The sequence below is a fragment of the Hyla sarda genome, chromosome 10 (genome assembly GCF_029499605.1).
Source record: "Hyla sarda isolate aHylSar1 chromosome 10, aHylSar1.hap1, whole genome shotgun sequence".
Classification (NCBI taxonomy): domain Eukaryota; kingdom Metazoa; phylum Chordata; class Amphibia; order Anura; family Hylidae; genus Hyla; species Hyla sarda.
The window spans coordinates 130422927-130558926 of record NC_079198.1 but is presented as its reverse complement, the minus strand read 5'-3'; the positions used below and the strand labels follow the sequence as shown (position 1 = coordinate 130558926).

At 43.0% G+C, this 136000-nt stretch overlaps 3 protein-coding genes across 4 annotated transcripts; all 3 read left to right on the top strand.

The window, feature by feature from the left end:
• Positions 1–14874: 14874 nt before the first annotated feature.
• Positions 14875–50772, top strand: LOC130294671 (indolethylamine N-methyltransferase-like). Of its 2 annotated transcripts, none has more exons than XM_056544865.1 (3): positions 14875–15025; positions 49086–49293; positions 50102–50772. In XM_056544865.1, exons 1-3 carry the CDS (start codon positions 14875–14877, stop codon positions 50529–50531), a joined length of 789 nt encoding a protein of 262 aa, XP_056400840.1. In that variant the 3' UTR covers positions 50532–50772. The 2 variants fall into 2 exon arrangements, with proteins under 2 accessions (XP_056400840.1, XP_056400839.1); XM_056544864.1 differs by lacking the exon at positions 14875–15025 and adding an exon at positions 15265–15353.
• Positions 50773–64629: 13857 nt separating this feature from the next.
• Positions 64630–88358, top strand: LOC130294668 (indolethylamine N-methyltransferase-like). Its single transcript, XM_056544861.1, has 3 exons — positions 64630–64732; positions 87416–87623; positions 87935–88358. The coding sequence occupies exons 1-3, from the start codon at positions 64651–64653 to the stop codon at positions 88356–88358; spliced, it is 714 nt and encodes a 237-aa protein (XP_056400836.1). The 5' UTR covers positions 64630–64650.
• A 6578-nt stretch (positions 88359–94936) lies between these two features.
• On the top strand, positions 94937–112552 carry LOC130293891 (indolethylamine N-methyltransferase-like). Its single transcript, XM_056543123.1, has 3 exons — positions 94937–95087; positions 111449–111656; positions 111971–112552. The coding sequence occupies exons 1-3, from the start codon at positions 94937–94939 to the stop codon at positions 112392–112394; spliced, it is 783 nt and encodes a 260-aa protein (XP_056399098.1). The 3' UTR covers positions 112395–112552.
• The last annotated feature ends 23448 nt before the right edge of the window (positions 112553–136000 follow it).

The following is a 136000-nucleotide window of genomic DNA, read 5'->3' as shown; positions in this document are numbered from 1 at the left end:
GAGTTGGCTGATGTGCGAGTACACAGCAGGGCTTCACAATCCCCCCCCCCCCCAAAACAGCACCATTTTAGACATTTTTTAAAAAGATTTTGGATTGCGGGTGCTACCTATGAGAACATTTGAAATTCCCAGACCCAGGCCCAGCTGCACCATCATTTTTTTATTTGAAATTTAAATCAAAATTTGAGTGTCCCGGACCCTAGCGCGTGGGTACGAAGGACCAAATATAACAAGCCCCCACAGGGCTCATGTGGCTGTGAAATGTAGGCGCAACATCTCCATTGCCCTGACCGGCCATTGTTTACAAGACTTTTCACCAAGGCAAACCATGTGAAGAACAGTGTGACACCACGGTGCCCTGCACACATGGTATGCAGAAGGGCCACTGAGACTTGTCCGGGCAGTGGAGGCTAAGGACACAGTGGAGGATGTGGAGGCGGAGTAGCACACTGTCACAGGACCAACGGGCTGACAGAGTGTAGCAGGAAGCAGCATGGAGTACACACCAGGGCTTCACAATCCCTAAGAAAAAACAAGATTTAGGACAGCAGGTGCTACCTATATATTGCTTGAATGACACAGCCTTGAGTTGGCTGATGCATGAGTAAACACCGGGACTTCACAATCCCCCCCAAAAAACACAACAATTTAAGAAATTTATGAAGAAGACTTTTGGATAGCGGGTGCCACCTGTGAGAAATTTTGAAATTCCCAGACCCAGGCCCCACAGCGGCATCAGTAAACCATATATTGCCTGAATGACACAGCCTGGAGTTGGCTAATGCATGAGTACACAACCGGGCTTCACAATCCCCCCCAAAAAACACCACAATTTTAGAAATGTTTGAAAAAGATTTTTTTTTTTTTTAACAAGTCTGTTTTTATTTTTACATAACAGTAATCAAAATACAATGATAACAATGAATAGGATCTACACAATGTATTCTCTTTGCCGGATAGAGCAATAAGAATCGGAATGGTACATGTACACCGTATACATAGCCATTTACATAGAAAAGAGACATGCACAGATATGTCATCCTGGAAAGATCCTATTATTAAAACACAAATATCAACAAACAAAACAAGTCACGTGAATCGAGCTGGTAAAGAATTTGTTACCCTTAAGTGAAAGAGAGTAGTGATCTAGCTAGGATAGCTAAGGGTTCATCAGTTAAAATATGATCTCTAGGAGGATGAAAGCTAGATAAGCATATTAGTGTGGAGGGGGGGGGGGGGGAGAAGGGAAATGCCAGGAAGTCCTGTGTGGCGTAGCACTCCTGGAGATTGTTCACTGCGGTGGTCTAATCGTGAGGTCCAGATGCTTTGAATCTGTTTAATTAGAGGGCAATGGCGTAGAGAGGGACTGTGTCATGCAAAGGCGCTTATACGAGAGCCAGGGTCCCCATAACATTTCAAACTTGTCATGGGTGAGGGATGACCAGCTGGATAGTTCCTCCATTCTGCATATTTGATTCAACTTCTCCATCCATTGTGTTTTTGTGGGAGGTACGGTTTGTCGCCATAATTGGGGAATAAGAGCCTTAGCAGCTGCTATCATGTGGGTAGGCAGGGACTTGTTCGACGGTTTTAAGGAAGGTATGGGTAGGGCCAGGGCTATAACAGCCATTGAGAGCGTGATCGAACTTTTACACACCGTATTAATTGTATCCTCTACCGCCTTCCAATAAGGTTGGATTATTGGGCAACTCCACCAAATGTGTGTTAGATTGCCCACTCCTCCCCCACATCTCCAACAGGAGCTAGAGTTCAGGAGACCAAGTCTGCACAGCACTTCGGGTGTTTTGTACCATCGAGAGAGTAAGTTAAAATGGTTCTCTTGTAGTTTGACACACCGAGAGAATCCATGAGAATTGCGAAGGACAAACCTCCTCTGTTCATCTGTGAGTTGTATTTTTAATTCTGTTTCCCAAGAGTGCAAGTATAGAGGGTCACCAACGCTAGTATCTGTTAATAGGGACTTGTGAAAAGCAGCCAGTTTCATCTTAGTATTTTTGTTGGTAGAATAGATGTCATCTAGCCATGTGGTGGATCGGGCAACCGTAAACTCTTTTAGAAAGGCAATGCACGTCTGTCTTGTAGAATAACTATGCATTGCAGCTGAAGGGTGTGAATGCACCAGAGACTGGAGTAACTCCAGGGTAGGGGGTGTATTGTTAGGTAAGAAGTCCTCCAGTGTCACCGTAGTCAGCAAAGGCCATACAGGGTTCCCTGAGTATGACGAAATGTCCATCACCTGTGGAATAAGTGTCGCTGGTGCTATGGGAGTGATTAGGTGTGATGATTGTGTTTTGGTATGAAATTCATGTTTCACTAGTAGAGTACCCCTTAACAGGGGGTTTGCTAAGGTGGCCACATCTTTTTTAAGCGTTACCCATAAAAGGCTCAGTTTGTTTATTCCCAACTGCTCAGTTTCGATATCGGGGCCCTGTAACAATCCAGTGCCCGTAACCAATTCCACCCAGAGCTTTAAATGCATAGCTTTATACTGCGATTCAGGGTCCGGTAGTCCTAGTCCCCCCATATGTTTCTTACGGGCCAGAAGGGAATAAGCTAGTCTGGGTCTATTATTTCTCCACAAAAAGTTGGAAAACAGGCGTTTCAATTTTTAAAAGAAATGTTTAGGTAAATGGATTGGAAGGAGGGTCAATGTGTATAAGTAAACGGGAAATACGTAAGTGTGGAGGAGATTTTTACGCCCCATCCATGAGATAAAGGGCAAGTCATATGATTTAAGTGTATCAGTAAGTTTATGTAAGAGGGGTACGTAGTTACACTCATACAGTAGGGAGAGAGATTTAGGTAACTGTATTCCCAAATACTTCATAGAAGTTTGGGGCCATAAAAAGGGGGCTAATGTCTTCAAATACATGGTCGAAAAAGATTTTTGATAGAGGGTGAAAATTTTAAATTCCCAGACCCAGGACCAGCAGCAGCATCAGTAAACCATATATTGCCTGAATGACACAACCTGGAGTTGGCTGATGCATGAGGAGACCATTGAAATGTTTGAATTTTTAATTTGAAATTGAAATCAAACTCATCCCGGACCCCAGCTTGTGGGTACGAAGGACCAAATCCAACAAGCCCCCACAGGGCTCATGTGGCCGTGAGATGTAGATGCATCGTCTCCATTGCCCTGACCGGCCCTTTTTTTTTTCGTACCTTTGTTTAACCCCTTAACGACGCAGGACGTATATTTACGTCCTGCGCCGGCTCCCGCGATATGAAGCGGGATCGCGCCGCGATCCCGCATCATATCGCGTCGGTCCCGGCGCTAATCAACGGCCGGGACCCGCGGCTAATACCACACATCGCCGATCGCGGCGATGTGCGGTATTAACCCTTTAGAAGCGGCGGTCAAAGCTGACCGCCGCTTCTAAAGTGAAAGTGAAAGTGACCCGGCTGCTCAGTCGGGCTGTTCGGGACCGCCGCGGTGAAATTGCGGCGTCCCGAACAGCTGATCGGACACCGGGAGGGCTCTTACCTGCCTCCCCGGTGTCCGATCGACGAATGACTGCTCCGTGCCTGAGATCCAGGCAGGAGCAGTCAAGTGCCGATAATGCTGATCACAGGCGTGTTAATGCACGCCAGTGATCAGCATTAGAGATCAGTGTGTGCAGTGTTATAGGTCCCTATGGGACCTATAACACTGCAAAAAAAATGTAAAAAAAAAGTGTTAATAAAGGTCATTTAACCCCTTCCCTAATAAAAGTTTGAATCACCCCCCTTTTCCCATAAAAAAAATAAAACAGTGTAAAAAAAATAAAAAATAAACATATGTGGTATCGCCGCGTCCGTAAATGTCCGAACTATAAAAATATATCATTAATTAAGCCGTACGGTCAATGGCGTACGCGCAAAAAAATTCCAAAGTCCAAAAAAGCGTATTTTGGTCACTTTTTATATCATTAAAAAATGAATAAAAAGTGATCAAAAAGTCCGATCAAAACAAAAATCATACCGATAAAAACTTCAGATCACGGCGCAAAAAATGAGTCCTCATACCACCCCATACGTGGAAAAATAAAAAAGTTATAGGGGTCAGAAGATGACATTTTTAAACGTATAAATTTTCCTGCATGTAGTTATGATTTTTTCCAGAAGTGCGACAAAATCAAACCTATATAAGTAGGGTATCATTTTAACCGTATGGACCTACAGAATAATGATAAGGTGTAATTTTTACCGAAATATGCACTGCGTAGAAACGAAAGTCCCCAAAAGTTACAAAATGGCGTTTTTTTTTCGATTTTGTCGCACAATGATTTTTTTTTCCGTTTCGCCGTGCATTTTTGGGTAAAATTACTAATGTCACTGCAAAGTAGAATTGGAGGAAAAAGTAGAGGAAAAAACGAAAGTGCAAAAACGGAAAAACCCTGAGTCCTTAAGGGGTTAAGAAGAAGTGCATATCCAAGAGTCCAGAAGACCCTATAATGAAGGACAGTGGACCACAAAAAGACCTTCTTCTCTAAAGTAATGTTTTCTGAAATAAAGAAGCAGAGTTCATCCATCTCCATATTATTTTTGACAATTTTAATTAAAGAATCACACACAACAAGCGTTTAATGGTGTAATGGTTCTTATTCTTGAAATTATCATAAAATTTGAAAAAAATTTACCCAAGAGGGTTTAATAACCCCATACATTGCACCATAAATGTTTGAATTTTAATTAAGCATGTATGTATCTATTTCACAAATCGTAAAATTAAAGGCCCAAGCCCAGATGCATCATGAAGGCAAGTAGTTCCTGAAAGACACAGGAGCAGTCAGGAGTAGGCATCAGCAGTATCAAAGGGGCTTTCATAACCCCCTACATTGTACGATCAATCGCGAGATGGAGCAATAACAGGTGTGTGATGCCCTCAGATGTCCGGGGCTGCACACGTGCTGCACTGAACGGACAAATGTGTGTCTATCCTTCACCAACAAGTGCGGGTAACCCGCTCAACCCCGTTCATGATAGGGATCGGGGATTGCAATTATTTGCATTGAAAGAAGAATTCCATAAGCTCGGGTTCATTAAGTCCCTGGCCTTTGTACACACTGCCTGTCTCTACTACCGATTGGATGGTTTAGTGAGGTGTTCGGATCGGCCCCGGCAGGATAGGTAACGGCCCTGGCCGAGCGCCCAGAATTTAAAGATCATTGTTGAAATGAACATTAAGCATGAATTAGCTACTGCTAAACTTCCAAAAATTAAAGGCCCAAGGCCAGAAGCATCAATGAAGCAAGTAGTTCCTGAAAGACACAGGATGAGCCAGGAGCAGGCATTCGCAGTACCCAAGAGGGTTTCATAAACCCTTACATTTAAAGATCAATGTTGAAATTTGCATTAAGCATGTATTTAGCTACTGACAAACATCCAAAAATGAAAGGCCAAGGCCCGAAGCATCTGTGAGGCAAGAAGTTCCTGAAAGACACAGGATGAGCCAGGAGCAGGCAGACGCAGTAGCAAAGAAGGTTTCATAACCCTAATTGATAACCCAAGAGCGTTTTATAACCATAATTGGGAAGTGTTGGTGTAGCAGCATGGTCAATCTACTCTGAGGAATCTGGCATTGGTGGCTTGAAATCCTGGCTGATCCATCCCTGATTCATCTTGACAAACGTCAGTCTCTCCACATTTTTAGTGGACCGACGAGTTCGCCTTGGGGTGACTATGGCCCCAGTAGAACTAAGCACCCATTCTGATGGCACACTACTGGCCGGGCAGGATAGCTTTTCCAGGGCAAACTCTGCTAGTTGCGGCCATAAATCAAGTTTGGCTGCCCAGAAGTCCAGCGGATCTTCAATGTTTGTTGGCATGGCCATGTCAAGGTATGCCACCACCTGCTGGTTCAGGTCCTGCTCCATGTCTACCTGCTGCTGATGAGTTGCTTACCTATGCGGGTAAAGAAAGCTACTCATCAGTGACTGTAGACTCAGGCTGCTGCTGATTGAGCTGGTACTGCTCCTGCCACCCCTCCCCTCCCCAGCAGCCATGGCAGTGGAAGGTGAGCGCAGAGGGCCCCCCGAGTCACAACTGCGAGTGGATGGACCATGTGGCCGATAGGCATCGGCCAACTGACTCCGTAGGATCTCTCTGTAGTAGGTCAGTTTGTCCTCCCTCTCAGTGTGTGTAAAAAAGGCCCCCATTCTGGGACGGTAGCGAGGGTCCAATAAGGTGGAGATCCAGAAGTCATTCCGCTGACGAATTTTGACAATTTGGGGGTCACTACGCAAGCAACTGAACATGCATCGTGCCATTTGCGCCAGTGACTCGGAGGGACTACCTGCCTCCATCTCCACTGCATACTGCCACGGTGTGTCTGGGTCCTCTGTCTCGCATTTCTCATAACCCTCCAGCTCCTATGGCTGCTCCTGCTCCTCCTCTTCTGTCTGATGACTAGAAACACCGGCCATCTCATCCAACCTAAACTGTGCTCCGCTCTGCCCCTCATTCTCCTCCAGTACAGCCCCCACAGGTCTCATGTAGTCTTGAGATGTAGGCGCAATGTCTCGATTGCCGTGACCAGCCATTGTTTTAATCATATGTTGTAGGACATGTAGGAGTGGAATTACGTTGTTCACGGCGTAATCCAGGCGACTTACAAATAATGTGGCTTCCTCAAAGGGCTTCAGCAAACGGCAGATGTTACGTGTGAGCTGCCACTGGTTCACATTAAAGTTACACAGGGGAGTACTCCTATCTGCTTGGAACATCAAGAAATCGGTGATGGCTTTTCTTTGTTCATATAGTCTGTCCAACATATGGAGGGTGGAATTCCAAGATGTGGTAACGTCACAAATAAGACTATATTGTGGGATACCGTTCTGACGCTGCAGCTCAAGGAAGGTGTGCTTGGCGGTGTACGAGTGGCTGAAGTGCATGCACAGTTTTCTTGCCATTTTCAGGATGTTTTGCAAATTGGGTGAAGACTTGAGGAAGTGCTTGACAACCAGATTCAACACGTGTGCCATGCAGGGCGCATGTGTCACACTACCTTGTCACAGCGCGGACACAAAGTTCTTCCCGTTGTCGGTCACCGTGGTTCCCATTTGCAGATTTCGTGGAGTAAGCCATACTCGGATTTCTTTACGAATTAATTTTAGCAGTTCCTCCCCTATGTGACTCCGTTCGCCAAGGCAAACCATGTGAAGAACAGCTTGACACCGCCGTGCCCTACACACATGGTATGATGAAGGGCCATCGAGATTTGGACATGCAGTGGAGGCCTAGGACACGGGGGAGGATGAGGAGGTGGCATCGCACACTGTCACAGGACCAACTGCCTGAGAGCGAGAACGTGGAGGAGGAAGCGGTGTGACCTGTCCAAGTTGCTGTTGTGGCTGTACAGGAACCACATTTTCCCAGTGGGCCGTAAAAGACAAGTAATGTCCCTGCCCGTAGTTACATCTCCAAACGTAGGCGCTGCCGTGCACTTTTGAACACACCCACAGGCTTATGCAGGGCTGGTACTGCCTTCTTCGCGAAGAAATGACGGCTTGGGACTCTCCACCTCGGCTCGGCACAAGCCATCAATTCTCTGAAAGGTGCAGAGTCATCCACTTGAAAAGGGAGGGACTGCAGCACCAGCAACTTGGACAGGAGCACATTCAACTTCTGCGCCATTGGATGAGTGGGCGCATACTGTTGTCTCTTGGACATGGCTTCGCCAATGGATTGTTGGCAGAAAAGAGGCCTGACTAAAAGCGGGAGAAGTAGGAGTGACAGAAGCAGGGGTTGACACACAGCTCCCTCCGGCTGAGGTGGTGAAGCCTTGGCTGGATGAAGGAGGGAGCGGATGGCCACTGGGTGATGCAGCAGGCTGGACCACTACATCGGAGCCACGGTTCTCCCAGGCCGCTTTATGGTGGCGAAGCATGTGTTGACGCAGGGCCGTGGTGCCAAAATTGGGACCCTGGCCACGCTTCACCTTCTGCCGACAGATCTTGCATGTGGCTACGTGAACCTCCTCCGGATGCCTGATGAAAAACTTCCACACCGCCGAGTAGCTGATTTTCCCACGTGCAGTCTGCACTAATTGACTGCTACTGGCGCCGTCTTCAGGAACCCCTGTTCCACTACCTCCCGGAAAGTTAGGCTGCCACAAAGCAGGTGGTCTCCCCAGGCACGTTTGACTCCTGAATTTCAACTACTGCCACCACGCTGACTGCCAACCGTGCTACCGCCTTGCTGCCTCAAGGGCAACTTGCAACTCACTTCTCCTGATGATGATGAAGCCCCTTCTGCACCCGGCTCCCAATTTCGATTGGCTTCATCATCATCAACAGGTGTGTGCACGTCACTGATGTCCTCCTCAGGTTCCCCAACAGTGTCTGCTTCAGGACCCCGAACCCTTGCAACACCGCCTCCCACGTCTCTCTCCGCATCACTACTTGGCCGCCTAGTGGAGCAAGCGGCGCATGTCTCCTCCCCTTCTTGGCTGGGCAGTAGCTGCTGACTGTCCTCTATTAGATCGTCCTCAGTAAATAGTGGAGCTGAATCCACAGCATAAGATACAACTCTGGGAGAGGGTACAGCATAACACAAAGGCAATGGGAGGACAGGGACTGCTCCCGGGCCATGCCAACTGAGGGTTGTGTCTGAGGAACCCACCGACTGTTGACTGGGGGTGTCAGATGACACTTGTGATGATGTGGATGAGCATGTTAACCAATCGACGACTGCAGATAGGTTGTTGGTCGAGACACAACCGCTGGCTGATAATGGAAGCTCAAGCCTCTCGCTGCGACTCCTGCTGCCACTCGCCCCTAGTCTGCTGCCAACTCTGCCTGAAGTATTTAGGCCTCTGCCACTCCTCTGTGCACATCCTGGCACTTCTCTGCCTGACATACTTAGTGCGTATATGAGGGTATTACAATACACTACACTACTCATTAAACAGTATTTGTCTAGAACAGTAGCAGGTGATTACTTATGTCTTTTCACAGTATGTAGGCCCTTGACAGATTAACAGGTACAAGATGGTACACTACTTGGATGTACGTATGCGGTGTGCACTGATGAGCGCAGTAATATGCGCAACTATATGCATAAAAAACTCTGTATTTTTGTAAAACACCAGCCGGTGAATAATATTGTTTGGACTTTGACAGTATGTAGCCCCTTGACAGATTAACAGGTAAAAAATGGTACAATACTTGGATGTACCTATGCGGTATGCACTGATGAGGGCAGTAATATGCGCAACTATACGCAGAAAAAAGACTCTATATTTTTTAAAAACACCAACCGGTGAATACTATTGTTTGGACTTTGGATGTACCTATGTGGTATGCACTGATGAGGGCAGTAATATGCTCAACTATACGCAGAAAACATTTGTATTTTTTAGAAACACCAGCAGGTGATTACTTTTGCCAGAAGTCAGGACTTTCCCTGTATCTAGACTTCTAGACTTGTTACAGATACAGAATAGTAGACTGCTTTGATGTAGGCATGTGTTATGCACGCACTACAGTCCGCTGAAAAATAACGTATTTGTGAACAGCAGCAGGACCCAACAATGCAGAATCACAAAAAAAAATACAGGGATTAAACCCTATATTGCACTCTGTCACACAATTCTGAGCAGCAGATGATTTGTGGAGCAAATAAAATACTGAATTGCGCTGAAACATTAGGTGGTAAGATGGTTGATAAAGTACAGGCAGCTTGTTGATCTGTATGAGGCAGCTGACAGCTATCTGCCCCTCTCTGCTGCAATGCTCAATAACGTGAATAGGAGGTTTAGCAATCAATGATCCTTCTCAGTGTAACAGCACAGCACTCTGCACTCCTGTCTTTCCCTAATGCTGATGTGACTAGCAGTTGCCGTGTAACGCTGTGGTATGAGCTATTCACACACACACACACAGTTCCGTTCTCTCTATCTCTGAGTGCATAGACGAAATGAAGAGAGGCAAGATGGCTGCCGATTATATAGGGCTGTGACATCACAGGGGTCAATTAATGCTGATAGGCTGCATCTCACATGTGATTCAGGGTCATCCCGCCTACTTTCATTCCCGCTGCTGTTTCCCACCCTCCCATAATCCCCTGCCCCATGTGCTCACATGTGATCTGCCATTTTAGGTCTCCAATAGCCTGGAACACTGTAAAATGAAGTTTAATGAAGCGATTTGCGCGATCGAATCGCGGCAATATTCACATTCGTTGCAAATCGAATATTTCATGAAATTCGTAACGAATTCGGGTTTGTCAGCTTCATAGGTAGCACCCGCTATGCAAAATCTTTGGTTTAAATTTCTAAATTCATCTTTTAATCTTAGGGATTGTGAAGGCCTAGGGCCCACTCATGCTGCTGGCTACTCCGGGCTGTGCCATTCATTATATGGTGTCCTCACTCTTCAGCCTCATCCAAGCTGTATTATTCAGCCATTATATGGCGTCCTCATGCTGCCAACACCTCCACACTGTGCCATTCAGCCACTATATGGTATCCTCATGCTGCCAACACCTCCACGCTGTGTCATTCAGTCACTATATGGTGTCCTCATGCTGCCAACACCTCCACGCTGTGTCATTCAGCCACTATATGGTGTACTCATGCTTCAGCCTCATCCAAGCTGTGTCATTCAACCACTATATGGTCTCCTCATGCTGCCAACACCTCCATGCTGTGTCATTCAGTCATTATATGGTCTTCTCACACTGGTGCCACCACCAGGCTCTATCATTTTGCTGCTGTGCGGCAGTGATTTTAAAAGCGATGCCGGTAATCTGCATATTATTCTGAATATCAGTGTTATTTCACTACCCCAGCACACTCCATATGCGTTTTAGAACACAGCAAAGTGTTCTATACTCCTATTGAGGCTGTCTGTAGGCTAGAAATAGCAATTTTTAATATAGATTTGCCACAAAAAAATTTGGATCAAAACAAACTTTTTCGGAAAATTCGGCAAATCGGCTAAATCAAATTTTTCTAAAGTTTGCTCATCTCTAAAAATTTTCATGGAAAAGAGAAAATAAAAAATCTTATTATAACAAAAAGAGCACATATACAACTACCTATAATAACAGTGAAGAACAAACCAAAAAGTACAGATTTTTTTACTACCGAATCGGATACCTCAGATGAACCTGGTCTCAGTCATCGTCCCCATGATTCTACAAGTACAAGTCAGAAAAAACAACCTCTACACCTGTCCCTTTAGGAGAAACATCCGAAGAGGAAGGAAGAAAAAAAGAAAATCGCAATGTGTGGACTCAACCTAAAAAAAGGAAAAATGTCTCGTGGCGCCAATAACTACTTCTACAAATGTTCTAAATCTGACAGATATCAATCTACCAGAGACTTGTATACGAGTCCATGAAAGGGGACAAAATTTTGGTTTAAGTAATCCTTTTGCAGAGGATCATTTTGAGATTGATCTTTTTAAAGCCACTCAAAAGATTCTTCAAATTAGCACCCAGCAAAAATGAAAAATGCATAAAAAATGATGACACTGAGGTGAATATAAATAAAAAAAATAGGCGAAAATCCTTGTAAACTCAGCAATTTGGGTTTTCCATTAGTCAAAGAATTCGATGAGACCGATTCAAATTGTGTTACGATGTTGACCGATTTATTGTTTGATGAAATTCCTGGTGAAACACTTTCTACTATTAACGAACAGGTTATACCATTTGCTGGTGGTAATAAATCTAAATTCTGTTTTCCTATTCCCCCTGGTAGTAGCATTGACCTATTTAGTCGAGCTGTCAAGAAAGATGTGATTGCACTTTGCTATCCTAAAAATAAATGTAATCTTCCTTTAGAATAAATGGAAGCCCTAGATTGGCTAGCATCCAGGGAAGACATCATTGTCACTAGGGCGGACAAGGGCGGTGCCGTGGGGGTTTGGTCCAAGAACGACTACGACGGCGAAGCACTTAGACAGCTCAGCGAAAGTCATACTTATGAGAAATTATCTACTAATCCAACTAAAAAAATTACAGACAAACTTAGGTCTTTTCTTAGGCTCTCAGTTGAAAAACAGTTACTTACTGAAAAAATGGCCGCTAAACTGCTACCTGAAAATCCCAAGCCAGCTAAATGGTATCTCCTGCCCAAGGTCCATAAGTTGCTGACCCAGCCCCCCGGACGACCTTTCGTGGTGGGGATTGGGTCGGCGACTGAAGCCCTCTCTAGTTACCTTGAATGGCTCATTTCCCCTTTACTCCCAGGCATTCCCTCGTATGTTAGGTACACTAGTGATTTATTGGGCACCTTGGGAAATTTCTACTGGCAAGAGTCTTATACTTGGGATGCAGGTGTAAGAGCAATGACACACTTTCTATCCTATTCAGGAAAGTCAAAAGAATTTATTGATTTTGTAGCCGAAGCATTAATGTTTATATTAAGTAACAATACATTTATTTATGACAACTGTTGGTACAAACAATTACATGGTACCCCTATGGGGTCTCCCATCTCATGTACCCTGGCAAATATATACCTTGCTGTATTTGAGCTCATGTACATCCACATTCTCAGGTACCCCTTCCCGAGATATGTGGACAATGTCTTAATTGTCTGGGATGGATCGGAAAAAGAATTTACTGATTTTGTACATTATCTCAACAATAACGATATGAACATGCTTTTCACATACGAATATGGTGGTAAAACTCTTAACTTTTTAGATGTTACCTTCAATATTGATAATCTATGTTTAAAAACTACTAGTTATAGGAAAAAATAGCAAAACATTCCCTGTTACACTATAACAGTTCACACCTGGTACACATTAAAAATAATATTCCCTACTCAGAATTTATCAGATTAAAAAGAATTAACAATGATAGAACTCAATATCTCAAACAAGCAGAGGAATTAACAATGACTAAAGGAAATAAACTATCCTGAGAGATTTATTGAAGAAGCATTTGAAAAAGCTGAAAAAGAGAAAGAAAATAACTTATTGTCCCAAATAAAATTAAGAGAAGAACAGAAAATATTTATGAAAACAAAAAATGTATTTTTTCATTTAATAATAGTCCCATGAATAAGATCATAAAAATGCTATCTTGTCAAATTGGTATATGTTAGAACAGGACCTGTTAATTCAAAATACAGCAAAAATTAAACCCATAATAACATTCAGAAAAAATGAAACCATTTTGGACCATATAAAATATATTAAAATAAACAAATCTAATAGCGAACAAAATTGGCTTAATAAAAACATACCAAAAGGAAATTTTCATTGTGGACACTATTACTATTGTAAAAACAATCTTAAAAAACGATATATAAAATTAGGTGGATACACAGTAAATCACTTTATTACTTGTAAAACCAACCATATTGTTTATTGCCTATTCTGCGCCTGCGGTTGTTTTTACATAGGTAAAACAAAAAGAAATCTAAATATAAGATTCTGTGAGAATTTATACCCTTTACGCACAAAAGTAGGTTCCCCCCGTTTCATTGCTCACATGGAAACATATAATAATAACAATAATGAAATTTAATTTGCATGTTTACAACATATTCCACAAGAACCGCAAGGTGTAGACAGAAATTAAAATTGACTCCAATGCGAGGCAAAATGGATCACAAGATTAAAAGCTTTAGGGCCACTCGGCCTTAATGAAGGAAATGATTTTAGCTCATTCTTCAGCAAGATATATGTAATTTCTATTGGTTTTATATTTTCCTTTTTTGTTTCATGTATCTTTAAAATGGTGATTGGGTCACTCCTCCCCTTCCCCCTCTCTCCACATATACCTGACTAATGAATCCAATGGATCAGGAACCAGATGATGCATCTCTGACGCGAAACCGCGCTGTCGTTCTCTTGATACACTCCTGCTACCAGCTGATAGCCGCTCCCCCTCCCTGCACCCCGGGTGAATATGTTTTTCGACTATGTTCGTTAAAACTTTGGCGCAATAAAGCATGAATCTATTTCGAAAACTATGGTGAGTACAGACATATCCTTCATTTTTCTTTATGTTTTTTACTATTGCGGAATTGTCTATTCCTGCTAGTGTCTGACACCCCATAACATCACTTCACCGGGATATTATCAAGTGTTTGCTTGAACTCTTCCATATATATACGTGTTGTAGTGCCCATCCCCCATTCTTCCTTTTTGGGTTATTCACATTTATTACCTTTTTTTTTTTTCATTAGATTGCATTCACTGTTCAGTGCTGTGCTAAAGCAGAGCATTGATCAGTGTTCTCAGTGCTCTGTTGCTCCAGACTGCCATGGCTTACTGCAGCACTGGAGCACCGATCGGATTGTGAGGAGGCAGGTAAGGGCAGCCATCCTCCCAGCTGATTGAAACCGCAATATTTTGTCATGGTGGTACCGATCAGCCCACTGAGCTAGCCATTGATTGCAGCATCTAAAGGGTTAATGCCAGACATCAGCCTCACCAGATATATCTGGCATTAGCTGTGGGTCCTGGCTTTTGATAGTAACTGGGACCCACTGGGCGTAAAGTGTGCTCAGCTTCTCAGTGCACTTCATATAACGGGAGCAGGACTAGGGGGTACAGGTATGCCAAATGTCCTAAAGGAGCTACAGAATCAGGTCCAGTCATGTCACAAGAGCAAAAAAGGGGAAAAAGTCTTCAAATGGTCAATCAAGAAAATAACACGGAATATACTTTGAAATGTGTTTGTACATTAAACAATACCAGTGAGCTGTTTCTTTAAAGATCATTCAGGTTCCATGTGAATTCTTTATAACACATATTCCCATGAATGCCTGAAGGAGACAATAAGTCACAATGGTATAAGACATTCTTATTAACATACTTTGCCAGCTGATTCCTAGTAATTATATTAATACTTTGAGCACCAGTGTAGAGATAGTCGCCCTGTGTTGTGATACAAGGTTACACGATGGATTCCGGCTCCCGTAAGATCTATCATGTACATGGATTTGATTCCAGACAACACTTGGAGAATTATTTTTCAGATAAACCTGATATGGTCTTTGGAGAAGATACCTTGATATTTCCCCTTGAAAATTTTACAAAAATGTTTACAGAAGGTAAGTAGATTGATGTTTCTATATTTAAATAGTAATTTTTTACTGCATTATATATTTAACCAATAGTGACCCATCACCCTGATGTATATGAGTAAAGGATAAAACAAAGACACATTAGAAAAGGCTCTTGTAAAGCAGACATGGCAACTTCCAGACAGATCACAGAGAGGATCAGGTGCATCATTAAGAAGCAGAGACAAACAGCAGCAGGGTTACTTTAGCGGTGACAGGCCAGTTGAAGCACCATGTGGGCGCGAAACAGCCCCATCAACTGCTCATGTAAACCTGCTGCTGTTTGTCCATCCGTCCTGCACTGAATCACTTATGTGTGAGTTTTTGTTTGCTACAACAAAATTCTGCCACTAGATTCGCTGATGTGAGTGCCCTATTTACATTCTCTTTTCGTTGGTTATTGTACAGACCTTGAGCTTTAATAGTGAGCACCACTCTGCATGCCATGAGGATTACTGTCAGGATCTGAGCTTCTAGTCCGTCATGGGATTTGTTTAAGTGGGGTGATATCTACCAGTGCCGAGTGTGTTTTCTACTCTCCATTAGTGTTGCTCGCGAATATTCGCAATTCGAATATTATTCGCGAATATCGCATATTCGCGAATTCGCAAATTTCGCGAATATAGCGCTATATATTCGTAATTACGAATATTCGTTTTTTTTTTTTTTTTTTTTTTTTTCTTCACAGTACACATCACAGTGATCACCCCTCTCTGCTTCCAGCTTGTGTGGTGTAAAGAAGGCTGTAATACTACTGTGTGAGACTGGCGCGCGAAAATTCGCACATACGAAAATTAGCATATGCTAATTTTTGCATATGCGAATTTCCACATATGCTAATTTTCGCATACGCGTATTTCCGCATACGCAAAAATAAAACGAGAATATAACGAATATGCGAATATTCGCGAATATATGACGAATATTCGTCCATATATTCGCGAATATTCGCGAATTCGAATATGGCCTATACTGCTCAACACTACTCTCCATGGGGGAGATTTATCAAAACCGGTGCAAAGGAAAAGTTGCCCAGTTGCCCATAGCAACCAATCAGATCGCTTCTTTCATTTTGTAGAGGCCTTGTTAAAAATGAAAGAAGCGATCTGATTGGTTGCTATGGGCAACTGGGCAACTTTTTCTCTGCACAGGCTTTGATAAATCTCCCCAAATGCGTTTATAAAGTAGATGTAATTTTGTTTTTATAAAACATTAAAGGGCTTCAAAGTTCGCAACCATTTTCCAAATTTTCATAAACAGGAAAATCGGGATTTTCAGGGACCAGTTTTGAATTGGATATAAGGGGCCTTTATGTTAGAACTCCCCATAAATTATAAAATGACAAAATCTGCACCCTTCAAATTATTCAAAATGACATTCAGATTTTTTTTTTTACCTTTTAGGTATTTCACAGGAATAGCAATAAAGTGGATGAGAAAAGTCAAAATTATCCAACTTTCTATGTAATACAGCAGATATTAACACAAAAATGCGACTCAATATTTATTTCCCTAATTCTGTTGTTTTTAGAAATATCCCTTATGTGGCCCTAATGCGTTACTTGAGTCAATCAGACGTCTTAGACATATAGAAGCACCATGAGAATTTTGAGGCTTCTTTTTTTTATTTTTTCCAGTACTATTCTATGTTTGCAGAGTTTTTGGGATGCTTAAACATGAGAAATGACAACATGAGATGTTCTGGTGCAGTTTAAACAGATTAGCACATTACTTCTATTAAAAAAGCTTAATCCTTCCAGTACTTATTAGTTGCTGAATACTACAGAGGACATTCTTTTCTTTTTGGAACACAGAGCTGTCTGCTGACATCACGAGCACAGTGCTCTCTGCTGACATCTCTGTCCATTTTAGGAACTCTCCAGAGTAGGAGTAAATCCCCGTAGCAAACATAGTTTAAGGTGACTGTGTTTTACATTGGAGTACTGCTGGATTATACAGACTCCTTGATCGCTGGACAATATATTCAATACTGCTGCTATTCATACACATTTATTCTATAAGACTTTTTTTCGGCTATAAAGGACTATTTTAAATTCCACATTTTGACATAGTTGGCACTTTTTGATTATTATATTTTAATATTCACATTGCATGCCTGAGCAAGGGTTCTGCTCAGGCATTTATCATAATTATGTTATCATTTAATAAATGCATATGATTGTTTAAGATTATCATCTTTTGCAGGCATTTTAATTATCTATATACATTATCTCTGATGTCTAATAACTATTAATATTTTCATTACCCCCAATTTTTCTGATTATTACTCTGCACTCATTCACTCTTTTTGATATCATATAAACCTTTTATACTCACCCTTATTAGCTCATTTTTATAATTTTTCCATTCACTCACTATATATATATATATATATATATATGTGTATATTTACCCTAAATCACTATCACTATTATCCCTTGCTCTTTCCTTTTTCTTTTTTCTCTTTTCACTACTTTTTGAGGACTGGTTATATAATTATCTCTGATTATATATTTTCTCCTGTTCATTTCTGGGTCTTTTGGGGTTTTTCAGACCTACCGGTTAACCTTCGAGTAGATGGTTGATTGAGCTGCACTGCCTCTCTGTTATTTATTGCAGTTTCTAAAATGGACAGAGATGTCAGCAGAGAGCACTGTGGTCATTATATCAGCAGAGAGCTCTGTGTTCCAAAAAGAAAACAATTTTCTCTGTAGTATTCAGCAGCTAATAAGTACTGGAAGGATTAATATTTTTTAATGGAAGTGATTTACAAATCTGTTTAACTTTCTGGCACCAGTTGATTTAAAAAAAAATTTAATTTCCACCGGAATACCCCTTTAACTTTTGTGTTGATTATCCACAACAATATCTTCATTAGGGACACCTTACATGGTTTCTATTCTACCTGACATATGAGTCTAATATATTTTCTCTTTATCCCCTTTATATGGACAATAATATTGCCTGTTTGTTATATTTCCACTTCAGTCAGGGACCTGCTACTAATGATAGACATCAGCGATCACATTGATCACCTATAAGTCAATGTCATTGTATATTCTGTGTCCCATCAGAGCTGTAGTCACTTGTAAGATCTTTAGTAATGATTGGTAAAACAATAACTCCCAGCATACCTTTCCCATTTGATGTGGTAGTATTTAAATCCACAATGCTGAAGTTCTTTCGTATACTATGAAACGTGTGTAGGAAACCATCTAAACCTTCAACATGGCCACGGCTCCTTCAGACAGCTCCCTCAGTGTTATATGGGAATAATTACTTGCAGGGGAATTGGAGGAGACACCATTTTCTACCGCCCTGAGAGACACCGACCCTGGCTACACCACTGCTCATTCTAATGGGTCAAGATGGTTGCAGGAGCTCCTCTCACCTCGTTATGTGCAGCTCCGGCAATCTTCGTCTATGGTATGTCTTCTGCCAGACCATAGAGGTAGATCGCCAATTACACTCATCATCAGTGTGATGCCCATGCATAGCACTGTACAGTAATAGCAATAAAAAGATTGTTATATATAGTTTCTTGAGCGAGTGGAGTCTGTTCCACTGGGAGAAAATTATCACGGCCATTTACTTCACACAGAATTTTTTAAAATTATTATTATTAGATTAACCCCTTAAGGACCAGGCTCATTTTTTGCGCCATGATCTTTAGTTTTTATCAGTACCACTTTTGCCTAGGTTTACTTTTTATACATTTTTTTATTCATTTTTTTTTTCAATAAAATGTGGCAAAAAGCAGCAAATTTGAACTTTTTAAAATGATTTCACGTTTACGCCGTTCACCGTATGGGATGATTAACAATATATTTTAATTGTTCAGACTTTTACGCACGCGGCGATACCAAATATGTGTATTATAGATTTTTTTTAACGATTTTTGGGGGGTAAAATGGCAAAAACTGACTTTTTACCTTTTTACTGGGGGAAGGGATTTTTCAATTTTTTTTTACTTTTTTATTTTACATTTTTAAACTTTTTTTTTTTACACTTTAATAGTCCCCATAGGGGGCTATTTATAGCAATCATTTGATTGCTTATACTGTTCAGTGCTATGCATAGGACATAGCACTGCTCGATTTCAGACCAGAGCAGAAGACCCAGGGAGACAGCCGGAGCCAGGTGAGGGGACCTACGGCTGCCATGCTGGATGATCGAATCCCCACGGCAGTGCTGAGGATGATCCGTTCATCCAATTAAATCTTCCTGGGGGCGTGGCCTGGACGCGCATGGTGGAGGACGCTTGATCAGTGAGCTCCGTCTGTCTCCGGCTCTATAGCGGCACTAACCGGCTAATCCCTGCTCTCATTAGCGCTCCCAGATTTATCAGCTGTCCAAGCTCCTAGTTCGGTATGGCCCAGACGAAGAAAGGAAAGAAAAGCCCTTTGAAACTCACCCAATTCTTTTCCGCTGCGGACACGCAAGATGGCGCCGGCGGCATGCCAGCTACCAACGGCTCTCCAGCGTCCGGGGGTACTGTCTCTCTGGGAGGTACATCCTCACCAACCTCTGCCAGATCGGTAACCACAGGATCACGGCTACACCACCCTCCTGTTTCCCCAGCGGGCACAGCCTCTATGAACCCCCGGCAGTCCGCGGCATCTCCCGGGACTCCGTCTCTGAGCAAGTCCCCGACCCTCACGGAGGCGGCACTGCTGGCCGTGGCCGCGGACCTCACCTCCACTATCCAGAATGAGAACCGCTTAGCGGTCTCCAGCATCCAACAAGAACTGCACTCACTCGGGACCCGCACCTCCCATGTGGAAAATAAAATGGGTGAGCTCACCTCTGCCCATAACTCGGTGGTGGACACTGTTAAGGCTCTGGAGGATAAACTGGCTGACATGGAGGACCGCTTCCGGAGGAACAATCTCCGGATTAGGGGGTTCCAGAGGAGGTCAAAACGGAGAATCTCTTGACGTTTGTGACCGACTACTTTGCGGCTCTGCTTCCCTCTGCATCACCGCATGACTTTCTGCTGGACCGGGTACATCGCTTACCAAAGCCGAAATCTATCCCTGCCTTAGCTCCTCGAGACGTCATTATGAGGGTACACTTCTTTCACATCAAGGAGAAGATTACTCAGGCTGCTCGTACTCCTTCAAACTTGCCGGATAAATTCTCCACGCTGTCGGTCTTTGCTGACTTTTCTGTGGCCACCCTGGCACGCCGTTGAGAATTTGCTCAAGGTACCTCTAAACTGAGGGCTCATGGCATCCCATACAAATGGGGCTTCCCGGCCAAGATTGTCGCCACCTTTGAAGGATCAAAGCATGTGGCTTCCACACCTAAGGCCCTAATACAGCTCTGCCATACCTGGAATATCTCCCTGTCCCCCTTCCCGGATGGGGATGCCTCCAACCTTCCCCCACAGTAGGTCTCCAACGACTGGACTGTGGTACAGTATGGAAAAACAAAATCTACCCTGTTTTTTTTCTATCTCTAGGATGTTTTATATATGAGCTGGATAGGCACGCGTTACGATATAGATTGTTCCTTTTTTCCATATCCCCCGACAGTGACTCTCTCCAGGGGTCACTATGGTCGCACTATGTTCGCTCTGAACTATTCCCCCCCCCATCGTTGCTCTATTTGTTTGTTATTTAAATTATTGTTGTGTTTTATTTTTATGAACACCTCTTTGGCTTCCTCTTGATGTTATAATGCTGAACTTCCACCTTTGCACCAGTCTTCATAGTCCCACTGCAACATTGCCGCCGCTGTTCTCTTTCCCCCCATCATGGTCCTGCAAGTAGTCTCCTTAAATGTTCGGGGGTTAAATTTCCCTTATAAACGCTTCCTGGTCTGGGCAGAAACCAAGCGGTTGGGGGCTGACATCATTTGTTTGCAAGAAACACACTTGTCGGAATCTGATTCCACCAGGCTGCGTCATAGAGCCTTCCCACACATTTTTTTTGCACACGCTGTTCATAAAAAAGGGGGGTTGCACTGGCCATTAAGAATACAGTTGCTGTCTCTGATGTAGTGGTGGAGGAGGACGGCGGCGGGAGATACCTTATAGTGTCTTGTTCCCTTAATAATGTAGCATACACGCTCTATGCTCCAAACAGAAAGCAGCATTCATTTGTTAAACATGTCCTACATAAAGTCGCGAGCTCCAATGACTCGTCTCGCCTGCTTGTGGTGGGGGACTTTAATGCTACCCTGTGGCCCTCCATGGATTCGACCTCCTCTGTGCATTGCCCTGAACCTACTCCTATTTTTACTACAATCTCCTGTCGTGCTTTATTTGACGTGTGGAGGATACAGCACCCTAGTAGCCGAGATTTGACATTTTTTTCTCATCCCCACTCAGTGTACACTAGAATTGATTTTTTTCTAACCAGTAGGCTCCTCCTGGACTCTATCTCCGATTCTAAAATTCATACTATCTCCTGGTCGGATCACGCCCCCATCCTAGTTACTATCCAAGAAGCCTCCTCCCTTCACCGAACATCACTGTGGTGTGCTAGCCCATATGTCCTCCAGCATCCCACTTATCAACCCCGCTTGAAGGATGCCATATTGTCCTACTTTGATCTCAACACTGATTCTGTACCCACTTTATCCACCATATGGTGTGCCTTTAAAGCCACAATTAGAGGGGTGATCCTGAGCCAAAGCGCCCACCACAGGCGACAGACCAGAAACAAAAGGTTGAATATACAAGTTTGACCTGGCGCTTTGGCTTACCTCTTACTAGCATGCTAATAAACCTGGCAAGGTACTTGCCAGAAAGGTTAAGACACAAGAAAGTAAGAGTCGTGTAGCTTACCTATCTTTACCTGACGGTACTAAAGCTTTTGATCCTCAGGGTAAAGCCGCGGCCTTTGCCTCATACTATGACTCTCTGTATAACCTCGCTAACTCTGACTCTTCTACTCTACCTACTCCTGACTCTATATCTTCTTTTCTTGACTCTGTGTCTCTTCCCGTTCTTTCTTCTGAAGCTAGGGAATCTCTCTCTCTCCCCTTTACTCCCTCTGAGGTGCTTGATGCGATCAGGGCGTTGAAAGACGCTAAATCCCCGGGTCCTGATGGGCTCATTAATGAATTTTACAAATTGCATGCTCCTCTCCTTGTCCCCCACCTTACTGCACTTTTTAATAACATTGCTATGACGGGCACCATTCCTGCGGAAATGCTTGAAGCCGTTATTGTAATACTTCCCAAACCCGGTAAACCCCCCAATGAACCCCCCAGTTTTCACCCTATTTCTCTTTTAAACACTGACCTCAAATTATATTCTAAACTCTGGGCAGTTTGCATAGCGGAAGTACTCCCGTCTCTGGTGCATGGTGACCAGGTGGGTTTTGTGAAGGGCTGGCAGGCCTCCGATGGTACTAGGAGGATCCTAAATGTGCTTGCGGCTGCTAGTGTGGGTCGGACGCCTTCTCTGCTCCTTTCCTTGGATGCAGAGAAGGCGTTCGACCGCGTACATTGGGGTTACTTGAGAGGGGTATTAGCTAAATTTGGTTTCCCATCCTCATTACGATGGCATTGATGGCCCTCTACTCCTCACCCTCCGCCAGAGTATTCACGTCGGGCACGCTATCTTCCCCATTTACTATCTCCAATGGCACCCGTCAAGGGTGCCCCTTGTCCCCTGTTCTGTTTACCCTCGTAATGGAACCATTCGCTGAACGGGTTAGATGTGATCCCCTTATTGCGGGCATCCAAGTAGGAAAAGATGTCCATACTATTGGACTTTTCGCTGACGATGTCCTGATCGCATTGACACATCCTCTTCTGTCTCTGAAACCTGTCCTGGACCTCATTGCTCTTTTCGGTGCTGCTAGCCTGTATAAACGTAATATTTCTAAATCTACTATCCTCCCCTTACATTTGGAGCAGGCTGCTGTTCACGCTCTCGTGAACAGGTACCCCTTCAAGTGGGCTAACAAGGGAATCAGGTATCTTGGTGTTTTTCTGACCCCCTCTCCCTCCAATCTTGTCTCATCTAATCTGTTGTCGTTAACTACCCAACTCAACCGGGATGTCAAACAGTTTTCTCACTTCTCTCTCTCCTGGTTTGGACGTATAGCCGTAGCCAAGATGTTTCTTTTGCCTTCGATTTTATATATGTTCCATACATTGCCTATTAAGTTTCCTCTCCCCTCTATTAGACGTCTTCAATCTCAGTTACTGAAATTTATTTGCCAGGAAAATGAGCACGAGTATCAGCTAGAGTTCTATTTCTCCCTACTAGGATGGGGGGCTTGGGCTGTCTCGATTTGCTTAACTATTACAGGGCCGCACATCTAGTTAATTTGCAACAATGGTGGAGGTCTGATTCAGATGCTAGGTGGCTCCCTATGGAAGGAGCGATTGCTGATGTCCACTCCTTGCACCATTTGCTTTGGAAGGTAGCAATCACCAACTCCACTAACTCTACTTATAGCTAGAGATGTTGCGAATTGTTCGCCCGCAAACATATGGGAAGTTCAATCCGCCCCCTATACTTTAACATTGCAGTAAACTTTGACCCTGTGAGTCAGAGTCAGCAGACACATTACAGCCAATCAGCATCAGTCCCTCCCTTCCAGACCCTCCTACCTCTTGCACGGACACCATTTTAGCCTCATTCAGCATGCTGCAGGCTTAGGAAGTGGAGGGTTAGAGAAGCTACTCCTGCTGTATAGGGAAATCGATAGCTAGGTTGCTGCCAGGTGGTGTATTCAGGGTCCAGTTTACTTCTAAAGCACTAGTGTAAAATCTGCTTTAAGGACAGCACCCAAAAAAGCCCTTTTTAGGGCTGAAAGATATCAGTCCTGGTTGGGAGGGAACCGCTGGTTAAAAGGGGTACTCCAGAATCAAACTTAAGTTCCTTCAAGCAACTATCTAATACAGTATTCAAAGGGCTGAAAGATATCAGTCCGTTAGTCTTGCAACAGCTGGAGGCACCCTGGTTGGGGACCACTGCATAAAAGGGGAACTCCGCTGGTAAGTTTTTTTGCTCATTGTCACACTAGTGCAAATCACATTAGGTGTGACAGTTGTGCAAATTTAAAAAAAATACCTTTTTTGGCTGTTAAATAAAATCAGCCATCACTGTTAGTTCACGTCACAGTTGCCATTTTTCCTGCCTGCAGGGCGAATTGTGTCCCCCTAGTGCAAATCACATTAGGTGCGACAGTTGTGCAAATAAAAATAAAAAAAAAATTTGGGGCTGTTAAATAAAATCAGCCGTCACTGTTAGTTCACGTCATAGTTGCCATTTTTCCTACCTGCAGGGCAAATTGTGTCACCCTAGTGCAAATCACATTAGGTGTGACACTTGTGTAAATTTAACCAAAAAAATGACAGGCAGAGGAAGGCCACCCCGCAGGGGACGTCGTGATGCTGGGATTCCCTTTGGCCCTAGAATGGCCAGTGTTCAGAGGCCACGTACCCTGAACCCCCTGTTCTGAGTTCTGAGGACTTAGTTGACTGGCTATCACAAGACACCCAATCTACTACTAAAGCTTCCGCTTGGAACCTTGACGCACCGTCCTTCTCCTCTAGCTTAGCTTCGGGCACCTCTCATGCTACCACTTGCCCGCTTGCCGCCACCACCAACACTAGCACCACAGCAGCTTTACTTGATCCGTCAGAGGAGTTATTTACACATCAGTTTGAAGACATGAGTGATGCACAACCATTATTGCCAGAGGATGTAGTTAACAGGGATATGTCTCAGTCAGGCAGCATTACACACATGGACGTACGGTGTGATGATGATGTTGTACCCGCTGCTGCTTCCTTTCTTGAGGTGTCAGATAGCGGTGAAGGTGTTGATGATGACGATGTGTCCGTGGGTGCCACGTGGGTGCCCGCTTGAAGAGAAGAAGACGGGGAAAGTTCAGATGGGGAGACCGAGAGGAGGAGGAGATGAGTTGGAAGCAGGGGGAGGTCATCGCAAGGAGCTAGTGGCACAGTCAGACAGCATGCATCGGCACCCGGGTTCAGCCAGACAGGACGTCAATTAACGCATGCTGTTGCCACCACCAGAATGCCATCATCGCAGAGCTCAGTAGTGTGGCATTTTTTTTGTGTGTCTGCCTCTGACAACAGCGATGCCATTTGCAACCTGTGCCAGAAGAAACTGAGTCGTGGGAAGTCCAACACCCACCTAGGCACAACTGCTTTGCGAAGGCACATGATGTCACATCACAAACGCCTATGGGATCAACACGTCAGTACAAGCAGCACACAAAGTCAAAGCCGCCATCCTCCTCCTGGTCCAGCATCTTCAGCCAGGTCAACCACTGCTGCCCTCCTTGCCCCCTCTCAACCATCCGCCTCTCCGTCTCTCGCCTTGAGAAGTTCCTGCTCATCTGCCCACAGTCAGGTGTCTGTCAAGGAGATGTTTGAGCGCAAGAAGACAATGTCTCAAAGTCACCCCCTAGCCCGGCATCTGACAGCTGGCTTGTCGGGACTGCTAGCCCGCCAGCTTTTACCATACAAGCTGGTGGAGTCTGAGGCCTTTAAAAAATTTGTAGCCATTGGGACACCGCAGTGGAAGGTACCCGGACGAATTTTTTTTGCACAAAAGGCAATCCCAAACCTTTACTCCATTGTACAAAAGGAAATTATTGCATGTCTGGCACACAGTGTGGGGGCAAGGGTCCATCTGACCACTTATACCTGGTCTGCAAAGCATAGTCAGGGCAGGTATATCACCTACACTGCTCATTGGGTAAACCTGGTGATGGCTGCCAAGCATGGAATGTGTGGCTCTGCAGAGGAGTTGGTGACACCACCACGGCTTGCAGGCAGGCCTGCTGCCACCTCCTCTACTCCTCCTACTCTATCCTCTTCCATAACATCCTCGGCCGAGTCCTCTTCCACTGCTGCGTCTTGCTCCACATCACCGGCACCCCCCCCCCCCCCAGCTCCCCAGGTGCTATTCCACATCCCGGATATGGCAGTGTCACGCCATCTTGGGGTTGACTTGCCTCAAAGCGAAGAGTCACACCGCACCAGCGCTCCTGTCGGCCCTGAACGCACAGGTGGACCAGTGGCTGACTCCGCACCAACTGGAGATCGGCAAGGTGGTTTGTGACAACGGTACAAATTTGTTGGCGGCATTGAGGTGGGGCAAGTTGACACATGTGCTGTGCATGGCACATGTGTGTAATCTGATTGTACAACGCTTTGTGCTCAAGTACCCAGGCTTACAGGATGTCCTGAAGCAGTCCAGGAAGGTGGGTGGCCATTTAAGGCATTCCTACACTGCCATGGCGGCCTTGTTAGATATCCATCGGCGAAACAACATACCAGTGAGGCACTTGATTTGCGACAGCCCGACACATTGGAATTCAACACTCCTAATGTTCGACCGCCTGCTACAAACAAGAAAAAGCCATCAACGATTATTTGTATGACCGGGGTGCTAGGACATCATCTGCGGAGCTGGGAATTTTTTTGCCACGTTACTGGAGGCTCATGCGCAATGCCTGTAGGCTCATGCGTCCTTTTGAGGAGGGGACAAACCTGGTCAGTCACACCGAAGGCACCATCAGCGACATCATACAGTTTGTTTTCTTCCTGGAGCGTGCCCTGCGAAGAGTGCTGGATCAGGCAGTAGATGAGCGTGAAGAGTTGTGGTCACCATCACCACCAGAAACAGCCCTATCAGCATCGCTTGCTGGACCTGCGGCAACACTGGAGGAGGATTGTGAGGAAGAGGAGTCATAGGAGGAATGTGGCTTTGAAGAGGAGGATGAAGAACAACCCCAGCAGGCATCCCAGGGTGCTCCTTGTCACCTATCTGGTTCCCGTGGTGTTGTACGTGGCTGGGGGGAAGAAGATTATACCTTCCCTGACATCACTGAGGATGAGGAACGGGACATGAGTAGCTCGGCATCCGTCCTTGTGCAAATGGGGTATTTCATGCTGTCGTGCCTGTTGAAGGACCCTCGTATTAAAAGGATGAAGGAGAACAACCTGTACTGGGTGTCCACACTACTAGACCCCCGGTATAAACATAAAGTGCCTGACATGTTACCGCGTTACAGCAAGACGGAAAGGATTCAGCAGGTCCAAAATAAATTAAGAAGTATACTGTACACAGCGTATAAGGGTCATGTCACAGCACAACAGGGATCTAACAGGGGAAGAGGTGAAAGTAATCCTCCTCCTCCTCCCACGAACACGCCAGCAAGGACAGGAAGCTGTACAGACATGCTGTTGATGGAGGACATGCAGAGCTTTTTAAGTCCTATGCATCGCCACAGCCCTTTGGGGTCCACCATCAGAGAACGACTTGACCAACAGGTAGCAGACTACCTGACCTTAACCGCAGATATCGACACTCTGAGGAGTGATGAACCCCTTGACTACTGGGTGTGCCGGCTTGACCTGTGGCCCGAGCTTTCCCAATTTGCGCTCAAACTTCTGGCCTGTCCGCTTCAAGTGTCCTGTCAGAAAGGACCTCCAGTGCAGCAGGAGGTATTGTCACTGAGAAGAGGAGTCGCCTTGGTCAAAAAAGTCTGGATTACCTCACCTTTCTTAAGATGAATGAGGGATGGATCACGAAGGGACTGACACTGGGCGCTACATTTGACTGAACAAGGCCTGATCTGATGACCTGCCTTGGCCTAAAAATGGTCCACACGCTGCTGTATTTGAACTCTGAATGCCGGATGACTTGCGTGACTTATCCGCCACCAACTAGGGTTCAAGCCGCAATGTTTTAGGGCACTTTCTGCCTGGCAAAACAAACAGAAATTTTTCAGGCCGCTGCGGCTGCGACAATACCAAATTTTCCAGCCAGATGTACATGCCTAATTTTTCTGGCCTCTGCTGCTGTAATTGTTATGGTGCTGCAATTTTTATGGCCGCTGCTACAGAAGCGGCTGCAACAATACCAAATTTTTCAGGCATGTGTACATGCCTAATTTTTCAGGTACTCTCTGCTGACATCTCTGTCCATTTTTGCAACCGTTGATATTAGATGTATGCTAAGGGTAGCATGGTGGCTCAGAGGTTAGCACTGCTTCCTTGCAGCGCTGGGGCCTTGTGTTCAAATCCCACTATGTGCTGCCTAAAGGGAGGCTCTAACTATGTGCTGCCTAATATGGGGGAATCTATGTGCTGTCTAAAGGGGGGAATCTAACTATGTGATGCCTAAAGGGGGGCTCTATGTGCTGCCTAAAGGGGGATAAAGCACGTTATTCCAAACCATTTAGGAATAATAGGAGATTTATGCCCTTTATGGATTAAAACCAGACTCTGCATCAACTGTGTAATTTTCCATGGGAGTTTTGCCACGGATCCCACTCCGGCACGCCACAGTCCAGGTGTTAGTCCCCTTGAAAAAACTTTTAAATCACTATTGTGGCCAGAAAGAGTCCCTGTGGGTTTCAAAATTCGCCTCCCCATTGAAGTCAATGGCGGTTCGCCCGATCGCGAACTTTTGCGGACGTTCGCGGTTCGCGAACCGAAAATTTTATGTTCGCGACATCACTACTTATAGCTCGACCATCTCCGTTAGTCTAGACATATGGCTCTTTGCTCTGTCTTCTCATCTGCTCTCGGTTATATCTTTCTCTTCTATTCCACTCTCGGTCCTTTCTCTTCTTCTCCCTCACATCTCCTTCTCAGACTGGACTCGTAGGGGCATTACCTGTCTGGGGGAAATTTCTGACCAGGGTTCCCTGCTCTTGTTTTCTCTTATTAGATCCAAATTTCAGGTGTCACCACACGACTTTTACAAATATCTGCAGTTGCGGCATTCCATTACCCATCATAAGTGGCTGATGGCCTCAGATAACTTATTATATGACACATACTTTAATAAACATGCTAGTACTAGAGGAGGAGTGTCGATATCATACCGAGCCCTACAACAATTGTTGGCACCCGAGACATTTCCTTTCCATGATGCATGGAAAAGGGACCTAGGTATTTCTATTGACAGATCCCAGTGGGAAGATCTATACTCATTCCCCTTAAAGCTTACTAAATGTACTACACATATAGAGTCTTCTCGCAAATTGTTGTACAGATGGTATTACACCCCAGAACGTTTATCTCGTATATATGACTCAGCTACTTCTGTGTGTTGGAGATGCAATAGCCAAGTGGGAACTTTCCTACACATATGGTGGACCTGTACTAAAATAACTCCATTCTGGGACTCTGTTTTTACGCTCCTCTCCGGAATATTACGTTGCTCCTTGCAGGGAGACCCGGGTGTGGCTTTGCTTTCCCTCTAGGTGCGGGACTTACCTGCGGACTGCCGCACTGTTACTTTTGATGTACTCACCTCTGCTCGCACACTTATTGCGGCCTCATGGAAATCTCAGGACATCCCAGACATCCAGGCTTTAGTGGCCAAGGTCAATTTTGCTTGTTTTATTGAGAGACTAATAGCTAATCGCTCCGGCAAAGAACTCCAATTTCTTCAATGTTGGGACTATTGGCTCCATTCTACTTTCTGCGACTCTACATGATCCACACGAGAGTTCTCTACAGTTGAGTGGACTTCCTAATTCTCATTATGATTTTGATCGCTATATAGTATAGTCGTATTTGTTGGACTGGTGTTACCTTGCATTTGTTCTAACCTGACTTGTCAGGGAATTATTCTATTGTTAAATTAAGCTTGGTGTACTTTTCTTTTGTTTTCTCCTCCCTATTCACCCCCCTCTTTTCTTTTCTTTTCTTTTCTTTCCCTGCCCTTTTATTTTATTTTACTGTTGTAGAGCATTGCCATGCTCTTGTTGTTGTTCTCATATTCCAATAAACAGATTATGGATAAAAAAGAATTAAATATTCCTAGTTATGTGATAGCAGAAAAGTAATAAGCGTCTTTCAGACACACATATTTTCCCTGTAAATACAGTAATTGTGGATACCATTGATTTACTGAAACAGCTATTATATCTTCCTGGTTGTGTGCAAGCAGAAAAATAATAAGCAAATTGAAGTCTCATGTATTTGCCTGATCATGCGATGCAGAGGGTGTGCCAGTCCATCCAGTTGTCGGTGTGCAGAACAATCCGTGCTATGCAAAATTTGACTACTATCAGCCAGGCCTGGGCCACCTGGGGGCAAAATTTGAATCAAATCAATTTTTAAAACCTCATCCTGCTGTAGGCTGGATACTACCAGTGTCACTCTTCTGCCATCACCCTTATAGATGCTCCCTCCAGCCAGGCCTCCACACAAACATGGGAAGAACATTTAACCCCTTAAGGACTTAGCCTTTTTTTCACCTTAAGGACTCGGCCATTTTTTGCAATTCTGACCACTGTCACTTTAAACATTAATAACTCTGGGATGCTTTTAGTTATCATTCTGATTCCGAGATTTTTTTTTCGTGACATATTCTACTTTAACATAGTGGTACATTTTTTTGGTAACTTGCATCCTTTCTTGGTGAAAAATCCCAAAATTTTATGAAAAAATTGAACATTTTGCATTTTTCTAACTTTGAAGTTCTCTGCTTGTAAGGAAAATGGATATTCAAAATAAATGTTTTTTTGGTTCACATATACAATATGTCTACTTTATGTTTGCATCATAAAATGTACGTGTTTTTACTTTTGGAAGACACCAGAGGGCTTCAAAGTTCAGCAGCAATTTTCACATTTTTCACAAAATGTTCAAACTCACTATTTTTCAGTGACCAGTTCAGTTTTGAAGTGGATTTGAAGGGTCTTCATATTAGAAATACCCCACAAATGACCCCATTATAAAAACTGCACCCCCAAAGTATTCAAAATGACATTCAGTCAGCATTTTAACCCTTTAGGTGTTTCACAGGAATAGCAGCAAAGTGAAGGAGAAAATTCACAATCTTCATTTTTTACACTCACATGTTCTTGTAGACCCAATTTTTGAATTTTTGCAAGGGGTAAAAAGGAGAAAATTTTTACTTGTATTAGAAACCCAATTTTTCTCGAGTAAGGACATATCTCATATGTCCATGTAAAGTGTTCGGCGGGCGCAGTAGAGGGCTCAGAAGGGAAGGAGCAATAAATGGTTTTTGGGGGGCATGTCACCTTTAGACCCCTCGGGGAACATAACAAGGGGAAAACTGATCCTTAATACCCCACAGGTGATTCACGACTTTTGCATATGTAAAAAAATATATATATATTTTTTCCTAAAATGCTTGGTTTCCCAAATATTTTACATTTTTAAAAAGGGTAATAGCAGAAAATATCCCCCCCCCCAAAAATTTGAAGCCCAATGTCTCCCGATTCAGAAAACACCCCATATGGGGGTGAAAAGTGCTCTGCTGGCGCACTACAGGTCTCAGAAGAGAAGGAGTCACATTTGGCTTTTTGAAAGCAAATTTTGCTCTGGGGGCATGCCGCATTCAGGAAGCCCCTATGGTGCCAGAACAGCAAAAAAAAAACACATGGCATACTATTTTGGAAACTAGACCCCTCGGGGAACGTAACAAGGGGTAAAGTGAACCTTAATATCCCACAGGTGTTTCACGACTTTTGCATATGTAAAAAATTTGTTTTACTAAAATGCTTGTTTTCCCCAAAATTTTACATTTTTAAAAAGGGTAATAGCAGAAAATACCCCCAAAATTTGAAGCCCAATTTCTTCCGATTCAGAAAACACCCCATATGGGGGTGAAAAGTGCTCTGCTGGCGCACTACAGGTCTCAGAAGAGAAGGAGTCACATTTGGCTTTTTGAAAGCAAATTTTGCTCTGGGGGCATGCCGCATTTAGGAAGCCCCTATGGTGCCAGAACAGCAAAAAAAAAAACACATGGCATACTATTTTGGAAACTAGACCCCTCGGGGAACGTAACAAGGGGTTAAGTGAACCTTTATACCCCACAGGTGTTTCACGACTTTTGCATATGTAAAAAAAAAATAATAATTTTACCTAAAATGCTTGTTTTCCCAAAAATTTAACATTTTTAAAAAGGGTAAAAGCAGAAAATACCCCCCAAAATTTGAAACACAATTTCTCCCGAGTACGGCGATACCCCATATGTGACCCTAAACTGTTGCCTTGAAATACGACAGGGCTCCAAAGTGAGAGCACCATGTGCATTTGAGGCCTAAATTAGGAACTTGCATAGGGGTGGACATAGGAGTATTCTACGCCAGTGATTCCCAAACAGGGTGTCTCCAGCTGTTGTAAAACTCCCAGCATGCCTGGACAGTCAGTGGCTGTCTGGTAATACTGGGAGTAGTTGTTTTGCAACAGCTGGAGGCTCAGTTTTGGAAAGAGTGGCATACCAGACGTTTTTCATTTTTATTGGGGAGGGGGGCTGTGTAGTGGTATGTGTATATGTAGCGTTCTTTACTTTTTATTTTATTGTGTGTTAGTGTAGTGTAGTGTAGTGTTTTTAGGGTACAGTCGCACGGGCGGGGGTTCACAGTAGTTTCTCGCTGGCAGTTTGAGCTGCGGCAGAAAATTTGCCGCAGCTCAAACTTGCAGCCGGATACTTACTTTAAACCTCCGCCCATGTGAGTGTACCCTGTACATTCACATTGGGGGTGGGGGAACATCTGTTGCAAAACTACAACTCCCAGCATGCGCTGACAGACTGTACATGCTGAGAGTTTTAGTTTTGCAACAGCTGTAGGCACACTGGTTATGTATCACTGAGTTTGTGACCTAACTCAGTGTTTCACAACCAGTGTGCCTCCAGCTGTTGCAAAACTATAAGTCCCAGCATGCCTATAAGGGAATGCTGGGAGTTGTGGTGGTCTGCCTCCTACTGTTGCATAACTACAGCTCCCAGCATGCCCTTTTTGCATGCTGGGAGCTGTTGTTAAGCAACAGCAGGAAGCTCTCACTCACCTCCTCCTACTGCTGCAAGCCGCCGCTTCTGGTCAGTCCCCCGCTGCCGCCGCCGCCGCTCCTGGGGCTTCGATCCCAACAGGGATGCCGGGGATCGGGGTCCCCAGCTGCCGGGGTCCACTTCCCGCACCCGCTCACGTCCTCCGGAAGAGGGGCGGAGCTGGTTGCGGGAGTGACACCCGCAGCAGGTGCCCTGATTGGTCGGTCTGTAAACTGGCCGACGAATCAGGGCGATCGTGAGGTGGCACCAGTGCCACCTCACCCCTGCTGGCTATGGTTGTTCGGGGCCGTCAGAGACGGCCCCGATCAGCCAGTAATTCCTGGTCACCGGGTCACTGGAGACCTGATTGACCCAGAATCCGCCGCAGATTGCTGGGCTGAATTGTCCAGCGATCTGCGGCCATCGCTGCCGACTGGGTGATATGCCACGATGCCTGCTGAACAATTTCAGCAAGCATCTGGCTCCGGTCCCCAACCGGCTAGCGGTGGGGACCGGATTTCCCACGGGCGTATCCATACGCCCTCAGTCCTTAAGGACTCGGGATGCAGGGCGTATGCATACGCCCTGCGTCCTTAACAGGTTAAACTCAATGCATATGCTTCCAGTCCCTCTAGTCCAGCCTCACCTTTGCTGCTACCTCCAGTCAGGCCTGAGCCACCTGGCCAAATAAAAAAAAAACACATTTCTCAACTTCCAGTTGTCCACTGACTGCTACCAGTCCTTCTGGCCCCCCAAAACCCTTGCTGCTGCTACATCCAGCCAGGCCTGGGCCGTCTGGCCAAATTAAAGAAAAAAAATGTCAACCTCCGCCTGCCCACTACTACCAGTCCCTGTAGTTTGTAATCAACCTATCTGCTGCTGCTACCTCCAGCAAGCCCTGGGCCACCTGGCCAATTATATTAAAAAAACGAATTAGTCAACCTCCTGCTGCCCACTGGCTACTACAACTCTTACTAGTCCAACTCCTCCTGCTGTACTCTATATACTAGTAATCCCTCTAGTCCGCCATCACCCTTGCTGTTGGTAGTTCCAATCAGGCCTACACATACACAACCCATGATCCCCCAAAAAAGGGATCAATCTATTGACAAATTTTTACTAAAAAACTGTTGCTACTCCCATAAGGGGAACATTTTTTGAGCCCTTGACAAAATTCTTGCCATCTTCTTCGCTTGGCAGACAAAAAAGTTGTTGCTACTCCTAAAAAGGGGAAATTTTTGGAACCCTTGACAAAATCCCTTCCATCTTCTTCGCTTGGTAGACAAAAAAGTTGTTGCTACTCCCAAAAAAGAAGGAAATCCATGCCATCTTCTACGCTTTGAAACTTCTTCTACCTACAGTGCCAAAATTGTCTACTTCTACATTGTCTAACTTGCTAAATTCCAACACATTGAAACTCAACATTACACATGTTGGACAGTCTGTACCACCAGCGCAACAAGGTGATAGACTTCCTAATGCAGCAGACTGAGAATTTTTCCAGCCAGTTTGACTTTCAGCTGAGGGATTGACAGCTAATCAGGGACATCTATTACATGCTCAGGAATTAGTGATGCAATGCCGCTGATATTCCTTTTATAACAAACGCTGTGATGATTGAAGAAGGAGGGATCAAGGAAAGTTCCCATTTGGCTACCAGCAGTACGGATGTTCTCCTTGAGGAAGAGGACTTGGATGAGGAGGTAGAAAATGTGGGACCTGAGGAGGAGGAGGATTTGGCGATGGACTCTCAGGAAGGGATAGGGGACAAGAACCCTTAGCATGTGAGTATTTGCATATTCCTTCTTTTCCCTTGTGGGCCAATTAGAATGATGCAGATACACTTGACAGAGGTTTTCAACAACATCCCTAGCAACCAATAGTAAAGTGGCCCACCCCCTCACTGTTTTCTTCCTCAAATATGTGAATATGCGAATATTCACATATGCGAATATAACGTATACGCGAAAATCACGAATATAGGACAAATATTCTTCTATATATTTGTGATATATCGCAAATTTGAATATGGCCAATGGCGCTCATCACTGCTACTGGAAGCAACATGTTTAGACCCTCTGTATAAAGGCAACATGAGGGAATCTTTCTTGTCTTCTGAGGAGGCAGCTAAATTGGATTTCTATAATGAGAAGCTACGTAGCCAGTTTGCCACGACTTTACAGCTCCAAACTCCTCCAGAACGGAGTTCCAGTCTCCGCTCTCCGCTGAGTCAACGATCCACTCCCTCAACATGCATTACCCCAGCAAGAGGAAGGAGCAGTAGCAGCACAGCAGGACCTGCAGCATCGTCACACTGGAGTACATCATGATGAAGTTTCTGCACTGGTATTACCCCTGACATCAATCATCACAGGGATGTGAACCACCATCTGAACAACCAAGTTGAGGCCTACCTCAGCAGTGCCCTTTCTCTAACAGACACCATGAGCCCAGACCCCATGGACTTCTAGGTCACCAGATAAGACCATTGGTCAGAACTTGCCCAGCTTGCCGCAGTGTTCTTTCTTGCCCACCCTCTAGTGTAGCTTCAGAGAGAGTGTTCACCGCAGGAGGTGGCATCGACCCTCCAATTTGAAAAAACTGACGTTTACTAACACTAATCAGGCATTGATCAGTCATCCAGCTCACCTCCACCAAATGGACTTGCACGGATCCTGCACACTGCCGGGTGCAAACGTAATTCACAGAAGAAGAGTTGATCCAGTAATGTGTCAAACAAATCCAGCTTTATTGAAGGTTCATGTAAAAACAGGTACAGCAACCATAGTATATATAAATATGTTTGTATATACATGGACTTGGCACTCGGAACAAAAGAGCATGTAAGCTAGTATGTTTACATACATAAATTAACATCATGAATCAAAACCGAGTGCAATGTATAAGATAGAATCTGCATGGTGTGAATGGGACTCAATAATGAAATAACAGTTTACGTCTCAGATTAAGACCTTGAGGCGAACATGTACCTAAAGTGAATTGCCAAAAGGCCTCCCGTTCTAACAGGTGCCTGCGTAGACATCCTTTCAGAGGTCCCACTGACACTTGCTCAATACCGTACATATAGAAGCATGAAGAGCTATTGTTATGCACATTCTTGAAATACGTGGAAGCAGCTGATTTATTTCTCATTGTATCATTCGTTATGTCATTGAGATGTTCCAATGATCTAGTTTATAACTTATGTGTGGTACAACCTACATATTGTAACTGGCATTGGGTACACTCAATGACATATACAAGGTTAGAATAATTACAGTTTAAATATTGTTTAATGTTAAACCATTTGTTGTTTTCTGCATTTGCTAAAGTATTGCACGCTTTTACATGCTTGCACGTGCGGCAAATTTTGCTGCCACATTTGTAAAACCCTTTCTGATTCAACCAGCATTTGTCATTTTTCTGTTTAGAGAGTAATAAGTTAGGTGACAGCATGTCTCTCAATGTTTTTGCTTTTTGTGGACAATGTGTGAGAGGATGTGATCCTGTCTCAGAAAATGAAGATGTCTATTGATGATATGCTTAACATGGGTAAATTGTGGTGAATATGTAATGGCCACTACCGGTTTATTTGTGAAAGAATTTTGCGTGACCCGTTTGCTAGGTGTAATGAGTTTGCTATGTTTTTTATTATTTACAACTTTAGCTGCCCGGGCTACAATATGGGAAGAATAACCTCTGTTTGAGAGTCTACAAGAAGCTTCATGTGCTTGAGACTCGTAAACAGATTGTTCACAACAATTCCTCCTCGTTCTGGTGAGCTCTACCACAGGAATCGATCTGGTGGTTTGTGGCGGATGATTACTGTCCTGACGCAAAAATAGTATTGCCTGCCATGGGCTTGCAGTATGTGGCCACTGAAATGACATGGTTGACTATGCCTTTTAATTCCAAATCTAAGAAAGCTACAACAGAGGGATTGGTGTGATGTGTAAATCTGAGGTTGAACTGATTATTGCTAATGTGGTTCACATTCAGTGGTATGGCAGACATATCACCCCTCCAATCTGTGATCTGCCATACCACTGTATGTGATCAGCAAAGGGACAGAATGGAATAAATGTATTGTGGCTCCCAAAGAGACATCGTAAGATTTGCCAAGGAAGGCAACGAGTTTTAAGCACATGAAGCTTCTTGTAGACTCACAGACGGAGGTTATTCTTCCCATATTGTAGCCCGGGCAGCTAAAGTTGTAAATAATAAAAAAACATAGTGAACTCATTACCCCTAGCAAACGGGTCATGAAAAATTCTTCCACAAATAAACCGGTAGTGGCCATTACATATTCACCACAATTTACCTATGTTCAGCATATTATCAACAGACATTTTCATTTTCTGAGACAGGATCACATCCTCTCACACATTGTCCCCAAAATAGCAAAAACATTGGGAGACATGCTGTCACTAGTGTTGCTCGCAAATATTCGCAATGCGAATTTTATTCGCGAATATCGTATATTCGCGAATTCGCGAATATTCGTGAATATAGCACTGTATATTCGCAATTACGAATATTCGTTATTTATTTGTATTAATTTTTTTTTTCACAGTACACATCACAGTGATCACCCCTCTCTGCTTCCAGCTTGTGTGGTGTAAAGAAGGCTCTAATACTACTGTGTTAAACTGACGTGCGAATTTTTGTATATGCTAATTTTTGTATATGTTAATTTTCCCATATGCGAATTTTTGCATATACGAATTTTCGAATATGCTGCGAATATTACGAATATGCAAATTTAGCAAATATAAGACGAATATTCGTCTATATATTCGCGAAATATCGCGAATTCGAATATGGCCTATGCCGCTCAACACTAGCTGTCACCTAGCTTAGCACTCTGTAAACAGAAAAAGGACAAATGTGGCAGCAGAATTTGCAGCATGTACAATCATGTAAAAGTGTGCAATAATTTAGCAAATGCAGAAAACAACAAATGGTTTAACATTAAAGGGGTACTCCGCCCCTAGACATCTTATCCCCTATCCAAAGGATAGGGTATAAGATGTCTGATCACGGGGGTCCTATTAAAATAATTACAGTTTAACCTGTTGGGGACGAAGGGCGTATGCATACGCCCTTGCGTCCTGGTACTTAAGGACGAAGGGCGTATCCATACGCCCGTGGGAATTTCGGCCCCCGCCGGGGGGGGACCGGGCCGGGGTGACTGCTGATATCTATCAGCAGGCACCCCGTGCAAATGCCCAGGGGGGTCATTAGACCCCGCCATGTCGGCGATCGGCGCAAATCGCAAGTGAACTCACACTTGCGATTTGCGCCGATTCCGGGTCATTACGGGTCTATGGTGACCCGGAATAGAAGGGGGATCGCGGGTGTCTGAGACACCCACGATCCCCCTAAAGTGATAGGAGTGAGGTGGCAGGGTTTCCACCCCTTCTATCTCTGCTATTGGTGGTCTAGACGCGACCACCAATAGCAGATCTGGGACGGAGGGGTTTACTTTCGTTTTCCCCGTCCTGCCCTCCCACAATAGGCACGGCAGAACGGGGAAAACGAAGAGGAGCGGCGCCGGAGTCCACTTGCCCTCCGGAGGCAGCGGAGCGACGGGGATCGGCGGCGGCGACGGAGATCTGCGGCGGCGTGCGGCAGAAGAGGATGGCTCCCGGATGCGACGGAAGCCGGTGAGTATTTGCCTAGCAACATCTAGAGGGCTACAGTCTGAGACCACTATAGTGGTCTCTAGACTGTAGCCCTCCAGATGTTGCAAAACTACAACTCCCAGCATGCCCAGACAGCTGTTTGCTGTGTGGGCATGCTGGAATTTATAGTTTTGCAACAGCTGGAGGTCTGCAGTTTAGAGACCACTGCACAGTGATCTCTATACTGCCCTCCAGATCTTGCAAAACTACAACTCCTAGCATGCCCACACAGCTGTTTGCTGTCTGGGCATTCTGGGAGTTGTAGTTTTGCAACATCTGGAGGTCCACAGTTTGGAGATCACTGTTCAGTGGTCTCTAAATTGTAGCACTCCAGATGTTGCAAAACTACAAATTCCAGCATGCCCACACAGAAAACAGCTGTCTCGGCATGCTGGGAGTTGTAGTTGCGTACCTCCAGCTGTTGCATAACTACATCTCCCAGCATGCCCTTCTGTGATCAGACATGCTGGGAATTGTAGTTTTGCAACAGCTGGAGGCACACTGGTTGGAAAATACTGAGTTAGGTAACAGAACCCAACTCAGTATTTTCCAACCAGTGTGCCTCCAGCTGTTTCAAAACTACAACTCCCAGCATGTACTGACAGACCGTGCATGCTGGGAGTTGTAGTTTTGCAACAGCTGGAGGCTCACTGGTTGGAAAATACTGAGTTAGGTAACAGAACCTAACTGAAGGTTTACCAACCAGTGTGCCTCCAGCTGTTGCAAAACTACAACTCCCAGCATGTACTGACAGACCGTGCATGCTGGGAGTTGTAGTTTTGAAACAGCTGGAGGTTTGCCCCCCCCCCCCCCTCATGTGAACGTACAGGGTACATTCACACGGGCGGGTTTACAGCACGTTTTCTGCTTCAAGTATGAGCTGGGGCAAATTTTTCGCCGCAGCGCAAATTCCTAGCGGGAAACTCACCGTAACCCGCCAGTGCGAATGTACCATAAAAACACTACACTAACACATAATAAAGAGTAAAACACAACATATACACCCCCTTACACTGCCCCCCCCCCCCAATAAAAAGGAAAAACGTATTGTTCAGCAGTGTTTCCAAAACGGAGCCTCCAGCTGTTGCAAAACAACAACTCCCAGCATTTCCGGACAGCCACTGACTGTCCAGGCATGCTGGGAGTTTAGCAACAGCTGGAGGCACCCTGTTTGGGAATCACTGGCGTAGAATACCCCTATGTCCACCCCTATGCAATCCCTAATTTAGTCCTCAAATGCGCATGGCGCTCTCTCACTTTGGAGCACTGTCGTATTTCAAGGAAACAGTTTAGGGTCACATATGGGATATCGCTGTACTCGGGAGAAATTACACTACAAATTTTGGGGGGCTTTTTCTCCTTTTACCCCTTATGAAAAGGAAAAGCTGGGGTCTACACCAGCCTGTTAGTGTAAAAAACAAAAATTTTTACACTAACATGCTGGTGTTGCCCTATACTTTTTATTTTCACAAGAGGTAAAAGGAAAAAAAGACCCCCAAAAATTGTAACGCAATTTCTCCTGTGTACGGAAATACCCCATATGTGGGCATAAAATGCTCTGCGGATGCACAACAAGGCTCAGGAGTGAGAGCACACCAGGTACATTTGATGCCTAAATTGGTGATTTGCACAGGGGTGGCTGATTTTACAGCGGTTCTGACATAAATGCAAAAAAATAAATACCCACATGTGAACCCATTTTGGAAACTACACCCATCGTGTAATGTAATAAGGGGTACAGTGAGCATTTACGCCCCACAGGGGTCTGAAAGATTTTTGGAACAGTGGTACGTGAAAATGAAAAATTTAATTTTTTTGTTTGCACAGCCCACTGTTCCAAAGATCTGTCAAATGCCAGTGGGGTGTAAATGCTCACTGTACCCCTTGTTACATTCTGTGAGGGGTGTAGTTTCCAAAATGGGGTCACATGTGGGGGGGGTCCACTGTTCTGGCACCACGGGGGGCTTTGTAAATGCACATGGCCCCCGACTTCCATTCCAAACAAATTATCTCTCTAAAAGCTCAATGGCACTCCTTCTCATCTGAGCGTTGTAGTTCGCTCGCAGTGCACTTGACGTCCAAACATGGGGTATTTCCATACTCACAAGAAATGGGGTTACAAATTTTGGGGGGCATTTTCTCCTATTACCCTTTGTAAAAAAGTAAAATTTGGGGAAAAAACAGCATTTTAGTGGAAAAATATTTTTTTTTCATTTACACATCCGACTTTAACAAAAGTTGTCAAACACCTGTGGGGTGTTAAGGCTCACCGTACCCCTTGTTACATTCCTTGAGGGGTGTCGTTTCCATAATAGTGTGCAATGTGGGTTTTTTTGCTGTTCTGGCACCATAGGGGCTTCCTAAATGGGACATGCCCCCCAAAAACCATTTCAGAAAAACTCACTCTCCTAAATCCCATTGTTGCTCCTTCGCTTCTGAGCCCTCTAGTGCACCCGCCGAACACTTGACATACACATAGGAGGTATTTTCTTACTCGAGAGAAATTGGGTTACAATTTTTGAGAGGAGTTTTTTCCTTTTACCCCTTGTAAAAATTCAAAAATTGGGTCTACACAAACATGCCAGTGTAAAAAATGAAGATTTTGAATTTTCTCCTTCACTTTGCTGCTATTCCTGTGAAACACCTAAAGGGTTAAAACGCTGACTGAATGTCATTTTGAATACTTTGAGGGGTGCAGTTTCTATAATGGGGTCATTTATCGGGTATTTCTAACCAAAAGATTCTTCAAATCCACTTCAAACCTGAACTGGTCCCTGAAAAATTCCGATTTTGAAAATTTTGCGAAAAATTGGAAAATTGTTGCTGAACTTTGAAGCCCTCTGATGTCTTCCAAAAGTAAAAACTCATCAATTTTATGATGCAAACATAAAGTAGACATATTGTATATGTGAATCAATATATAATTTATTTGGAATATCCATATTCCTTATAAGCAGAGAGCTTCAAAGTTAGAAAAATGCTAAATTTTCACATTTTTCATGAAATTTTTTTAATTTTTCACCAAGAAAGGATGCAAGTATCGCCGAAAATTTACCACTAACATAAAGTAGAATATGTCACGAAAAAAACAATCTCGGAATCAAATTTGTGAGTAAAAGCATTCCAGAGTTATTAATGCTTAAAGTGACAGTGGTCATATTTGCAAAAAATGCTCCCGTCCTTAGGGTCATAATGGGCTCCGTCCCCAAGGGGTTAAATATTGTTTAAAGGGGTACTCTGCCCCTAGACATCTTATCCCCTATCCAAAGGATAGGGGATAAGATGTCTGATCGTGGGGGTCCCGCCGCTGGGGACCCCCGCATTCTACCATGCTGCACCCACCTGTAACAGCTTCTGGAACCGCTGGAGGCCCTCATGGTAATACCATCCCGACCACGGGGACTGAAGATCGTGACATCACAACTCCACCCCCGTTTGATGTCACACCCAGCCCCCTCAATGCAAGTCTATGGGAGGGGTGTGGCAGCTGTCACGCCCCCTTCCATTGACTTGCATTGAGGGGGCGGGGTGTGATGTCACACGGGGGCGGAGTCGTGACATCACGATCTTCCGTCCCCGTGGTCGGGATGGTATTAGTATGAGGGCCTCCAACGGTTCCGGAAGCCGTTACAGGTGGGTGCCGCATGGTAGAATGTGGGGGTCCCCAGCGGCGGGACCCCCGAGATCAGACATCTTATCCCCTATCCTTTGGATAGGGGATAAGATGTCTAGGGGCAGAGTATCCCTTTAAACAATATTTAAACTGTAATTATTCTAACCTTGTATATGTCATTGAGTGTACCCAATGCCAGTTACAATATGTAGGTCGTACCACACATAAGTTATAAACTAGAGCATTGGAACATCTCAATGACATAACGAATGATACAATGAGAAATAAATCAGCTGCTTCCATGCATTTCAAGAATGTGCATAACAACAGCTCTTCATGCTTCTGTATGTACGGTATTGAGCAAGTGTCCGTGGGACCTCGGAAAGGATGTCTACGCAGTTGTCTGTTAGAACGGGAGGCCTTTTGGCAATTCACTTTAGGCACACGTTCCCCTCAAGGTCTTAATCTGCAGATGTGAACTGTTATTTCATTCTTGAGTCCCGTTCACACCATGCGTATTCTATCATTTACGTTGCACTCGGTTTTGATGCATGATGTTAATTAATGTATATAAACATACTAGCTTACATGCTCTTTTGTTCCGAGTGCCAAGTCCGTGTATATACAAACATATTTGTTGTATCTTCTGTATCCCTGGTAACATTCTTAGGTTTTAGCTCTTTTACATTTATACATATGTATATGTGTTCTCCTTTGTAGTCTGTGACGGGTAGGATTGGAGGAGTTTCTCCTCCCACCTTGCACACTATAAATTTGAGCCCTATCCTGAGCACAGGAATCACTGACGAAGGGTGCGCATGCGCCTGAAATGCGTCCCATGTTAGCTATGATTGCTGTACCTGTTTTTGTGTGAACCTTCAATAAAGCTGGATTTGTTTGACACATTGCTAGATCAACTCTTATTAAGTGGATTGATCAGTCATGAATTTGAAACTCCTGTGCCAGATGCCACTGATCAGGCAGTACTACCACCACCCCAATTGTGCACTAGCTAATGCCAGTCCACCAATTCTGTTGCTACTCCCAGAAAGGGATAATTTTTTGAATGCCAGGAAAAATCCATGCCATCTTCTTGGCTTGGCAGATTAAAAAGCTGTTGCAACTCTCAAAAGGGATTATTTTTGGAATGCTTGGAAAAAAAAACACTGAATCTACCAATACTTCTGTGTACATTTTAACACCTGCAGACATCTACCGACAACCATGGAAATTTGATGGCGCCTTATTTTAGTGTGAGTAAGCCTCAAAAATCTGTGAGTGCATTCAAGAAGCTGTTAGTTACCATGGGTTACCGCATGTCGACATAACTGAGCCTTAAGAACACTTAAAAATGACTTAAATTCATATGTGGCAGTGTTATACAGGGCTTTAGAGCTCTTGGGCAGTGTTAGAAACATGTTTGGGGCCCATTTAATTGCCAGTTCGTGTTGAACCAAGCCGAATCGAACAGACAATTTGGAAAAAGTTTGGCTAAACCAGCGAGTTCGGTCAACACTAGTCCTTACCTTAACATTATTAAGATAATGTAGTATGACCTGAAGTAGACTCTGCATGCAAGGCACCCCAAAAAACATGACAACATAGTTGCAGGGTGAACTCTTCCAAAATTCTTCCTCAACATAGTGCAAATCTTATTTGCAGGTACAGAAAATTTTTGTAGAAGATGATGGCTGATATATATATATATATATATATATATATATATATATATATATATATAAATTCAGGTAGAAGAAAGGGAGTACGGCACTGGCGCGTACCTTTAAATTCTGCCGGCTGCTGTAATGTAATCCGGTTTCTACACCTTGGCACTTCGAAAGTAACATAAACCGTGCTCAATCCTCGGAAACCGTAGAAGCAAAATATCCCACTTGGAGAAGAAGTAGAGGAGGCACTGGATTGCAGTTACTTAAAATTTATTCCTCAGGTCACAGATGCAAACACTGGCTGACGGGCCGTTTCTCGCTCACATGCGCTTAATCATGGTCAATAGTTCACACCCCTCACATCCCCCTTTTTATATTCACCTCAATACAAAACTTTATCAAAAACAAGTACAAAATGACAAAAAACTTATAACACGAACAAGTGTTAAAAAAACGTTTTCCACATCAAAAAAACATGTTTTTAGAAGGTAGATGGTTATTAACCCGTTAAGGACCAGGCACGTATGAGTACGTCCTGGCACCCTGGGCTTTAAGGACCAGGCACGTACTCATACGTCCTGGCGATTTCCAGTCCATGCCGCGTGCCGGGCAGAGATCGGAAGCGAATGCCTGCTGAAATGCTTCAGCAGGCATCAAGGGCAAATGCCAAGGGGGGCCATGTCTGCTGCATGATTGTCGCAAATCGCGAGGGAAATCGCCCCTGACCCGACCACCCGGTAATTTTGCATGATCCTGGTTGTCACAGACAGCCAGGACCATGCTGAAGTATAGGAGCGAGGTGGCAAGCCTGCCACCTCCTCCTATCCCCTGCGATTCCTCGGTAAGTTAACCGACCAATCGCAGGGGGGGGGGGGTTACTTCCTCCCGCCCTGCCTTGCCTCTGGAAGTCCGGAGAGAACGGGAGGAAGACCAGAGGATGCGGCGGGGGATGGGGGAGTGCTGGGGCCGGCCCCGGTACTTACCTCGTCCCTGAAGACCCGGATCCCGGCGGCGGAGACGGCGGCGGTGACGACAGGTGAGTTGATCTTCAGCGGCGTTGCGGGACCTTTGCAGCAGTCCAGACCGCCCTAAAGCGATCTAGACTGTTCCATCTGGTCCCCTTACACTACAACTCCCAGCATGCCCAGACAGCTCTTGGCATCTGGGCATGCTGGGAGTTGCAGTTTTGCAACATCTGGAGGTCCACAGTTTGGAGACCACTGTGCCCTTCCAGATGTTGCAAAACTACACATCATCAGCATGCCCTTACTGTCCAGGCATGCTGGGAGTTGTAGTTCTGTAACATCTGGCCCTTCAGATGTTGCAGAACTACAACTCCCAGCATGCCTGGACAGTTTTGGCATACTGGGAGTTGTAGTTTTGCAACATCTGGAAGGGCACAGATTGGGAACCACTGTATTAGTGATCTGCAAACTGTAGTCCTCCAGATGTTGCAAAACTACAACTCCAAGCATGCTGGGAGTTGTAGTTTGGCAACATCTGGCTCTAAAGATGTTGCCGAACTACTACTTCCAGCATGCCTGAAAATGTTGGGAGTTGTGGTTTTGCAACAACTGGAGGCACACTGGTTGGGAAACATTGTCTGTTTCCTAACTCAGTGTTTCCCAACCCATGTGCCTCCAGCTGTTGCAAAACTATAACTACCAGCATGCACTGATAGACCGTGCATGCTGGGAGTTGTAGTTTTGTAACAGCTGGAGGCCCCCCCCCCCCTGTGAATGTACAGGGTACATTCACATGGGCAGGGGGCTTACAGTGAGTATCAAGCTGCAAGTTTGCGATGCAGCAAATTTTGCGCGACAGCTCAAACTCGCAGCGGGAAACTCGCTATAATCCCCCGCCCGTGTGACTGTACCCTAAAAACACTACACTACACTAACACAAAATAAAATAAAAAGTAAAAAATACTACATATACACATACCCCTACACAGCCCCCCTCCCCTCCCCAATAAAAATGAAAAACGTCTGGTACGCCACTGTTTCCAAAATGGAGCCTCCAGCTGTTGCAAAACAACAACTCCCAGTATTGCCGGACAGCCGTTGACTGTCCAAGCATGCTGGGAGTTTTGCAACAGCTGGAGGCACCCTGTTTGGGAATCACTGGCGTAGAATATCCCTATGTCCACCCCTATGCAAATCCCTAATTCAGGCCTCAAATGCATATGGCGCTCTCACTTTGGAGCCCTGTCGTATTTCAAGGCAACAGTTTAGGGTCACATATGGGGTATCGCCGTACTCGGGAGAAATTGTGTTACAAATTTTGGGGGGCTTTTTTCTCCTTTAACCCCTTATGAAAAGGTGAAGTTGGGGTCTACAACAGCATGTTAGTGTAAAAAAAATAATTTTTTACACTTAAACGCTGGTGTTGCCCTATACTGTTTATTTTGACAAGAGGTAAAAGGGAAAAAAGCCCCCCAAAATTTGTAATGCAACTTCTCCCGACTACGGAGATACCACATATTTGGGTGCAAAGTGCTCTGGGGGCACACAACAAGGCCCAGAAGGGAGAGTGCACCATGTACATTTGAGGTGATTTGCACAGGGGTGGCTGATTGTTACAGCGGTTTTGACAAACGCAAAAAAAAAAAAAAAACACATGTGACCCCATTTTAGAAACTACACCCCTCACGGAATGTAATGAGGGGTGCAGTGAGAATTTACACTCCACTGGTGTCTGACAGATCTTTGGAACAGTGGGCTGTGCAAATAAAAAATTTTGTACAGCCCACTGTTCCAAAGATCTGACAGACACCAGTGGGGGGTAAATGCTCACTGTAGACCTTGTTACGTTCCTCAAGGGGTCTAGTTTCCAAAATGGTATGCCATGTTGGGGTTATTTTGCTGTCCTGGCACCGTAGGGGCTTCCTAAATGCAACATGCCCCCCGAGCAAAATTTGCTCTCCAAATGCCAAATATAACTCCTTCTTTTCTGAGCATTGTAGTTCGCCCGTAGTGCACTTCAGGTCCACTTATGGGGTACCTTCATACTCAGAAGAGATGGGGTTACAAATTTTTGGGGGTCTTTTCTGCTATTAACCCTTGCAAAAATGGGAAATTTGGGGGGAAACACACATTTTTGTGACAATTTTTTTTTTTTACATATGCAAAAGTCGTGAAACCCCTGTGGGGTATTAAGGCTCACTTTATTCCTTGTTACGTTCCTCAAGGGGTCTAGTTTCCAAAATGGTATGCCATGTGGGGGGGGTTGCTGTTCTGGCACCATAGGGGCTTCCTAAATGTGACATGCCCCCCGACCAAAATTTGCTCTCAAAAAGCCAAATATGACTCCTCTTCTGAGCATTGTAGTTCACCCGTAGTGCACTTCAGGTCAACTTATGGGGTATCTCCATACTCAAAAGAGATGGGGTTACAAATTTTGGGGGGTATTTTCTGCTATTACCCTTGCAAAAATGTGAAGTTTGGGGGAAAACACACATTTTTGTGAAAAAAATATATATTTTTTTACATATGCAAAAGTCGTAAAACACCTGTGGGGTATTAAGGTTCACTTTACCCCTTGTTACGTTCCCCAAGGGGTCTAGTTTCCAAAATGGTATGCCATGTGGGGATTTTTTGCTGTTCTGGTACCATAGGTGCTTCCTAAATGCAACATGCCCCCCAAAAACCATTTCAGAAAAACATACTCTCCAAAATCCCCTTGTTGCTCCTTCGCTTCTGAGCCCTCTACTGCGCCCGCCGAACACTTTACATAAACATATGAGGTATGTGCTTACTTGAGAGAAATTGGGCTACAAATATAAGTATAAATTTTCTCCTTCTACCCCTTGTAAAAATAAAAAAATTGGGTCTACAAAAACATGCGAGTGCAAAAAATGAAGATTGTGAATTTTCTTCTTCACTTTGCTGCTATTCCTGTGAAACACCTAAAGGGTTAAAATGCTGACTGAATGTCATTTTGAATACTTTGGGGGGTGCAGTTTTTATAATGGGGTCATTTGTGAGGTATTTCTAATATGAAGACCCTTCAAATCCACTTCAAACCTGAACTAGTCCCTGAAAAATGGTGAGTTTGAAAATTTTGTGAAAAATTGGAAAATTGCTGCTGAACTTTGAAGCCCTCTGGTGTCTTCCAAAAGTAAAATGACGTCATTTTTATGATGCAAACATAAAGTAGACATATTGTATATGTGAACAATTTTTTTTTTATTTGGAATATCCATTGTCCTTACAAGCAGAGAGCTTCAAAGTTAGAAAAATGCGAAATTTTCAATTTTTTCATCAAATTTTGGAATTTTTCACTAAGAAACGATGCAAGTATCGACAAAATTTTAACAATAACATAAAGTAGAATATGTCACAAAAAAACAATCTCAGAATCAGAATGATAGGTTAAAGCATCCCAGAGTGACAGTGGTCAGATGTTCAAAAAACGCTCCGGTCCTAAGGTGTAAAATGGCCTGGTCCTAAGGGGTTAAAATCTCATCATTTTGTAAAATGGGCCAATTTTTTAGTATGGCTTGCCGTATCGGTTTTTCCATTGTAATTAAATGAAAAGGTAAAAGTTTTTTTTTATTCTTATCAATTCCTTCAGTGCCTTGTGGATTTGAGTCTCTACAAATATCTCTATTCTTTTTACGTGATGGTTTGAAAATTAATTTTTCACGGGGAATCGACAGGGCTTGGCTTTTTGCCTCCTCTAAAAGTTCATGCGGGTAACCTCGATTTAACAATCGTTCACATAGTGCGTTTGCTTGAGTTAGGAATGACTCATCACATGAATTGATCCTGCGCAACCTTACCATTTGCCCATAGGGAATAGATTTTTTAATGTGTTGGGGGTGATAACTATCATACCGCAACAGGGCATTTGTGGCAGGGGGTTTCCGATAGCCCTGTATGTATAAAGAGTCATCCCTAACCAGCAATTCAACGTCCAAAAACACTAACTTTAACTTGTCAAATACACTGGTAAAACACATTTTGTAATTATTGTCATTCAGGTAATTGACAAATTCCTGAAAATGTTGCTGTGTCCCCGACCACACTATTAGGACATCATCCACATAGCAGACAAATAACGCAATAAATTATTTGAATGGATGATATATATATAGTTGTGGTTGTCTATACTTGGACTTCAGGGATACTTGGGATATCAGATCACATTTAATCTGTAATCAAATCAAATCAAATCAAAAATCAAGGGGGTTTACTTACTTTTTCTTGGAACTATAATTTTCTCGAAGTGAAATAGACATATGACATTATTAATATGTATCATGTTTTCTGTAGTCGGTCATCTTATCCAATTTTTATTTTGGAAAAAAATTTCTCCAGGTCACATTAATGGAGATGTCCTCATTGACCTCAGTGGTTCTTCCATGGTTCATCACCTATATTCAGCCTGTGAGTTTTTCCAACACATCATAGTCCTGAAGGTCAGTGATGGCTGCATCATGGAGCTGAAGAGATGGCTGGACTCACGGACAGGAGCATTTGATTGGGGACATGTCACAAAACTTCATGTAGAGATAGAAGGAAACAGGTGAAGTATTTTCCTGAATATTAGGCGAAGTCTATTATCATTGTTATTGTTACTACTGATAAGGACCAGTATTAGTCTACTCAATATCAAAGCCATTACCCTTTTCTAGATGAGTCGAAACAGCATCTAAAGCTTTTAAATAATGTGGAGCAAGTCATGTTAGACAGTTTCTTGGTGCATATTATGGCAGAATTATTTTGTGTTAAGCCATAGCCAATCTGAACCTATGAAGTTAAGTATCCAGTAGGTTTCTTCCACCCTTGCTGGATGCCAAAAATCCAAGCTAACTACAAAGCTTACATACCATTTCGAAAACTTCCAAGTATATGAGAAATGCAAGTAGGTAATGCTGAATCAAGTTGTCCAAACCAGTAACTCCCGGTTATGCAGGCTATTCAGGCACAGTCATGATTCTGAGGTCGTATCTCTAGGTGGTGCTCAGTCCCAAAAGTCCAGTAGCAATCAAATGCATGGTATATGAGAAATGAATGGACGGCACTCACCACGTCTTGCTGTGACACTTTATTCCATCAGGTAAAAAGCTGGTATGTATTACATGTGTGTTTCAATAAGCAAAAATTGCTTCACGCTGGTTGTGCTTCTTCCTGGCTTACACCAGTGTAAAACAATTGTTGCTTGCTGAAATGCACCTGTAATACATACCTGCTTTTTACCTGATGGAATAAAGTGTCACAGCAAGAAGTGGTGAGTGCCGTCCATTCATATCTTATATACCTTGGATTACACACCATTGTATTCATGTGTACTGTGAGACAATCATATTTCTCACTTTTCTCATTTCTTTCAGTGGCCAGTTTCAGGATAAAGAAGGAAAAGTGAGATCATCTGTTCCACATGTTATGAAATGTGACCTTGAAAAGGAAAATATGACGGATCCGATAGTCTTACCGCCAGCAGATTGCATCATCAGTGTTGGGATCCTAGATGCGATCTGCAAAGATCAAGATGATTACAGGAGATATCTCAGGAAGTTCTCAGGGTTGCTGAAACCTGGAGGACATCTCATTTTATTTGGGTTTTTAGCTGTTACATATTACACAGTCGGGAAAGACAAGCTCCATGCCTTCAGTTATGATGAGGATTTTGCCAGGAAAGCTCTAGTTGGAGAAGGATTTGTTATAGATTACTGTGTGGTTAAAAAGAGAACAAATGTGAGTGATCTTACTGACTATAAGGCCATGATATTCATTGCAGCTCACAAGGAGAAGTTGTTCTGAGTAATAAATTACAACCTGTGTGTGAAGAGTTAATATGTAATGCTATAAACAGCTTTAGAGGACATTATTTTAGGGTAAGAGCTCTAGGTTATATAGTATAAATATATTGGTAGCCCCTATAAATATGAGACCTTATTGTACACTTATCTTTGTGCTTAGACAAGGCCTGATCATAAAGGACATCAGAGGAGCCTGGGATTTTGGAATAAGTTTTATGAATTTTTTTTATTGTTCTGTGCATTTTTGCTTTATTTCTCTAGTGCAATAAAGTCAAGTATATCATATTTAACTATTTGTATCCTTTACTGGGACGGGATCTGTATCGCTCACCTGATCTATAGGTTTCACAAACCTTGATTGATGCACAATAAGTTTATTCATGGAGATGTAGATTTTTGACCATAGTGTCTTTAAATCAGCACTTAACCTGTTGGGGACAAAGGACTTATCTGTATGTCCTGCCTGCCTGGTACTTGGCGCACCAGGAGTCCCATTCTAGCAATGAAGCGAGAGCAGGGACTGTGCTTGTTTCACAGACCGCGGGTCCTGCCTGCTATCAGCAGCCGGAGACTTGTCGGTAAAGCTTGACAACAACTGATACCCATTATTAGCCCTTTAGATGCCATGATCAATATTAAAGGGGTCCTCCGCCCCTAGACATCTTATCCCCTGTCCAAAGGATAGGGGGTAAGATGTCAGATTGCCGGGGTCTCGCCGCTTGGGACCCCCGCAATATAGCAAACAGCACCCACCTGTAACTGCTTCCGGAAGCGCTGGAGGATCTCAGGCTAATTCCTCACGATCACGGGGATGGAAGACCGTGACGTCACGACTCTGCCCCCATGTGACGTCACGCCCCGCTCCCTCAATGCAAGTCTATGGGAGGGGGCGTGACGGCAACAAAAAACTGTGGGAATTGCCCTCAATTTAAATTTAATATAGCCACGAATTCAGGTCGACTAGGTGACACCTACTATACTGTAAACGAGCTGATAACATGCAGAACCACATTTGTGGTTTATTTTCTGATATGTGGTTGCATGCGGTTTTATATTGGTAAAACGTTCAGACAGATGCGGATTAGGGTGCGTGAACATTTACACTCGATAAAAACAGGTCATGGATCCCCACGATTCATACAACACATAAGAGAAGTACATGAAGGTAGAATAGAAGGAATCAAATTTGAAGGCCTGGAAATTGTTAAAAATAGAGAAGGTACAATGGATAGGAAGACTAGATTATTGCAGGCTGAAGCCTGCTGGATTATGCGGTTAAACGCACAAGGTTCATTGGGCCTTAACAATAAGCTGAACCTGTCACCTTTTCTATAATCCTTTAAAAGAAGGCAAGATATAGTTAACCATAAATAGGTTGTTTTTGAAGAAATGGAATAGAAATAGCTTAACATGTTATGTAGCTTTAAATTAACCCTTTATGTTTGTTTCACTCACCGCGGCTGCACTTACCTGAGGAACACACCTGCTGCGGTCATATGCTTTATTGATTAGTCTTCACCCTGTGGTAGCCCTTGGGGGGATATAATACAGTGGGGGTGTTGCTTCGGTATATGAAGGGTTAATTTAACCCCTGTCACTCGTGACGCCAGGGTGGGGGTTAATACGCTGAGGTAAATCTTCGAACTATCGCCACCCTTCACAGAAACGATAGGTGCGTGCTTAAATGAATGAAGGTCCACAATAGAGATGAACTTGAACTTGCATAAACTTTACTGAAGTACTTGCGGTACATCCAATTAACAGCAACAGTCTTAGTAATACAGTCTCTATACAGCTCAGCAATGATTAACAGATGCTGCAGACCATTGACTTATCCAAGGATTAATAGAATTAGGATTTGTGCAGAGATCCGTCCGGATTTAGGGGTCTGTTTAGGTCCGGTGATCTTGCGAAGTTAACAGGGATTGAGATAACTCACAGTTTTGTATGAACGACCGTTGCCGCAAGGCTTGGGCCTAGTCACTGCGGAAGATAGCTGCGCAGATCCGTCCTCATCAGCAGCGCAGGAACAAGAGATGCTGCTTGCTTGGCCACAGGAACAAGAAAGCGATTAATGGCCGCCGCTCCCTTATATGGGCAGGGCCGTTTTGGATTGGGCCGTGTCAGCTGTCACTCACCGTTACAAGGCATGGTGGGTTAACACGTCACTGGGACCTCCTAAGGTCCTAAAGCAAAACCATAGAGTTGTCCACCTGATCACATGACCCGCAGGTCCTGCTATGCTACAAACAGGTAGACAATTCAATATATACACTTTTTATACTTATAACTGTATAAATATCAGATAGAACTACTGTACACTTAGTGGCTAAGTGAGAGGTGACAAGGGGAAGACTAGAAAAGAGGGACCCTGACGTCCTAGGGACTTTGACTATGGGGACCTCTACATAGGTAACGTATAACATACGGTACCGGGACACCACAAACCCCCTTACTTAAAATAAGTCGACCTTGACGCATGTCCCCTAAGGCAGAGGAACTAGGACTAAAACAGGATTACATCTAAATATATATATATATATATATATATATATATATATATATAAATATATATATAATATTTTTTTTTTTTTTTTTTGACAAAACCTAAGTAAAGATTGAACACATTCTCTGAATACTCTTACTAGCATCTTGACTAGACAATAGGAATCTATCTAGACATTTTGATGCTACCTAGACAGTGATGAAGCTATCTAACCTTTAGTTTCTAAACATCCTTAAACATTTATTATAGCTCTCTATAACATTTATGAGGCTAACTAGACATTAACACAGCTCTCTATACATTTAGCTTCAAGCTGACTATACATTTTGAAATCTTACACATTTTTTTCTTTTTGCCAACAATAAGTTACCTGTTAGTACACGAGCGGTATACTTGCTAGCCGGAAGCTAGGTCACAGTAAGATGGCTGCTAGGGTATATCGGCTACACGCTACTTACCCCTAGAGCACTTCCATATAACCTACCTAGGTTACCTTTAGAAATACGTGTTCAATTCTATACTGGCAAGAGCACCTACTGGCCAGGTAGAGCATCTGACACACGTAATACAGAGAAAAGACATATGAGTGTACCTAACAGTGGCAGGAATTGGACATCAATAGGCTACAATTCCTAAGTGTTTCTTGAATGTGAGATATATTTTATTTTTGTGTATGTACTGAAATAGATTGAGGCAATACATTTAAGTGAGTAGTCTAGAGTACTATGTGTGCAAGTACTATCTTAAGGGTAAGTTACCCTACCGTTTTTGTTTAGAAAGGTGCTAGCGATTGGCGACAGCAGCAATACTACCCTCAGAGGAGCCGGGGTGTCACCTATTAAGTAACTACTAAAACACCTTTCAGCATTTTTATATCTTTGTATGTACATGTGTACAAGAGTTACTTACATTTTTTGTGTTTGGTGTACACGTGCAAATAGAGGGCAATTTTCTGGGTACAACCTTGACTTACTTTTATGTACACAGTCATGAAGCTATTCTTCTTGTGTACAAGAACCATATACATTTTTACTATACATTTATCAATACTCCAACAAGAGTCCGGAGCATACACCTGATAAGTGCAACATTTTGGCGAGAAAGTCCTATAAATATAGGGTTATGTACATTAAACGGTCGTGTAAGGATCTGCAGTCCACCTACACTAGGAGTCTATGGGAAACACGGCTTTACCACAATTAGCCGGGCACAAAACTTACGAATCTCCTACTGGCTAGGAGTCTCTTGGGGGGATAAAATACAGTGGGGGTGTTGCTTCGGTATATGAGGGCTTAATTTAATCCTGTCACTCATGACGCCAGGGTGAGGGTTAATACGCTGAGGTAAATCTTCGGCCTATCGCCACCCTTCCCAGAAACGATAGGTGCGTGCTTAAATGAATGAAGGTCCACATTAGGGATGAACTTGAACTTGCATAAACTTTACTGAAGTACTTGCGGTACATCCAATTAACAGCAACAGTCTTAGTAATACAGTCTCTATACAGCTCAGCAATGATTGACAGATGCTGCGGACCATTGACTTATCCAAGGATTAATAGAATTAGGATTTGTGCAGAGATCCGTCCGGATTTAGGGGTCTGTTTTGGTCCGGTGATCTTGCAAAGTTAATAGGGATTGAGATAACTCACAGTTTTGTATGAATGGACGTTGCTGCAAGGCTTGGGCCTAGTCACTGCGGAAGATAGCTGCGCAGATCCGTCCTCATCAGCAGCGCAGGAACAAGAGATGCTGCTTGCTTGGCCACAGGAACAAGAGAGTGATTAATGGCCGCCGCTCCCTTATATGGGCAGGGCCGTTTTGGATTGGGCCGTGTCAGCTGTCACTCACCGTTACAAGGCATGGTGGGTGAACATGTCACTGGGACCTCCTAAGGTCCTAAATCAAAACCATAGAGTTTTCCACCTGATCACATGACCCGCAGGACTAGCTGTTCCAGTGGGGGAATTAACACGTGCCGGAAGAAATTGCTCAACAAATGAACGATTTATTACAGAAGCTAATAGAGTATGTAATCGTCTACGTAATAGGGGTTACCCATCCTGGTCTTTGAATCGAGCAAGAAACCGGTTTGAGTCGAAGCCCAGGAATGATCTTCTCAAAATGAAGTCCCATCTAAAAGTTACTCCAAATCTAGCCTCTCAACCCCTTACATCCAAACCCACTTTGTTACAACTTACAGTGTAGAATTTAATTCCATAAAAAATATTATAAAGAAACATTTACCTGTATTTAACTTTAAATAAATATTTACTCAATGGTGTTAATTTTTCTACTAGACGAGCTCCAAATTTAGCCAACTTACTATCCCCTAGTCTGCTTCCATCATCGCATAGATCTGATAGTCATGTGTCTTGGCTAAATTTAAAAGGTTTTTTCAAGTGCAATCGAACTAGATGTGTTGTATCTGAACATGCCGTAAAAACTTTTCATTTGACTCCTGGCATTTCTAAATTGATAGCAATTAAACAATTTATTAATTGTCAATCATCTTACGTAGTATTCAAAATTTATTGCAAAAGCTGCAACACTTCTTATGTTGGCAGCACAAAACGAATAAAAAAAAAAAAGCATCCAGGAACTCTTGAGAGGTGTGAATACGGCATCGTACAATAACCCATCAAATGTATCTAAACACTTTAAAATGGTTCATGCAGGTGATGTGTCCGATTTTGAATTCTGTGGCATTGAAATTGTCCGACAACCTGAAAGAGGTGGGGACAGGATCAAGGCTTTACACAATAGAGAAATCTATTGGATATATACGTTGCGCACATTCCAACCTTATGGTTTAAATTTAAAGTCTGATATTATATTGCATTATTAAAGTGTTGGAATTGTTATATAACAGTAGAATTTCATTCTTTGAATAATTATTTACAAAAAATATTTTCTCTAATTATTTCAAGATTGTTTGCAAGTGAATAAACGCACAGTGGCCCTCATTAACTTGCGACCAAATCTGCGGCTTAAAATTAGGCGCACAACCTACATTTTCTTAAACACTCCGAGATTTTTTTTTACCTACAAAATGGGCGTGTTTTACTCGAAAAGGGGCGTGAACCCGACAAAAACAGAAAAAACACTCCGAGTGTGAAGAAAACTCACAGGAAAACCTGTGAGTTTTGCGTCACAGAAAGCCGACAGCTCAGAGCTGTCGGTAAATTCCTCAAAATGGAGTGAATCCTGCTACCCCCAGCATGGAACAGGGTCTGTTCCATGTTGGGGGAAGTAATAGAGGGGCTGAGGGATTGATCGCACCGGGTCTCACTTCTGAGACCCGATCCGATCAGATGTTATTAAGCAGGGGAGCGGGCGGCATGTTCCGATCCCCTGAAATGAACAGTAAACTTTCATTTTTTAATTTCCCACCAGAAGCCCTGAATGGCCGGGACCCAGGAGCCAATCAGGGCTCCTGGCAGAGTTTTAATATAGAAGCGCTGTGGTGGGCAAAGATGTATAGAATCGCTGGGGGGTATATATCTGGCCCCTCCAGCGTTTCTATATATCTTTCCCCCTATATCAAACTTAGTGGCCGCTGCGCTTGAATAAATGTACTGCCCTCCCAGCGCTATTATATATCTATACTGACCCCCGCTGCGCATATTTATATATACTGCCTCCCCCAAGCTGCGCATATTAATCTTCATTTTCTCCCTCCCCTGGCTGCCAATGAATGAAAACTCTATTAGCGGGGGAGCGGAGGGCTGCTGCCCGCTCTGGCTGCTAAGAGTTTGTCATTCATAGCGGGCAGCAGCTGCATATAATGCTGTGGGGTTCAGACATATGGATATATGTCTGACCCTCACATCATACATATACAAATGCCGGCTATTAATGACAAGCAAGCTATTAGCAGCAGCAGCGGAGCCTCCGCTCCCTGCACTGCTTAACTTGTCATTCATAGCAGTGAGCCGACACCTGTATATATATAGATGCGTGGTAGGGGTCAGACATATGGATATATGTCTGACCCTCACAGCATCTATATATACAGGTGCCGGCTCACCGCTATGAATGACTAATGATTAATATGCGCAGCTTGGGGGAGGCAGTATATATATAAATATGCATAGCGGGGGTCAGCATATGCGCAGCGGGGGTCAGTATAGATATATAATAGCGCTGGGGGGCAGTACATTTATTCAAGCGCAGCGGCCACTAAGTTTGATATAGCGCAGCAGGGGGAAAGATATATAAAAACGCTGGAGGGGCCAGGACAATGCTGCCCGCTCCCCTGCTTAATAACACCCTGTTCCATGATGGGGGTAGTAGTACAAGCACTAATGTAGTCAGAATTTGCAGAGACTTTTTTTTTGGCGCACAGAATACATTTTGTGCGACAGAAAAAAAAAACCTGCAACAGAAAGAAAGGGAAATTGGGCGACAGATTAGTAAATCACAAGGAAAAACAAGACGAGTACACTGAAAAAAAAAAACCTAACCGGTTTTTGTAAATGAGGGCCAATGTGTATTTGATACTATGTGCAGAGTTGGGACGGAGAGGAATACCTTTCTCACGTTGTGCCTGGTGATTAGCAGATGTATTCCACCTGGTTCACCTGAATAGATATAAATCCTCCCTATCCTCCCGATCCTATCATGCATCTGATGAAAGGTCACATGACATGAAACGCGTCATGTTGCTTATCCAGGAGGTTTTATCTTTTGTATTTTGAGACGCCATGTCGAAGTTTTATATGGATTACAAATAAAGGTGAAGTTTATTATACCGCTGGCTTCTGCACTTTTTTCCTGAATCGGAGGTCTTTCTGCCGTGCGGAGGATCGGGTGAGCTGACAATCCTTATCATTATAATTTACAGATCTGTTTAACTTTCTGGCACCAGTTGATTTAAAAAATAAAATAAAAAAGAGTACCCCTTTTAATGAGAAGCATTATGTATGGAAATAGAACACACTTGACACACAATGAATGATTAAATTAGCAAATTCATGGAAAATGTCAGGACATCTGTGAGCTGAATCTATGAGATTGAAGTGAGCTTAATTTTTTTGATCATTTTAATAATTTTATTGATATAAATTTTAGCTGAGAAAATTTTGGGTTGTGTTTTGACATATTTACTATATTAGAAAAAAAATATTAAACTAAAACATTGAATCAATTTTAATATCTTCCTAAATTTATTTCATTCACTACGATTCACATATGAGGAGGATATTTGAAAGAAGGTTCTAGTTAAAGAAGACTTCATCATTGATCACTGTAATAGATGAGGATAGAGAGAAAAGACGTAACTGATGTTATTCACAGTTCACAAGGAGACATAAGTCTAGGTACAACCGAAACAAAGAAGCCTACAGCTCATAGGTATATGGGTGGCATTCCACACGGGCCCCCATTCCATAATAAGGCCTATGGCTGACTAATTTATCCTCCCTGTTTCAGCAGAGGCTCTCAGAGTGTAATCTGAGGTGGAGGGGGTGATGATCCAGGACTGGGGTGGAGGGGGTGGGGATCGGGGACTGGAGCGGAGGGGGTGGGGATCGGGGACTGGGGTGGAAGGAGTAGCAATCCGGGAATGGGGTGGAGGAAGTAGCAATCAGGGACTGGGGTGGAGGGGGTGGGGAGTTAGGTTTAAGGCAATTTTTAGCTCAGTGGTTTCTGGCTATGCCCCTGCCAAACACATCACATTGAAAAAAATATTTGGTTACCAAAAATAACAGGGTGGCAAAGTGCTTAGCCCTGCAATGGCTTACAGTAAAGCAGTGATTATTATATCTCACAGTTTATACTGTGGTAGCCCTTGGGGGGTATGGTGTAGTCGGGGTGTTGCTGTGTTGTAATATGAGGGGTTAATTTAACCCTTGTCACTCGTGACGCCAGGGTGTGGGTTAATATACTGAGGTAGTTGCTAGGCCTATCGCCACCCTTCCCAGAAACGATAGGTGCGTGCAGAAATAAACGATTGTCCACGGCAGTGCTGAACTTGAACTTGCAGGATCTTTACTGGTGAATTGCAGTACATTCAGTAACGGTAACAGTCTTAGTAACAGAGTCTATTATCAGCACGGCAGTGACTGACAATTGCTTAGGACCGATAGGTTATCCTGAGATTAGTAGAATTAGGTTTTGCAGAGATCCGCTGGATTTAGGGGTCTGTTTAGGTCCAGTGATCTTGCGGAGTAATAGGGAATTGAAGTAACTCACAGTTTTGGAAGGATGGCCGAGGCCGCAAGGCTTTGGCCTAGTGGTTGCCGATGACAGCTGCGCAGATCCGTCCTCATAAGCAACCCATGAGGAAAGAGAGAGATTAATGGCCTCCGCTCCCTTATATGGGCAGGGGCAGGGCCGTTTTGGATTGGTCCATGTCAGCTGTCAATCACCGTTACAAAGCATGGTGGGTGATCACCTGACTGCCTCCAAAGGTCCTTGAGTAAAAACCATAGAGTTCTGGAACGCATCACGTGACCCGCAGGTCCTGCGACACTACAGTAAGGTAAGTACACTTTATATGCATATAGACAATTAGAATTTGATTAATTTTAATTATTAAAGGGGTGACTAGGGGCTAACTATAGATGAGGATCCCACTGGTACCTAGGGACTCTGACTTTGGGGACCTCACCACAAGGTAACGGATGCAATCCGGTACCGGGACACCACAATACTATATTACTTGCTGGTCAGGAGATATACAATGTATATCTCCTACTCAGCATCAGCAGTGCCCCCTGCTGTAACTGCAGGCACAGCTCGGCCCCACTAGGAGAAGAGATTCCCATCAGTATAGTAACAGGAGCCCAGGATCCTGTATACTATACATTGGTGCTCTGTATACTATATGACCGGCAGATGCAAGTTGCAATTGGTTCCATTGTTTATCATCTGTATGAAGTTTTTCAGAAATTACCTAGGTTAGTGACCAATGTATCATGGAGCTGAAGAGATGGCTGGACATATGGATCGGAGCATTTCACTGGGGACATGCCGTAAACTTCATAGAGAGATAGAAGGAGGCAAGTGACGTATTTTTCAGTATGTGAGAGAAAACCTGCTTGTTATTGTTGCTGCTGTATAATAGATATAAATATGAAGATAAATGTAGATATGAAGGTAAATGTTTAGGGAGTATAGATTTTATGTATTTTACTTAATTTATTGTTGCAGACAAAAATAAAGTTTTCTAATTCAGTAGAAAAAGCTACATGTATCCATCTAGATCAATATTCTCACCCATAGGGTCTTATGTAATAGTAGGCACAGTGTAAGCATGACACTCAGTACACCAGCCTTAGTTGCATTCAAGTTTGGACCATACTGACACAATTATTGAGCTTTCATGTCACCTTATTAAAGGTGTACTCTGCTGCTCAGCGTTTGGAACAAACTGTTGCGAACGCTGGAGCCGACGCCGGGAGCTTGTGAGGTCATAGCCCCGCCCCCTCATGCCGTCACGCCCTGCTCCCTCAATGCAGGTCTATGGGAGGGGGCGTGACGGCTGTCACGCCCCCTCCCATAGACTTGCATTGAGGGGGCGGGGTGGGGCGTGACATCATGAGCTGCAGGGCTGTGACCTCACAAGCTCCCGGCGCCGGCTCCAGTGTTCGCAACAGTTTGTTCCAAACATTGAGCAGCACAGCACCCCTTTAAGCACTTTGGGACAATCACTTTTCTTATTTTTATTTTATTCAGGGACCAGTTACAGGACAAAGAAGAAAAAGTGAAATGAGTGGTTCAACATGCTCTAAAATGTGACCTTAAAAAAGAAAACATGACGGATCCGATAGTCTTACCAGATTGTATCATCAGCGCTCGGCTCCTGGATGTTATCTGCAAAGATCAAAATGGTTTCCTAAGATATCTCAAGGAGCTCTCAGAGTTGCTGAAACCTGGCGGACACCTGATATTGTTTGTGGCTTTAGATATAACATATTCCACAGTCGGGAAAGACACGTTCCATGCTTTTCGGTATGATGAGGATTCTGCCAGAAAAGCTCTTGTTGGAGGTTTTATTATTAAAACATGTAAAGTTAAAGAAGTACTCCACTGGCAAGCGTTTGGAACATTTAGTTCCGAAAGCGGTGTGCGCGCTGCCGGGGTCGTCATACTCCCTCCCATAAACTTGCATTGAGGGGCGTGGCATCATGAGGGGGTGTGGCCTACCCCCCCAGCACGCACAAAGCTTTCGGAACTAAATGTTCTGAACGCTGGCCAGTGGAGTACCCCTTTAAGAAGTGTCACCTTACTGACTATAAGGCTTATATGTTTTTTGAAGCTCACAAAGAGATGTACAGTAAAACTGTAACTTAAAGGGTAGCTCCCACCATCCTATATTTTTTTTTTCTGTTCCTGCCTGTTGCACATCTATCCCTAACCCCCTCCCTGCTTTAATTTTTTTTCCCTATATAAAAAATAACTTTTTGTCTGCCTGGCAGTGTGCTCACTACCCGGCAGACTTCCGCAGCAGGCACCATGTCACTGATGCCTGCTGGGGCCGACTTCCGCCCTTAGTTCATCTACACAGGGTGCCTCCAGCTGTTTCACCATTACAACTCACAGCTTGCCCATACATCTATTGGCTGTCAGGGCATGCTGGGAGTTGTAGTAGTGAAACAGCGGGAGGCACCCTGTGTAGATGAGTTATAAGTTAGTGCCATGCGGCGCTACCCCGTTCCCTCCGTCACCCCCCCCCCCCATTCTGAAACCCGGAACCCCGCTCTCCTCCAACCCCTGTTATAACCACCAACTCCCCTAAACATACTCATAAATGAATAAATAATCATAAATAAACATACTTACTGATACTGCAGAGTCGGACAGCGGGCGTATAGGGGCAGCAGCTGCGACGACATTTGCGGGAGGAGTGGCCGGGGAGCCAGCGGCCGGGGAGCCAATGCGCTCGCTCCCGCCTGTCTGATTGACAGGCAGGTAGCGAGCGCAGTGTAAATGAATTAGGAACGATTGCTCGGCCACAATCGGTCCGAATTCACGCCGTGCTGAAGCCGGCCAATAGGAGGGAGACCCCTAGTGGCCGGTTTTCAAACGTAAAATTAACCCTGAAAATAAATAATGAAAATATATTACAGATATGTTGTAGTACATAAGTACTACAACATATCAAAAAATAAAGTTGGTGACAGTGCCCATTTAATATCACACAATGAGCTGCTCAGTGCCATCTTTAACCTTTCTAAGCATTCCTATTACTTTTCCTGCAGAGAGGGAAATGCTAAGGATCAAGGTGCAGGCAGCATGTACTGGAGGTGCCTACAAAACAGTGCAGAATGAGGTCTAAATGAAGTATAGGCAAGTGAGACACAGGACGCTGTTTCAGTGTGTACAGTAAAGTACAGTAGTGACAAGAGGAGTCACAACTGCAACCTCTGCAAACCCCTATAACTATGTCACAGATCTTGGCAAACTATTCTGCGGACATGCCAAAGTATCCCCTGAATGTAAACTACTTATCTAATGTAAATGCATCCTTAAATATGCTAATTTTTGAGCCTATATTAACCCCTAAACAACACAGTATGTAAAGGTACACCCTTTCCAAGGCCAGTGCAAGGATTTTTGTCTACACAGGATAAGGAGCATGTTGAGCCTATGGCATTTTTCCCCTGAAATTGTGGCGTTTTTCTCCTGTAGAAGTCTGTGGAAGTAACAAAAAAGGCCAAAAATAACGACATAAGGGTTTTAACTTTGGCGTTTTTGCAGGCGGTTTTTATTCTTTTTTGGACTTTAGCAATCCAGAAAAAGTGATGGAGATACCTTTTTTAACCACATAGGGACCCAGAGCGTACAGGTGCGCCTTCACTCCCTGGTACTTAAGGACCCAGGGCGTACCTGTATGCCCGTGCACTACAATGCTCAGAAGAGAGGGATGGGATTTTGAAGAGAAAATGTGTCCGTAATTGAAGGCCATGAGTGTTTACAAAGCCCCCATAGTGCCAGAACAATGGACCCCCCCCCATGTGACCACATTTTGGAAACTACACCCCTCACATAATGTAATGAGGATTACAGTGAGCATTTATGCCCCACAGGTGTCTGACAGATTTTTGGAACAGTGATCCGTGAAAATAAAAAATTTAATTTTTCATTTGCACAGCCCACTGTTCCAAAGATCTGTCAAACGCCAGTGGGGTGTAAATGCTCACTGCACCCCTTATTAAATTCTGTGAGGAGTGTAGTTTCCAAAATGGGGTCACATGTGGGGGGATCCACTGTTCTGGAACCACGGGGGGCATTGTAAACACACATGGCCCCTGACTTCCTTTCCAAACAATTCTGTCTCCAAAAGCTCTAAGGTGTTCCCCCTCTTCTGAGCATTGTAATGCGCCAGCAGAGCACTTGAAGTCCACATATGGGGTTTTTCCATACTTAGAAGAAATGGGGTAAAACATTTTGGGGGTCATTTTCTCCTATTACCCTTGTAAAAATGTAATATTTGGGGAAAAAACTGCATTTTAGGGATTTTTTTTTCATTTACACATCCAAATTTAACAAAAAGTCATCAAACACCTGTGGGGTGTTAAGGCTCACTGTACCCCTTGTTACGTTCCTTGAGGGGTGTAGTTTCCAAAATAGTATGCCATGTGTTTTTTTTTTTTTTTTTGCTTTTCTGGCACCATAGTGGCTTCCTATGGGGTTACAAATTTTGGGGGGCATTTTCTCCCATTACCCGTTGTAAAAATGGAAAATTTTGGGGGAAAAACTGCACTTACGGAAAAATTTTTTATTTCATTTACACGTCCGACTTTAACGAAAAGTCGTCAAATACCTGTGGGGTGTTAAGGCTCACTGGACTCCTTGTTACGTGCCTTGAGGGGGTGTAGTTTCCAAAATGGTATGCCATGTGGGTTTTTTTCTGCTGTTCTGGCACCATAAGGGCTTCCTAAATGGGACATGCCCCCAAAAACCATTTCATCACAATTCACTCTCCAAAATCCCATTGTTGCTCCTTCCCTTCTGAGCCCTCTACGGCGCCTGCCGAACACTTGACATCCACATATGAGGTATTTCCTTACTCCACACACTCACTTTATTGAGAAGTAAAGCACAGTCGAGGTCTTGAGATGATCAGAGATTAGGTGAGGGGCGGCATCCGGAGATCAGGTCAGAGATGTATGGAGAGGACAGGTTGTTGTCCTGGTGAACAGGTTGAACTGAATTATTTGGGAAAGGGTGGACAGTGAGGGGACTGGACAGAGGGGAGAGGTGGATTAGTCAGGAAGCAGACAAGGATAAATTGGAGGAGAAAAAGATATACAGATAGAGATTTATAATAATATTTATTTGTTATTTGTAGACTGACAAGTAGGTTTCTCCTCACTGTCCCTTTAATAACTGTTGATTTGTTTAGTTGAAGATCTTTAATGTTCCTTGGGAATTTTTAGAACACATATTCCCATGACTGACTCGTGGAGATAAATAATTTTGCTTTAAGTTATTCTTATTAACATATATCATCTCTGGAAGCTGATTCCTGGTTATTATATAAAGACCTGTAGCTCCGGTGTAGAGATAGTCACCTGCCTGTGATAGAAGATTACACGATGGATCCCACCACCCGGAAGATCTATCATGTACACGGATTTGATTCCAGACAACACCTGGAGGATTATATGTCCGATAAATCTCATGTGGTCTTTGGAGACGATTTATTAAAATTTCCTATTGAAAGTCTTGCAAAAACCTTCACACAGGGTATGTATACTGATTGTTCTTTTTTTTTTCTATGTTTTTAAATTGTTATTTTAGAACAATATTTCTCTTTATGATGTAAACAGTGTCTTATTATCAAAATAATACTTTGCCAAACACATCACCCACACACCACCTTGGTGCCATGCATGGGGGGGGGGGCCCTTTGCTCAGTTCAGTTTTTTCTTGGCACTTAAATTTGATAATTTTAAACAATTGTCAATAACATAACTAAATCCCACTCCACCCCCCTCCAGTCATATCAATTGTTCCTTTCTATAATCTCGAGAACCTTGGGGGGAAAAAACGAGGATAATGATGACTCAAAAATTGTAAAGGGGTAGTCCAGGGAACTAAACTTTTTAGACACCTGTCCCCTATCCATGGATAGGGGATAAGTGTCTCATTATTGGGGTCTGATGGCTGGGACCCCCATTGATCTCCTGTACAAGTCTCCAGCTAAATACACAAGAAAAGCGCCCCCCCCCCCCCCACCTTCCTGGACGAATGCAAGTTACAGCCCGCACAGCCAACCACCGGCCGCTGCGATGTCCTACCTCAGCCAGGGAATGGGGGCCAGAATTGTGGGGGCCAGAGTGCACTGAAGATGCATTAGTAGGGGGGGGGGGTGTCATACAGGAGATCCCAGCAGTCTGACCCCCCTTCCCCTAATCAGACCATTATCCCCTATCCATGGATAAGGGATAGGTGCCTAAAAACTTCAGTTTTCTGAACTACCCCTTTAACTTCCAGAATTGTTAGACTTTTCCAACTTTTTTTTTTTTGTAAACTAGAACCTAATCTTCAGAAACTCGTTTTAAGTAAAATATATTTCATTGAAACTACACCAGTGGTTTCCAAACTGTGGACCAGGGGCAGACTGACAGGTCAGGCAGTCGGGCACCGCCAAGGGCTTGGGGCTTAGGGGGCCGCCACTGTCTGTCTGCATTTTTCTAGTTTTAAAGGGGTACTTCCGTGGAAAACTTTGTTTTTTAAATCAACTGGTGCAAGAAAGTAAAAAATCTTAGTCTTTCCAGTACTTTTTAGAGTCTGTATACTAGAGAGAAAATGGTTTTCTTTTTGGAACACAGAGCTCTCTGCTGACATCACGAGCACAGTCCTCCTTGCTGACATCTCTGTCCATTTTAGGAACTGTCCAGAGCAGCATATGTTTGCTATGGGGATTTTCTTCTACTCTGGACAGTTCTTAAAATGGACAGAGATGTCAGCAGAGAGCACTGTGCTCATGATGTCAGCAGAGAGCTCTGTGTTCCAAAAAGAAAACCATTTCCTCTCTAGTATTCAGCAGCTAGTAAGTACTGGAAGGATCATGTTTTTTTAATAGTAGTCATTTACAAATCTGTTTAACTTTCTGGCACCAGTTGATTTAAAAAAACAAAAAAGTTTTCCACGTGAGTACCCCTTTAATGTCAGCTCAAGATGAGCCTGCAGTCAGGGGCCCAGACTAAAACTAATGTTAGAAGGAGCAGCAGAATTTAAATCTATCTGTGTCCTTTAGGGCATGGATAGAGTTAAACTTTGCTGCTTCTTCTGTGGATGGCCCTTAAAAATAAAAATAAATAAAAAATAAATAAAAAGTTCCTCCTGAGCAGATGCTGCACTCTGGGGACATCTGCTGGTCACGTGGGGGAGTGAAGACTGTCATCTCCCTGTCTCATCTTGTCCCTGCATGTGAGGAAAAGGGAGTGAGGTGTTAGTGCATATGTGTGTGTGTGTGTGTGTCTCTGTGTGTGTGTGTGTGTGTGAGTGTGTGTGTGTGTGTGTATATATATATATATATATATATATATATATATATATATATATATAAAAACACACCAGGGTTTTCCAACAAGGGTGCCTCAAGCTATTGCAAAACTACAGCTCCCAGCAACTCCCAGAGATGTAGGTTTGCAACAACTGGAGGCCCCCTGGTTGTGAAACGCTGATACGTGCGCCACATATGGTAGGGACAGAAATGAAGGCTCTAGTACCCTGTTAAGCATTTTAGTATTGGAAAGAGAAAGGGTTTAAGAAATGAAAAGTTGGCCAACAACCCCTTGAGGGATATATTCATATATATTTATTTATGAATGTATATATGTACATAACGCCTTAAGGCTGGGATTCCACTGAGGTTTTTGCACTGCATTTTTTTAGGCTTAAACACGCCAGAATAACTGCCACTGCTTTTCCCTGCGAATTTGCCTTTTTTGGCCCCTTTGGATAAAAAAAAAAAAAAAAAAAAAAAGGATGCAGTAGGGATGAAAAAAAATTATTTTACAAAATTTTTTGTTTTTATAACGAAATTTTTATACATTTTTAATGAAGTGTGTGTGTGTGTGTTTCACTTTTTTTTCTCTATTTTTTTTAAACATTTTTTAGGTAGTGCTACTACTCCCAGCATGGAACAGACAGCTCCATGATGTGAGTAGTAGTCCCTGTACTAATAAACATATCGCCCCGGGTATCAATCTGACACCTGATGCGATCGTCCATAATATAACAGATATACAGAGCAGCTCTATACAGCGCTCACATCTCTGCACTCCGCCCAGTGATCTGAATAGAACATCACTCATTCATATTTTCTGCCCAGAGTGGGGATTTGCCGGATGGTTGCAGCCAATATGAATGAGTGATGTTTTATTCATGTCACTGGCCGGCTGGAGTATAGTACAGAGATGCGGAGTGCAGGAGAAAGCCACTCCGCATCTCTGCAATTGATAGGACAATCGCATTGGGTGTCAGGAGTGACACCCATTGTGATTTTATCTTAACTGCAGGTACTACTACTCCCAACATGTAGCACACTCTGTTCCATGCTGGGAGCTGTAGTACCTGCATTAATAGACAGATCACAGCGAGTGTAACTTCTGACACCTGTTGCGATCTGTCTATTAATGCAGGTACTACAGCTCCCAGCATGGAGAAGAGTGTGCTCCATGTTGGGAGTAGTACTACCTGCAGTTAAGAAAACATCACAGTGGGTGTCACAATGTTTCTCTTTATTTTATGAGACTAGAATGAGGGCTTGTTTTTTGTGCAATCAGTTTTCCTTTGTAATGACATCACTCACTTTACCATAAAATGTATGGCGCAATCAGAAAAAAATACTATTTGTGTGGGGAAATTGATAAGAAAACCGCAATTTTGCAAATTTTGAAAGGTTTCATGCTTTACACTTTATGGTAAAATAGACCTGTTTTCTTTATTCTGTAGGTCAATACGATTAAACCATTATTATACCCCTTTAAAAAAAATCACTAACTTTTTAACCAAATTAGTGAGTTTAAAATCCCTCTATTTTGCTGATGTATAACTTTTTCATTTTTCCATATAAGTGGGGGTATGAGGGCTCATTTTTTGCACCGTGATCTGTATTTTTTTTTATATATATCCCATTTGCATATATAAAACGTTTAATACATTTTTTATCAATTTTATTTGGAATAAAATGTCATAAAAAAGTAGCAATTTTTTTTTTTTTTTTTTTTTTACGCTCACGCCGTTCACCGTACGGGATAATTTAAATTATATTTTAATAGTTCGGATATTTAAGCATGCGGCGATACAAAATATGTTTATTAAAATAATAGTTTTTTACACTTTTTGGGGGTAAAATGGGGAAAAACGGCCAATTTACATTTTTATTGGGGGAGGGGATTTTTTAAATTTTTTTTACTTTTATTTTGTACTTTTATTTTTACACTTTATTAGTCCCCATAGGGGGCTATTTATAGCAATCATTCAATTGCTAATACTGTTCAGTGCTATGCATAGGGCATAGCACTTATCAGTGTCATCGGTAATCTTCTGCTCTGGTCTGCTTGATCTCAGACCAGAGCCGAAGACCCATGGAAGGCTGCGGAGGCAGGTAAGGGGACCTCCGTCTGCCGTTCTGGGTGATCGGATTGCAGCGCTGCGGGCGATGCGATCATCCATTTTAGTGACCCATTGCCGCAGATGCCGTGATCTGTATAGATCACGGCATCTGAGGGATTAATGGCAGACATCCGCATGATCAGCAGCCAGGACCTGCCACGTATGACCCGAGCATCGCTCCGATGCTCACTGTTATGTATAGGATGTAAATGTACGTCCTGGTGCATTAATTACCACCTCACTAGGACGTACATTTACCTCCTGCATCATTAAGAGGTTAAACATTATTAAAAATGTGGTTAAAAAAAAGATAAATTTCGTTAGATACAAATTTTTCCATCACTTCTTTATCTTTTTATTTATTTATTTTTTAATGGTACCTTACGAAATTTTATTAAAAAAGGTATCTCCATCACTCCAACATGGCATTTTTCTTGGCGTTTATGCTCTCCCATAGACTTCTATGGGAGGGAAAAGCCACGATTTCTTTGCAAAAAATACCAAACTAGGTTTTGTAGGGCGTTTTGGAAAACCAGCCTCTGAGCCCAAAATAGCTGAAAAACACCAAAAGGACTAAAAAAAAAATGCCAAACTGAAAGACACCAAGTGAAGCTAAAATCTGCGAAAAAACGCCATGCGGCAAAATGGAAGTTTATTACTGTGTTTTTGCTTGAAAATCCTCAGTGGAATTCCAACCTGAAGGGGTACTCCGCTGGAAAATATCTTTTTTAAACAACTAGTGTCAGAAAGTTAACCAAATTTGTAAATTAATTCTATCAATAAATCTTAATCCTTCCAGTACTTATCAGCTGCTATATGCCCCACAGGAAGTTCTTTTCTTTTTGAATTTCCTTTCTGTCTGACCACAGTGCTCTCTGCTGACACCTCTGTCCATTTTAGGAACTGTCCAGAGTAGGAGCAAATCAACACAACAAACCTATGCCTCTCTGGACAGTTACTGACATGGACAGAGGTGTCAGCAGAGAGCACTGTGGTCAGACAAAAAGGAAACTCAAAAAGAAAAGAACTTTCTATGGAGCATATAGAAGCTTATAAGTACTAGAAGGATAAAGATTTTTTTTAATACAAGTAATTTACAAATCTGTTCAATTTTCTGTCATCAGTTGATTTAAAAAATGTTTTTTCCAGTGGAGTTCCCCTTTAAGGACATGAGTTTTTTTTTCTCAATCTTTCCTCTTTCAATTTTCCACCTACAGAGACATATGAGGCTTATTTGTGCCACTAATTGTACTTTGTAATTACATTAATCATTTTACCACAAATTCTATGGTGAAACTAAAAAAAAAAATATTTTGGGGCAAAATTGAAAAATAAACTGCCATTTTGTAAGCTTTGGGGGCTTCCATTTCTACGCCGGTAAACATTACACATTATCTTTATTTTGAAGGTCCATACGATTAGAATGATACCCAATTTTATATACTGTATTTTCCGGCGTATAAGATGACTGGGCGTATAAGACAACCCCCAACTTTTATAGTTAAATTATAGATTTGGATATACTTGCTGTATAAGACTACCCCTCTACTGCGATGTACGGTACCTTACCAGTGTTTGACTGGTTGTTGTGTACAAAGACTGCTTGGATTGGTCTGCTTTCCCTGTCTACCCAGCCCTCCCTATCTCCAAGACTATCAAAGCGGTACATGCCTCTTTCACCTGTCTGGCCCGCCCTTGTATACTATTACCATACCTCCTTCTCCGCCTCTCTGATCTTGCAAAAGCACGCCAGCGCGCCCTGTCAGATTTTGCACATGCGCACCTGCACCGCCTATCAGATCTTGCACATTCACGCCTGCGCCGCATCAGATCTCACACATGCGCACCGCTTCACTGCAGTCCTCAGGAGCAAGATCTGAGAGGCAGAGAAAGAGATGCCGTAATAGGATACATACAAGGGCAGGCCGGATGGTTGAAAGGTACGTGTTTTTCTGGGCACAGTGCCGCTCTCTCTATCCATACCCCGGGTGCCCCGCTCTATCTCTATCCATACTCCGGCGTATAAGACGACCCCCAACTTTTGAGAATATTTTCCTGGGTTAAAAAGTAGTCTTTTCTGATCCCTATAACTTTTTATTTTATTTTTCCATATACAATGATTTATGAGGGTAATTTTTTGCGCTATGATCTGTATTTTTTTTTTTATCGGTACCATTTTAGTTTTTTATGTTTTTTTAATGTTTTTTTGGTATCAAGTGACCAAAAATCAGCAATTCTGGTATTTTGTTATGTATACGCCATTGACTGTGAGGATTAATTAACAATATATTTTAATAGTTTGGACATTTACGCACGCGGTGACACCATATAGGTTTATGTTTATTTTTTACATTATTTTATTTCAAAAAATGAAAAAAGGGGGGGGGGATTTAAACTTTTATTAGAAAAGGGGCTTAATCACATTTATTTCCTTTTTTCTACATTTTATTTAATTTATTTTAGTCCCCACAGGAGTCTAATACCTGTGTTCTTTAGATTGCATACACTGAACAATGTTGTTCCATAGCACAGCATTGATCAGTGTTATTGGTGATCCATTAGTGCAGGCTGCTGAGGAGTATGATTGGACAGCAAGGAGGCATTTATGGGCCATCCTGCCATCCTCTCAGATGATCAGGACCCCACAAGTTGGTTGTGGAGGTCCTGATCAACACACTTAGCTAGCTAGGATGAGGTTGTTTGCATTGTAGTTGCCGTTGACTTTGATAGCGGCGTCTTCAGTGTTAATGCCAGATATCAGCTAGCATCAGCCTCCTCATTGGTTGATGATGCTGAGCTACCTGGCACAGAAGCACACGGGGGCCCCATGATCCCCAAACATTGTCAGGCCACCCCTGCTGTGGACCTCCAGTTGCAAAACTTATGTCACAAGGGGGCCTGGTGTGGCATGACGTCAAGTGTCCGGCTGCGGAAACCCAGCATTCTAAGCATAATTAGATCCACAAAAGAAAAAAAGAGATGTCTGCTCTCACCATTCAAGGAGAAAAAGTGGCAGGGAGGTAAAAACAGCTACCAGCCTACAGCTGGTGCGTAGTAGAATGACAGCATGGTTTCATGTCAGTAACGCATCTTCCGGTTCCTGATTACTTGGATTCACAATCAGGTATATATGGAAAAAAGGAGGAGGGGGAGGAGTGACCCTTCACCAACACAAATACAAGGTATACATGTTAAAACAAAGTAGAAATGTGAAGCAAATTTTTATTCTGCCATTTTATAGAAAAGAGCTGTAATCATTTCTTTCATTTAGATCCAGAGGGCCCAGCGCATTCAATTTTGTAATCCATTTTGATTCACATTGCAACAATTTTGTGTGTCTGTCTACACCTTGCGGTTGTTCTGGAATATGTTGTATGCCTGCGAATTGAATATCTTCAATTTTTTTCCGTTATGGTATGCAAATATTTGATACATAAATCTAGTGGCATTTATTTTCGTGCGTAAAGAATATAAATGTTCTCGAACTCTAATATTAAGATTTATTTTAGTTTTTCCTATATAGAAAAAGCCGCAGGTGCAGACAAGACAATAGACAAAAAAATTAGATCTGCAAGAAATGAATTGATTAATTTTAATAGTATAACTGCCTAATTGTATATATATTTTCTTGATGATGTGTTTACAATAGTTTCAATGTCCGCAAGGGAAAATGAAAAAATGAGGGAACCACAATTTTTTTTAAATTAATTTATTTAATATTAAAATAAAAAAAAAATGCATAGGGTTTCCCCTATTTTCAGTATCAGCCAGATACCAACCAAGCAGCAACAGCCTGACATTACCAGGGTGGGCGAGGACCATTGTCACTGGCCCTCCCCAGCCTAAATAATGCCAGCCTTTTACCGCCTAGGCCCAGGAGCGCCATTTTTGATGCTCCGGGCCTGTTGGTACTGGCTTATCCCGGCACCCCTGTGGTGGTGGATACCGGGGTAATAATTGGAGGTTAGTGTTAGCTGATTTTGGGGCTAACGCTAAGCCACGGCATAGTAATGGATTCTGTCTATAAGACGGCTTCCACTACTAAGCCTGAAAATTCAATTATAAAAAACACAACACATTGAATAAAAAAAGGATTTAAAAAAACACTCCCCCACAAGCCGGCAGTACATGCAGCTACACTGCGCTCCCAGCAGGCTCAGGCTCCTGTATACATTTCTCACAATTCATAATCGCCGCCGGGAGACCGGAGCTCTGATTGGTGAAAAGCCATTCACCAATCAGAGCTTCCGTCTCCCGGGGGCGGCAATTATGAATTATGACAGTGTATACAGTATTCCTCGCCTAGAGCCGGCGGGGAGCGCAGTGGAGCCGCATGTACAGCCGGCTTGTTAAAGGGGTACTACCGTGGAAAACTTTTTTTTTAATCAACTGGTCCCAGTAAGTTAAGCAGATCTGTAAATTACTTCTATTAAAAAATCTTAATCCTTTCAGTGCTTTTTAGGGGCTGTATACTACAGAGGAAATGTTTATCTTTTTGTATTTCTCTTATGTCATGACCACAGTGCTCTCTACTGACCTCTGCTGTCCATTTTAGGAAATTTCCAGAGCTCTCTGCTGAGGTCAGCAGAGAGCACTGTGGTCGTAACATAAGAGAAATCCAAAAAGATAAACATTTCCTCTGTAGTATACAGCCCCTAAAAAGTACTGGAAGGATTAAGATTTTTTTAATAGAAGTAATTTACAAATCAGTTTAACATTCTGGCACCAGTTGATTAAAAAAAAAAAGTTTTAACTTGATAAATGCGGATCGCAGTGGGTCTCAGCAGAATGACCTTCAGAAATCTGCATCTCAACCCCTGGACTATAACTCCCATCATGGACGGAGTCTGTCCATGAAGGGAATAGTAGTCCTAAAAGTCCCACAGCCGGGGGATGTGCAAGTGCCATCCCTCAGAGCTGCTGTACTACAACTACTCCCATCATGGGACAGACTTCGTCCATGATGGGAGTTATAGTCCAGGGGCTGAGGGGCAGATCACACCGGGTCATTCTCCAGAGACCCGCTGTGATCTGCATTTATTAACTGTAAAAGCCGTCGGCACATGCAGCTACACTGCGATGCCTGCCGGCTCCTGTATACGCTATCATAATTCATAATCCCTGCCGCTGGGAGACGGGAGCTCTGATTGGTGAATAGCTATTCACCAATCAGTGCTCCCGTCTCCCGGGCGGGGATTATGAAATGTGACAGTGCATACAGGAGCTGGAGGGCAGCGCAGTGTAGCTGCATGTGAATAAATGCAGATCACAGCGGGTCTCTGTAGAATGACCCAGTGTGATCTGCCCCTCAGCCCCTGGACTATAACTCCCATCATGGGCATAGTCTGTCCATGATGGGAGTAGTAGTCCTAACTGTCCCAAGGGGAACACGAGTTTCACATTCTCAGATGCTTTCTGACACTTTGGTACGTATCCTCCGAGGTGGTGTATATTTGCGCAAGAAAAGTGCTTTTGAGCATTTATTGCGTTTAAAAAAAAAACATGCAGTTAATAAATTCGATTCTACGGTAGAAAGTGCTCTATGGTAAACGTAACTGTAGACATGGCTATGAAGAATTCTATCAGATTTTGCGCAAAAAAAACACCCAAAAAAACTCTCCATAGGTGGACCAGATCTCCTTGTTGACAAATCGTGGTGTGAACGTACCCTAAGGGCTGTCTAAGGCAAGATTTACTTCTCACCTATTGATCTTAGAAGTTTTGAGAATAGTCTATTCGTAACGTGATGTGGTGTTTCTATGTCTATTACTGGTGTTTGCAGTATTGTGTCAGTCTATTTTTTGTCCCCATTCTAGCCCAGATTTTCTAAATATTTTTTAGCTTTACTTACATTATTTGTATGTACCAATTAAGGGCATTACTGTATATATGTGTCTTTTTTTTAAATAAATATGTTATGCCATGATTAAAGGGGTACTCTGGTGAAAAATGTTTTCAAATCAACTGGAAAGTTATACAGAATTGTAAATGACTTCTATTTAATTGTAAATAACTTCTATTTATTCTTAAAGTACTCATCAGCTGCTGTATACTACAGAGGAAGTTGTGTAGTTCTTTCCAGTCTGACCACAGTGCTCTCTGCTGCTACCTCTGTCCATGTCAAGAACTGTCCAGAGCAGGAGAGGTTTGCTGTGGGGATTTGCTCCTACTCTAGACAGTTTCTAACATGGACAGAGATGTCAGCAGAGAGCACTATGGTCAGACTGGAAAGAACTACACAACTTCCTATGTGGTATACAGCAGCTGATAAGTACTGGAAGGGTTAACATTTTTAAATAGATGTAATTTACAAATCTGTTTAAAGGGGTACTTCGGTGGAATATATATATATATATATATATATATATATATATATATATATATATATATATATATGTTTTTAAATCAACTGGTGCCAGAAAGTTGAACAGATTTTTAAATGACTTCTATAAAAAAAAATCTTTATCCTTCCAGTACTTTTTAGCAGCTGTATGATACAGAAGAAATTCTTTGCTTTTCGAATTTCTTTTTTGTCTTGTCTACAGTGCTCTTTACTGACACCTGATGCCCATGTCAGGAACTGTCCATATCAGGAGAAAATCCTCATAGCAAACCTATCCTGCTCTGGACAGTTCCTAACATGTACAGAGGTGTCAGTAGAGCGCACTGTGGACAAGACAAAAAAGAAATTCAAAAAGCAAAGAATTTCCTATGTATCATACAGCTGCTAATAAGTACTGGAAGAATATACATTTTTTTAATAGAAGTAATTTACAAATCTGTTTAACTTTCTGGCACCAGTTCATTAAAAATAAAAAAAAGTTTTCTACCGGAGTACCCCTTTAACCTTCTGGCATCAGTTGATTTGAAAACTTTGTTTTCTCCCAGAGTACCACTTTAAGGATCTTGAAGGATCAAAAACACACAAGTGTTATTGTTCCAGTGATGTACCCCATGTGATTCTCTAATAAAGTTTTCCTGCTTTTATTACACCTACTGCACTGGACAATCCAAGCGTAGGTGTTTGAAGTGGAATTTAGAGCTGTTGAATTTGTTTGGTTTCACTGACTTCAATGGGAAGCAAAATCCACTGCAGAAAATCTGCAGCAAAATCTAGAGAAAAACATTCACTTGTGAACGTACCATAAGGATTCCTACATTTCCAATGAATTCTCTGGCTGTGCAGAAAGATTGAGTGTGGCATTTGATCACTGCACCTGGTCATCTAATCAGACTGCTGGGGCTGAAGAGTTTCAGGTGATCTCATTATACTTATAAGTGAATTCAGTCAGTTCACATAATGTGCAGTTTTAATGTGATGTTTTATTCAAAGTGTGTTTTTTTTTAGAAATAATTAATTGCCATGAGGTAAAAGTGAATTGAGGTGTTTTATGAAGATTCCAAGTGTTTATACTGTGTTCAAACATAGAATTGTTACCATTGTATTTATGAATTTCCAAGTGTTTACTGCATTTTCTGTGTCTGTTTCATATTTATAGTTATTTGCATAATTGCGGTATGATGGCACCATTTTTAGCAATGATTTTGGGAAGATTATAGCGAAAACATAAAAAGCACAGCAAGAAATTAAATGTGTGAACACAACCTCAGGAGAGATGTATATCTACTATATATCCTGATCCCATAGAGATAGCAGCAGCAGTATACAGATAGAGCTGGAGGGGAGGAGTATAACTACTATATATCCTGATCCCATAGAGATAGCAGCAACAGTATACAGATATAGCTGGAGGGGAGGGCTATAACTACTTTATATACTGACCCCAAAGAGATAGCAGCAGCAGTATACAGATAGAGCTGGATGAGAGGTGTATTTTTCTAGGGAGGGGCATCATTTTAGTTTCACCCATGCTCTTGGCAAAATCATGAAGGAGAGTGGCATAGTCACTATCACATAAAGCACAGGCAGTGGTGTTGCTAGGGGAGTTCAGGCCTAACCAGGTGACAACCCCAAGTAGGGTGTTACCCATGGGGCTTGCTAACCACAGGGCCGTATCTGCAGCTAGGCAGGAAACAGTTTATTGTATTTTTTTTTTGTTTTAAATACCTTCTCCCACCACCAACTGGACTTACTAGGAAAATGTGTGTTTTTATAGTTATAGTTATAAAGGGGGAGGGGGCGCACAGGGAGTGCACAGCAGATAGAGTCAGGTATAGAGACAAGCTAATCTTTCTCTCTTACCTTTAGATTTCAGTGAGTTCAGAGCCAACAGAGAGACACAGCCACACCCCTGAGGATGCAGCTGAATACACAGCAACTAATCTGGAAATGTATCTTCCTTCATGGGGGAAATCTCTTGAAATGCAAAATGCATTACAAATCCAAGGCAGGTTGTGAGGTGAACTCATCATCTGGGCCCAATACCGGTGTGTGGGTCCTTCTCTGGCTGCCCCTGTCTTATTACATATTTTTGTTTATTTCAGAAAGCGAACAGGTACGCCCATAGTCCCCGGTGCTTAACCCCTTAAAGGGGTTATCCAGAAAAAAAACTTTTGTTTATATATCAACTGGCTCCAGAAAGTTAAACATATTTGTAAATGACTTCTATTAAAAAATCTTAATCCTTTTAGTATTTATGAGCTGCTGAAGTTGAGTTGTTCTTTTCTGTCTAAGTGCTCTCTGATGACACGTGACTCGGGAGCTGTCCAGAGTAGAAGCAAATTCCCATAGGAACTGCACAGAGCAGAAGAGGTTTGCTATGGTAATTTGCTTCTACTCTGGACAGCTCCCGAGACACGTGTCATCAGAGAGCACTTAGAAAGAAAAGAACAACTCAATTTCAGCAGCTGAAAATTATTGAAAGGATTAAGATTTTTTAATAGAAGTAATTTACAAATATGTTTAACTTTCTGGAGCCAGTTGATCTGTAAAAAAAAAAGTTGTTTTTCCTGGAATACCCCTTTAACCCCTTAAGGACTCAGGGTTTTTCCGTTTTAGCACTTTCGTTTTTTCCTCCTTACCTTTTAAAAATCATAACCCTTTCAATTTTCCACCTAAAAATCCAAATTATGGCTTATTTTTTGCGTCGCCAATTCTACTTTGCAGTGACATTAGTCATTTTACCCAAAAATGCACATAGAAACGGAAAAAAAATCATTGTGCGACAAAATCGAAAAAAAACGCCATTTTGTAACTTTTGGGGGCTTCCGTTTCTACGCAGTGCATATTTCGGTAAAAATTACAGGTTATCATTATTCTGTAGGTCCATACGGTTAAAATGATACCCTACTTATATAGGTTTGATTTTGTCGCACTTCTGCAAAAAATCATAACTACATGCAGGAAAATTTATATGTTTAAAAATGTCATCTTCTGACCCCTATAACTTTTTTATTTTTCCACGTACAGGGCGGTATGAGGACTCATTTTTTGCGCCGTGATCTGAAGTTTTTATTGGTATGATTTTTGTTTTGATCGGACTTTTTGATCACTTTTTATTCATTTTTTTAATGGTATAAAAAGTGACCAAAATACGCTTTTTTGGACTTTGGAATTTTTTTGTGCGTACGCCATTGATCGTGCGGTTTAATTAAAGATATATACGCACGCGGCAATACCACATATGTTTATTTTTTTTTTTTACACTGTTTTATTTTTTTTATGGGAAAAGGGGGGTGATTCAAACTTTTATTAGGGAAGGGGTTAAATGACCTTTATTAACACTTTTTTTTGCAGTGTTATAGGTCCCAAAGGAACCTATAACACTGCAAACACTGATCTCCTATGCTGATCACTGGCGTGTATTAACACGCCTGTGATCAGCATTATCGGCGCTTGACTGCTCCTGCCTGGATCTCAGGCACGGAGCAGTCATTCGTCGATCGGACACCGAGGAGGCAGGTAAGGGCCCTCCCGGTGTCCGATCAGCTGTTCGGGATGCTGAGATTTCACAGCGGCGGTCCCGAACAGCATGACTGAGCAGCCGGGTCACTTTCAGTTTCACTTTAGAAGCGGCGGTCAGCTTTGACCGCCACTTCTAAAGGGTTAATACTGCACATCGCCGCGATCGGCGATGAGTGGTATTAGCCACGGGTCCCGGCCGTTGATGAGCGCCGGGACCGACGCGATATGATGCAGGATCGCGGCGCGATCCCGCTTCATATCGCGGGAGCCGGCGCAGGACGTAAATATACGTCCTGCGTCGTTAAGGAGTTAAGGACTCAGGGTTCTTCCATTTTTTGCACTTTAGTTTTTTTCTCCTTACCTTTTACAAAATCATAATTCTTTCAATATTGCACCTAAAAATCCATATTATAGCTTATTTTTTTGTGCCATGAATTCTACTGTGTAATGACATCGGTCATTTTACCCAAAACTCTACAGTAAAATGGAAAAGAAAATCATTGTGCGACAAAATTGAAGAAAAAACGCTATTTTGTAACTTTTGTGGCTTCTGTTTCTACACAGTACATTTTTCGGTAAAAATTACACCTTCTCTTTATTCTGTAGGTCCATACAATTAAAATGATACCCTACGTGTGTAGGTTTGATTTTGTCGTACTTCTGGAAAAAATCATAACTAAATGAAGGAAAATTGAAACATTTAAAATTGTCATCTTCTGACCCTTATAGCTTTTTTATTTTTCTGCGTATGGGGCGGTATGAGGGCTCATTTTTTGTGTCGTGATCTGAAGTTTTTAGTGGTTCCTTTTTTTGTATTAATCAGACTTTTTGATTGCTTTTTATACATTTTTTCATTCTATAAAAAATGACCAAAATATGCTATTCTGGACTTTTTTGCGCGTACACCATTGATCGTGCAGTTTAATTAACAATATATTTTTTATAATTTGGACATTTCCACATGCGGCGATACCACATATGTTTATTTTTATTTACACAGTTTTTTTTTTTAAAGAGTACCTATCATCAACTAAGCTGTCCCTAATTCCTCCCCCCAATCTGTCCCTGACTCTCGCTGACTCTATCCCTGTTTATATTTGTACCCAAAACCCCATATAAATACCTTTCTTAGATCCCCTGTGGCTGCTCAGGCTCCTGTCGTGAGCGAAGGAGGGAGGGAGGGGGCCAAGCCTGTCAGTCCACCCTTCTCCCTCTTCAACATCAGAGTGTAACAATAGATCTTCCCGGCAAGGTGAGTGAGCGCAGCAGCATTGCGGTACTTGTACGCTCTGTGTCCCGAAGCAGTCAATCATTGTCCCGTAGTAGCAATGCAGCACGTCGGGACTGATGTGCTCTGTGTCCCGACGTGCTGCCTTGCTACTACGGGACAATGAATGGCTGCTTCGGGACACAGAGTGCACAAGACCCTATCCTCTTCTGTGCTGCCCTGCACTACACTGACATTTGGCCAGATGAAGTGGCTGGCCATGTCAGGAGCGCCCGTGCTGCAGGCACAGCGCTCGCTCCTGCCTGTCTGATTGACAGGCGGGGAGCTGCGCTGTGCTCTTCAGTGTCCATCTTCGCTGAGATTTCAGACTCATGCTGCCGGGCCGGCATGAGTCTGAACTCTATGTGCCGGACATGTAGGGAGACCCCTAGTGGTCGTTTTTTAAAAGTAAAAAAAAAATATATAAAGCGACAGGTACGCTTTAAATGAGAAAAGGGGGGGGTGATTAAAACTTTTATTAGGGAAGGGGTTAAATGATCTTTATTAACTTTTTTCTTTTTTTTCACTTTTTTTTGCAGTATTATAGCCCCCTCTAGTGGCTATAATACTGCACTAACTGATGTTTTTCATTGATCAATGGTATCTCATAGGATAACATTGATCGATGATTCTGCCGCTTGAGTGCTCATGCCTGGATCTCAGGCACTGAGCAGTCATTCAGCGATCGGCGATGCAGGAGGAAGGTTAGGACCGTCCTTGTGTTTGCCAGCTTTCCGGGACCCCCGGGAGTACTTTACTTTCACTTTAGATGTGGCGATCAACTTTGAAAAGGTCTAAAAGGTTAATAGCACACGGCACTGCTATCAGTGCAGCGCGCTTTTGGCCGCGGGTCCCGGTTGGGCCCGGCCTGCATTATAGAAAGGGAGTGGACTCAGGGTGTGCAGGTAAGCCCTGAGTTCTTAAAACCCCCTCACTCAATAGCCCCTTAAAGGGGATCTCCGGTGAAAAACTTTTTTTTTAAATCAACTTGTTCCAGAAAGTTAAACAGTTTTGTAAATTACTTTTATAAAAAAAAATCTTAATTCTTCCTGTACTTATTCGCTGCTGAATACTACAGTGGAAATTATTTTCCGTTTGAAACACAGAGCTGTCGGCTGACATCATGAGCACAGTGCTCTCTGCTGACATCTCTGTCCATTTTTGGAACTGTCCAGAGTAAAAGGAAATCCCCATAGCAAACATATGCTGTTCTGGACAGTTCCTAAAATGGACAGAAATGTCAGCAGAGAGCACTGTGCTCATGATGTCAACAGACAACTCTGTGTTTCAAAAAGAAAAGAATTTCAGCTGTAGTATTCAGCAGCTAATAAGTACAGGAAGGATTAAGATTTTTTTAATAGAAGTAATTTACAAATCTGTTTAACTTTCTGGCACCAGTTGATTAAAAAAAAAAAAAAAAAAAAGTATTTTCACCGAAGTACCCCTTTAAGGACCAAGGCAAATTTTCAAAATCTGAAATGCGTCCACTTATTTGCTAATAACTTTGGAACGCTTTTACTTATGAAAGCGATTCTGAGATGCTTTTTCCGTAAAATATTGTACTTTACATAATTGGTAAATTTTGATTGATATATTTAGCGGTTTCTGTAAAAAAATCCAAAATTCTGCAAAAAAAATAAAAATTAGCATTTTTCTAGACTTTACATTTTCTGCTTGCATGATAAATAGTTATACCGCATCAAATTAATGATTAATTCACATCTGCAATATGTCTACTTTATGTCTCCATCATTTGATAAACATTCTTTTACTTTTTTAGAATGTTAGAAGGGTTATAAGTTTAGCATCAATTTTCCAGATTTCCAAGAAAGTTTCAAAATCAGATTTTTCAGGGACCAGTTCAGTTCTGAAGTGCAATTGAGGGGCCTGTATGTTAGATACCCCCATTTTATAAACTGCACCCCTTAAAGTAGTCAGAATTACATCAAAGAAGTTTATTAACCCTTTAGGCGTTTCACAGAAATGAAAGCAAAGTGGAGGCTGAATTTAAAAATGTTATTTTTTTTGCAGATTTTTCATTTATATCCATTTTTTTTCTGTAACACAGTAGGTGTTGACAGAGAAATACAACACAAGATTTATTCCCTGAATTCTGACGTAATTAGAAATATCCAATATGTGGCCTTTGTGCGCTACGTGTCTCTCCCACAGGCCTCAGACATGAAGGTGTGCTATGTGGATTTTTGGGAGTGCTTTTAATTTAGGATATTTTGTTGAAATAATATAAAGTCGCAGAGGCCTTGGGGTGCAAAAATATTGTTGGGAGACAAGTTGACGCTTTCATTGGTACCATTCTGGGGTACATGTGACACTCTGATCCTTTTTTATTTTATTTTTGATGAGGTGGTATAATATGGTGACCACAAGCAGAATAAAGTTCTACTGCAATAAACCACTCAATCTGAGCTGGTGGTTCAGAGAAGAAGAGTTGAAGGTATTCACTGAGATGTGTAAGATATCTGAAGGTAAGACATGATGAGTACGAGTACACTTTTATTACCGCCCACAAGTATGGGCCTATTGGAATAAAGGTTTTCTTGAATCCTTGGGCAAACCAATCTGTTTGTAATTCGGGTGTACAAATTCCTAAAGCTGTCAGAGAAGGGGGCCATCATGAAGATCAAACCAACATGAACGAAACAGCCCCCAAAGCCAAGGGGACTGAATGGTGAAGGAGGCTGCCAAGACTGCAGTGCTCCTGTTCCCCCACAGTTATGGTACAAAGTGTACAGGTGGATGGGCAATGTGGAATTTTCTGGTTAAGTCTCTTGCAGGGACCGGCAATGCATGCTGAGAGAGACCAATGGAAGAAAGAGGTGGTACAGGGCAAAGACGGCATCTGGAGAGTTGGTAAGAAACTGTGTGTGCCAACAGTCTTGTATCCCATGGTAACATATATGAATGACCCCATACACTAAGCAGAAGGGAGCTATGTGTGTAGTAATGTCCATATATTGGGTGGCCTCAGGATTCAACAATGCAGAAAGAAGGTTTGTACAGACTTCATTATTTACATCTGTTATGACCTAGGTAAAACAATAAAGGTACCTGACCAACACGCTCCATAATCATCTTACCTGTTTCAGAGAATATGAGTAGACTTCATCTAACTGCCTAAAGTGGACCAATATAAGTATGTCCTTGTCTGACTGTACTGATCCCCTTACCATAGATAAAGTAAAGAATACAATTAAGAACCTTTTGTAAAGTTGTGCCTAGTTCAGATTCTGTAATTGTCACACATTTCCTTAAAACCTCTGAGTGTGTGTCAGAAAATAAGTGAGCAAAGAGACACTTTCATATGATGATCCCGTATAGATGTATCTAAGATATATTCTCTGATAACTGTTAAATATATGTCTTTACATAACCATGGTTGTTCCATAGGGAAAGATTATCACAACAGATTGTTAGGAAGTGACAATGTATGAGGAGAATTAGTGGATGAACGAACATGTACAAAAAGCGGGGATGAAATAAGCATTTTAGTGGGTGATAATGTTATAAAGAAAATGAATACTTGGTGTAAGATTATAGAAAGGATAAGCCTAGCTAGTGGGAAAAGTAAATGGTAACTACCGTAAGGTATGGGATACTTGGGGATATGAAACTTAGAATCCGAGTAGAAGGGAATTGAACTGGAGAATACACATTAGCCAAGACTCTTCTGCCCATACACATTGTCAATACCGAACCTACAAAGGAACCCACACTACACTATAGAAGTAAACATGTAGCCCCTGTTGGGAGCTTTGATCTCTATGTGTATATTGATGCTATAGGAGTCCCAAGAGGGGGGGCCTAGATGAGTTTAAAGCTAAATGTCAAGTAAATGCCGGATTTGAGTCTATAATACACCAGATTTCCATAAACAAGAATGTAGACTGGATTAATTATATCCATCATAACCAGCAGAGATACATACATTTCTTAGTAAATGCTCTTAAAGGTCAGGTCGAACAACTAATGGCCACATCCGCTATAACATTCCTAAATGGTACGGCATTAGATATGATGTATGGTGTAAGAGGAAGACCGGTAAAATAACCATACTTATAATTCTGATAATCTTGCTTTGTTGTGTGTTGTGTTTTGCCTTGCCTAAAGAAATTTGAGACGACCGTTGAGAATGCCACGCCTGTGATGTCAAATCTGGACTTTGAAATTACAGATGAAGCCTGTACCCCATTACAGTGCTTCAATGCCATCTACAACACCAGTGAACTATAAGGATAGCATCTGACTCCATATGTGTAAAGTCTGAGGCTAAGGGGGTCCATGGACAAGCCATGGGTCGTCTAAAGTACAATGAAGTGTTCGAGAAAGCACACTGGGGCAGATGAGTTAGGATGATTGAAATTAGGGAATGGTAAAATTGTCATTTTAGGGGGGATTGTAATGGATGTATATGTGTGTATGTATATATATATATATATATATATATATATATATATATATACAGCAACAGGAGAATGCAGCAGCACACTGCTAGCACAAAGATATAGATGAAACATGAGTATATAGATAAAACATGAGTATATAGATAGAACATGAAAAGCTATACAGCTGTAATGCAATAAATGAAGATATGAAACTATGAAATTATGAGGTACTTAGCTTGCAAATTTGGCGCCAAATAGTGTGGACCGTCCCACCACGGTAAGGTGACCTCATTCTGGGATGGACCCTACACTGTGAATATGCCTCTGTGTGAACAGTACAGCAGGCATGCAAGGTCTGAAACATCCAAGGCACCTAATATACACCTAATAGAGGTGGGTGGGGTACAAGTTTATGTACTGTATACGTAAAATGACCATTTGGATAAAAGCCACCCCACTAACTAATGTCATTCTGCTGTTGTATAACAACAACTCCCAGCATGCCCTTTGTGCATGCTAGGAGTTGTTGCTAAGCAACAGCAGGAGGCAGCCTTATCTCCTGCTGTTGCCTTGCTCGCTTGTCGGCGATCCTTTACTCCGCCTCCACCTCTGGTCCTGGGGCCCGATCCCGCCACAGATGCTGGGGATCAGGGGCCCCAGGTGCCGGTGTCTACTCCCGACACCTGCTCTCGTCCTCCGGAATAGGGGCGGAGCGGGTGCCGGGAGTGAACACCCCCAGCAGTCCTGATTTGTCTGCCAGTATTGGCCGATGAATCAGGACGATTGTGAGGTGGCGTGAGTGCCCCCTCACTCCTGCTGCTAAAGGGTGATAGGTGCTGTCTCGGACGGCACCTATCAACCTTTTTTTCTGGGTCACCGGGGACCCGATTGACCCAGAATTGCCACAAATCGACGATCTGAATTTGCGGCATTGTAAGTAGGCATACTGTTCCATTCACTGACGGATTACTAGCGGTGAACGGAAATGTCCAGGGCGTACAGGTACGCCCTGTGTCCTTAATTACCAGGACGTCAGGGTGTACCTGTATTTCCTGTGTTCTGAAGGGGTTAAATAAAAACACTATACACAGACCATTATCACCACTATACAAGACACCATTACCCCTACAATTACCACCATATAATGGCGGGATAATACTACCATGCTGAACAAAACCACTGCACACATACTAATATCCCCCATACAGTAACCATATAGTTGAAGATATCAGCTGTATACATACTGTAAAGACTGTATTTGTGATTACATACAGTTACACCAGTTGATTTCTTCTCTGATTGGAGTCCTTCACTTTTTTTTCCTCTCCATCCGGCCCAAACCGTCGTGACAATTTCTTCCTTTCAGAACTTGTCTCCACAGAACCTGTCAGGCAAACATTTTAGGATCTGCACTTTTTAAGCACCTATAGAGCTCTATACAGTAATAAAAAAGCCTTGGTGTCCCACACAATAGAGTGGGTAGCCAAGCGGATTGAGGGAAGAGTAGGTAGGTTCCCCCTTTAAGTAGATCCCTTCACATGGTTTCCCCATTACAGAGGTGCCCTAAGTAGTTAGTTCCCTTTGTAGATATCTGTAGGTATTTACTCCCTGTAGGCAGTAGCAGCCTCCTATAAGTAGAGGTTACTCCTGTAGATAGGTCCCATTATAGCTAGTAACCTCCCCTTATAAAGTTGCAGTCTCCAGTGTATAGTTGCAGCCCCCCATATATAGTAGTAGAAGCCCCCTACATATAGTAGTAGCAGCCCCCATTTAGTGGTAGTATCAACAGCAGCGCTCCTTGTTAGTAGTAGAAGCCCACCTTACGTAGGTAGTAGGAGTAGTAGCAGCACCTTTTAGTTACACACATACACACATCATACATACAGACATGCACACATATATCAGTGTGAGCCCTGAGCAGCCGTCAGAGACAGACGGCTCCCCGCCAACGCGGATACATCGCATCCACTTGAGAACCACTAACCAGACGTGCGGCACCGGAGCGTATCTTGGCAAACGCTTGGGGAAATGTGAATATTTGTCTTTCCTCCAGGTTACCCTGAGGGATGACACTACCTCCTGTAATGAGAGACGCACTATAAGTAGTAAAGGGGTGTACACTATGTATCGGGTGTCTCCCTATCAAACAAGCTACATCGTCCGTCTAAATATCACTGTGTCTTTTTCATAGCAGTATTATGATCTATTGCATACTGTATAAATCTCCCCTGAGGAAGCCACGTTGTGGCAGAAATGCGTTGGGTGACATTCTAAGCAATAGCTCTGCATTATCTTTTGTAAATCCACCTGACATACGGTAACTGCTCTGGATTATTATTGTGTTTGTCCTGGAGATAGAACACTATTTCGTTTTTCACAAGGTGTGGTGTGTTTTAGAGAATAACATTAAAAGTTATGTTTTAATAGGTATTTCCCCCCATCAGCATAGAGAATAATTCTTCTGGTTGATTTTTGACACATATATCATACATGCACACATAATACATAAACACATCATACATACACACATAATACATACACCCACACCTCCCATCTATAATACACACATTTATCATACACACATCATACATACATACATAAATATACACACCATACATACACACATCATACTTACACACATCATACATACAGACACATCATATGATGGTTACACTGGTTATGCCAGATGATACCAGATATTTTCCTTTTCAGATCAGGCAGGCAGATACGTGGTGAGGGGATTCACTCACCATAGTCTGAGCTTGTTATTGTAGTATGACCTGAAGGAGGCTGTGCATGTAGGGCATCCCAGAAATTGACGATCTGAAACAAAGTAAAATCAACCAAAACTCTTCCTCTAATCAGTGCAAATCTTATTTGTAGCTACATTAAACTTTTGGAGGAGAGGATTTCTGCTAGTGGAGGATATAGAAGTTATTACATTTTAAGGTCCATTTCCTTTTTCTCCCTGCACTATGGATGTTTACTCAATTTCATTATTAAAAACCACCATGACTAGTAGAACTTTTGAGTATTATTAGTTTAGTTACATTGTGTTTTTCTATAACTGGGACTTTGATATCAAATTACATTTTACCAGTAAACAGTACAGAATTCCAGATAAATCAAGAGGGTTCACTTACTTTTTCTCACATCTATAGTTTTCTGGAGGTGTAATAGACAAATGACATTAATAATCTGCATCATATAATTTGTAGTTGTTTATCATATCTCATTTTTTACATTTTGGTAACATTTTTCTCCAGGTCACATTAATGGAGATGTCCTTGTTGACCTCAGTGTTAGTTCCTTTGTTCATCATCTATATTCAGCCTGTGAGTTTTTCCAACACATCATAGTCCTGAAGGCCAGTGACAGATGCATCATGGAGCTGAAGAGATGGCTGGACACACGGACAGGAGCATTCGATTGGGGACATGCCACAAAACTTCATGGAGAGATACAAGGGAACAGGTGAAGTATTTTCTGAATTTTAGGTGAAGTCTACTATCATTGTTATTGTCCACTATTAGTCTATTCAATATGAAAGTCATGACCCTGTTTCTAAAATATTAAAATAATGTGGAGCAAGTCAATTTCTTGGTGCAAATTATTGCATACTTGGTGCATTAGCAATAACAAATCTGCCTACGAAGCTAAATATCCAGTAGTTTCCTCCACTCCTGCTGGATGCCAATAATCCAAATCTATAGACTACTATAGAGCCTACATACCTGTATATTCCTGTGGGACAATCATTTCCTAATTTCCCCAATTTCTTTCAGTAACCAGTTTCAGGACACAGAAGGAAAAGTGAGATCAGCAATTCCACATGTTATGAAATGTGACCTTGAGAAGGAAAATATGACGGATCCGATAGTCTTACCACCAGTAGATTGTATCATCAGCGCTGTTCTCCTAGATAGTATCTGCAAAGACCAAGATGATTATATCAGATATCTCAGGAATTTCTCAAAGTTACTGAAACCTGGAGGACACCTCATGTTGATTGGGGCTTTAGATATGACATATTACACAGTCGGGAAAGACAAGATCCATGCTTTCCCATATGATGAGGATTTTGCCAGGAAAGCTCTAGTTGGAGAAGGATTTGTTATAGATTACTGTAACGTTAAGAAGAGAACGAATGTGAGTGACCTTATTGACTATAAGTCCGTGATATTCATTGCAGCTCACAAGGAGAAATAGATTAAGTATAAAAAAAAATGACAACCTAAGTCGATATGTGATGTTAATATGTAATGCTATAAACAGCTTTAGAGGATATTTAACATAAGAGCTCTAGGTTATATAATGTAAAGATTTTGGGACTGGGAGTCCCTATAATTATGAGATCTTATTGTAGACTTATATGCTGAGACATGGCCTGATCATATAGGATATCAGGGGAGCCTGAGCTTTTGGAAACAGTTATTTATTTATTTTTTTGTTCTGTTTTTTTTTTATTTTAATTGTTTTGCTTTATATCTATAGTGCAATAAAGTGACATATATCTAATTTAACTAGTATGTATCCTTTACTGGGATCTGATCTGTATCACTCACCTGATCTATAGGTGTCACAAACCTTGATTGACTCCTAATAATTATATATGGAAAAAGACTAAGCATATAATTTAGAAAAAAAATATAATAATGTTTATAAAATTCCCCATATTAAAAATAAAACATTTTCCATTAAAAAAAATTAACCTAGAAAAAAGTTAATATAACTGGTATTACCATTGTGCAGAAATTTCCAGACTATTAAAATGATCCAACATCACTTATCTGTTAGTGGGAAAAGAAGGTGAATGAACCTTTACGATTACTGATAATTTGAAGAAAATAATGTGTGAGGATTTGACATATTTTCTATTATACAAACAAAATAATTCTACATAATTATTCCACAGAATGTAATGGTACACATCCAATTAAATTTCACCTACAAATTCACCAATGTTTTTTTTTGGAAATCACTTTTAATAATCTTCTAGATGTATTTCATTCATGGAGGGAGATTTATCAAAGTTGTCTATGTCCAGCATCAATATAGACCAAACTACAGAGGGTTAGTCCGGTCTATTATGCGCCTAATTTATCAAAAGGTGCACGGCTCTTGATAAATTCTGCACACTGACTTTGGGATCTATGCTTTAGACTGTATTTAAACCTGCTCCAGCATGCTCTAACATTTCAGTGTACTTTCAGCCGATGCGACTTGTCGCTGAAAAGTCGCTTTTGATAAATTCAGCACCAATGCATTTTTCTGTCTAAAATAGACTAGAATGCATCATGTTCTAAAAATCCTCTAAAGCAAAAGTCGCACAAAAGTCGCACATATTTAGACTGCGACTTTCTGTGCGACAAATTTAGATGGGAAAAACCAGTCTAACTCCTTTGATTAATACCCCCCATGGTGTTTCACATGTGATGAGGATTTTTCCAGGAAGGTTCTAGTTAGAGAAGACTTTATCATTGATCATTGTAAGGGGATAAAAAGAACATAAGTGACTGATGTTTTTCATCACAGTTCACAAGGAGACATAAGTCTAGGTACAAACGAAACAATGAAGTCTACAGGTCATAGAAGTGGCATAGCTGTAGAGGTCCCAAGAGTCGCAGTGGTGATCGGGCCCCCTCACCACGATAAGTCTGGCTGCTACCTGTCCACTCCTCCCTGAATGAGCAGAGGTTTTAAGAGTCAGCACAGTGTAAGGATCAAAAATATGGTAAATCCATACACACATATCACAAAATACTTCACACACAAACCTACATACATACACTGAATTTCACACACACACTGTATACTTCACACCACTGGCTTAGTTATCATTGTCGCAGCGGTCGCAATCCATCTGGCTCAACTCCTACCACTGTGATAAGTACACCACTGACTTCTGCCACAATAATTTTACTGTGGTGGCCGAGGTGCAGAGCATTGCGTCCTCTCGAGCCCGCCCATTGTGTGACAATAGCGAATGAAATACATGTTTCTTTTTTATTTTGACATATGTGAAGGCTTGCTTCCCACATTCAAGATGGCGCAGGTTCACTCATGGGGATGTACGCATGCGCTTCATTTCGCTGCGCGTTGCCATGGGTACTTGGACGCCATCCGCTGATTGGCCTAGATCTACTTGCCTCACGAGACACTCTGAGAACGAGGCGCGCAGGCGCTGTTGTTACTTCCTGATGCCAAATACTGTAATAACGTGGACGTACTTGTCATCCGGTGAGTGTGTGTTCCCCCACCTTTTTAACCCTGTATGTTTCACTACACATGTGTGTCACTTTATTAATTAAACACAATTAGTGTTTATCTTAATGTATTTATTGCACTATACTGTGTAAAAGTTTTGCTTATGCATTTTTCACAATCTTGTATCTTGTAATTTATGTTTATGTATTTTTTGAATTGTTTACACTATGCATTTGCACTTTATTTATTGATTGATTTTACACTTTGTTTAGTACCATTTGTAATTGGTACTCCTATAAAGATATGATTAGCACTGGTTGTGTGATGCTAGAGAAAGGTCAGGTTGAGCTGACTGAAACGTTGCTGCTGTATTGACACCTTTTATGGAATAAACACCTATTTTTTTTCATGAATTTTGGTGCTGTGGAAAAGACTAGATAGATAGATAGATAGATAGAAAAAAACATATAGAGTCTCACAACAAACAAAAATAAAGTGCCAAAACTGGATGTATTTATTCCATCAGAAAGTACAAAGTACAACTATGTTTCAGCAGCCTCATGCTGCCGTTTTCAAGATTTTCTCGCATGAATATGGCAGCATGAGGCTGCTGAAACATAGCTGTACTTTGTACTTTCTGATGGAATAAATACATCCAGTTTTGGCACTATTTTTGTTTGTTGTGGGACTCTATTTGTTTTTGTATGGAGGATTTCTGACCAAAGTCCACAGAACCTGTGAGCATCACCTCTACCTTGCCTGGCTTTGCTGCTTTTCTACTTTTCTAGATAGATAGATAGATAGATAGATAGATAGATAGATAGATAGATAGATAAATGTGAGGTTGCAATGGAGCCTAGGGTGTCTTCTAGGCAACTTTGTCCTATTGGCCATACTAAAATAACAATGGTGTACACGACAAGACTGCAAGGAGAAAGCCCCTGCTCACCAAAAGGGCATTGATGTCCATATGCAGTTGTTATAGGAAATTTGCAGGGGTATATAACGTATCCCCTATCTCTTATCTTACTTATCTCCTGTACAGGGCCCACGGCCGACACCCCCCCTCCATGTATCTCTATGGGAGAGCGTTCGTGCATCCCCACCTCTCCCATAGAGCTGAATGGACGGTATATGTCTGTCAACCTTTTAGTGAGGTCGACAGCACAAGCACTAACCACGCAGAGCAGCGGCAGTGCCGGGTCCCCATATTGGAGATCGCAAGGGTCACAACAGTTGAAGCTGGATAGGTTTACTCCTTCTCTGGACAGTTCCTGACATGGACAGAGGTGTCAGCAGAGAGCACTGTGGTCAGACTAAGAAGAAATTGAAAAAGAAAAGTACTTCCTCTGTAGTATACAGCAGCTGATAAGTACTGGAAGGATTAAAATTTTAATATAAAAGTAATTTACAGATCTGTTTAACTTTCCGACCCCCGAAGTGCGCACAAAGCTTTCGGAACTAAATGTTTTGAACGCTGGCCAGTGGAGTACCCCTTTAAAAAGAGAAAAAATATGAGTGACCTTACTGACTATAAGGCTTCTATGTTTATTGAAGCTCACAAGGAGATGTACAGTAAAACTGTAACTTAATATCACACAATGAGCTGCTCAGTGCCATCTTTAACCTTTCTAAGCATTCCTGTTACTTTTCCTGCAGAGAGGGAAATGCTAAGGATCATGGTGCAGGCAGCAAGTATTGGAGGTGCCTACAAAACAATGCAGAATGGGGCCTAAATGAAGTATAGAATAGTGAGACACAGGACGCTGATGCTGCAGCCCTCTGTTTCAGTGTGTACAGTAAAGTACAGTAGTGACGAGAGGAGTCACAACTGCAACCTCTGCAAACCCCTATAACTATGTCACAGATCTTGGCATACTATTCTGCCAACATGCCGAAGTATCCCCTGAATGTAAACTACTACTCTGATGTAAACATATCCGTAAATATGCTAATTCTTTGTCCGGATTTTTGTCTACACAGGCAAAGGAGCATTTTGGTTGCGGGGAGGGTAGGGGGATTGGGTGATTGTGGGTAGGTAATTTGTCCCCATTAGGTAGATGTCCCCAGTAGGTAGGCAGGGATCCTCCAGTAGGTAGGTAAGTAGATAACACCCTTACCCCACCCAATTAGGTAGATACTCCCAGTGGATAGGTAGGGAATCCCCCTACCGGGTAGGTAATGCCCCTCAGTAGATAGATTGGTAATAGCCCCCTGGTAGGTAGGTTGATAGTGCAGGCATGTAGGCAGGTAAGTAGATGGTGCAAGAAGGTAAGTAGGTATGTAGGAATAGTACAGGCAAATAGGTAGGTATATAGTGCACATAGGTATTGATTATAGGTCAGGTAGCTATATAGTGCAGGTAGGTTAGTAGGTATATGATGCCGGTATGTATGCATTGCCACTCATTTTACCTTCTGTTCAACTTTGATCACCGTGTCTAAGGGGTTAATGCTGGGTTCGTGGGCGTACAGGTATGCCCTGCGTCCTTAAGAGGTAAATTTTCACTCTAGATCCTTAAATGCCAATGAAGAGAGCACAGGAACTATGTTTGCATTTTAGGCGGTGAGGGACAGCTACTATCAGTAACCGGGACCAGAACTCTACTGACGAGCATAACTTAGAAAATCTGAACATTTTGTTAGGTATAGTGTACAACAAAATTATTGGTATTATTATTATTACAGTATTATTATTGATATTATTATTTATTTTCATAGTGCCCTTGGTTCCAGGGCGCTGTACAAATAATAAAGCTTAAAATGCATAGCATGAGCATGACAGAATAAATAACAGAGTGATACAGAGGCAGAGAGGTTCCTACCTGCAAGGGCTTATAATCTACAATTTGTGGGGAGGGAAGCAGCAGGTAAGGGAGGCAGCGGGCCATCTGTGAGCAGTTAGAGAAGCAGTCATTCCCAGTCCAGTGCAGTGGCAGCAGGGTTATTGTAAGTTGTAAGCTTTCTTAAAGAGATGGGTTTTCAGGTTTCTCTTTTAGGTAACTATTATGCCCGAGGTAGGGATCAGTGGAGACCTAGGACTCACCCTAAGGGTATGTTTACATGAGTGGATACCCAGCGCGTATTACGCTGCGGATCTGCCACTGAAGGGCCGCTGTATGCTGCCTTTACAGGTGCAAGCTCGGAGCGGCAATCCGCCGCCACGAGAAGACACACTGCAATATGCAAGTTGCCGTGCACAGTATACACGCACATCGCTGCAGCTCTCGGCCTAGTTTATAGAGCAGGGGGAAAGGCCGCGATGTGCGAGTACACCACGCATGTGTAGAAACTCGTACATCTCTTCAGTGTGTCTATTTGCAGTGGCGCATTGCTGCTTCGAGCAGGCACCTGTAAAGGCAGAATACAGTGGTCCTTCAGCGGCGGATCCGCAGTGTAATACACACTGAGGATCCGCTTGTGTGAACTTATGCTAACGGCTGTCCCTCCCTCTATGGGCAATCCGCCCCAAATGATACTCCCCAAAACAGAACACATACAGCAACAGCAAAAACAGCAAAGGGTAAACCAATGTCAAACCAAAAAGTCAGAACAGGAGAGGAGCAGAATACGCAAAACACAGAGCAGAAGTCAGGGAGGCAGGTACGGATACAATGGTTTAACAGGCACAGAACTAGAGGCAAAACACAGGGAATAAAACCAGGAAGACAGAACTAAAATGAAGACATAGGCACACAACACAAACCGAGAAGCAGGGTCAGACAAGCCGAGATCAAAACCAGGAGGACTACAAGGCACAGAATGACAGGCTAAAGAATGGTCAAGGGTTAGAAGTCAAGTAAACAAAACAAGCTGGCAGAAACAAATGCTGGTGAGTGAGGAGAAACATGCCGGGCTGGGACACACTGCAGGGTTTTAAATCCACCCCCCCCCCCCACCGCTGCTGATTGACCCTGCACCTACAGCTTTCGTGTCGCCAGAGTGCAGCATGTGGCTCCTTGCCAGGTGCGATCATTACAGTGGGAGAGGATATGTCCGGGGAGGGAGTTCCAGTGCATGGGGGAAGCAGAGGAGAAGTTTTGTAAAGGTAAGGTGTGGATGAATGGAAAGCACAGTCGAGGTCTTGAGATGGTCAGAGATTAGGTGAGGGGCGGCATCTGGAGATCAGATCAGAGATGTATGGAGAGGACAGGTTGTTGTCGTGTCAACAGGTTGAACTGAATTCTTTGGGAAAGGGTGGACAGTGAGGAGACTTGACGGAGGGGAGATGTGGATTAGTCAGGAAGCAAACGAGGATAAATTGGAGGGGAAGAAGATATAGATAGAGACAGATAGAGATTTATATTAATATATATTTATTCGTTATTTGTAGAATAACAAGTAGGTTTCTCCTCAATGTCTCTTTAACAATTCAGTTGATTTGTTTAGTTGAAGATCATTAATATTTCATGTGAATTTTTAGAACACATATTCCCATGACTGACTCGTGGAGATAAATCATTTTGCTATAAGCTATTCTTATTAATACATGATCTTTAGAAGCTGATTCCTGGTTATTATATACAGACCTCACGCTCCGGTGTAGAGAGAGTCCCCCTGCCTGTGATAGAAGATTACACAATGGATCCCACCACCCGGAAGATCTATCATGTACATGGATACGATTCCAGACAACACCTGGAGGATTACCTGTCCAATAAATCTGATATGGTCTTTGGAGAGGATTTCTTAAAATTTCCTATTGAAAATCTTGCAAAAACCTTCACACAGGGTATGTATACTAATTGTTCTGAGTTTTTCTATGTTTTTAAACTGTTATGATAGAACAATATTTCTCTTTATGATGTAAACAGTGTCTCAAAATAATACTTTGCCAAACACATCACCCACACACCACCTTGGTGCCAGGCATGGGGGGGGGGGGACCCTTTGCTCAGCTCAGTATTTTCTTGGCACTTAAATGTAATAATTTTAAACAATTGTCAATAACTAAACTCCCACTCCACCCCCCTCCAGTCATATCAATTGTTTATTTCTATAATGGGGGGGGGGGGGGGACAGGATGATGATGATGACTCAAAAATTGTAAAGGGGTAGTCCAGGGAACTGAACTTTTTAGACACTTATCCTTTATCCATGGATAGGGGATAAGTGTCTCATTATGGGGGTCTGATGGCTGGGACCCCCTATGATCTCCTGTACAAGTATCCAGCTACATAAACGAGAAAAGCACCCCCCACCTTCCTGGACGAATGCAAGTTGGCACAGCCAACCACCGGCCGCAGCGATGTCCTACCTCAATCGGTGAATGGGGGCCAGAATTGTGGGGGCCAGAGTACACTGAAGATGCATTAGTAGGGGGGGGGGTGTCATACAGGAGATCCCAGCAGTCGGACCCCCCTAATCAGACCATTATCCCCTATCCATGGATAAGGGATAGGTGTCTAAAAACTTCAGTTTTCTGAACTACCCCTTTAACTTCCAGAATTGTTAGACCTTTCCAACTTTTTTTTTTTTGGAAACTAGAACCTAATCTTCAGAAACTCATTTTAAGTAAAATATATTTCATTGAAACTACACCAGTGGTCATCTCCCTGTAAGTGCCTTATCATGTCCCTGCATGTGAGGAAAAGGGAGTGGGGTGTGAGTGTATATGTGTGTATGTGTGTGTGTGTATATATATATATATATATATATATATATATATATATATAGTTGTAAGTATATATATATATATATATATATATATATATATATGTATATAGAGTTGTAGGTTTGCAACAACTGGAGGCATCCTGGTTGGGAAACGCTGATACGTGCACCACATATGTGAGGAATATAAATGAAGGTTCTAGTACCATGTTGGGCATTTCAGTAGTGGATAGGGGAAAGGGTTAAAAAAAGACATTGAAAGTTGGCCAACTACCCCTTAAACCCTGGAAGGGAGGAGGGATATATGCATATTTATTTATATATATATATATATATATATATATATATATATATACCGTATTTATCGGGGTATACCACGCACCGGCCTATAACACGCACCCTCATTTTACCAAGGATATTTGGGTAAAAAAAGTTTTTTACCCAAATATCCATGAAAAAATGAGGGTGCGTGTGTGTGCGTGTTATACCCCGATACACCCCCAGGAAAGGCAGGGGGAGAGAGGCCGTCGCTGCCCGCTTCTCTCCCCCTGCCTTTCCTGGGGTCTAGAGCGCTGCTGTCGGCCCTTTTCACCCCCTGGTTATCGGCACCGCTGCCCGTTCTGTCCCCCTGACTATCGGTGCCGGCGCCGATAGCCAGGGGTAGAGAAGCGGCGCCGACAGCCAGGGGGAGAGAAGGGGCAGCAGCACCCATTGCCGGCGCCGCTGCCCCGTTGCCTCCCCCCATCCCCGGTGGCATAATTACCTGAGTCCGGTCCGCACTGCTCCAGGCCTCCGTCGTGCGTCCCCAGCTTCGTTGCTATGCACGGCGCGGCGCTCTGACGTCATGCGCCACGCAGTTCAGCGCATAGCAATGACGCCAGGGACGCACGACGGAGGCCTAGAGCAGCGCGGACCGGACTCAGGTAATTATGCCACCGGGGATGGGGGGAGGCAACGGGGCAGCGGCGCCGGCAATGGGTGCCGCTGCCCCTTCTCTCCCCCTGGCTGTCGGCGCCGCTTCTCTCCCCCTGGCTATCGGCGCCGGCACCGATAGTCAGGGGGACAGAACGGGCAGCGGCGCCGATAACCAGGGGGTGAAAAGGGCCGACAGCAGCGCTCTAGACCCCAGGAAAGGCAGGGGGAGAGAAGCGGGCAGCGACGGCCTCTCTCCCCTGCCTTTCCTGGGGGTGTATCGGCGTATAACACGCACACAGACTTTAGGCTAAAAATTTTAGCCTAAAAAGTGCGTGTTATACGCCGATAAATACGGTATATATATATATATATATATATATATATATATATATATATATATATAAATGCCTTAAAGGGGTACTCCACTGGAAAACATTTTTTTATCAATTAGTGCCAGAAAGTTAAACAGATTTGTAAATTACTTCAATCAATAAATCTTAATCCTTCCAGTACTTATCAGCTTCTGTATGCCCCACAGGAAGTTCTTTTCTTTTTGAGATTCCTTTCTGTCTGACCACAGTGCTCTCTGCTGTGTCAGCAGAGAGCACTGTGGTCAGACAAAAAGGAAATTGAAAAAGAAAAGAACTTCCTATGGACCATAGAAGCTTATAAGTACTAGAAGGATGAAGATTTTTTTAATAGAAGTTATTCACAAATCTGTTTAACTTTCTGTCATCAGTTGATTTAAAAAATAAAAAAATGTTTTCCAGTGGAGTACCCCTTTAAGGACATGATTTTTTCTATCTTTCCTCTTTCAATTTTCCACCTACAGAGAAATTTTTTCTGCCACTAATTGTACTTTGTAATGACATCAATCCTTTTACCACAAATTCTATGGTGAATTCTGGTATATCAAGTGACCAAAAATCTGTAATTCTGGTATTTTTTTCGTTTACACCATTGACTGATTAATTAACAACATACTTTTATAGTTTGGACATTCACGCACGTGGTGACACCCCATAGGTTTATGTTTATTTATTTTACATTATTTTATTTTAAAAAAATGTAAAAAAAAAAAGGGGGGGGGGATTTAAACTTTTATTAGAAAAGGGGCTTAATCACATTTATTTACTTTTTCTTTTTATATTTTATTCACAATTTTTTAGTCCTCACCGGAGTCTCTTATGTGATCTTAAGATTGCATACATTGAACAGTGCTGTTTCATAGGACAGCATTGATCAGTGTTATTGGTGATCCATTAGTGCAGGCTGCTGAGGAGCATGATTGGACAGCAAGGAGGCATTTATGGGTCATCCTGCCATCCTCTCAGATGACCAGGATTCCACAAGTTGGTTGTGGAGGTCCTGATCAACCCATTAAGCTAGCTAGGATAAGGTTGTTCGCATTGTAGTTGCCATCGACTTTGATAGCGGCGTCTTAAGGGTTAATGCCAGATATCGGTCAGCCTCAGCCTTCTCATTGGTTGATGATGCTTAGCTACCTGGCACAGAAGCACACGGGGGCCCCATGATCCCCAAACATTGTCAGGCCACCCCTGCTGTGGACCTCCAGCTGTTGCAAAACTGACATCATGAGGGGGCCTGGTGTGGCATAACGTCACGTGTCCGTCTGCGGAAACCCAGCATTTTAAACATAATGTTTAGAATTTAGAATGCCGAGATCAGCACGAGTGCTGTATGGAGATCAAGCAGGGTCCCACCGGCGGGACCCCCGTGATCAGACATCTTATCCCCTATTCTTTGTATAGGGGATAAGATGCTTGTGGGCAGAATATCCCTTTAAAGGGGTACTACAATGGAAAAACTTTTTTTTTTTTTTTTTTACTGGGGCCAGAAAGTTAACAAACCGATTTGTAAATTACTTCAATTTAAAAAATGTAAACCTTCCAGTACTTATCAGCTGCTGTATGTTCCAGAGAAAGTTATTTTCTTTTTGAATTCCCTTCCTGTCTGACCACAGTGCTCTCTGCTGACACCTCTGTCCATGTCAGGAAATGTCCAGAGTACAAGCAAATTCCCATAGTAAACTTCTCCTGCTTAGGACAGTTCCTAAAATGGACAGAGGTGTCAGCAGAGAGCACTGTGGTCAAACAGAAAGGAAATTCAAAAAGAAAAGAACTTTCTCTGTAGTATACAGCAGATGATAAGTACTGGAAGGATTAAGATTTTTAAATAGAAGTAATTTACAAATCTGTTTAACTTTGTGGCACCAGTTGATTTAAAAAAAAAAAATGTTTTCCAGAGGAGTACCCCTTTAGTCACCCTGGTACTTGGAAATGCGGTCACAATTAGTGTATTACATGCAACACCTATTGTATTGGATAGCTCCCAATCATTAAAGGGGTACTCCACTGGAAAGCATCTATTTTTTTTAATCACCTGGTGCCAGAAAGTTAAACAGATTTGAAAATTACTTCTATTGAAAAATCTTAATCCTTCCAGTACTTATCAGCTGCTGTATGCTCCACAGGAAGTTCTTTTATTTTAGAATTTCCTTTCTGTCTGACCACAGTGCTCTCTGCTGACACCTCTGTCCATTTTAGGAACTGTCCAGAGTAGAAGCAAATCCCCATAGCAAACCTCTCCTGCTCTGGACATTTCCTGACATGGACAGAGGTGTCAGCAGAGACCACTGTGGTCAGACAGAAAGGAAAAGAAAATAACTTCCTATGGAGCATATTGCAGCTGATAAGTACTGGAAGGATTAATATTTTTTAATAGAAGTAATTTACAAATCTGTCTAACTTTCTGGCACCAGTTGATTTAAAAAAATAAAAATAAAATTGAGGGGAGTACCCCTTTAAGTACAGGAAGAATTTATAAAAATAACACCACTTTGGTAGTGTACTTAGCTGCCTGTACTGTGCCAATATGTGGGTTGCCCATCGAATTCACTCAAAATAAAGATTTGGAGGCACATGTAATGCTAAAAGCTCTCAATTTAATGTTTCCACTGTTTACAAGCACTTTCAGGAAAGACACGGGGTGAAGTTTCGTCACTCTGTATCAGTACCATCAGTGTGAGAGGTGGAGACATAAGACATAAGCTGTTTAACCAAGAATTCTACTAGGTCTTTGTTCAGAACACAAGACAGCCTTAGGGTGCGTTCACACCACGGTTTGTCAATAAGGGGACCAGAGGCTCCAATACCCCAGCCGGATCCGGTCCCCTTATTGACAAATCGTGGTGTGAACGTACCCTAAGGGCTGTCTAAGACAAGATTTACTTCTCACCTATTGATAGTAATCTTAGAAGTTTTGAGAATAGTCTATTGGTAACGTGATGTGGTGTTTCCATGTCTATTACTGGTGTTTGCAGTATTGTGTCAGTCTATTTTTTGTCACTATTCCAGCCCAGATTTTCTAAATATTTTTTAGCTTTACTTAAATAATTTGTATGTACCAAGTAAGGGTATTATATACCGTATTTTTCGCTGTATAAGACGCACATTTTCCTCCCCAAACCTGGGGGGGGGGAAAGTCGGTGCATCTTATACGGCGAATATACACCTATCGGGACGGTCCCTGCGGCCATCAACGGCCGGAACCCGCGGCTAATACAGGACATCACCGATCGCGGTGATGCCCTGTATTAACCCTTCAGACACGGCGATCAAAGCTGACCGCCGCGTCTGAAGCGAAAATAACACTAACCCGGCTGTTCAGTCGGGCTGTTTGGGACCTTACCTGCCTCCTCAGTGTCTGCTCCGTGCCGGGATCCCCTGCATGGCCGGCGCTCTCCTTCGTCGTCATCACGTCGTCGCGCACGCCGTCCCGTCATCCAATAGGAGCGGCATGCGCAGCGACGTCATGGCGGTGACGGAGAGTGAGGCTACCGGGCAGCAGAGACATTCCGGAGCGACGGGGACACCCCGGGGATGCGGCGACAGTGATGGAGGGCGACATCCAGGGCAGCGGTGACGGATCTGGAGTACTACCTCCTCCAGTGGTCTTCAACCTGCGGACCTCCAGATGTTGCAAAACTACAACTCCCAGCATCCCTGGACAGCCAACGGCTGTCCGGGCATGCTGGGAGTTGTAGTTTTGCAACATCTGAAGGTCCGCAGGTTGAAGATCACTGTCCTATACTTTACATTGTATTTGGTTCAGAATCTTTATTTTCTAGATTTTTATCCTATAAAATTAGGTGCGTCTTATATGCTGGTGTGTCTTTTTTTTATTAATTTGTTATGCCATAATTAAAGGGGTACTCTGGAGAAAAACAAATGTTTTCAAATCAACTAGAAAGTTATACAGATTTGTAAATTACTTCTATTTAAAAATCTTAACCCTTTAAGTACTTATCAGCTGCTGTATACTACAGAGGAAGTTGTGTAGTTCTTTCCAGTCTGACCACAGTGCTCTCTGCTGCCACCTCTGTCCATGTCAAGAACTGTCCAGAGCAGGAGAGGTTTTCTATGAGGATTTGCTCCAACTCAGGGCCATATCTGCAGCTAGGCAGGAAGCATTTTATTGTATTTTGTTTGTTGTAAATACCTTCTCCCACCACCAGCTGGACTTACTAGCAAAATGTGTGTGTGTTTATAGTGATAAGGGGGAGGGGGCGCACAGGGAGCGCACGGCAGATAGAGTCAGGGATAGAGACAAGCTAATCTTTCTCTCTAGTCTTTAGATTTCAGTGAGTTCAGAGCCAAGAGAGAGACACAGCCACACCCCTGAGGATGCAGCTGAATACACAGCAACTAATCTGGAAATGTATCTTTCTACATGGGGTAAGTCTCTTGAAATGCAAAATGCATTAAAAATTCAAGGCAGGTTGTGAGGTGAACTCATCATCTGGGCCCAGTACAGGTGTGTGAGTCCTTCTGGCTGCCCCTGTCTTATTACACATTTTTGTTTATTCCAGAAAGCCAGAATGTTTAACCCCTCTAGGACAAAGGGCGTACAGGTACACCCTTACTCACTGGTGCTTACGGACCAAGGATGTACCTGTATGCCCTTGTCCCGTTACCGGGGTCTGAAGCATGGTCATGAGCTGAGCACGCTTCACCCCAGTGGGTCCAAGTTGCTATCAGCAGCCAGGACCCACAGTTAATGCCGGACATCGCCAATCGGGCAGATGCCTGGCATTAACTCTTTAGATGCCGCAATCAAAACTAATTGCTGCGTCTAAATGCAGGGTTAAGGGTGCATGTTAGCTCAGCAGCTGCTGATCGGGACATCCATGGAGAAATTGCAGGTCCTGATCAGCTGAGTGGACGGCAGGCAAGCCCTTACCTGCCTCCTTGCCGTCCAATTGGTGCTCTGAAGCTCTAGTGAGGCTCTGCAGGCTAAAGCTCAGCATTAAGCTGTGTATGCAATTGCAAGATTGCATGTTATAAAGAGGTTAAAAAAAAAGTAAAAAGTATAAAAAAAGTTAATAAAAGTGAATTAACCCCTTTTTCCTTTTTTAAATAAAGAATGTAATTAAAAAAAACAATGAAATGTGGTATCGCCGCGTCCGTAAATTTCCAAACCATTAAAATATATTTTATATTTTTTGGTCACTTCACATACCATAAAAAATTAATTTAAAAAAATCAAAAAGTCATCAAAAACATCAAAACAAAAATGGTACCAATAAAAACTACAGACCACAGCACAAAAAAATTAGCCCTCAAATAACCACGTCTGCAGAAAATTAAAAAAAAGTTATAGGGGTCAGAAGAGGACAGTTTTAAACACTTGTAGTTATAGTATAGTTATATGTAGTTATAATTTTTTAAAGTAATAAAATAAAATAAAACCTACATAACTTGGGTATCCTTGTAAACGTATGGACCTACAGAATAAACATAATGTGTAATTTTTTTACCGAAAATAGTACTGTGTAGAAACAGAAGCCTCTAAAAGTTACAAAATGGTAATTTTTTTCAATTTCACCAATATTTTTTGTTTCGCTGTAGATTCTGTAAAATGATTGATGTACAATTGGTGACACAAAACAAGCCCTTATATGGGTATGTCGGTCCAAAATTGAGAAAAAAACTAAAATGCTAAAACGAAAATTAAGGACCAGGTCAATTTAAATGTAGCATTTTCTTTTTTTCCTCCTCGCCTTCTAAAATCCATAACACAGACCCATATGAGGGCTTGTTTTTTTGCGGGACCAATTGTACTTTGTAATAACATCACTCATTTTACCTTAAAATGTATGGTAAATGCCCAAAAACAATTTTTTGTATCAGGAAATGTAAGCAAAAAATACCATTTTGCCCGCTGTATGCTTTACGGTAAACAAAAAAAAATGTTTTCTTTCACTTGTTGGTCAATATGATTAAAATGTTAAACAGTACGTTTGAAATTGTGATCAAAGTTGATCGCCGCGTCTGAAGAGAAAGTGAAAACTTCTTGGTAGCTCAGTGGTGAAGTTCATGAAATTGCGGTGTCCCGAACAGCTTGCTGGACACAAGGAGGATCCCTACCTGCCTCCTCGCAGTCAGATGACCAAACGACGGCTCTGTGCCTGAAATTTAGGCTGGAGCAATCGAGTGGCGATAACACTGATCAATGCCATGCTATTGCATGGCAGTGATCAGTGAAGGAAATCAGTGTGTACAATGTTCTAGTCCCCTATGGGGCTCTAAAATTGCAAAAAAAAGGGAAAATAAAGTGTTAATAATTGTGATTTAACCCCTTCCCTAATAAACGTCTGAATCACCCCCCTTTTCCCATAAAAATAGACTATGTAAATAAAAATAAATGTAAACATATGTGGTATCGCTGTGTGCGTAAATGTCCAAATTATAAAAATATATCATTAGTTCAGCAAAAAATGAGCCCTCATACATCCCCATATGTGGAAAAATAAAAAAGTTATAGGGATTAGAATAGCAAATTTTTAAACGTTAACATTTTTACATTTTAATTTTTGTGCATGTAGTTATGATTTTTTACAGAAGTAAGACAAAATCAAACCTATATCAGTATCATTTTAAACGTATAGACCTACAGAATAAAGAGAAGATGTCCTTTTTACCGGAAAATGCACTGCGTACAAAATTTAATTTTTTGATTTTTGTCGCACAATTATATATATATTTTTTTTGCTTTCGCCGTAGATTTTTGGGTAAAATGACTGATGTCATTAAAAAGTAGAATTGGTGGCACAAAAAATAAGCCCTCATATGGCTTGTTATGTGGAAAATTGAAAGGGTTATGATTTTTAAAAGGTGTGGAGGAAAAAACAGAAATGCAAAAACTGAAAAACGCTGAGTCCTTAAGGGGTTCAATCTTTATTGGGGAGGGGCTTTTTTTTTTTTTTTTTTTTTCACTTTTTACAAAACGTTTTTTTTTTTCATTTATTTTATACTTTTTTAGTTCCCATAGGGGACTATTAAAAGCAATCTTCAGATTGCTAATACTATTCAGTGCTATGCATAGGCATAGCATTGATCAGTATTATCAGGGATCTTTTGCTCTGGTCTGCTGGAATAATACATAAGTTTAGGTGCACTACTGTGGTAGATGTAAACAGTGACATATGGCTAAATTTCAAACTTATGTTAAAATTCAGACATTAGCCAGTATATCCTTTATGAAGGACATACCTGAGCCTGCACACCAATACCAAGGATTCTCAAGTGGCACGGGATCGAACACTAAATCTATCTGTGCCGTATGGGCAACGCCAGGGCCAGTGGGCAATTACAGCAGCATTGGGTCCGACTCATAGCCTGCTCCCAGTTCACTCCAGTGTGGCTGGGCCCACATACACTGGGAAGAGGGAGGATGGCTATGACCCACCCCCCCCCCCCACCCCCCAAGTAGGCTGATATGGTGAACCTTAATGCTGCCTACAGTAGTGATTAAGGTGCATTAGATTTGGAGTTTATACACCTCCAAGTATAAGATTTGAACAACAAGAAAAAAATGTGGTTTAAAAGGGCAGGAAATGCTCAACCCAAATGCAGTTGTGAATTTATACTGGGGGAGCAGATCCTGTGCTTGTGGTCTGTTGCTAAGGGCAATCTCCAGCATAAAATGCATGCAATGGAGTATTGCCCATACGGCACAGGTAGGTTTAGTGTTAGGTCCCCTGCCACTTGAGAAACCTTGGAATAGGTGTGCGTTATGTCCTTCATATAAGGATATACTGGCTAAAGTCTAAAATTTTAACATCAGTTTGAGGGTTACTCATATGTTACTGTTTACATCTACCACAGTAGTGCACCTAAATTTATGTATTATTATATATGTTACGCACCCACACCTTTCATCTGGTGTAGGATGCCATTGTGGCACTTGTCTGCTGCAGGAATCCCCCATTGTATGCATTTTATGTTGGGGATTGCACTTTGCAACAGACTACAAGGGCAGGATCTGCTCCCCCAGTATAAATGCACAACTGTGTTTGGGGTTGAGCATTTCCTGCTATTTTAAACCACGTTTTTTCTTGTTGTTCTGGTCTGCTGGAAGGCAGATCGGAGCAGAAGACCCCAGAAGAGCGCTGCAGATGCCGTGATCTGTATTGATCACGGCATCTGAGGGGTTAATAGTGGACATATGCGTGATAACTGATGTACACCATTTCAGGCTGGTCTGCGGCTACTGACAGCCACCGGGACCCGCCGTGCATGAAGTTACTCGCTGCAGTGCCGTACATTTATGGCACATGTCTTAAGGGGTTAACCCTTATATTGCCTGACAGAAGTAGCCAGAGAAGGGAGATGAGAAACCTATAGTATGCATGTTCCACTTATATGATCAACAGTATATCCACTCTAAACCCCCAGGTCTCGCTTCAAACCCCCCTGTCTCCAGCCATTATTGTCCCCTTCCAAACACCGTCTTATTCTGGACTCATCTGTCCCCCTTCCTCCCTGTCTTCTTTGTTCACAGAACCCTCCCCTCCAAACCCCTATCCACAGGCCCCTGTCCATTGGCATAGGACAGGTATAGCATAGACACAAAAATCCCCCATGGGGTACCCGGGGTATTTAATTCATAAATTCCAATTCCCTTCAGGGTTAACAACCCCTCCGGGACTAAGACCCCCGACTAGGGTCACCCTTTTAAAACTTCACTTTTATTTATTATTTGTTAAGAACAAAATGAGGTGCAAAAAATAATACAAACGAAGGTGTTTAAAAACACAATATATAGGAATTGGATTGGTCCATTACTGGTTCCACTAATTCTGATTCACTAGGGCTTATATGTTAGGGACTCTTTATCATTGATCTGGATCCTAAGATTCCAATCTTCATAGTCCACATGAAGATTGGAATCTTAGGATCCAGATTAATGATAAAGAGTCCCTAACATATAAGCCCTAGTGAATCAGAATTAGTGGAACCAGTAATGGACCAATCCAATTCCTATATATTGTGTTTTTAAACACCTTCGTTTGTATTATTTTTTGCACCTCATTTTGTTCTTAACAAATAATAAATAAAAGTGAAGTTTTAAAAGGGTGACCCTAGTCGGGGGTCTTAGTCCCGGAGGGGTTGTTAACCCTGAAGGGAATTGGAATTTATGAGGTATAGCATAGGACCGGAGAGAGGGGAAATCGGGAGAGAGTGATCAGAGCAGGCTATATGTGTGAGGCCATGGCAAGGAACTCTCTACAGCCTATGTAGACACCATTAACAATACATAACATTACTTATCCTGCACTGATCCTGGGACAAGAGTCTGGAGGAGAGGGGTGAGTGGACAGGGGTCTGGAGGAGAGGAATCTGGAGGAAAGGGGTCTGAAAGGCAGGGGTCTGTGGACGGTGGTCTAGAAGAGAGGGGCTGAAGGAGGGGTCTAAGGAATGGGATCTGGAGGAGAGGGGTCTGTGGACATAGGTCTAGAGGAGAGGGGTCTGTAGACATAGGTCTAGAGGAGAGAGGTCTGTGGACATAAGTCTGGAGGACAGGGGTCCGTAGGACAGGGGTCTGTGTGGTCTGGACGAGAGGGGTCTGTGGACAGGGGTCTGTGTGATCTGGAGGAGAGGGATCTGTGGACAGGGGTCTGTGTGGTCTGGAGGAGAGGGGTCTGTGGACAGGGGTCTGTGTGGTCTGGAGAAGGGAGTCTGTGGACAGGGGGGAGAGAGCAATGGGGGGATGGGTTTAGAGGACAGGTTTCTGGGTGACGGAGTTGTTTGGGGAATTTTGGATCTACCCCTGATCTGGTGGCAAGACAGGAGCCGTATCTATCTGTATTCCTGGTGCGCTATAATGACTTCTTCCTGTATGTAAAGTAATAAGCCCAGCAACCACCAGATGTGGAGTCGGAGGTGTGTTCAAGCTTCTGTCTCATGATCACAGCTGGCTCCTACCAGAGCTGCTTCCACTATTTTGCTGGCAGTCATGGTGGGCATTCATTCAGGGCCCGTGCAAGAAATTTTGTCTACACAAAACTGACATAGCGTTGGTTGGAAGCACCCGAGCAATGCAAAATAATGTGCATCCCCCTTGCCTGTGAATGTAAGAGAATTGTGATGCATATAGAGGATGCATCGCCGCTCTCCAGGGGCGCACGCAGGATTTTCACATAAAATGATAACTCCACACCGGAAAGACATATTACTACTGCACTGACTAATACCATTATACTGTTATTAACCCCTTAAGGACCAAGCCCATTATGACCTTAAGGACCAGAGTATTTTTTGCACACCTGACCACTGTCACTTTAAGCTTTAATAACTCTGGGATGCTTTTACTTATGAATTTGATTCTGATATTGTTTTTTAGTGACATATTCTACATTAACATAGTGGTACATTTTCATCGATAATTGCATCATTTCTTGGTGAAAAATTAAAAAAATTCATGAAAAATTAGAAAATTTAGCATTTTTCTATATTTGAAAATTAGAAGGAAAATAGAGATTCCAAATAAATGATATATTGATTTACATACACAATATGTCTACTTTATGTTTGCATAATAAAGTTGACATGTTTTTACTTTTGGAGGACCCCAGAGGGCTTCAAAGTTAAGCAGCAATTTTTCAATTTTTCACAACATATTCAAAATCGGAAATTTTTCAGGGGCCAGTTCAGTTTTGAAGTGGTTTTGAGGGGCCTTCATATTATAAATACCCCATAAATGACCCCGTTATAAAAAACTGCAACCCTCAAAGTATTCAAAATTACATTCAGAAAGTTATTTAACCCTTTAGGTGTTTCACAGGAATAGCAGCAAAGTGAAGGAGAAAATTCTAAATCTTCATTTTTACACACTCACATGTTCTTGTAGACCCATTTTATTTTTTATTTTTTACCAGGGGTAAAAGGAGAAAAAGCCCCCCAAAATTTGTAAACCAATTTCTCTCGAGTAAGGAAATACCTCATGTGTGGAGGCAAAGTGCTCTGTGGGTGCACTAGAAGGCTTAGAAGGGAAGGAGCGACTAAGGGATTTTGGAGAGTGAATTTTGCTGAAATGGTTTTTGGGGGGCATGTCACATTTAGGAAGCCCCTATGGTGCCAGAACAGAAAAAAAACACATGGCATACTATTTTGGAAACTACACCCCTCAAGGCACGTAACAAGGGGTACAGTGAGCTTTTTTCACTAAAATGCTGTTTTTTTTCCTAAATTTAAAATGTTCACAAGAGGTAATAAGAGAAAATGCCCCCCAAAATGTATAACCCAATTTCTTCTAAGTATGGAAATATCCCACGTGCGGACATAAAGTTCTCTGCAGGTTCACTACAATGCTCAGAAGAGAAGGAGCCACATTCGGCTTTTGGAAAGCAAATTTTGCTGAAATGGTTTTTGGGGGGTATTCCGCATTTAGGAAGCCCCTATGGTGCCAGAACAGGAAAAATAAAAAAAATCACATGGCACACTATTTGGGAAACTACACCCCTCAAGGAACTTAACAAGTGGTTCAGTTAGCCTTAACACCCCACAGGTGTTTAACGACTTTTTGTTAAATTCGGATGTGTTAAGAAAAATTAGATTTTTTTCACTAAGATGCTGGTGTTACCCAATTTGTTTGTTTTTTTTTAAAGGGGAAATAGGAGAAAAAGTCCCACAAAATTTGTAAAACCATTTCTTTTGAGTATGGAAATACTCCATATGTGGATGTAAAGTGCTCTGTGTGCACACTACAGGGCTCAGAAGAGAAGGAGTGCCATCAGGCTTTTGGAGAGAGAATTTGGCTGGAATTTAAGTTGGGGGCCATGTGTGTTTATAAAGCCCCCGTGCTACCAGAACAGTGGACCCCTCCCACATGTGACCCTATTTCAGAAACTGCACCCCTCATGGAATGTAATAAGGGGTGCAGTGAGCATTTATACCCCACTGTCGTTTGACAGACTTTTGGACAGTGGGCTGTGCAAATGAAAAATGTAATTTTTCATTTTCATGGACCACTGTTCAAAAAATCTGTCAGACACCTATGGGGTGTAAATGCTCACTGCACCCCTTGTTACATTTCTTGAGGGGTGCAGGATTGGGGAGAAGAGTAGGTAGGTCCCTTCACATGGTTTCCCCCATTACAGAGGTGTCCTGAGTAGTGTTGAGCGGCATAGGCCATATTCGAATTCGCGAATATTCGCGAATATATGAACGAATATTCGTCATATATTCACGAATATTCGCATATTCGTAATATTCTTGTTTTATTTTCGCATATGCGAAAATTCGCGTATGCAAAAATTTACATATGCGGAAATCAGCATATACAAAAATTTGCATAAGCGAATAATTCGCAAATGCAAAAATTACACCACACAAGCTGGAATCAGAGAGGGGTGATCACTGTGATGTTTACTGTGTGAAAAAAAAAAGAATATTCGTAATTACGAAAATATAGTACTATATTCGCGAATATTCGTGAATTCGCGAATATGCGATATTCGCGAATAAAATTCGAATTGCGAATATTCGCGAGCAACACTAGTCCTGAGTAGGTAGGTGCCACCTGTTGATAGGTCCCTGTGTAGATATCTGTAGGTATTTACTCCCTGTAGGCAGTAGCAGCCTCCTATAAGTAGAGGTTACTCCTGTAGGTAGGTCCCATTGTAGCTAGTACCCCCCCTTATAAAGTTCCAGTCCCCAATGTATAGTTGCAGCCCCCAAATATATAGTAGTAGAAGCCCCCATTTAGGTAGTAGTAGCAGGCAGCAGTGCCCCTAGGTAGTAGTAGTAGTAGAAGCCCACTTTACATATGTAGTGGGAGTAGTAGCAGCGCCTTTTAGTTACACACACACACACACACACACGTGTATCATACATACATACACACAGATATCATACATACACACATCATACATACACCCATAATACAAACACCCATAATACATACACCCATAATACATACACCCACACCTCAAACATACACTCATCTATCATACATACACACATCATACATACATTACATACATACACACATCTATCATACACACATTTATCATACACACATCATACATACATACATACACACACATCATACATACATACATACACACCATACATACACACATCATACATACACATCATGCATAAAGACACATCATACATTACATACATACACACATCATACATAAAAACACATAATACATACAAACACATCATACATACACACATCATACTTACACCCGCTGCCGTTCCCCCCCACATACATTACATATACACACATCATACATAAATCCCCCCCCTCCCGATCCTCAGCCTCTTCCTCTGCGGAAGGCATGTGGGGAGATCCACACCATGGATCAGGTTAGGTGCTAGGGATACAGCATCAGAGGCAGTGCTCACAGTTAGGCTGTGCGGACTTTCCAGGCTCCACTTCTTCCCCTGCATTAATGAAGCATGGCCATTTGGTGCTGACAGCTGCAGGCATGGGCTAGAAGCAGACTTGCTTGCCTGTGCAGGACATGTCTGCTCCAAGGTGCCACTAGGCTAGTGCCGGCCCTGCATTCATTACATTTCACATGAGGCAATTGGTTAATTATAGAGGAGGAACACTTCAGTGCTGCAAGGAGGTAGTCCAGCAATGGTTACACTGGTTATGCCAGATGATATGATATTTTCATTTTCAGGCTCCTAAGCAGGCAGATACATGGTGAGGGGATTCATTCACCATAGTCTGAGCTCGTTATTGTAGTATGACCTGAAGGAGGCTGTGCATGTAAGGCATCCCAGAAACCGACGATCTGAAACAAAGTTGCAGAGTAAAATCAGCCAGAAATTCTCCTCTAATCAGTGCAAATCTTATTTGTAGCTACATTTAACTTTTGGAGGAGATGATTGCTGCTAGTGGAGGATAAAGAAGTTATTACATTGAAAGGTTAATTTCCTTTTTCTACCTGCACTGTGGATGTTTACTCAATTTTATTATTAAAAACCATGACTAGTAGAACTGTTTGAGTATTATTAGTTTAGTTACATTGTGTTTGTCTATAACTGGGACTTAGATATCAAATCACATTTTACCAGTTAACAATACAGAATTCCAGGTACATCAATCAACACTTACTTTTTCTCACATCTATAGTTTTCTGGAAGTGAAATAGACAAATATCATTAATAATGTGCATCATATAATTTGTAGTTGTTTATCAAAACTCTTTTTTTACATTTTGGTAACATTTTTCTCCAGGTCACATTAATGGAGATGTCCTTGTTGACCTCAGCGCTGGCTCCTTTGTTCATCAACTCTATGCCGCCTGTGAGTTTTTCCAACACATCATAGTCTTGAAGGTCAGTGACAGATGCATCATGGAGCTGAAGAGATGGCTGGACTCACGGACAGGAGCATTCGATTGGGGACATGCCACAAAACTTCATGGAGAGATACAAGGGAACAGGTGAAGTATTTTCTGAATATTTGGTGAAGTCTATAATCATTGTTATTGTTATTACTGATAGAGACCACTATTAGTCTATTCAATATCAAAGCCATTACCCTGTTTCTAAAATATTAAAATAATGTGGAGAAGTCATGTTAGACAATTTCTTTGGTGCATTAGCAATAACAAATCTGCTTATGAAGCTAAATATCCAGTAGTTTCCTCCACTCCTGCTGGATGCCAATAATCCAAACCTATAGACTACTATAGAGGCTTAATACCTGTATATTCCTGTGGGACAATCATTTCCTCACTTTTCCCATGTCTTTTAGTGACCAGTTTCCGGACACAGAAGGAAAAGTGAGATCTACAATTCCGCATGTGATGAAATTTGACCTTGAGAAGGAAAATATGACAGATCCGATAGTCTTACCACCAGCAGATTGTATCATCAGTGTTGTGCTCCTAGATAGTATCTGTAAAGACCAAGATGATTACAGGAGATATCTCAGGAAGTTCTCAAGGATGCTGAAACCTGGAGGACACATCATGTTAATCGGGGCTTTAGGTATTACATATTTTACAGTCGGGAAAGACAAGCTCCATGCCTTCACGTATGATGAGGATTTTGCCAGGAAAGCTTTAGTTGGAGAAGGATTTGTTATAGATTACTGTAAGGTTCAGAAGAGAACGAATGTCAGTGACCTTATGGACTATAAGGCCATGATATTCATTGCAGCTCACAAGGAGAAGTAGATTAAGTAAAAAAAAAAATTACAACCTAAGTCAGTGTGTGAAGAGTTAATATGTAATGCTATAAACAGCTTTAGAGGATATTTAACATAAGAGCTCTAGATTATATAGTATAAAGATATTGGCACTGGGAGCCCCTATAATTATGATATCATATTGTAGACATATGCGGAGACATGGCCTGATCATATAGGATATCAGGGGAGCATGGAATCAGTTATTTATTTTTTGTTCTCTTTTTTTTTTTTTTTTTTGCTTTATATCTATAGTGCAATAAAGTGAAGTATATCTCATTTAACTATGAGTGTCCTTTACTGGGATCTGTATCACTCACCTGATCTATAGGTGTCACAAATCTTGATTGACTCCTAATCAGGGGCGGACTGACCGGTCGGTCTGTTCGGACGTTGTCCGAGGGCCCGGCCGGGTAAAGGCCCAGCTGCTACTGCTACTGAGGACCGGGACACTCATCCCAGATCCCCAGCAGACAGCGCTGCCCTCTCCTGTATGTGCAGTAAATGCACATACAGCAGAACGCGTCTCCTCTGTGTGAGCCGCATCTGCAGCTTACACAGAGGAGACGTGACCTCCACCCCCATGCAGTATGCAGTACAGGCGCCGATGACGTCACTTATCGATGCCTGCACTGTGGAGGGGAGTAGACGCGGGCCCCTGCTGCTGAGATCGCTGTGTGGGATATAAGGTGAGCATAATTTTTTTTATTACTATTCAAGGGGTGGGGGCTTAACTACTTCCTACACCTATGGGGGGATTAACTGCTGTCCATACCTATGGGGAAAGGGGAGTTAAGTGCTGCCTACTATATCTATGGGGAAAGGGGGGGTTAACTGCTACCTACTATACCTATGGGGAGAGGGGGTTAACTGCTGCCTACTATACCTATGGGGAGAGGAGGAGTTAACTGCTGCCTATACCTATGGGGAAGGGGGGGGGGGGGTTAAGTGCTGCCTACTATACCTATGGGGAAAGTAGTGTTTCACTGCTGCTTATATCTATGGGGAAAGGGGGGGATTAACTTCTGCCTATGCCTATGGGTAAGGGGGGGGGGATTAACTGCTCTGCTGCCTACACCTATGGGGAAAGGGGAGGGGGTTAACTGCTGCCCATACCTATGGGGAAAACGGGGATTAACTGATGCCTATACCTATGGGGAAAACGGGGGTTAACTGCTGCCTATACCTATGGGGAAAGGGGGGGGATTAACTGCTGCCTATACTTATGAGGAAAGGGGGGATTAACTGCTGTCTATACCTATGAGGAAAGGGGGGGGGGTTTAACTGCTGCCTATATCTATGGGGAAAGGGGGAGGGGAATTAACTGCTGCCTATACCTATGGGAAAAGGGGGGTTAACTGCTGCCTACTATACCTATAGGGAAAGGGGGGGTTAACTGCTGCCTACTATACCTATGGGGAAAGGGGGGTTAACTGCTGCCTATACCTATGGGGAAAGGGGGGGGGTAACTTCTGTCTATACCTATGAGGAAAGGGGGGGGGTTTAACTGCTGCCTATACCTATGGGGAAAGGGGGAGGGGAATTAACTGCTGCCTATATCTATGGGAAAAGGGGGGTTAACTGCTGCCTACTATACCTATAGGGAAAGGGGGGGGGGGTTAACTGCTGCCTACTATACCTATGAGGAAAGGGGGGTTAACTGCTGCCTACTATACCTATGGGGAAAGGGGGGTTAACTGCTGCCTATACCTATGGGGAAAGGGGGGGGGGTAACTGCTGCCTATACCTATAGGAAAAGGGGTGGGGTTAATTGCTGCCTATACCTATGGGGAAAGGGGGGGATAACTGCTGCCTATACCTATGGGGAAAGAGGGGTGATTAACAGATGCCTATACCTATGGGGAAAGGGGGGGTTAACTCTGTTCCTATACCTACAGGGGAGGGGGGTTAGCTCTGTTCCTATACCTTCATGGAGGGGGGGGGGCTACCTAACTTTTATACCTGGATGCCTAACTACTTACCTACATACCTGGCTACCTGACTATGTACATACCTGGCCTTCATACATAGCTGACTTAACAACCTAGCTAGCCCCCTACCTACCAACCTGGGTAATCACCTACCTACATATCTGGCTTCCTGATCTACCTACCTAGTTACCTATTTACCTGGCTACTTACCTACCTGTCCTTTTACTGTGCAGTCTGTCTGAGACGCATCTGCAGCTTACACAGAGGAGACGTGACCTCCGCCCCCAAGCATCACGCAGTACAGGCACCGATGACGTCCCTCATCGGCGCCTTAACTGTGGAGGGGAGAAGACACGGGAACCAGCTGCTGAGTAGATCACTGTGTGGGACATCAGGTGAGCATCATTTTTTTTTTTTTTTACTCTGCCTATACCTATGGAGAATAGGGGGGTAACTCTGCCTATACCTATGGGGAAGAGGGGGGTAACTTTGCCTATACCTATGGGGAAAGGGAAGGAGAGGGGGGGTAACTGTGCCTATACCTATGGGGAAAGTGGGGGGGGGGGTAACTCTGCCTATACCTATGGGGAAAGTGGGGGGGGTAACTTTGCCCATACCTATGGGGAATGGGGGGTAACTCTGCCTAGACCTATGGGGAAAGGGGGGGGGGGGTAACTGCCTATACCTATGGGGAAGAGGGGGGGAAACTCTGCCTATACCAATGGGGAAGAGGGGGGTAACTCTGCCTATACCTATGGGGAAAGGGGGGTTATCTCTGCCTATATCTATGGTGAAAACGGGGTTTAACTCTTCCTATACTTATGGGGAATGGGGGGGTTAACTCTGCCTATACCTACGGGGAAAGGGGGGTTAGCTCTGTTCCTATACCTATTGGGAAGGAGATTTAACTCTGCTGCCTATACCTATGGGGAGTGGGGTTAAGTCTGCCGCCTATACCTTTGGGGAAGGGTGGGGGGCTAACTTTGTTGCCTTTATCTTTGGGAGAGGGGGGGTTAACTCTGCGGCCTATACCTACAGGAAAGAGGAGAGGTAAACTCTACTGTCTATACCTAACTTTATACCTGGCTCCTAACTACTTACCTACATACCAGGCTATCTAACTACCTACATACTCAGCTACCTAACTATGTACATACCTGGCCTTCATACATGCCTGCCTAACTACCTAGCTAGCCCTCTACCTACCTGGATTGTCACCTACCTAGTTACCTATAGTGTTGCTCGCGAATATTCGCAATGCGAATTTTATTCGCGAATATCGCATATTCACGAATTCGTAAATATTCGCGAATATAGCACTATATATTTGTAATTACGAATATTCCTTTTTTTTTTTTTTTCACAGTACACATCACAGTGATCACCCCTCTCTGCTTCCAGCTTGTGTGGTGTAAAGAAAGAAAATGCTAATTTTCGCATATGCAAATGTTTGCTTATGTTAATTTTTATATATGCTAATTTTAGCATATGTTAATTTTCGCATATGCGAAAATAAAACGAGAATATTACGAATATGCAAATTTGGCGAATATATGACGAATATTCATCCATATATTTGCGAATATTTGCGAATTCAAATATGGCCTATGCCGCTCAACACTAGATACCCATTTACCTGGCTACCTACCTACTTGCCCTTTTACTGTGCAGGACACCAAGGGGGGCATTATTACAGTTTGTGGGCCTATATAATGGAAAGATTGTGTAGAGGAGGGCACTGAAATAATGCAGAGTCTGATATGTTTGTGGTCGTAGCTCCTGAACGAGAAGCGTACCGACCTACCCTACTACTGCTGAATACCAACCCCTAACTAACCAAGCAATCTGAGGTGTGCCATAACTGCTGAATATAGAATATGCCTGGAGAAAAAAGAGGGCATACCCTGTAACTGAGTAAATGAAAATTAAGGGAGGGAGGGTGGGTGTTACCGAAGAACCCACGGCATCCGGATGTGAGGCAGCCCGCTCCTCCCACAAACTCAGGCCAGCTGCGCAGGCCTTTATACTTGTGGTCGTAGCTCCTGCCCCAGAAGCGTACCTACCTACCCTACTGCTGCTGAATACCAACCCCTAACTAACCAAGCAGTCTGAGGTGTGCCATAACTGCTGCGAATAGAATATGCCTGGAGAAAAAAAGAGGGCAAAACCCTATAATTGCATCAAAGTACATTTATTAGAGAGTGTACAAAGCAACGTCTCAAAAGCATCAGCCATCTTTCTTCAATATGTGATTATTTACATCCCTATAAGGCTATCGTAACTACGGCCATGCATCTGCATGCAATTCCCCTAACCTTAGGAAACCATGACAAGTGAAGGACAGCGCGGCCTCTAACGTTGAGCTTTCTTGGTGTCCCAATGGGGAATTACCTGAGCGTCAGCTAACCAACTAGCTAAGCCAGCTGCTAGAGGGCATGCAACCTCCCTCTTCGTACACTCTTCAGGGTAGATTTGATGGCATGGAATGGAATGCAAACAATGACGCCCAGTCAGAGGAAAACCACGTGATTTTATGCTGGATACCTGACAGATATATTTTGATAGTATAATGCTGGATGCAAAGAAGAGTGGCAAAACCCGATGAAATGCAAGTAGGAGCAAAATGGCATGTGAGATATCCACTAGGTATCTGATGAAAAATATCACGTAAGTATTCTAGGCTACGTGTTGGAAGCTCTCTGAGCTGTGAGCGTGAAAAGTCTCGACTGAGAACAACCCTATGCCCGTATATGCAACTGCAAGTGCTAACAATGTGTATACACAAAAGACTACGTGATCACCAACCTAAACCTGTGTCAGGTAACTACTGTAACCGACCTGTGGACGTGAACAGCAATGCAACCCCTTATGCAGCAACATGATGATGAGACTCACCCAACATGTGATTACTATCATCGTCAATCTAAGCCAAGACAAACCAAACCAACCACACAGAACCAAGCTATGTCCCCAATGCTAAGTAAACGTATGGACACGTGATGACGTTACCGCCGACCAGAACTCGTGTCAGGTCGCAACTGAACTGACCTATAGACGTGATAGGCCGAAACATGAAAGACTCAAATAAATCTGTAACTAACAGTATGACTGTCACCCTGAACCAAAACAGGACGTAACCGTGACATACCTATAGACGTGGCAATTAACAATGGAAACATCATGCTATCCCTGTAGCATAACCCAATTGCTGAAAGAACACAACTTATACAAAGACATTATCGCCACCCTAAGTCTTGTCAGGTTGTATCCAGACTGACCTGTAGACGTGACTGGTCTAGATATTTTTTTTTTTAATATGTATACGTGTCAGGAATAATGAGTATATCAGCGCCTATGTGTCATGTTATTGTTGTGCTGAAGGCGTCACAGTAACAACAATAATGCAATGTACCCTTTCTGCAACGTGGAGGGCTTAATGGGTAAACGCCACCTGCGTGTAGTGTCAATGTCGTTCTGAAGACATGTCAGTAACAACGATAATGCAACGTACCCGTCTGCAGCGTGAATGGTTTAATGGGTAAACACCGCCTGTGTGTCGTGTAATTGCCGTTCTGAAGACGTGTCAGCAACAACAACTGCCATGTATCTCCCTGCCTATATTCAGATGTGTACAGAATGACTATGTGCGAAACTGTCGTAAAACCGCTTTGCGTGGCTGTACCACCAACTTGATGAACCTATACTCGGGCCAACTATATGCGTGTCTGCACCACCGGCGAACGTATATGTAGCTAACCACAACCGATGACAGAAAATATGCATGCATGTAGTAGGTCACTATTATGACCACATACCTGCGTACAGGGCCACACCCCATGCACTGTATGAGCATGTGTGCTGCACCAACGCTGCAGGCGTTCAAACTTCACAAATACTGCAACCGCATGTACAGAACACATGCCACGAGCGCATGCGCAGCATGATTCCCACGAGCACACATGTAATATAACCCTAAAAACAAGCACGATATAAGTCCTGCGAGCGGGTGTGCAACACAATCCTTATGAGTGCTTGTTTAGTATTAATCCGACGAGCGTGAGGACCGTGTGTTACTATGAACGTGTGTACAGTTTAATTTGGATGAGCGTGTGCATAGTATGATTCCTATAAGTGTGTGTACAACATGACTCCTACAAGAGCATGTGTAGTATGAACCCTGCAAGCGAGTGTACAGTATAAATGCTACAAGCGAATGTATTGTATAATCCTAACGTGTGTAAAGTATGAATCCAACCAGCATGTGTACAGCATATCCTACCAGTGTGTGTACGGCAGAAAACTCTACAGGTGTTTACAGCATGAATCCTACAAGTATGTACACAGCATAATCCTACAAGCATGTACAAGCGTGTGTATAGTATAAACGCTACGAGCATGAATCCTACAAACGTGCACAAGCATGGGTGTAGTATAAATCCTACAAGCAAGTGTACAGTATAAATCCTAAAGGCGAATGTACAATATAATCCTACAAGCGAGTGTACAGTATGAATCCTATAAGCGAGAGTACAGCATAAATTCTACAAGTGTGTGTACTGTATGAACCCTACAAGCGTGTGTACAGTATAAACCCTATAAGCGTGTGTACAGTATGACCCTACAAGCGTGTGTACAGTATGACCCTGCAAATGTGTGTACAGTATAAACTCCACAAGCATGTAGACAGTATGACCCTGCAAGCGTATGTACAGGATGCGCCCAAAAAGTACAGCATGAATCCTACGAGCGTGTGTATAGTATAAATCCGACAAGCGTATGGACAATAAGAAACTCATGAATCCTACAAGCACGTACAGGCGTGTGTACCGCATAAATGTTACCAGCATGAATCCTACAAACGTGCACGAGCGTGAGTACAATATAAGTCCTATGAGCGAGTGTCGGTTATAAATCCTACAAGTGAGTGTACCGTATAATTTCTACAAGCTTGTGTACAGTATAAACCCTACAAGCGTATATACAGTATGACTCTACAAGTGTGTATACAATATAACCCTACGAGTATATGTCCTACAAGTACCGCATGAATCCTATGAGCGTGTGTACAGTATAAAATCTACAAGCGTATGAATGATGAGAATCTATAGCGTGTGCAGCATAAATCCCACAAGCGTGTGTACAGCAGAATCCTACAGACGTATGTACAGCATAAATCCTACCAGCGAGTGTACGGCATAAATCCAACCAGCGTGTGTACAGCATAAATCCAACCAGCGTATGTACAGCATGAATCCTAAAAACGTGTGTACAGCATAAATCCCGCAAGCTTGTATACAGCAGAATTCTACAGATGTATGTACAGCATAAATCCTACCAGCGTGTGTACGGCATAAATCCAACCAGCGTGTGTACAGCATAAATCCAACCAGCGTGTGTACAGCATAATCCAACCAGCATGTGTACAGCATGAATCCTACAAACGTATGTACAGCATGAATCCTACCAGCGTGTGTACAACATAAAGCCTACAAGCGTGTATACAGCATGAATCCTACGAGCGTGAGTACGGCATGAATCCTACCAGGATGTGTACATCATGAATCCTACCAGCGTGTGTGCAGAATGACTACTATAAACGTGTGTATAGTATAAATGCTATGAACGTGTACAACAACACGGAACAACAATATGATCGAATGAGCTCCAACTCAGATGATTATTCCTGACTGCTAACAACTTGCAACACACCAAGAGAATACAAGTAACTGCAGGGGGGAGGAGGGAGAAGGATAAAGGGAGACAGGATTAACACTGCTAAGTGAGTACGCCCCCATCCACCCCTGCAGCGTAATCGACCGCAGTATGAGTGAGAACTGTAGCTCCGCAACAGCCAGAGGCACACCGCCCGGAACACTGAAGTATGAATATAAAATATATGAAAATAAATCCCACGGGAATACCACACTATTAATTGTTCCCCCCTAAACAAATATAATCCCCAAGGCTGGACTGACTGAGGTTCCCCCCGAAGCTGCGGCTTGCCTCCGGAGCGAGGAGGGCGCCGCCGCACACCTCAGCCAGTCCCAGCCACTTACCCACACCGGCTCCGATTCCAAATGAGCTTCCGATCAGCTGACCAGACAGTCAGCTGATCGGGGATGACGTGAAGAACCCGCGGCGGTTAGGTGCGAGTGGGTTAAATTAGATTATATGCGATTGGAAAACTCACATATCACACACCTGGTGCCGCATCCCATAACATGCTAAACGTGTGCCAATAAAGCATATGAAACACCGGGACTGGACTGATTGAGGTCCCCCCCGAAGCTGCGGCTTACCTCCGGAGCGAGGAGGGAGCCGCGCATGCCTCAGTCAGCCCCAGCCACTTACCCATACCGACACCGACCAACTTCCGATCAGCTCAATTTCCGGTCAACTGACCCAACAGTCAGCTGATCAGTGATGACGTAATAGGACCTGCAACCGAAGAACCCACGGCGTCCGGATGTGAGGCGGCCGTGGGTTCTTAAAGGCAGCCCGCTCCTCCCACAAACTCAGGCCAGCTGCGCAGGCCTTTATACTTGTCCTGCAGATGTTAAGAGATCCACATGGCGGTCTTATCCGGACAGAGAAGAAAAGGAAAGAGGATGTTGCCGAACAGAAAATACATAATTGTGAGTCCCAAAATGTAACTGTAATCACTTATATGGTATACAGATCCTGTGTACAGCTGATATCTACTGACATATGGTCCTGTATGTAATCACTTATATTGTATACAGATCCTGTATAGTATACTGGTCTGTGTATAGTGGTTTTATTCAGTACAATATGGCGGTATTATCCAGTTATTGTGTGGTGGTATATATTTACTCCTTGTATACCAGTATTATTGGTCATGGAAATTTACCTACGTTAAAGTGTTTCTAACATATATACATTTTAGTTCATTGTGTGTGGGATTTTGGTGGAATAGGGGTGTGGCAGAAGATTAACGAGTTGCAGAGACTAGCAGGGGCCCTTGCCTTTTTTTGGTCGGGGGCCCCCGAATGTTGTCAGTCCACCCCTGCTCCTAATAATTATATATGGAAAAAGACTAAACATATCATTTAGCAATTTAGAAAAGTAAAAATAATGTTTACAAAATGCACCATTTTAAAATAAAACACAAATTTTTTTTCATTAAAAAAATTTACCTAGGAAAAAGTATATAACTGGTATTACCATTGTGCAGAAATTTCCAGACTATTAAAATATAATGATCCAACATTGTATATCTGTTAGTGGGAAAAGAAGGTGAATGAACCTTTACGATTACTGATAATTTGAAGAAAATAATGTGTGAGGATTTGACATATTTTCTATAATACAAACAAAAAAATTCACAATGTTTTTTTTTTTAAATCAATTTTAACCCCTTAAGGACTAGGCCATTTTACACCTTAGGACCAGAGCGTTTTTTTTAACATCTGACCACTGTCACTTTAAACATTAATAATTCTGGGATGCTTTTATTTATCATTCTGATTCCAAATAGTTTTTTCGTGGCATATTCTACTTTATGTTATTGGTAAAATTTTGTCGATACTTGCATCGTTTCTTAGTGAAAAATTCCAAAATGTGATGAAAAAATTGAAAATTTAGCATTTTTCTAACTTTGAAGCTCTCTGCTTGTAAGGAAAATGGATATTCCAAATAAAAAAAAAATTTATTCACATATACAATATGTCTACTTTATGTTTGCATCATAAAATTGACATATTTTTACTTTTGGAAGACACCAGAGGGCTTCAAAGTTCAGCAGCAATTTTCCAATTTTTCACAAAATTTTAAAACTCACTATTTTTCGGGGAGCAGTTAAGGCTTGAAGTGGATTTGAAGGGTCTTCATATTAGAAATACCCCACAAATTACCCCATTATAAAAACTGCACCCCCCAAAGTATTCAAAATGACATTCAGTCAGCGTTTTAACCCTTTAGGTGTTTCACAGGAATAGCAGCAAAGTGAAGGAGAAAATTCACAATCTTCATTTTTTACACTCGCATGTTCTTGTATACCCAATTTTTTAATTTTTACAAGGGGTAGAAGGAGAAAATTTATACTTATGTTTGTAGCCCAATTCCTCTCGAGTAAGCACATACCTCATATGCCTATGTAAATTGTTCGGCGGGCGCAGTAGAGGGCTCAGAAGCGAAGGAGGGACAAGGGGATTTTGGAGAGTACGTTTTTCTGAAATGGTTTTTGGGGGGCATGTTGCATTTAGGAAGCCTCTATGGTGCCAGAACAGCAAAAAATCCCCACATGGCATACCATTTTGGAAACTAGATCCCTTGGGGAACGTAACAAGGGGTAAAGTGAACCTTAATACCCTACAGGTGTTTCACGACTTTTGCATATGTAAAAAAATATATATATTTTTTTTCACTAAAATGTGTGTTTCCCCCCAAATTTCACATTTTTGCAAGGGTTAATAGCAGAAAATACCCCCCAAAATTTGTAACCCCATCTCTTCTGAGTATGGAGGTATCCCATAAGTGGACCTGAAGTGCACTACGGGCGAACTACAATGCTCAGAAGAGAGGGAGTCATATTTGGCTTTTTGAGAGCAAATTTTGGTCGGAGGGCATGTCGCATTTAGGAAGCCCTTATGGTGCCAGAACAGCAAAAAAAACACATGGCATACCATTTTGGAAACTAGACCCCTTGAGGAACGTAACAAGGAATAAAGTGAGCCTTAATACCCCACAGGGGTTTCACGATTTTTGCATATGTAAAAAAAAATCACAAAAATGTGTGTTTCCCCCTAAATTTCACATTTTTGCAAGGGTTAATAGCAGAAAAGACCCCCCAAAATTAGTAACCCCATCTCTTCTGAGTATGAAGGTACCCCATAAGTGGATTTGAAGTGCACTATGGGCGAACTACAATGCTCAGAAGAGAAGGAGTCATATTTGGCTTTTGGAGAGCAAATTTTGCTCGGGGGCCATGTCGCATTTAGGAAGCCTCTATGGTGCCAGGACAGCAAAATAACCCCCACATGGCATACCATTTTGGAAACTAGACCCCTTGAGGAACGTAACAAGGGGTACAGTGAGCATTTACCCCCCACTGGTGTCTGTCAGATCTTTGGAACAGTGGGCTGTACAAAATTTTTTATTTGCACAGCCCACTGTTCCAAAGATCTGTCAGACACCAGTGGTGTGTAAATTATCACTGTACAACTCATTACATTCAGTGAGGGGTGTAGTTTCCAAAATGGGGTCACATGTTTTTTTTTTTTTTTTTGCGTTTGTCAAAACCGCTGTAACAATCAGCCACTCCTGTGCAAATCACCTCAAATGCACATGGTGCACTCTCCCTTCTGGGCCTTGTTGTGCACCCCCAGAGCACTTTGCGCCCACATATGGGGTATCTCCGTAGTCAGGAGAAATTGCATTACAAATTTTGGGGGGCTTTTTTCCCCTTTTACCCCTTGTCAAAATGAACAGTATAGGGCAACACCAGCATGTTAGTGTAAAAAAATTTTTTTTTTACACTAACATGCTGTTGTAGACCCCAACTTCACCTTTTCATAAGGGGTTAAAGGAGAAAAAGCCCCACAAAATTTGTAACACAATTTCCCCCGAGTACGGCGATACCCCATATGTGACCCTAAACTGTTGCCTTGAAATAGAACAGGGCTCCAAAGTGAGAGCGCCATGTGCATTTGAGGCCTGAATTAGGGATTTGCATAGGGGGTGGACATAGGGGTATTCTACGCCAGTGATTCCCAAACAGAGTGCCTCCAGCTGTTGCAAAACTCCCAGCATGCTTGGACAGTCAACGGCTGTCCGGCAATACTGGGAGTTGTTGTTTTGCAACAGCTGGAGGCTCCATTTTGGAAACAGTGGCGTACCAGACGTTTTTCATTTTTATTGGGGAGGGGGGCTGTGTAGGGGTATGTGTATATGTAGTATTTTTTACTTTTTATTTTATTTTGTGTTAGTGTAGTGTAGTGTTTTTAGGGTACAGTCACACGGACGGGGGATTACAGCGAGTTTCCCGCTGCGAGTTTGAGCTGCCGCGCAAAATTTGCTGCATCGCAAACTTGTAGCCTGATACTCACTGTAAGCCCCCTGCCCATGTGAATGTACCCTGTACATTCACAGGGGGGGGGGACCTCCAGCTGTTGCAAAACTACAACTCCCAGCATGCACAGTCTATCAGTGCATGCTGGTAGTTATAGTTTTGCAACAGCTGGAGGCACACGGGTTGGGAAACACTGAGTTAGGAAACAGACAATGTTTCCCAACCAGTGTGCCTCCAATTGTTGCAAATCCACTACTCCCAAACATTCTCAGGCATGCTGGAAGTAGTAGTTCGGCAACATCTTTAGAGCCAGATGTTGCCGAACTACAACTCCCAGCATGCTTGGAGTTGTAGTTTTGCAACATCTGGAGGACTACAGTTTGCAGACCACCAATACAGTGGTTCCCAATCTGTGCCCTTCCAAATGTTGCAAAACTACAACTCCCAGTATGCCAAAACTGTCCAGGCATGCTGGGAGTTGTAGTTCTGCAACATCTGAAGGGCCAAATGTTACAGAACTACAACCCCCAGCATGCCTGGACAGTAAGGGCATGCTGAGGATGTGTAGTTTTGCAACATCTGAAAGGGCACAGTGGTCTCCAAACTGCGGACCTACAGATGTTGCGGACCTCCAGATGCCAAGGGCTGTCTGGGCATACTGGGAGTTGTTGTATACAGGGTCCCATTACAGCAATGCATGTCGCTTTACGGTGACGTGCATTGCTGTAAAGGGCCCGTACGCGGCTGAAGAGGAACTCACCTGTTGCCACCGCCGTCTTCATCGCAGGGATCCTGGTCTTCAGGGACAAGGTAAGTACCGGGGCCGAACCCCAGCACTCCCCCATCCCCCGCCGCGTCCTCCGGTCTTCCTCCTGTCCTCTCCGGACTTCCAGGGACCGGGCAGGGCGGGAGGAAGTAACCGCCCCCCCCCCCCTGCGATTGGTCGGTTAGCTAACCGACGGATCGCAGGAGATAGGAGGAGGTGGCAGGCTTGCCACCTCGCTCTTAGCCTCCAGCATGGTCCTGGATGTCTGTGACAACCGGGATCATGCAAAATTACCAGGCGGTCGGGTCCCAGAGACCCAATCAGCCCGGTATCGCCGCAGATCGCAAGGGTGATTTCCTACATGGCCTCCCTCGGCATTTGCCCTGGATGCCTGCTGAAGCATTTCAGAAGGCATCCGCTTTCGATCTCTGCCCGGCGAGCGGCAGAGACCGGAAATACAACAGGACGTTCTCTAACGTCTAACAGGTCCTAAAGAGGTTAATAATCTTCTAGATTTAACCCCTTTTAACCACTCAGTGTTTTTCAGTTTTTGGATTTTTGTTTTTTCCTCCTTACCTTTTAAAAATCATAACCCTTTCAATTTTCTACCTAAAAATTCATATTATGACTTATTGTTTGCACCACCAATTCTACTTTGCAGAGACATTAATCATTTTACCCAAAAATCCATGGCGAAACGGAAAAAAAAATCATTGTGCGACAAAATTGAAGAAAAAATGCCTTTTTGTAACTTTTGAGGACTTCCATTTCAACGCAGTGCATTTTTCTCTAAAAATGACACCTTCTCTTTATTCTGTAGGTCCATACAATGAAAATGATTTCCTACTTATATAGGTTTGATTTTGTCGTACTTCTGGAAAAAATCATAACTACATACAGGAAAATTTATATGTTTAAAAATGTAATCTTCTGAGCCCTATAACTTTTATTTTTCCATGTACGGGGCAGTTTGAGGGCTCAATTTGCACCGTGATCTGAAGTTTTTATCAGTACCTTTTTTGTTTTGATCTGACTTTTTGATCGCTTTTCATAAATTTATAAAAAGTGACCAAAAATACATTATTTAGGTTTTTGAATGTTTTTACATGCACGCCATTGACCGTGCGGTTTAATTAATGATATATTTTTATAGTTCGGACATTTACGCACGTTGCAATACCACAGATGTTTATTTTTATTTACACAGGGGGGTGATTCAAAGTTTTATTAGGGAAGGGGTTAAATCACATTTGTTAACTCTTTTTTTTCACTTTTTTTGCAGTGTTATAGCTCTCATAGGGGGCTATAACACTGCACACACTGATCTTTTACTCTGATCACTGGCATGTATTAACATGCCATTGATCAGTGTTATCGGCGCTTGACTGCTCCTGCCTGGATCTCAGGCAAGGAGCAGTCATTCGCCGATCAGACACCGAGGAGGCAGGTAGGGATCCTCCCGGTGTCCTGGTCCTGAACAGCCCGACTGAGCTGTCGGGATACTTTCACTTTCACTTCAGAAGCGGTGATGTCCGGGATGTCCTGTATTAGCCGCGGGTCCCGGCCATCCGGCGGAAGCCAGTGCAGGACGTAAAAATATACGTCCTGCGTCGTTAAGGGGTTAATTCATGTTGTTTCACATGTGATGAGGATTTTTCCAGGAAGGCTCTAGTTAGAGAAGACTTTATCATTGATCATTGTAAGGGGAAAAAAGTACATAAATGACCGATGTTATTAATCACAGTTTACAAGGAGACATAAGTCTAGGTACAAACGAAACAATGAAGTCTACAGGTCATAGAACTGGCATAGCTGTAGAGGTTGCAAGAGTCGCAGTGGTGATCGGGCCCCCTCACCACAATAAGTCTGGCTGCTACCTGTCCACTGCTACCTGTTGATCAGCACAGAGTAAGGATCAAAAATATGGTAAATCCGTACACACATATCACAAAATACTTCACACACAAACCTACATACATACACTGAATTTCACACACACACACCGCTGTATACTTCACACCAGTGGCTTAGTTATCATGGTCACAGCGGTCACAATCCATCTGGCTGAACTCCTACCACTGTGATAATTACACAACTGACTTCTACCACAATACATTGCTGATCTGCTGGCACCTGAAAATGTAAGAGCAAAGGGAGCAAACATGCTGTGTGAAAGCACATCTGCAAGAAGATGTAGTCAGTATAGGAGCGAGGAAGAAGAACACCTTGTTATGCCGAGCGCTCCGGGTCCCTGCTCCTCCCCGAAGCGCTTGCGGCGTTTCTCTCCCTGCAGCGCCCCGGTCAGACCCGCTGACCGGGAGCGCTGCACTGACATTGCCGGCGGGGATGCGATTCGCATAGCGGAACGCGCCCGCTCGCAAATCGCATCCCAGGTCACTTACCTGTCCCGGTCCCCGGCTGTCATGCTCTGGCGCGCGCGGCTCCGCTCACTAGGGCGCGCGCGCGCCAGCTCTCTGAGATTTAAAGGGCCAGTGCACCAATGATGGTGCCTGGCCCAATCTCCCTGATTAGTTTCCACCTGTGCATTCCCTACTTGTACCTCACTTCCCCTGCACTCCCTTGCCGGATCTTGTTGCCTCGTGCCTTGAGAAAGCTATTACTGTGTTACCCATACTGTGTTCCTGACCTCCTGCTATTCCATATTGACTATGAACCTTGCAGCCTGCCCCGACCTTCTGCTACGTCTGACCTTGTCTCTGCCTAGTCCTTCTGTCCCATGCCTTTTCAGCAGTCAGCGAGGTTGTGCCGTTGCCAGTGGATACGACCTGGTTGCTACCGCCGCAGCAAGACCATACCGCTTTGCGGCGGGCTCTGGTGAATACCAGTAGCTACTTAGAACCGGTTCACCGGCACGGTCCACGCCAATCCCTCGCTGACACAGAGGATCCACTATCAGCTAGCCGAATCGTGACAAACCTCTTGAGCTTCCACTAAGAACACCGCGAGAGCCTGCTACAGTGACTCATCTTCGGTGCTCCTCCAAAAAATCGGGGGAAGAGGAGTGGACCTACATATTAGGGCTTAGGAGTATTGATTTAATTTACTGTATAGGACGGATGTCAGTGTAGGTGAGGGGATTCATGGTCCCTCCCCTAAGCTGTGTACTGGCATGTGTAGCCAGAATTTTAAGTGTTTTTAATGTGTTTTTGTTTTGCACTATTGGTCATTATGTGTACAGATTGTTTTTTTTTCATGTATTTTTTGTAATTTTTCTGAATAAAATGTAATTAATTAATTTTGGTGTGCTACTGAATCAGTGAATCCTTTTTTCTCTTTTTAACTTGTTATGTTTTTTTCACTGAGTAGCACCCATTTATAATACTAGGTTGAGCCCCCCTTGCTCTCTTTTTTGTGTGAATTGAACGGCGTAGTCACCAACGGAAGAATTCCCTTTACAGAGGTTCAACAAAGCCGTCTCAGCAGAAGAGGCACGTGCGGGTTCCTCAAAGAGACAGAAAAATTCTGCCAGAAAAGCCGTCAAGTTGAAAGCTACCGGATCACTGCGGACCCAAAGGGGTGTAGCCCAGGCCAGGGCTTTTCCGGACAGTAGGCTAATAACAAAGGCCACCTTAGCATGTTCCTTCGGAAACAGTTCAGACATGAGCTGAAAGTGCATGCAGCACTGTGTAACGAAACCTCTGCATAACTTGGATACACCATCATAATTAGAGGGTAATGGTAGATGTAGCTGGGAGCCAGAAGACACTGCAGGAGCTGGAGGAGGGAGTGGGACAGGTTGCAGGTGCTGCTGCTGTTGCAAGGTCAAAAGCTGTTGTATCATAGCATACAGTTCGGTAAGTTGCTGCACCTGTCGCGCCAATTGCTGAGACTGACATACTACAACGAAGGTAAGATCCACGACTTCAGGCAGGGTTACCTCAACGGGATCCATGGCCGGATCTTACTGTAACACTCCCGGTGAGTTTCGGGAACCTCAGGGTCATCATTCCCCGAGGCAAAAAAATACCTCGGCTCTAGACTCTCCCAGCCTCATGGTGAGACCTGGAGGAAACAGGTTACATCAGAGTAGTGGATGCACGGACTCTGAGCTCCTCCACCAGGCCGACTTCTAACGCTGCCTAAGGAGCTGTAAAGGGGTTATTTTGCCCAGGAAAGAACTTTTTCAGCGCCAGAACGCCGCAGGGAACATTTTGGGACTTTTCCCAACCTCCTAAGCCACCTGGTCCCTGATATACAGAGCCCGGCTGCAGACATCTTAAAGGAGTACTCTAGTGCAGAGTATTCCTGCTCCGTCCTGCCCGGGCTGCAAAATAAATGAAAATGAACCATCACTCACCTTCCTGGGTTCCCGCGGAGTGTCACTACAGCTGATCGGTCCTCCAGTCCATCTCCTTCATACTTCCGAGTGAAATGAAGCGTCACATGGCGCTCAGCCTATCGCCGGCCGCCGCGATGTTCTGCCTCGACCGGCGATAGGCTAAGTGCCATGTGATGCTTCGTTACACCAGGAAGTAAGAAGGAGATGGACCGGAGGACCGATCAGCTGTAGTGGCGCTCCGCGGGAACCCAGGGAGGTGAGTGATGGTTCATTTTCATTTATTTTGCAGCCAGGGCAGGATGGAGCAGGAATACTCTGCACTAGAGTACTCCTTTAACCCTCCCTTCTGCCCCGGTGCGCTTACTCCTATAAGTGCCAAGCACCCACGGGCACAGGGAAAGAAGACGCAACAAGCGGTAAGTACAATCTTCCCTACTTGTTCAGAGCTCTCAGGGGAATCACTCAGCCTGCCATACAGGTCTTTTACTGCAGCTCCTCAGTGCTGTTATCTGCCAACCACACTGCGCTGCATGGAGGCACACACTCTTAGGCCAGCGGCTCATCAGGGCCTCAGCCCCAGTTTGCCTGCGCTAGTTTCCCCTGCTGCCTGCACTACCTAACGCTGCTATACATCTCAATCAGTATAACAGTAAGCACCAGGACTCCCAAGGCCCTGCTGACTCACCTCAGGGCTTCAAAACTATTGCACAATCTGCAGGGGCAAAGAGATCTGCCCCTTTATAGCTGCTGCCACCTCTCTTTGCCAGAGAATGCACACAGCATAGGAGCTGGAATAACCTCCTGGGTCTTCTTCATTGTTATTAACATTTGACTCAACTGTCTGCTTAAACCCTGCATTACAGCATTACCATTCACCATAGCATTCAGCAAACTTGTAAAGAACAGCAATTACTAAAATCAGTCCTCTGCTGCCACCCAGTGGTTATTTACCTTACTTTCTCCAGGCTTTTTACTACAGCACCTGCTACAGCATCTATTACGTTATCTCCTCCCTACCTGCACTCCCTCCCCCTGGCGTGCCAGTAGCCAATAGCTGGTGAATCTGTCAGTATTATAAGACATCTTCTGGTTAACTCACTAAGTACAAGATTTGCCCATTTACCTTTACTATGTGAACCAAACTGTCTGAACTGCGCTGATTCAATTGATGATGCTACATAAACACCTAGTCTAAAAGTCAGAACCATTGTTCACCACTTCATGCACCCAGGACCCTATGCCTACCCAATTCTAAGCTAATCTCTACCTTCTGCCAGAGGGGTGAGGATGGTCAAAATAGGTCTACCTATGCAAAGAGTTTCCTTTGATACCCGCCAACCGAAAAACAGCATAGAAGATTTTGTAAAGAAGCGCTTAAAAGGGGCTAAACGCAAATCTCAACCGTCTAACCCTCCACCAGCTAAGCATTCCAGACCTGTCTCAAGGCAACGCGATGACAAAGAATGGGGCAGCAAAATGGAGGACCAGTCTCCAACTGCTGAACTACCTGTCTCTTGATTGTTCATGAGTCGCCTAATCTCCATTGCCCTAAATCCTATCCGGAGAGACCTAACTGAACTCAAACAAGACACCTCATCTCCTACACTGAATCCTCCACGCCCTCATTCGCAAAATGTCAGTTACACCTCAACAAAATAATTTGACTGGATGGAAGATCAGGATAATAGAGGTAGAGACAATAACCTTCGTATAAAGGGACTTCCAGAATCCGTATTAGCTGAATCAATAATGTCTACTCTTAAACAGATTTTCATCCAAATACTAGGAGACTCCTACCAACAGGACATGGGGATTGAAAGGTCGCACAGGGCACCCAGAGCTAAATCCAAACCACAAGAACCCCCTAGAGATGTCATATGCTGCCGAATCAACTCGGTAAGTGGAGAAGTCTTACTGAAATTTCCTTTGAGGAATCTCTGTTCTCAATTTACCAGGACTTAGCCCGCATTACTTGATCTAAACACAACCTTCTGAGACCGTTTACGGAACTACTTCACTCTAAATCTATAGCCTACAAGTGGCTGTTTCCATTTGGTTTATCCTTTTCTGCGGGCGGCAAGAGATATACCATTCGCACACTGACGGATCTCACAGATGCTATGTCCAGTTTGGAGTGGGGAGAAGTGAATGTTCCGGACAGGGCTGGTTTCACTACCTAAGGGATAAACACAATTTGGTTGGTTGGGGAAAATTTATTAGAATTATTAGAGACTAACAAGGCTGCACTAGAGGTAGGTCACATTAATCAGTATTCAATATTGGGGTAAAATTAAGACTTTGTTAGAGGTAAAAGGAAGTCTTCCTTTCATGACACTGTTGAACAATGATCATTTGACTGCATTTTTTTTAAATTGGAGGATAGTTGACAGGGGGGAAAATGGGGGTTGACAAATTTTTTCAAGATGTCCAGCTTCTCCAATTTGATACACCTAAGAGAATATAAGGGTTAAAGGAAAGCTACTGCTTTAAATGTTATCAAATTCAACACGCGTTTTTGTGCCACTATTAGAGATGAGCGAACTTTTCAAAAATTCGATTCGGCCAATTCGCCGAATTTTCCCCCAAAATTTGTTTCGATACGAAATTATTTGCGGGGAAACTACGACTAAAAACGGCTATTTGTGGCCTACAGAGAGCCTCAATAGGGGTATAGAACACTTTGCTGTGTTCTAACACGCATATGGAGTGTGCTGGGGTAATTAAATAATACTGTTATTCAGAATAACATGCAGATTACTGACAGAGCCTGGAGGTGGCATCAGTATGAGGACACCATATAGTGGCTGAATGATACAGTGTGGAGGTTTTAACAGCATGAGGAGACCATATAGTGGCTGAATGACACAGCTTGGAGGTGTTGGCAGCATGAGAAGACCATGAAATGGGAGGGACTGCAGCATCAGCAACTTGGAAAGGAGGACATTCAGTTTCTGCGCCATTGGATGAGTGGGGGCGCATACTGTTGTCTCTTGGACATGGCTTCGCCTATGGTTTGTTGGCGGAATGGCTGACTAAAAGTAGGAGGAGCAGAAGCATCTGTAGCGACAGAAGGAGGGTATGACACACGGCTCCCTTCGCCTGAGGTGGTGGACCCTTGGCTGGCTGAAAGAGGGAGTGGCGTGCCACTGGGTGATGCGGCAGGCTGGACCACCACATCTGAGCCACGGTTGTCCCAGGCTTCTTTATGGTGGTGCATCATATGTTGACGTAGGGCTGTGGTGCCAACATTGCTACCCTGTCCACGCTTCACCTTCTGCCGACATGTGGCTGTGTTAACTTCCTCCGGATGCTTGATGTAAAACTACCAGACCACTGAGTATCTGATTTTACCACCAACAGTGCGCAATAATTGACTGCTACTGCCGCCGTCTCCAGGAACCCCTGTTCCACTACCTCCCGGAATGGTAGGCTGTCACAAAGCAGGTGGCCTACTCCAGGCTTCATCATAATCAAGTTCTGTCTGCCTGTCACTGATGTCCTCCTCAGGTTCCTCAACAGTGTATAATTCAGGACCCTGAATACTGGAAACACCAACTCCCACGTCACCCTCCTCATCAATAATTGCCCGCCTAGCGTAGGAAGCAGCAGATGTCTCCTCCACTTCTTGGCTGGGCAGTAGCTGTTGACTGTCGTCTAATACATCTTCCTCACTGAATAGTGGAGCTGAGCCAACTGTGTAAGATAATTCTTTAGGGGTGGGAACAGCATAGGACAGAGACAATGGAAGGACAGGGACTGCTCCTGGGCCATGCCAACTGAGGGTTGTGTCTGAGGAACCGACCGACTGCTGACTGGGGGTATCAGATGTTACTTGTGATGAAGTGGATGACCACATCAACCAATCGACGATGACAGATGGATTGTCGGTAGAGACACGACCGGTAGCTGATACCGGGAGCTCAGGCCTCTCGCTGCAACTCCTGCTGCCACTCGCCCCTAGTCTGCTACGACCTCTGTCTGATAAATTTAGGCCTCTGCCACTCCTCTGAGCATGTCCTGGCACATCTCTGCCTGACATACTTAGTGTGTATACAAGGGGAGTAAAATACGCTTCACTACACGCCTTTCACTGTATGTGGTCATGTTGCAGATTGACAGGTTTAAAAAAGTAACACAATGAGCCTAAAAACTCTGTAAGTTTTGTAAAACACCAGCCGGTGATTACTTTTGGCTGTCCTTTAACAGTATGTAGGCCCTTGAAATTGTACACTACTTAGATGTACATATCCGTTATGCACTTAGGAGGCCAGAAAAATGCACTACAATGAGCCTAATAACTCTGTAAGTTTTTTAAAACATCAGCCGGTGAGTACTATTGATTGGACTTTCACAGTATGTAGGCCATTGACAGATTAACAGGTACAAAATGGTACACTAATTAGATGTATGTATACGGTATGCACTGATAAGGACAGAAAAATGCGCTACAATATGCCTAAAAACTCTGTAATTTTTTTTAAACACCAGCCGGTGAGTAATTTGGCTTGGACTTTCACAGTATGTAGGCCCTTGAAAGATTAACAGGTACAAAATGGTACACTTATTAGATGTACGTATGTGGTATGCACTGATCAGGGCAGAAAAATGTGGTACAGTACACCTAAAAACTCTATATTTTTTAAAAATACCAGCCGGTGAGTACTGTTGCTTCGACTTTCAAAGTATGTAGGCCTTTCAAAGATTAACAGGTACAAAATGGTACACTAATTAGACGTACGTATGCGGTATGCACTGAGGAGGGCAGAAAAATGTGCAACAATACGCCAAAAAACTCAGTATTTTTGTAAAACACCAGCCGATGAGTACTGTTGCTTGGACTTTCACAGTATGTAGGCCTTTCACAGATTAACAGGTACAAAATGGCACACTAATTAGATGTACGTATGCGGTTTGCACTGATGAGGGCAGAAAAATGCACTACAATACGCCAAAAAACTCTGTATTTTTGTAAAACACCAGCCAGTGAGTACTGTTGTTTGGACTTTAACAGTATGTAGGCCTTTCACAGATTAACAGGTACAGAATGGTACGCCAATTAGATGTACCTATGCGGTGTGCACTGATAAGGGCAGAAAAATGAGCAACAATATGCCAAAAAACTCTGTATTTTTGTAAAACACCAGCCGGTGAGTAATTTTGCTTGGACTTTCACAGTATGTAGGCCCTTGAAAGATTAACAGGTACAAAATGGTACACTTACGTATGTGGTATGCACTGATCAGGGCAGAAAAATGTGGTACAGTACACCTAAAAAACTCTGTATTTTTTAAAAATACCAGCCGGTGAGTACTGTTGCTTCGACTTTCACAGTATGTAGGCCTTTCAAAGATTAACAGGTACAAAATGGCACACTAATTAGATGTACGTATGCGGTTTGCACTGATGAGGGCAGAAAAATGCACTACAATACGCCAAAAAACTCTGTATTTTTGTAAAACACCAGCCGATGAGTACTGTTGCTTGGACTTTCACAGTATGTAGGCCTTTCACAGATTAACAGGTACAAAATGGCACACTAATTAGATGTACGTATGCGGTTTGCACTGATGAGGGCAGAAAAATGCACTACAATACGCCAAAAAACTCTGTATTTTTGTAAAACACCAGCCAGTGAGTACTGTTGTTTGGACTTTAACAGTATGTAGGCCTTTCACAGATTAACAGGTACAGAATGGTACGCCAATTAGATGTACCTATGCGGTGTGCACTGATAAGGGCAGAAAAATGAGCAACAATATGCCAAAAAACTCTGTATTTTTGTAAAACACCAGCCGGTGAGTAATTTTGCTTGGACTTTCACAGTATGTAGGCCCTTGAAAGATTAACAGGTACAAAATGGTACACTTACGTATGTGGTATGCACTGATCAGGGCAGAAAAATGTGGTACAGTACACCTAAAAAAACTCTGTATTTTTTAAAAATACCAGCCGGTGAGTACTGTTGCTTCGACTTTCACAGTATGTAGGCCTTTCAAAGATTAACAGGTACAAAATGGCACACTAATTAGATGTACGTATGTGGTTTGCACTGATGAGGGCAGAAAAATGCACTACAATACGCCCAAAAACTCTGTATTTTTGTAAAACACAAGCCGATGAGTACTGTTGCTTGGACTTTCACAGTATGTAGGCCTTTCACAGATTAACAGGTACAAAATGTCACACTAATTAGATGTACGTATGCGGTTTGCACTGATGAGGGCAGAAAAATGCACTACAATACGCCAAAAAACTCTGTATTTTTGTAAAACACCAGCCAGTGAGTACTGTTGCTTGGACTTTAACAGTATGTAGGCCTTTCACAGATTAACAGGTACAGAATGGTACGCCAATTAGATGTACGTATGCGGTATGCACTGATAAGGGCAGAAAAATGAGCAACAATATGCCAAAAAACTCTGTATTTTTGTAAAACACCAGCCGGTGAGTACTGTTGCTTCGACTTTCACAGTATGTAGGCCTTTCAAAGATTAACAGGTACAAAATGGTACACTAATTAGATGTACGTATGCGTTATGCACTGATGAGGGCAGAGAAATGCGCAACA

Coding starts and splice junctions, on each gene's coding strand:
- LOC130294671 (XM_056544865.1), top strand. CDS start 14,875: ATGGATTCCGGCTCCCGTAAGATCTATCATGTACATGGATTTGATTCC. Junction 15,026..49,085: donor TACAAAAATGTTTACAGAAG/GTAAGTAGATTG, acceptor AAATTTCTCCAG/GTCACATTAATGGAGATGTC. Junction 49,294..50,101: donor GTAGAGATAGAAGGAAACAG/GTGAAGTATTTT, acceptor CATTTCTTTCAG/TGGCCAGTTTCAGGATAAAG.
- LOC130293891 (XM_056543123.1), top strand. CDS start 94,937: ATGGATCCCACCACCCGGAAGATCTATCATGTACATGGATACGATTCC. Junction 95,088..111,448: donor TGCAAAAACCTTCACACAGG/GTATGTATACTA, acceptor ATTTTTCTCCAG/GTCACATTAATGGAGATGTC. Junction 111,657..111,970: donor GGAGAGATACAAGGGAACAG/GTGAAGTATTTT, acceptor CATGTCTTTTAG/TGACCAGTTTCCGGACACAG.
- LOC130294668 (XM_056544861.1), top strand. CDS start 64,651: ATGTCCGATAAATCTCATGTGGTCTTTGGAGACGATTTATTAAAATTT. Junction 64,733..87,415: donor TGCAAAAACCTTCACACAGG/GTATGTATACTG, acceptor ATTTTTCTCCAG/GTCACATTAATGGAGATGTC. Junction 87,624..87,934: donor GGAGAGATACAAGGGAACAG/GTGAAGTATTTT, acceptor AATTTCTTTCAG/TAACCAGTTTCAGGACACAG.